At 43.8% G+C, this 121,896-nt stretch overlaps 6 protein-coding genes, 1 non-coding gene and 1 pseudogene across 11 annotated transcripts; 6 read left to right on the forward strand and 2 right to left on the reverse strand.

Annotated features, from left to right (window-relative positions):
• The first annotated feature begins 12,462 nt into the window (after positions 1–12,462).
• LOC106580330 (atrial natriuretic peptide receptor 1) lies at positions 12,463–68,546 on the forward strand. Of its 2 annotated transcripts, none has more exons than XM_014161238.3 (22): positions 12,463–13,403; positions 14,418–15,232; positions 38,323–38,510; positions 39,098–39,211; positions 41,546–41,681; positions 57,384–57,478; positions 58,764–58,899; positions 59,100–59,184; positions 59,357–59,477; positions 59,581–59,655; positions 59,731–59,808; positions 59,931–60,035; positions 60,239–60,310; positions 60,542–60,701; positions 60,865–61,020; positions 64,450–64,618; positions 66,261–66,407; positions 66,489–66,612; positions 66,744–66,812; positions 66,938–67,112; positions 67,208–67,306; positions 67,436–68,546. In XM_014161238.3, the coding sequence occupies exons 2-22, from the start codon at positions 14,467–14,469 to the stop codon at positions 67,591–67,593; spliced, it is 3,228 nt and encodes a 1,075-aa protein (XP_014016713.1). In that variant the 5' UTR covers positions 12,463–13,403; positions 14,418–14,466; the 3' UTR covers positions 67,594–68,546. The 2 variants fall into 2 exon arrangements, with proteins under 2 accessions (XP_014016713.1, XP_014016703.1); XM_014161228.3 differs by having other exon boundaries at positions 14,458–15,232.
• Positions 68,547–75,748: 7,202 nt separating this feature from the next.
• On the forward strand, positions 75,749–90,694 carry LOC106579671 (GON-4-like protein; annotated as a pseudogene). Its single transcript, XR_014382665.1, has 28 exons — positions 75,749–75,845; positions 76,353–76,606; positions 76,795–76,887; positions 77,698–77,909; positions 78,020–78,094; positions 78,228–78,278; positions 78,376–78,426; positions 78,561–78,647; positions 78,757–78,868; positions 79,183–79,349; positions 80,036–80,234; positions 80,786–80,897; positions 84,029–84,234; positions 84,732–84,885; positions 85,007–85,034; positions 85,370–85,438; positions 85,590–85,670; positions 85,796–85,976; positions 86,835–87,024; positions 87,124–87,213; positions 87,779–87,871; positions 88,468–88,886; positions 89,030–89,178; positions 89,329–89,526; positions 89,755–89,896; positions 89,985–90,280; positions 90,370–90,480; positions 90,567–90,694. The product of XR_014382665.1 is annotated as a GON-4-like protein (transcript).
• Positions 90,681–93,579, forward strand: LOC145850330 (GON-4-like protein). Its single transcript, XM_082962110.1, has 4 exons — positions 90,681–90,755; positions 92,339–92,635; positions 92,718–92,801; positions 92,921–93,579. The coding sequence occupies exons 2-4, from the start codon at positions 92,529–92,531 to the stop codon at positions 93,087–93,089; spliced, it is 360 nt and encodes a 119-aa protein (XP_082818236.1). The 5' UTR covers positions 90,681–90,755; positions 92,339–92,528; the 3' UTR covers positions 93,090–93,579.
• A 66-nt stretch (positions 93,580–93,645) lies between these two features.
• On the forward strand, positions 93,646–98,653 carry pdia7 (protein disulfide isomerase family A, member 7). The gene is made up of 12 exons (XM_014161251.3): positions 93,646–93,945; positions 94,518–94,596; positions 94,895–95,012; positions 95,103–95,210; positions 95,352–95,481; positions 95,648–95,887; positions 97,294–97,476; positions 97,565–97,673; positions 97,756–97,884; positions 97,986–98,065; positions 98,169–98,226; positions 98,347–98,653. Exons 1-12 carry the CDS (start codon positions 93,788–93,790, stop codon positions 98,434–98,436), a joined length of 1,482 nt encoding a protein of 493 aa, XP_014016726.1. The 5' UTR covers positions 93,646–93,787; the 3' UTR covers positions 98,437–98,653.
• Positions 98,654–100,009: 1,356 nt separating this feature from the next.
• LOC106580348 (T-complex protein 1 subunit gamma) lies at positions 100,010–105,919 on the forward strand. The gene is made up of 15 exons (XM_014161290.3): positions 100,010–100,028; positions 100,319–100,419; positions 100,989–101,050; positions 101,174–101,224; positions 101,320–101,382; positions 101,494–101,590; positions 101,833–101,950; positions 102,040–102,226; positions 102,352–102,501; positions 102,613–102,745; positions 102,874–102,955; positions 103,061–103,241; positions 103,429–103,674; positions 105,167–105,298; positions 105,628–105,919. The coding sequence occupies exons 2-15, from the start codon at positions 100,392–100,394 to the stop codon at positions 105,718–105,720; spliced, it is 1,623 nt and encodes a 540-aa protein (XP_014016765.1). The 5' UTR covers positions 100,010–100,028; positions 100,319–100,391; the 3' UTR covers positions 105,721–105,919.
• Positions 105,391–105,528, forward strand: LOC123739761 (small nucleolar RNA SNORA15). Its single transcript, XR_006767918.1, has one exon. It is a non-coding gene; the product is annotated as a small nucleolar RNA SNORA15 (small nucleolar RNA).
• A 165-nt stretch (positions 105,920–106,084) lies between the features above and the next one.
• LOC145860909 (uncharacterized) lies at positions 106,085–116,185 on the reverse strand. The gene is made up of 4 exons (XM_082962103.1): positions 115,835–116,185; positions 114,618–114,782; positions 108,444–108,602; positions 106,085–108,223 (listed from the first exon to the last, which is right to left on the reverse strand). The coding sequence occupies exons 1-4, from the start codon at positions 115,929–115,931 to the stop codon at positions 108,174–108,176; spliced, it is 471 nt and encodes a 156-aa protein (XP_082818229.1). The 5' UTR covers positions 115,932–116,185; the 3' UTR covers positions 106,085–108,173.
• Positions 116,186–117,287: 1,102 nt separating this feature from the next.
• Positions 117,288–121,430, reverse strand: LOC106580365 (transmembrane protein 79). 3 transcript variants are annotated; one of them, XM_014161331.3, is made up of 5 exons: positions 121,347–121,430; positions 119,885–120,737; positions 119,439–119,633; positions 119,102–119,318; positions 117,288–118,900 (listed from the first exon to the last, which is right to left on the reverse strand). In XM_014161331.3, the coding sequence occupies exons 2-5, from the start codon at positions 120,561–120,563 to the stop codon at positions 118,699–118,701; spliced, it is 1,293 nt and encodes a 430-aa protein (XP_014016806.3). In that variant the 5' UTR covers positions 120,564–120,737; positions 121,347–121,430; the 3' UTR covers positions 117,288–118,698. The 3 variants fall into 3 exon arrangements, with proteins under 3 accessions (XP_014016806.3, XP_045558520.2, XP_014016797.3); XM_045702564.2 differs by having other exon boundaries at positions 119,439–119,552; positions 121,291–121,428; XM_014161322.3 differs by having other exon boundaries at positions 121,291–121,428.
• Between the last annotated feature and the right edge of the window lie 466 nt (positions 121,431–121,896).

Genomic DNA, 121,896 nt, shown 5'->3' on the forward strand with positions numbered 1-121,896 from the left:
TCAGATTACATTACCAACAAATGTGGCAAAGTACAGTAAATGTAAAATGCACATAAAATCAAAAGTAACGTTTGGATTGTCTTGTCAGGTGAACTGTTGTCCTTTAGTCTATTAATTTCCCCATAATCTCAACTGTTCCCTTTTAATAGCTACCATGGGTATGTATATGATTTCCAGATTTCTGTAAGAAACATTTCAATTTATCCCTGTCCATATAGCCCAATTTCCACACATGTAATTAAGCAATGTATGTCTCTGGAATTCAATGACTGGGGACATCGATGTAATTTAAATAATCTGCATAATAGAATTTGGCCTTAGGCAGAGGCTATCCTGTTCCTATTCTGTAGCAGAGCCGCTTTGATTAAAATAGAAAAAAGTAAAATGACTGGAGGCAAAACAATTGTAATTCATATCCTCTAAACCCATTTGACATGTTGGAGCTGGTATTTGACGAGATGTGTGTGTGTGTGTGTGTATATAGGCCTATGACTGTCATGGATTTTGGATGACTGTTATTGATCAGCCAAATGATAATCGTGAATAGCAAAAAATATACAGTTGAAGTCGGAAGTTTACATACACTTAGGTTGGAGTCATTAAAACTCATTTTCAACCACTCCAACGATTTCTTGTTAACAAACTATGGTTTTGGCAAGTCATTTAGGACATCTACTTTGTGCCATGACACAAGTAATTTTTCCAACAATTGTTTACAGACAGATTATTTCACATATAATTCACTGTATCACAATTCCAATGTGTCAGAAGTTTACATACACTAAGTTGACTCTGCCTTTTAACAGCTTGGAAAATTCCAGAAAATTATGTCATGGACTTAGAAGCTTCCGATAGGCTAATTGACATCATTTGAGTCAATTGGAGGTGTACCTGTGGATGTATTTCAAGGCCTACCTTCAAACTCAGTGCCTCTTTGCTTGACATCATGGGAAAATCAAAAGAAATCAGCCAAGACCTCAGAAAAGAAATTGACCTCCCACAAGTCTGGTTCATCTTTGGGAGCAATTTCCAAATGCCTGAATGTACCACGTCCCATCTGTACAAACAATCGTACGCAAGTATAAACACCATGGGACCACGCAGCCGTCATACCGCTCAGGAAGGTGACGCGTTCTGTCTCCTAGAGATGAACGTACTTTGGTGCGAAAAGTGCAAATCAATCCCAGAACAACAACAAAGGACCTTGTGAAGATGCTGGAGGAAACAGGTATAAAAGTATCTTTATCCACAGTAAAACGAGTCCTATATCGACGTAACCTGAAAGGCCGCTCAGCAAAAAAGCCAGACTACAGTTTTCAACTACACATGGGGACAAAGATGATACTTTTTGGAGAAATGTCCTCAGGACTGATGAAACTAAAATAGAACTGTTTGGCCATAATGACCATCGTTATGTTTGGAGGAAAAGGGAGGAAGGTTGCATGCCGAAGAACACCATCCCAACCGTGAAGCACGGGGGTGGCAGCATCGTGTGGGGGTGCTTTGCTGCAGGAGGGACTGGTGCACTTCACAAAATAGATGGCATCATGAGGCGGGAAAATTATGTGGATATATGCTGCTGCTGCTCCAGTTTCAACTGTTCTGGCTGCGGCTATGGAACCCTGACCTGTTCACCGGACGTGCTACCTGTCCCAGACCTGCTGTTTTCAACTCTCTAGAGACAGCAGGAGCGGTAGAGATACTCTGAATGATCGGCTATGAAAAGCCAACTGACATTTACTCCTGAGGTGCTGACCTGTTGCACCCTCGACAACCACTGTGATTATTATTATTTGACCCTGCTGGTCATCTATGAACATTTTAACATCTTGGCTATGTTCTTTTATAATCTCCACCCGGCACAGCCAGAAGAGGACTGGCCACCCCTCATAGCCTGGTTCCTCTCTAGGTTTCTTCCTAGGGTCTGGCCTTTCTAGGGAGTTTTTCCTAGACACCGTGCTTCTACACCTGCATTGCTTTGCTGTTTGGGGTTTTAGGCTGGGTTTCTGTACAGCACTTTGAGATATCAGCTGATGTAAGAAGGGCTTTATAAATAAATTTGATTTGATATATTGAAGCAACATCTCAAGACATCAGTCAGGAAATGGGTCTTCCAAATGGACAATGACCCCAAGCATACTTCCAAAGTTGTGACAAAATGGCTTAAGGACAACAAAGTCAAGGTCTTGGAGTGGCCATCACAAAGCCCTGACCTCAATCCTATAGAAAATGTGTGGGCAGAACTGAAAAAGCGTGTGTGAGCAAGGAGGCCTACAAACCTGACTCAGTTACACCAGCTCTGTCAGGAGGAATGGGCCAAAATTCACTAAATTTATTGTAGAAGCTTGTGGAAGGCTACCCGAAACGTTTGACTCAAGTTAAACAATTTTATGGCAATGCTACCAAATACTAATTGAGTGTATGTAAATTTCTGACCCACTGGGAATGTGATGAAAGAAATAAAAGCTGAAATAAATCATTCTCTCTACTATTATTCGGACATTTCACATTCTTAAAATAAAGTGATGATCCTAACTGACCTAAGACAGGGAATTTTTACTAGGATTAAATGTCAGGAATTGTGTAAAACTGAGTTTAAATGTATTTGGCTAAGGTGTATGTAAACTTCCGACTTCAACTGTGTATTTAATAAGCACATTCTCTCCTCTGCTCCTGACTGACTGCATGTGCTGTGCTGCTGCAGGGAAGGGGTGTTACCTCGGCAACCAAAGACTTGTTTGCTACAACACCTTGTTTGTTTCAGCAAGGCGCAACAATGTTTCATGTTACAAAGGGTCCATGTTACTGTGGAAACTGACAACCCGGCCTCCCAGTCTTCAGGGAGGCCGGGCATTCATGCGGTTGTCAGTTATTTTATTTTTATGACGGTCTTCATCCATAATTGTTGGTTACGAGATTATACGATAATTGTGTCAGCCTGTAAATAATAAAAGATCTGATGCTTTTCAACAAAAAAAACAACCTGACATCTCATCCCAAGCTTTTGAAAATGGCTGTCTGCTATCATCATGGAGTCGCGACTGTCCTCTAGTACATACTAGCCTACATCCCCGTTTCCACCAGGTTAGGTCTCAAATATTCTGTAATGGAATTAAAAAATGAATGCTTTGGTTCAAGTACATTTTTTCGCAAAGTTGATTATACTACTATTTTATTTTGTAGTGCGTGCTGACTTTGTGACCCTAAACTAGTTTCTTAAACGTAGAAAACTTACATTAGTCATTTATTTATTTTTATTTCAAAAAGTAGGATTTCTTTCCAATCTAATAAAATAGTTACTGATGGTCGTGTTATTGATTTATAGTGTCAAATATTTATTCTCATAACAATAAAAAAAAATTATGCAGCACAGAAAGATGAGAGAATGTCAAATTCACTCAACAGCAAGCGTTAATATGTTGACGTTTAGGGACACTGATGAGCATCTTGCCCTGAGCTGATGGGGAGGGTATAGAATGTGCATTTTGCACACAATCTGCTGACTCAGATTGAGTAAACTGAGTCGTTCTTTCACTCAGGAACTCTCTTCTTCCCTCCCAGTCAGCATCTCATGGGAACAACAGTGAGACATAACAGAAACCTAATTTGCAGCAGGGTATACTGCTGTCCCAATGCCATGTTCATTTTGCCAACCAAGTGATCTGTTCATGCTGCACAAAATGCACCTTATATGAGCTTCTTTTGTGTTGATCTTCTGGAAAACAGCCACCCATAACTATTGTAACATGACATCTTTACTCTTCCACTGGCAGCCCGGGGAATGTGATATGGTCATTGATATAAATCGAATTAATGACATATATACTATATATATCTTGGCTGTACTGGAGGGTACTCCTATTTATCCTAAAATAGCCCAATACTGGAAACAACAGTACATTAATAAATGCCAAAGCCGCACTTAGTTTTGCTTAGCATGGAGCCCTGAGGAGTGGTGCAGTAATCTGTACTTGAGAGGGGTGCAGGGCTAGAGGTCACCAGAGAGGAAGCTGACATGACAGACTCCCACACTTTGTTAACCCACTAATGGACCTCCCTCCCCACCACTAACCCCTCCCTTGCATGGACTGTTTTAGCAAAACTGAGGAAGGAAATATAATGCAGGAACAGGTAGATACAAATTTTGATAAAAATCAACAATATTAACCATAGATGAAAAGGAAATAGTATGTATACATAGCTAGGTTTCCATCCAATTGGTGACAGATTTTTATGCAAAAATTCCAAACTCTGCATAAAGAAAATATGCACATTTTCCCACCAGTTGTGTTTCAAACAAACTGAATTGTTGCGGATAAAAATCAGTATGTGATGACATAGTGCACACAAAATTTACTTTTTCACTAACGTTTTCATGTACCGAATAAAAATGTAAAGTTCAATGTGTTTGTTTCCATTGCATTTTCAATTCTACTGATAGTTTTGTCACAAAAATTGTTGCGTTAAATAGCAAATTTGTCTACTCTGGTCTTGGCACGTGCACTCTAGCCAACAGCTTGCAGATACAGTGCGAGTAGGCTAGTCTATATAATGAGATTATTATGGATAAGAGCAAGAATAGTTTTATTTGTCAAATGGCAGTCAAGCATCGTTCATCATTTCAAGACCCTCGATATTTGTTGGAAAGGAGCATCAAGCTCATCATTGTTCACTTTCGCCACCCTGTGAAGTTCATCAGAATGGATTTAATCTTTAGCTTAATAAATGGCATAGTTTCCCGAGTCATAGACCAACCGCCATATCATTGAGTGACTCTAAGTTTGCTTCGATATCATGGTTATTATTCAATATTTGCGCATAAAGGAGTTTCCACCGTCATTTCTCGCATACTTCATTTTACAGACACAAGAAGATCCCACCATGTCGAACGAGCTAATTATCTGTCGGCATTTGTAAAAAAAAATTGTTCAATATGACTTTACTCGCATAAAAATTGTGGATGGAAACGTGCTAACATAGACAGAGGAAATAACATCCAATGCTATGGTGGCACAGTGCCAGAGCTCTCTATGATTTCCCTAGTCTGTAGTGGAACAAGACAAGGTTTTCTTGTTACCCGTTGGCTTTGATGTAAAGGTCATGGTTAAATATGAAATATTCAGTGATCAAGCAAGTGAAAAGGATATATAGAAGCATCTGCTAGTCTGTGCTAGCACAAAATACAGTGCCTTCAGAAACTATTCACACCCATTGACTTTTTCCACATTTTGTGTTACAGCCTGAAATTAAAATTGATTAAATAGAGATTGTTTGTCACTGGCCTACACACAATAACCCATAATGTCAAAGTGGAATTATACTGAACAAAAATATAAATGCAATATGCAACATACATAGGCCCACCCACTTGGGAGCTAGGCCCAGCCAATCAGAAGGAGTTTTTCCCCACAAAAGGGCTTTATTACAGACAGAAATACTCCTCAGTTTCATCAGCTGTCCGGGTGGCTGATCTCAGACGATCCCGCTGGTGAAGAAGCTGCATTTGAAGGTCCTGGGCTGGCGTGGTTACACGTGGTTTTGAGGCTGGTTGGACATACTGCCAAGTTCTCTAAAACGACGATAGTAGAGAAATGAACATTCAATTCGTGCAGTCAGCATGCCAAAACTTGAGACATCTGTGGCATTGTATTGACTGACAAAACTGCACATTTTAGTGGCCTTTTATTGTCCCCAGCACAAGGTGCACCTAGGGGCGGCAGGTAGCCTAGTGGCTAGAGCGTTGGGCCAGTAATCGGAAGGTTGCTGGATCGAATCCCTGAGCTGACAAGGTAAAAAAATTGTCGTCCTGCCGCTGAGCAAGATGAACGTACTTTAGTGTGAAAAGTGCAAATCAATCCCAGAACAACAGCAAAGGACATTGTGAAGATGCTGGAGGAAACAGGTACAAAAGTATCTATATCCACAGTAAAACGAGTCCTATATCGACATAACTTGAACGGCCGCTCAGCAAGGAAAAAGCCACTGCTCCAAAACCGCCATAAAAAAGCAAGACTACGGTTTGCAACTGCACATGGGGACAAATCGTAAATGTCCTCTGGTCTGATGAAACAAAAATATAACTGTTTGGCCATTGTTATGTTTGGAGGAAAAAGTGGGAAGCTTGCAAGCCGAAGAACACCATCCCAACCGTGAAGCACGGGGGTGGCGGCATCATGTTGTGGGGGTGCTTTGCTGCAGGAGGGACTGGTGCACTTCACAAAATAGATGGCATCATGAGAAACGAAAATTAAGTGGATATATTGAAGCAACATCTCAAGACATCAGTCAGGAAGTTAAAGCTTGGTCGCAAATGGGTCTTCCAAATGCACAATGACAATGACCCTTGTGGAAGGCTACCTGAAACGTTTGACCCAAGCTAAACAATGTAAAGGCAATGTTACCAAATACTAATTGAGTGTATGTAAACTTCTGACCCACTGGGAATGTGATGAAAGAAATAAAAGCTGAAATAAATAATTCTCTCTACTATTATTCTGACATTTCAGATTCTTACAATAAAGTGATGATCCTAACTGACCTAAGACAGGGAATTCTTACTAGGATTAAATGTCAGGAATTGTGAAAAACTGAGTTTAAATGTATTTGGCTAAGGTGTATGTAAACTTCCGACTTCAACTGTATAGATACAGGGAAATATAGAAAGAGGAGAGAAGTGTGTGTTAATAGGTTACAACTGTTGCATCCTGTTAAGTTGTACTTTCTCTGCATTTGACATGTGTTCTGTCTCTGCATGTCTATAAGTGAGCGGGGCAGAGGCGAGGGAAACCGACATGGCATAGCACTGGTTTCATCTTGGTGTGGTATCCTGGGGGTTGGTGATAGAGGGGAGGTACGTGCCGCGACGTTGGCTCCCTCTGCTGGGAGTACAAGAACTGGGCTCCCTGACATGCATGGCTCCAAGTAGAGGGAATTAGGGGAAAGTGCCAACCAGCTGTGGAGGCCACATAAAATGAGCACTATGGCACACTGTGGGGAGAACAGAGAAACTGACACAGAGCAGAAGCTGAAAAGAAGGACCGAGCCAAACCTAAGTGATTTGGTTGTTATGTTTATTTTATTGCCTAGTAAAGTCATGTTTGCTGACTAGAACCTCCCTCTCTCTGTGTTAATCTCTGCACGCTCAACCCAACACCTCATGGTTTACCACATATGGTGGAGAATGCGGGCATCTCAGTAGCTTTGGGTGCCATGGGGTCGAGCGTACGAAGATTACCATGGAGGAACTGGTGGCTCAGTTTATCCTCAGCCAGCAGAAGCAACAGGCTCTCCAGGAGCAAGCACTGGAGGAGCAGCGCCAACAAAACCTCAGACCGGTAGCAGAGGTAGCCCAGTTGAAGGCTGGGAATTGCTTAGGAGTCTGGCCCGAATCAGTTCCTGGTTAAATTAATGGAGGAAGATGACGTGGAAATGTATATGTGCACCTTCTAGAGGACGGCACAGAGGGAAGGATGGCACAGAGGGAAGGATGGCCCAAGCCCAAGTGGGCCAGGCTCTTGGCACCCTATCTCTCCGGGAAGGCCCAGAAGGCTTACTTCAACTTGAACGCCGACCAGGCCGCGAATTATGAGGGACTCAAACGTGACATCCTGAGCCGTTATGGATTCAGCCTCGCACAAAGTGCAAAACTGGTCCATGACTGGGCCTTTGACTCGACCCTCTCCCCCCACGCTCAGATGACCAACCTGGTGCACCTGACCAAGGGCTGCCTACTGACCGATGTACAGTCCCTTCCGATAATCGATAAGGCTGCCCTGGATCGATACCTTTTGGGCCATGCCATGCCATACGAGATGAAGAAGATGGTGAGCATGCAGAACCCCCTGAGCCTAGAGGAATTGCTGACCGCTGTGGAAACTCACCAGAACACCCAGGACCTGCTGAAAGGGGCCCAGGTGAAGAGAGTGGACGCGGGGAGGGGAAGAAAAGCACAGAGAGTATGGAGGGGTTGAATGGGGCCCGGACAGACCAGCCGAGAAAACCAGGGAGTGGATCAGCACATTATAGAAACCCTTTGGTTCCCTTGCCCATTATAGGGGTGCCATTTGAGCAGGTGGCGATGGATCTGGTGGGTCCATTGGTGAAGACCACGAGGGTACACCAATACATCCTGGTAATCGCGGATTACACCACCCTGTATGCTGAGGTGATCCCATTATGCATGGCAGCAGCAAAAGGTATCGCACGGGAGCTCTTCTATTTATTCAGCCGGGTGGGTATTCCACGGGAAATCCTGACAGACCAGGGAACCGCATTCATGTCTCGTGTTATGAAAGATGTCTGCAATCTATTACGAATCAAACAGCTGAGGACCAGTGTGTACCATCCACAAACGGACGGGGTAGTTGAATGCTTCAATAAGACCCTAAAGCAGATGCTGAAGAAGGTCTCCCCCTTTCTTCCCCTTTGAGCTCCTGTATGGCCGTCGGCTCCGCGGACTGCTGGACCTAGCCAAGGAGATCTGGGAGGAGCAACCGACGCCCCTTCGCAGCGTGGTGGAACACGTGGAGGAGATGAGGGAGAGGATGACGGCGATTTGGCCAGTGGTGAGGGAGCACATGGCCCAGGCGCAACGCGCCCTGGAGCGCATATACAACCGGGGGGCCCAACCACAAGAGTTCTACCCGAGTGAGAAGGTCTTGGTGCTGATCCTCACAACGGAGAGCAAATTCCTGGCTGCGTGGCATGGGACCTACGACATCGTCGAGCGGGTAGGCGACGTCAATTATAAGGTCTGCCAACCGGGGCCGAGAAAACCCCTCCAGCTTTACCATGTGAACTTACTGAAGAAGTGGCATGCACGAGAGGCGCTGTGCGTAACGTAAGACCTCAGCCCGACCCAACGACAAGAGCTCAGAGAGTTGGTCCAGCGGTATACGGCTGTGTTCTCCGAGGTGCCAGGGCGCACGGATTCTTCCTTTCGTGCTCCATGGGGCCCCAGCGACCATTCAGCGACTCATGGACAGCGTCCTGCACCCGCACAGTGGAGTGAACTACTGCTTATTTGGATGATATAATTGTGCAGAGTGATACTTGGGAGTCCCATCTCTGTTGGTTACAGGCAGTGGTGGATGCGCTAAGGGTTTCGGGCCTGACCGCGAACCCCCACAAGTGCAAGCAGGGCTACGCCGAGGTGGAGTACCTGGGCTATCAAATTGGGCGGGGAAATGTGAAGCCCCAAGAAAAGAAAATCACTGCCATTAGGGAATAGCCGGTCCCCCGAACCAAGAGGCAGGTCATGTCGTTCTTGGGGTTAGCAGGCTACTACAGTCGATTTCTACCTAACTTAGCCACAATAGCTTCTCCCCTCACAGACCTAATGAAGGCACAACTACCCCAGACGATGTGATGGACGGAGGACACAGAGGCTGCGTTCCAGGCCTTGAAGGACGCGCTATGTTCGCACCCGGTACTCGTCACCCCGGACTTCTCAAAACACCTCCTGGTCCAGACAAATGCGTCTGACACAGGGGTAGGGGCTGTCTTGTCCCAAGAACAGGAAGGCGAGGAGCACGCATTCATGCATGTCAGCACGAAGCTCCTCCCGAGGGAGAAGTACTCGATTGTCGAGAAGGAGTGCCTCGCCGTGAAGTGGGTACTGGACACCCTCAAGTATTACCTCCTCGGGAGGAAGTTCACCCTGATCACTGACCATGCCCCCCTTGTGTGGATGGCAAGAGGTAAGGACACAAATGACCGTGTCACCTGCCGGTTCCTGTCCTTACAGCGATTCTCTTTCTCTGTCATCCACAGGTCGTCGGCCCAGCACGGCAATGCGGACGCCCTCTCCAGGAGGGATGCAAACCTAGCCCTGAGCATGCCTCCCTCACACTGTCAGGGCTAAGGGGGAGGGGTGGGGTGGTATCTCGGGAGGTCTACCCCGGGGGTTGGTGATAGAGGGGAGGTACGTGCTGTGACATTGGCTCCCTCTGCTGGGAGTACACGGGCTGGGCACCCCGACACGCATGGCTCCAAGCAGAGGTAATTAGGGGAAAGTGCCAACCAGCTATGGAGCCGTGGAGGCCATAAAAGGAGCACTGTGGCACACCGCGGGGGATAACAGGGAGACCGACACAAAGCAGAAGCTGAGAAGAAGGACCAAGCCAAATCTACGTGATTTTGTTGTTATGTTTATTTTATTGCCTAGTAAAGTCGTGTTTGCTGACTAGAGCGTCCCTGTCTCTGTGTTAATCTCTGCACGCTCAACCCAACACCCCACAGTTTACCACATTGGTCACAAGGGAGATAAACCGTTTGGTTGAAAGCCAGTTCACTGGCAAATGTGATTTACGAGGGGCGTATCCCTTTCTTGTTTTTCTCCTACTATAATATTTTTTTTATTTGTCAAAGGGATTTGTTGAGTTTATTGATCTGTAAACTGCTGTTGGGTAAGAGGGCATAGAAGAGAGGAAAGATAAGCCCTAGAGAAAGAATACCACAAAAATGTGAGGGGGAAGGAAGACATTAGGGTGAGGAAAAGACTATGCAGGATTCTACAGCTCTTCAGGGAACAGAGGAAGGATTAGAGAGGCCACAATGTTCATGGCATTCACATGGAAATGTACTGAATGCATTTTTCACTCAAACATTTTTCTTCACCTACACAGCTTGCTTATAATGTATGGGGCCCTAGCTTTATTTGAAATTGAATATCGGAAGGCAATGACTATTATAATCTGCCCACGCCAGGTCTCAAGAAATGTCTCTCTGCTATTACATATGCCTGATGATGAAGAAATGGCAGTAGGTTGTCAGTCAGTCACAAAGCAACGATTTTGTCTTGACACAATGAAGATGGGTAGAAAGCATTTTTGAAAAGGTATGACAATCATACATTTTACATGAGTGAGAGTTATGACTTGACATGCACAAAATAGGGAAAGGGGGATAGGTAGTTAGTTGCACAAGTGAATGCATTCAACCGAAATGTGTCTTCTGCATTTAACCCAACCCCTCTGAATCAGAGAGGTGCGAGGGGCTTCCTTAATCAACATCCACTTCATCGGCACCCACGGAACAGTTAACTGCCTTGCTCAAGGGCAGAACAGCAGATTTTCCCACCTTACCGAGGCTGAGAGAAAATGTTTCAGTTTTAAAGCTTATAGCCGTAATGATCCCAACGTGAGGGATTCAGCTCAGTGGCAGTTTGACCACGAAGAGATCATGCCTACAGAGAATAGGGCCGGGTTACCGAATGGGCGTGCAGAGCACGTACCCCGGGGGGCCCGGCCTCCAAGGTCAGGGCCCCCCAGATAACATATGATAGAAAAATGTGTAGCATTGCAGGAAATTAGCTTTAAAACTGCAACATTTTGCCTCAGCCTAAAGGCAAAATGTAAACAAAAGCATGAGAGGAGCTATAAAACAGCAAATTTTCCCCCTGCCCCATGGCAACAGGGTAGAATTACAGAAAAAGTGCTTTAAAACTAAATTCTTCTCTCTGCACCATGGCAATATGTGTTGAAATGCAGGAAGTTATCTGATTTCCTGACCCCCTCAGTGGGCCCCTGGAGGTCGTTGCCCGTGGCCCCAAATGCAGCAGTCTGGCGGCCCTGACCATGGCCTTCACATGTCACAAACAATTGAATCAGAAAAACATATTCGCTCACTATATGACTATGGTTACCTGCACACAATAATGACATTATTGATTAATTTAACAGCTCGATTAAAACGTTAGGTTAATTAACCTATATGCTTTGCGAGGAGAACGATTTTCCCTAATAATCCTATTTACATAGACACATCTGAAATCAGGCTACCTGATGACACTCTGATAAATGCAGAAGATCAAAATAAATGTTCAATCAAAATAAATGTTCTACCACAGTGACTGTGCTATTTTTGGGATGCATTTTTGATTCTGAGTTCGGACAAATAAAGTTTTTGTGAAAATTACTAAACGCATACATTCAGTTGTTCCTAACTCATTTCAAAGAGGGGGGGGGGCTCTTGGAACGCCGGTGTTTAGGCCTACATAATTCGAAAGATTGCTGGTGTTTTAATTGGTGTATGCTTACTTACATTTTGACTTTACGCCGATTAAGATAAACAGAGTAAAGTGTTTACATGACTATTGCATAATCTGCCTACTGCCATAATCAGTTCAATATAGATGTATTACTGTCCAAGTAAACCTACTGTGTGTGTGTAACCTGATATACATGTTCAACCCCCGATATGTTATGAAAAAGATGCATGCACTCAACAACTGGTATAATTTCTCTCAACATTGACTGTTGGACATGCTTTTAAATACAGCTTCTCTGTGTAGAATTATTTACCACTGTGCTAATTGCTTGAGAATAAATATTTGGATAGATCCACTCCTTATTTCTCGCATTCTCTCTCCTTCCCTCCCGCTCCAGGGGAAACGAAAGCCTACCGGTGCCTGAGAAAGACGCCGCCACGAGGTGAACACACACACTTTCATACAAGCACATATACTCTGTTCCGGCGGCAGGCAGTCAGTCTCTACTCCGACTGGCCAAGGCTGCCTCATTTGGAACTTCCATAGCCTCAAGCTATCCAGCGTAACACTGAAATAGACAAGAGTACAAGGAATACTGGCATGAAACCAGACATACACACACAGACACAGGGATCTACATCTGTGTGAGGATCCGGACACACCCTCAGACCAGACGAAGGGAGGCAGAGTGTGTGCGTGTTTCGTTGACCTGTGGCTGTAGAGGATTTTCCTGGTGTGTGACGGCACACTACTGTTGTCATCTCGTTTTCTCTACCTGATGCCGTGGGATTTCCTGACCCTGGAGTTCAACAGCTGACCAATGCAGGCCTAGAATCAGCTTCCCTGAGTTGGGGATCTGCAACAGAGCTAAAGGTGCTGAGCAGTGCTGGTACTTTGCTAGCCTTTCCCTGGAATAATTTCTAATTCAGGCAAAAAGTTCTCATTCTACAACTATGAAACACCAGTCACATTTTCTGCAGAGATATGCTACTTTGTCTGACACAGCATATAATCAAGGACTGTCTTTGCTTAGCCTGAAATAATTGAATCAGGAAAGCCAACGTCAACTTTGTCCAGTCTGTTTTCTTTGGTAATAAGAGGTGGGAGCTAGTACCTCTCAAATTACTGACTGTGGCTGTGCATTCATTCTGTTGATTCTCCTATTTTTTTTTCGTCTGGTTTCTTTGTGCGCAACTAAAAGGAAAAACTTGATAGAGGTTTTTTTTGGCCGATATCCCCCGCTTTCGTGAACCAAGCGTTGCCTTTTCGCGGGTTTCGCTTGCCCATCAGCACCTCTGCCCACACACAGCTCGAGCCTCCCAGCTGGTATTTCACCTCAGTCACTGACAGTCACACATGCCAAGACGTCGGCATACACCGGAGCTTGACATGGAGGGAGAAAACTCGATTTAAGGTAATTGTATTGTATTTAGGCAAATGTCAAATATGTTTTTGTAGCTGCAACACATTTTAATCCATGTTAAATTATACCGTCTACAGCCAGACAGTGCACCACATGTACTCCAAAATGACTTTTGAGTGTAACGTTAGGCTATGATGTGAGAACAAATCTTTAGGCCTAATATAAGGCTAATAGCTGTACAAAACCAGGTATGCCGTCCTTATAACGTTTTAAGGTTTTGTTATGTATACATTTAGAAGTTTGAAATATTTGTTATCTACTAGAAAAATCCTTTATCTGATTTCAGACATCAGTTTATCATAACCCTAAGCGCCCTATTACTCAAATGTTTTTGTTTTTGATAAAATACTTTATAAACAAGATGTAACGTTAGCCTATATCTTGAAATGATTCAAAGTAATTGCCCTCAGACTGAACACTGTTCTATCTAGCCTACATACATGTGAAATGCCATGCAAAGCACCTTCGATTATTGCTCCATTGTTTAGGTATTTGTTGGTGTACCAGGCTTTGATGCTAAACAAATCTCAACGAGTTCAGTTAAACAATTAAATCAATGCATATCCTGTCAGGTGCAAGCTTAATGGTCTACCAGTTTGATAGAGGCAATTAACAACCATGTAGTTGTCTAGGAAAGTTCACCTTCACCATAACTTACTAAAGGGAGATCTGACAAGTATTTTGTCACACTTTGACATTCTTTAATTATTCCGTTTATATTCTCAACTCCTGAGTATAAATCTGATTTGAGGGGACAGAACTGCCCAGTAACTCAGTAACTCCAGTCTGGTATAAGGGAGTCACCCTCTCACATATGTTCTATAACATGGTAGTGCAAAGGCCACTCAAACGTGACATGAAGAAAAATTGTTTGAGGGAATTCAGCTGTGACGAAGCAAAACAGCTCTTTGAACAGAGTTGAACCGACATGAAGAGACTCCAAACTGAGCCTTTCGTGCGTGTCTGTGTGTGTGTACAATAGTCTCCCTATGTCTCCCTCTTAAGCTCAACAGGATAAATAATTCACAAGGACATTATTCAACAGCCTAGCAGGATGAGGATGCAGGGAGAGAAACTGTTGCTGGTTCTTCTTCTGCTGCTGGGTGCCTGTCTCCAGTGGGTCCAGTCTGGCAAGTCCTCCCGGCACCGTGATTCACACCGACACCCCAGAGAGCACCGGGACCATCGGCAGCACCGGAACATCACGCTGGCCATCATCCTACCACAGAGAAACACTGCCTACCCCTGGGCCTGGCCCCGTGTGGGTCCGGCTCTGGACCGAGCCATTGACACCATCAACACTGACCCAGCGCTCCTCCCTGGCCACCACCTGGGTTACGTGTTTGAGAACAGCGAGAACGAGGAGGGCATCTGCTCTGAGTCCATCGCCCCACTCATGGCTGTTGACCTCAAGTTCGCCTACGACCCCTGGGCTTTCATCGGGCCGGGCTGTGACTACACCTCCTCCCCAGTGGGCCTCTTCACCACCCACTGGGACATCCCCATGGTAACAGCGGGCGCCCCAGCCGTGGGCTTCAACGGCATCAACATGTACCCGTCCATCACCAACACGGGCCCCACGCACAAGAAGCTGGGCAAGTTCGGCCTCCATATCTGCAAGCACTTTGAGTGGAAGGAGCAGGTGCTGCTAATGTTCAGTGACAACAAGAAGGACGACCGACCGTGCTACTTCGCTGTGGAGGGCCTCTACACAGAGCTGCACTTGAACAACATCACCTCGGTGGACCTGGTGTTTGAGGAGAACACTGGACCAGTCAACTACTCTGACCTGCTCCACAACATCAAGCAAGATGGCCGAGGTGGGTCCCCTATATTCACTACACTTTATTCACAGCTTTGTATTCTACATATTGTGAGAGCAAATCCATTAATGTTCAGTGGGTTGGCACAGTGTCTTTTCGTTTTAATTTCTGTCTGGAACTTATTTCATTATGGTTATGCTTGTCAGCCTAAGAACAGCCTAAAAATAACCTTCTTGGTGCATGTTATTTATTCAGCCTAAGCCCTCATGACATAGATTTCTTTGGTGACACAGCTGTACAAAAATAGCTAAACTGTATGTGCTTGTTTTCACATTTACGATTGTGTGTGTGTATGTGTCTCACTTATTACATATGATATTTGATGGCTCCTGCCCTCTGAATGATTCGTAGCAGCATGGCTTGTTAAGCGTGGATATTAGCTTTTGATCCTTGCTGCAGGGCATGGATGCGCTGGCAGCCTGAGCAAGAATTATGAGCTCAATCGACGCTGTGCAGATCAGACAACTCACTGTTGCAAATGGCCTGTCCCCAGGACAGACAGAGATAAGATCGGCGTCATTAGATGATACAGCAGTTTTATGAAACCCCTCAAATTTTTGCCCTCAATTTTTTTCACTGTATTTTGGTTCAGTTTACCCTTCTGCTGCCTTTGAGGAAATGGACACAGTGAGTACAAAGCAAATATAATTCATTGCTACTCCAATCTATCACTTTCTTTACAAAGTCAAGTGAGTCAACAAATAGATAGATAAGCCTCTCGATTGGTTCTCTATGAGCTTCCCTCTCCCGTTCCCACACGGGTATAAAAACGTCTCCAGAGAAGACATTTATTAACAGAGGTCAAGAGCCCTGCAACATTATAAGGGAGCTGCAGTCAACATATCAGATCTGTAGGTATTTCCTGTTAAACAGACTCTGTCATTGGTCTAATTACCCTGGCCCTTTGCTTTTTGTTGTTTTGCAGTTCATCATATTTAACCAGAGGTAAGCAAATTGTGGACTTGGTCAAATTAGGGATTTGTTCAAACAAAACGGGTAATCCATGTCCTGGAACAAATACTAAATATGAGTATTTCTGTTCAACAAGAAAGCATGTGTGACTTACCATGTTTCTTTTTGTTTTCACACTGTGAACTTTGTTGTTTTGGTTACATGGATCCAGATGTGTACTTTATGGAACGCCAGAAGACTGTTGTCTTTGGCTTATTCCAAATTCACAGGCATCATGGTGTGATTGATTAGGGCTTTTAGTTAAGGTTGTCTAACTGAGATCTGGTAGAATGGCCACACTAAGCCATGCATTTTGATGGAGTGCAGTTGACCTGTGTGCGCAGAACATATGAGTTGTTTTAGGTTAAAGGGGCAATCTGCAGTTGCTACATCCATGTTTTGACTTATAAATGAATTATATTGATTCTTGAAAAATATAACTTATAAATGCCTCGTGAGCTTAGTCCAACAGCCATACCCCATCAGAACCCAAAATACAAGCTTGTTTTACTCCAGTGTTTGTAAACAAAGTAAATATAAACTATATAACCGCAAAACATGGTTAAATCTATTATTTTAATATCATGGATGGTCAGTCCTGGCATCCATAGCTCTGTCTATGAATTTGAGAGTGGTTACATTTCTCCAGGCCCATCCGTCAGCTTTTTACCGAAACAGAGATCACTTTATTTTTTTAACTACTGATTGCCACTTTAAAGTGTCTGTTTAGCATTAACAGTCAGGAAATGTTTAACCCAAAGACCTTCGTAGACATATGTTTTTTATTGCTCATACACCTTCCTGGGAAAAAGTCATCATAGGGGATGCAATGGTTCATTAGATTGGGACCAGTGTAAAATATAATTAATATCTGAGTAAAAAGGCTGTTTCCTGAATATACGCTCTGCCATGGCCCAGTTAGGAATCAAAATAAACTAAACTCCCATTTATTTATCAGGAAATCTCCAATGCTTGAAACAGCCATTTGTACAACTCCATTTAGAAGAATACCCATGGAAGAGTTATAGTGGAAATATGACGGACTCGAAGAAGAGACTAAGTCATAAAGTAGCAAGTGGAACATTTGGGTTAGCCTACACAGTATATGAGAGTATAAAAATACTTCCTGATTATGTTCCTGATTGTAACTCTATTCTGTCAGAGCACACAATCAGCAGTTGATTTACATGTTGTTGTGGTGGTTGTCAGTTTGTTTCAGAACAGCAGATGGTTTGAGGATCAGACAGACCTGCTTTATATTCAGATTTCATGCATTGCTCTTCTCAGCTCAGAGACAAGTAATATCGCAACAACACCAACACCGATCTCACGCTATGGTTGGAGAGAGTGAGGGACAGAGGTGCTCAATGTGCAAAAAAAAAAGTGTGTGTGTGGTGCGAAAAGATATTGTAACAGCCCCCCCCAGCCCACCGTAACACATAGACACACATCTGTCACACTCACCAGCAGTGCTGTGACCTTTTCCTCAGCACTCATCAAGAGAGAGGAAGCCTTTCACAATATGTTCCCCCACCTCCCCACCCCCTGCCGCCATCCCTAGGGACCAATAAATAAATACGCACACCATTATGATGAGGAAATGACGCCAGAGACGGTTTGCGTGCTGCAGGGACCTCAGTCTGTTGTTTGGGTGCATTCATTGTCTCAACAACTGTTGCTTTACCCAATTGCCCCTTTTACTGAAAAAGAACATGGCTTGGATTGTTTTGGACTGGTTTCATTGTTGCTTCAGGGGCCTTAACAATAATCCAGGAGAAAAGACTGAAAGTGTGGTCTCTCATATCTCCTTGTGTGTGTGTGTGTGTGTGTGTGTGTGTGTCTACACCCAAAAAAGAAAATGTCTTAGATTTTCCACAGACCTTAAAAGTGGTCTCCTGATGTGGTTTAAGTATTGTTGTGGTTTTAGAACAGGGATGAGTCGAGGTCTCAACTTTCTGTTGCGAGTTAGAATACTAGAATATACAAGGTGCAATTTCAAAATATGGTTGTGGATCAGCAGTTTTTCTCTTGTTTTGTTAGTAGGGTTGCACATTTTGGGGAATATTCAGAGGTGGAAACTTTCCGTGGGATGTATTTGGAATATATAGGAATTAACGGGATTAAAATTAATACCATTTAAATGTAGATGTTTTTTGCATTGGATATATTTACCATATCATATGGAGACAGGAACATAAACATTTTTCCTTATCATAAGTAGACATAATTGCAAATGATTGAATCCTTCCAATAGAAATAAAAACATTTTTAGTTATGAATTGAACTTTAATTAAATGAGTTGACTATTCTGTAAAATGATAGTCTAGAAACTAAAGCTTTGGTTGTCTTCCTCTCAGGCTTCCATGTCTTCTCCCTGGACCACCTCAATGTCCACCTCTTGAACATCAGACTCTGAGGCCTCATCTTCACTGTCACTTTCCAACCTTGTTGAGGATGGCTCGTTGTCAGGCTCAAAAAGCCTCACATTTGCCCGGATGGCCACCAATTTTTCAACCCTTGTATTGGTCCGCCTGTTGCGTGCTTTTGGTGTGTGTGTTCCCAAACAAGGACCAGTTGCGCTCTGAGGCGGCTGATGTTGGTGGGATTTGGAGGATGATGGAGGCAACAAGGGAAAGAGCCTCAGATCCACAAAGTCCCTTCCCCCAGGTGGCTGATGAGATATGTTGGCACGACTGCCATATTGCATCTCCATCCCAAAGCCCTTGCTTGGAAGTGTACTTCGCCAGACTGCCAAGAACCTTGCCCTCATCCAGGCCAAGGTGGCGAGAGACGGTAGTGATGACACCATAGGCCTTGTTGATCTCTGCACCAGACAGGATGCTCTTGCCAGCATACTTGGGGTCCAACATGTACGCTGTGGCGTGTATGGGCTTCAGGTAGAAGTCTTCACGCTTTTTGATGTATTTCAGAACTGCAGTTTCCTCTGCTTGGAGCAACAGTGAAGTGGGCAGGGCAGTACGGATTTCTTCTCTTACATCTGCAAGCAGAGTCTGAACATCAGACAGGATGACATTGTCTCCCTCAATCCGTGCAATGGCTACTGCTATAGGTTTCAGGAGTTTCAGGCTGCTTACCACTCTCTCCCAAAGTGCATCATCCAGGAGGATCCTTTTGATGGGGCTGTCCATATCGGCAGACTGTGATATGGCCATTTCTTGGAGAGACTTCTTGTCCTCCAGGAGACTGTCAAACATGATGACAACACCACCCCAATAGGTGTTGCCGGGCAGCTTCAATGTGGTGTTATTTTTCTTCTCACTTTGCTTGGTGAGGTAGATTGTTGCTATAACTTCATGACCCTTCACATACCTAACCATTTCATTGGCTCTCTTGTAGAGTGTATTCATTGTTTTCAGTGCCATGATGTCCTTGAGGAGCAGATTCAATGCATGAGCAGCACAGCCAATGGGTGTGATGTTAGGGTAGGACTCTTCCACTTTAGACCAATCAGCCTTCATGTTCACATCATTCTGTCACCAGTGCAAATACCTTCTGTGGTCCAAGGTCATTGATGACTGCCTTTGGCTCATCTGCAATGTAGAGACCGGTGTGTCTGTTGTCCCTTGTGTCTGTGCTCTTGTAGAATACTGGTTGAGGGGTGGAGATGTAGTTCATTATTCTTTGCCCACGAACATTCGACCACCCATCAGAGATGATTGCAATACAGTCTGCTTTCTCTATGATTTGCTTGACCTTCACTTGAACTCTGTTGAACTCGGCATCCAGCAAATGAGTAGATAAAGCATGTCTGGTTGGAGGGGTGTATGCTGGGCGAAGAACATTCAGAAATCTCTTCCAATACACATTTCCTGTGAGCATCAGAGGTGAACCAGTTGCGTACACAGCTCGAGCAAGACATTCATCAGCATTTCTCTGACTACGTTCCTCCATTGAGTCAAAAAAACTTCTGATTCCAGGAGGACCATGAGCTGTTGCTATGGATAAGGTGTCTGATTCATCATTTTCACCTCGAATAGAAGTAGAGGGACTTTTGTCAGAGGTTGCCTGTTGTGAGCGCTGAGGGAACTTTATGCACTTGGCCCGATGATTCTGCATCTTCGTTGCATTCTTCACATATGATTTGGCACAGTATTTGCAAATGTACACAGCTTTTCATTCTACATTAGCTGCAGTGAAATGTCTCCACACATTTTCCTGTAAAGATTAGAAAAAAAAATAGTAAAACAAACCCAAATACATTTCCATGTACAGATAAATAGTTAAGCAGTTAGATTAAACAACTCCTTTGTAAAATAAATGTTTTAAAATGAAACATATATGGAAACAGGTGAATTAACACTCCTCAATTAGCAAGCTAAAACCCACATGGTAGCAAAAACGAACTAGCAGAAATTATGAACAAGTTAGAAATTATTAAACACACTTTGCTGTAGGCTACTATTCACTAGTTAACAAAAAATCATGTATGTCATATAAAATATATTCACCCCACCCAGTATTGTAATCAAAACTTACCAGAAAGCATGTAGTCCTTGGCTCAGACAGTGTAGTAGTGTGGGCTCAATAGCATCTCATTAGTGTGCAGGATCTTGAGAATCAGCTGTACATATGATGGAAGAGTGCACTGCACATGTGATGGAAGAATGCACTGTGCATGCAGAGGGTTGCAATTCCATTGAATTGGGGATAGTTTAACAAAAATATGCCACAAGACCTAGAATTGCCTTGTGTATCCCACAAAAAAGGTTCACTGTTATAAGCTAACTTTTTTGATGAATTTAAGCAAAATTCCCAAAATTCCAGGGCTCCCATGGAACTTTTCCGGAAATGTACCGGAAAGTTTCCGAACCTTTGCAACCCTATTTGTCAGTCACTGATAGTCAGTCAATTAGCCCATGTCAGCAAAAATTATTTTAGATTGCTAAATTAGTTTAGCGGCGAGCTATCTCAACTTGTTACACATGGATGTGGGTGTGCAGACCCGTGAGCAACTGGCACCCCTCATGAGGAGTTGTTGTTTTTGTATAACAAAAATAATATTTTGAAAGCAAAAACCTGAAAATAGGGAAAACAAAATGGAGAAAAATTAATTTGGGAAACACTAAACGTAATTAGGCAATTTTTTTTAAATAAAACTGATTTTATAGGAACACTACAAATGTGCTCGGAAAGCCCTTTAGCTGATTGAGCACTTTGACCCCGTTCCAGCTCCTTTCAAAATAGGATTCTTACCAACCAACCACCGCTGCACTGCTGTGAGCAGGATGGAGATGGTGGTGTATTGAATATTGATCAAGTTTAAGGGTTTAAATAACTCAACGTTGGTAACATCATATAACTTGTAGAAGAGCTAAGCCCAGTGGACTGGGTGGGTGTACATGGTGTGTGAAATTTAATAAGGGGCCATTTGCTGAAATGTCAACAACAACAAAAAATCTGCCTTTTGTTTCACCCAAGAGTCCTTTCACTAGCACAGCATTTATCAGATGCAATAACCATGACCATAATTACAATAATTGATCATGATGTTTTTATGAGATTATCTTATAAAGAAAGGAAGAGTTGAATCTTGTGAAGGATTTCCTCCAGTCCACTGGTCATACATATTTTATGAGTGGATAGGAGCACTTTTTTCTGGGAATAACAAATCGCTGTCTCTGTATTAGTAGTGTAACAGTGTAGCTTCCGTTCCTCTCCTTATCCCAACCTGGGCTCAAACCAGGGAACCTATGAACACATCGACAACTGTCACCCAGGAAGCATCATTACCTATCGCTCCACAAAAGCCGTGGGCCCTTGCAGGGCAAGCAAAACAACTACTTCAAGGTTTCAGAGCGCGTAGCATCACTAATTGAACGCCATTTCACTTAGGCTACAGTAGGAGTAGTTATCCTCTGAAGAGGTAAGCCTACATAGACTAATCAATAAATGAATGCTGTGTATGGAAGGAGCAGCATTTATTTCAGGACAGCTCTGTTTGGTTAGCTGTTTTTAACATCTGGAGTAGTAATTTCCCCCACATTGTGTGTGTGTGTAAGCAACCCAAGTGACTGCACACAAAAAGAGCAACAGCCAAAAACATTTGGCAAAGTCTGAACTTTTTATCTACTTGATGAAATGGTTGGACAGAACACAAGACATTTATCAATGTCATAACCTTTTTTCACAATATTTGGTATTATGAAAGACCAGATTGGTTCTTGTTTAATTTCAATCAGTTTAATTACACAAGCCATGGAATCATGTGAATGAGGCGTTTATCAACCTACAGTTGAAGTCAGAAGTTTACATATCCCTTAGCCAAACACTCTCAAAGATCGTCTATGAAAAAGCCAACTGACACTTACTCTTGTGTTACTGACTTGTTGCACCCTCGACAACTACTATGATTATTATCATTTGACCATGCTGGTCATTTATGAACATTTGAACATCTTGGCCATGTGCTGTTATAATCTCCACCCGGCACAGCCAGAAGAGGACTGGCCACCCCTCATAGCCTGGTTCCTCTCTAGGTTTCTTCCTAGGTTTTGGCCTTTCTAGGGAGTTTTTCCTAGCCACTGTGCTTCTACACCTGCATTGCTTGCTGTTTGGGGTTTTAGGCTGGGTTTCTGTACAGCACTTTGAGATATCAGCTGATGTAAGAAGGGCTATATAAATACATTTGATTTCATTTGATCAGACGCTTCTAAAGCTATGACATAATTTTCTGGAATTTTCCAAGCTGTTTAAAGGCACAGTCAAGTTAGTGTATGTAAACTTCTGACCCACTGGAATTGTGATACAGTGAATTATAAGTGAAATAATCTGTCTGTAAACAATTGTTGGAAAAATGACTTGTGTCATGCACAAAGTAGATGTCCTAACCGACTTGCCAAAACTATAGTTTGTTAACAAGAAATTTGTGGAGTGGTTGAAAAACGAGTTTTAATGACTCCAACCTAAGTATATGTAAACTTCCGACTTTAACTGTATATTCATACACATTCCTGACCTGAATTTAAAGTTTCTGAGGTGACTTAGAAAAAGTGTGAAAGTGACTTTTGATTTGGACTTTGATGTTAGCAAATATATCACTAAAATGTATCACTAAAATGATGGACCCATGTGGACACAGCTCTCCCCTTGCCACCCCCTCTCTTCCCCACCTCCATTTTGCCCTTCTCTTTGCTCTCCTCACCCTGGTATGCTAATCAGTTATATTTTGGAACGGGCTGTTTTAATCAAGGACAGTGTAGCTTCACAGGTGGTTCAGTATCAGTCCCATTCATCTTATTGATGAGAAACTCTATCTTCTGTCAAAGCCATACAGTAAAGATAATAACTTCCAAAGAAAGACTATCAAAGAAAGGCTGAGTTATTTTCCTTTTCACTACACACACCCACATGCCCAGTGATTACATAACTTCTATATGTTAGTGAGAGTACAGTATGCGAGTAGAAAAGCTATTCACTGCATATCCAAAAGAAACGCTTGGGTTGTTAATCATTAGTTGAGGAAATGTACAGCACCCAATTGCTTGATGAGATAGGAGCACTCAATTCATCCCAATGGGATTACCTGTCTATAAAGAAATATCTATACACAGTTCAAAGAACATCACACTACCTGCGAAAGGGAGGGGGTGATTTTTCAATTACCTTTCATGGTGGCAGATCTTTGTAGAGATTGTAGAACATGTTGATGAGCGAGAGCGTTTTGGCAGTTGAGCTTGTTATCCCAGTGTTAAGAGGGACCTGTAACTCTGTGGGGTTGTTGACATCACCCTTGCCTCGACATGACCCCTTCACCCCATAGCTTGGACTTCCCAAAAGGGTGACGCAAGACCCTGGAGCTTCCATCTCATCTAGCTCGCCTCCTCCTGTCGCTATGGTTGCTGAGGCAGAAGGTGGCCATGCTGAACTAAACTACCCACAAGGCCGTGCCCAGCCTTGCCTTTCCCTTTCCTACCCCTCAGCCCCCTCGGCCCAGTCCATCTGGCATTAGTTAAAAATGTATATCCTGGAATCCTGGAGAGGCAAGGAGAAGGAGGGGAGCCAGACATGTAGGCCTATAAGTTTGCCTTCGAGCCTGGGGGAGATGGTAGTGGTGATGGTTGTGGTTGGTTTTAGATTTGTTGGTTTGCATGATTACACACAGACGAGTCAACACACACATTGAGTTATCTTCGTGAGTTTAGGCCTGCTGTTCATCGCAGGTGGAGTCTGGAGTCCTGGGAGGGACGGAGGCTGCTTCTGCCGTAATGGTTCAGCTTTGAACGCACTCCCATTCTAGTTTAACATCTAACAAAGCTTTTTATAGTTAGACATTGTATAATTGGATGTTTTCTGTATGATGTTGTATATACACTCTTAGAAAAAAAGTCCCAAAATATTTTTAAGTTGATGAGTTTTGCAAAGTTGTTTGTTGAAATGACGTGAAAACAACGTTGATTCAACCAGTTTTTGCCCAGTGGGATGGTGACTGCATGGACACATAGAGGGGTCGTTTGGAGTGAAGTATGCAGTGACATACTGTTACATCATTCTCATTTAATTTGCCAGCTTCGGGTCCCCATACACTAGTCTTCTTGCTTTCATCCAAAGATCCCAATAGGTATGCCAAGCAGCAATATTTCTAAGTAATATTCCGCATAAAAATATGAATTGGGATTCACTTCCACTGTCTGCATATCGCAATTTGGAATTGTAATGAAATTAGATAATGTAATGGTTAATCAAGAACCAGGGAAGTCTGCTGTCTCAGTCACTTGACTGCGGAATTGTTGTGTGTTCAGGAGGAAGTTGACAGGTCCTACATCACAATAATTCAAAGACTTAATCAAGTGTCTTTGTTTCTCTGGAATGTTTTGGGAGATTACACTGACACAGAGGGATTGATTATGTTATCACTCACCAATTTCTAGGAGAGGAAGAAGTTGTGTGTGGTTGTGAGAGACAGAGTAAAGAATAGAATTCAAAGCGGCAACAGACATCCGTGACTCGATAATGGCCAATTAAAGTTTGTAAATAAAACATTTTTAAAAGTTTGTAAATATATAATAATGGTCCATCAGCCTGTCGCTACTCTGCGGTTGTGGACTCGGAATTAAGTTAAGAAAAATAAATTAAGGTGGAGGGAGAGAAGGAAATGGAAAAATAAGAAATGTTCTTATTCCTTCCTTTCATCACTCTCCCTCTCCTTCTAACACCTTCTGCTAACCTTGTGTGAAGGTAAGAAAATCAGACAGGATGGTGTGGTGACGTGTGACAGACATATTTGCTATCTCCGCCTCACTCTTGCTCTCTCACCCAGTCGTCATGGTATGAGCTGGGCTGTCCACAGTAAAACCACTACACCATCAGTTCTTCCTGAGGTTGGAAGTTCAAAGGAAGTGTCAGACTGCCTGAAGATGATAGTGGAAGTGTGTGTGACTGTGCACTTATCAGGCATGAAAGGTATGTAAAGTCACAGTGTTTGCTCCGCCTGGTGCTGGGATCAGGGGTCAGGCCTGGGCTTTGCCCCCTTGTACTGCTCTACACTCTAGCCGTTATGCTATCCTGGTTTGTTTCCATCCACTCATGTTGTCAACAGCTTGTCTTACACCAAATGTTATTTATCTTGGTGCCACTAAAAGTTGAGTGTGGCACCAGGCCACTGGTGGCGCAATTGTTTGGAGGGGATCCGGATGAGGATGGAGTCTCACCAGGAGGAGGGCACTTAGACCCTCTTTATACTTGTAAGTCTCCTGAGCCCAGGGCGACCCGGGAGATCCCTTTTAGTCTCCTTAGGTTTGTTGGTTTGGTTCCACTGCTCACTTCCTGACCAGGGCCATTAAACCCTGAAACAATAGAGCCGCCAGGACAGGAAGTGCGTGCTATAGGAAGGTCATCACGCCCCTGGAGACTTCCTGTGCCACTCTTCCACGCCACACGGTGCCAGACCAGACCACAATCAACTAGATAAGACCAGGGACGGACTAGGAATGAAAAATGGCCCTGGACTTTTTGACTCAGACCTGCCCACCAAAAACCCCACCAGTGATACACCACTATCCATGCCACACTTTATGTAAACAAGATTACTGAACAATATTTATAACAATAACTTTAGTAAAATAGATGTAAAATAGAATAAGGGGAACGTGTTGCTCTTAGGAGGAGGCTGGCTAGAAGGAGCACATATTGGCACAATGGGGCTGGCAGCAAGGTGGCAAGAATCTCTGGAACCATCTGACCAGTAAAATAAATAATACAGGAAGAAATGTGTTGGTGAAAAGACTGGTGAGTAGGCAAGTCATAGAATAAAATTAAAATAATCATATTTCCTACCTCCTTAAATTAGCAATTTCTGCAGCAGCTTACTTCTCTCATCAATGCCATCTATAACCAGGTCACTGTCCAGGGCCATTAAAACATCTCGCTCAGTAGCTATGAGCATAAAAGCCTCCAGGTGCTGTTGAGATAGAGTGCTCCTGAGCCTACTCTTGATGAATTTCAGAGTAGAGAAGCCCCACTCACAAGCTACCTGGGTTACTGACAGGGTAAGTAGGAACTTGTAAGCAAGGCCCTGGATGTGGTATGCGTCGGTCAATAGGTTGTACTGACTAAGAATACGGTAGCAACACAGTGGACAGTCCTTGCAAGATGAACAGCTCTTGTTCACCATCTCCACCTCGTCTTAATTCCCTTCAGGTCCATGATCCTCCATAGTCCTGGTTGTGTATTCTTCAAATCCCAATTGTTTTAACCTGTCCCACCCTAGTCAACAGCCAGAGGAATCGGGTCGCGCGAAATACAAAACCTCATAAATGCTATAACTTCAATTTCTCAAACATATGACTTTTTTAAACCATTTTATAGATACACCTCTCCTGAATCGAACCACGTTGTCCGATTTCAAAAAGGCTTTACAGCAAAAGCAAAACATTAGATTATGTCAGGAGAGTACCCTGCCAAAAAAATCACACTGCCATTTTCAAAGCAACTAGATGCATCACAAATACCCAAAACACAGCTAAATGCAGCACTAACCTTTGACAATCTTCATCAGATGACACTCCTAGGACATCATGTTACACAATATATGCATTTTTTGTTCGATAAAGTTCATATTTATATATAAAAACAGCATTTTACATCGGCGCGTGACGTTCATAAAATATTTTCCCTCAAATGCTTCGGGTGAATCAGCGCTACAATTTACAAAATTACTATTCGAAAACATTGTTAAAATGTAATATTGTCATTCAAAGAATTATAGATTAATATCTCGTGAATGCAACCGCATTGCCAGATTTAAAAATAACTTTACTGGGAATACACTTTGCAATAAACGACGTGGTATGCTCAGAAAAATAGGCTAGGCGATACATGTTAGCGCCATCTTGGAACCATCTAAAATCAAAAATACTATCGTAAATATTCCCTTACCTTTGATTATCTTCATCAGAAGGCACTTCCAGGAATCCCAGGTCCACAACAAATGTAGTTTTGTTCGAAAAAGTTAATAATTTATGTCCCAATGTACTGAAGCGCGCGGGACTTGTCGTCACTAATGTGCAAAAAATATATATTTACGTTCGTTCAAACATGTCAAACGTTGTATAACATAAATCTTTAGGGCCTTTTTCAACCAGAGCTTCAATAATATTCAAGGCGGACGATTGCATTGTCTTACTAAACGTTTCGAAAGGGGAGGGTAGCCATGGGCGCCCGCGTCATAGTAGTAAATGGCCCTCCCCCTGTGACCAACTTCCCAAGCCTCTCTTTGGGTCAGTTTCTACCATAGAAGACTCAAACCACTTTGTAAAGACTGTCAACATCCAGTGGAAGCCTTAGGAAGTGCTAAATGATTAATAAGTCCCTGTGTGTTTCAATGGCAAAGGTTTGAAGTGATTCCACACATCAGATTTCCATTTCCTGTTAGGATTTGTCTCAGGGTTTTGACTGCCATATGAGTTCTGTTATACTCACAGACACCATTCAACAGTTTTAGAAACTTTAGAGTGTTTTCTATCCAAATCTACTAATTATATGCACATTCTAGTTACTGGGCAGGAGTAGTAACCAGATTAAATCGGGTACGTTTTTTATCCGGCCGTGCAAATACTGCCCCCTATCCCCAACAGGTTTTAACCTGGTCCACTGTTCTGCCATGAGCTCACTCTGTAAATTGGCCACCGTTGCTCTGCTGTCAAATTTTATCAAACATTTGCTTAGTTCTTGAAGGACTGTCTGTGGAAGGCCACTGGCACTGGATGTTAGCTGACTAAAGTTTAGGGTCCAGAAGAGCCATGTCGGCATACAAAGTACCATTACTCAGAAATCGCAGATGGACGTTATCTATACCTGTATCAAGAAATTGATTATGGATGCCAATCCTGTATGCACTGTCTGCCCCAGTAAATGCCTCATATTGTGCCATTTCTCCAGGCATGGTTTTCTTATTTCGAGCTCTTTTCGTTGGCAGAGTGGTCTCTAACTCCAGCTCTGTTTCCTTATCCCGTTCCTACGACTTCCTGTTGGCCCATTGAACAAATGTGTCTGCAGCTGCCTTGACTTTTTCTCTTGCCATTCCTTTCAGCTGCTCCTCTGTAGACACAACCATACTATAAGGACACCAGGCGAGACCCAAATGCAGACACAGGAGGCAGATGGTGGAGAGTTCATAAACCAGGTCAGTCCAAACAGTACCAGGCGATAGGCAGGCTCGAGGTCAGGGGCAGGCAGAGTGGTCAGGCAGGCAGGCTCAGAATCAGGACAGGCAAAGGTCAAAATCAGGAGGGCGAGAAAAGAGAGACTGTGAAAAGCAGGAGCTGAGACACAAAAACGCTGGTTGACTTGACAAACAAGACGAACTGGTACAGAGAGACAGGAAACACAGGGATAAATACACCGGGATAATAAGCAACACCTGGAGGGGGTGGAGAGAAGCACAAGGACAGGTGAAACAGATCAGGGTGTGACAGTACCGCACCCTCTAGGGGCACCACCTGGCGTCCTACCTGGGCGCATACCTGGTTGGCTGGGATGTCGGCGATGAGGGCTGGATCCAGGAACCCAGCACCTCTCCTCCGGGCCATAACCCTCCCAGTCAACCAGGTACTGGATACCCCTGCCCTGTGGTCGAACACCCAGGAGGCATTTTACCGTGTATGCCGGATGGCCATCGATGACACGGGGAGGAGGGGTGAACCTGGAGACAGAAGACAAAGAGCTGTGAGACACGGGCTTAATCCTAGACACATGGGCAGTAGGGTGAATACGGAGGGTACGGGGATAACAAGAGACGGACAGCAGTGGAACTAATTACTCTAGAGATGGGAAAATGACCAATGAAACGGAGGGACAGTTTGCGGGACTCCACCCGAAGGGGCAGGTCCCGTGTGGAAAGCCATACCCTCTGCCCAATGCGGTAGCCCAATGCGGCACCATGAGCTGGGCCGTCTCCTTGGCAGAGGGTAGTTTGGGGAGAGGGATGAAATGGGTGGCCTTGGAGGAGCGATCCACTACCGTCAGAATGACAGTGTTGCCATCAGACGGAGGAAGCCCAGTGACAAAGTCCAGAGAGATATGGGACCAGGGACGATGAGGAACAGGTAGTGGCTGAAGGAGGCCAGAAGGAGCTTGCCATGGAGTCTTGTTCTGAGCACACACAGTGAATGCGGCGACGAACGCAGAAATGTCAGTAACCATTGTGGGCCACCAGAAACATTGTTGGAGGAAGGCTAGGGTTCGACAGGAACCTGGATGACAGGTCAGCCTGGAGGAATGAGCCCATTCTAGGACCCTGGACCAGACTGTGTCTGGGACAAACAACTGGTTAGCCGGGCTCCCTTCAGGTTCAGGCTGGGAACGCTGTGCCTTGCGAACCAAGGTTTCAATACCCCAACCCACATTAGCCACAAGGCATGAGGTGGGGAGAATGGTTTCGGAGACCGAGGGTGTGGCAGAGGAACTGTATAGGCGGGAGAGGGAGTCAGGCTTCACATTTTTGGACATTGGGCAGTAGGATATGGTGAAGTTGAATCTTGTAAATAACAAAGCCCACCGGGCCTGCTTTGAGTTAAGGCACTTGGCTGTACGGAGATATTCCACATTTTTATGGTCGGTCCAAACCAAAAATGGCTGTTCTGCTCCTTCTAGCCAGTGCCTCCACTCTTCCAGCGCCATCTTGACCGCCAGAAGTTCTCAGTTGCCTACGTCGTAGTTCCTTTCTGCAGGATTGAGACGATGGGACAGGAAGGCACAGGGGTGGAGCTTTTGGTCCTGGGCAGATCGCTGGGATAGGATGGCCCCCACTCCAACATCAGAAGCATCAACCTCCACCACAAATTGATTGGACTGGTCCGGATGGACGAGGATTGGTGCTGTGTTGAACCGATGCTTCAGGTCCACAAAGGCTCTGTCAACAGCTGGAGACCATGTGAACGGTACTTTGGGAGAGGTGAGTGCAGAGAGGGGGGCCACCAGGGTGCTGTAGCCCCGAATTAAACGGTGGTAGAAGTTAGTGAACCCCAGGAAACGTAACTGCACTCTGGACGTAGGTTGAGGCCAATCTACCACTGCTTTCACCTTTTCAGGGTCCATTTGGACATTTCCACCAGCAATGACATATCCTAGAAAGGAGATTATAGAGCGGTGGAACTCAAACTTCTCGGCTTTCACAAACAACTGGTTCTCCAGGAGGCACTGAAGGACGTTTCTGACATGGAGAACGTGTCCTTGGGCAGACCGGGAAAAAAACATGATGACGTCAAGGTAGACGAACACAAAACGATTTAGCATGTCCCGGAGCACATTGGCATGACCTGGTACTCATAATGTCCACTGGCTGTGTTAAATGCTGTCTTCCACTCATCTCCTTCGCGTATCCAAACCAGCTGGTAGGCATTTTGAAGGTCCAGCTTGGAAAAATCAATGGCACAATCATAAGGACGGTGCGGGGGAAGAGAAGTAGCACATGCCTTACTGAATACCTCCAGGAGGTCATGGTACTCAGTGGGAACGGCAGAGACATCCGAGGCTTTGCTTACGTCCTGAGGAGGACGTCTCGGGGACGGCTGTGCCGCTTTAAGGCAATGGGAATGACAAAACGGGCTCCAACCCAGGATGGAGCTCGTGGTCCAGTCAATAACAGGGTTGTGTTTTTGGAGCCAAGAAAATCGCAGAACAACAGGAACATGGGGTGAATCGATGGTCTCACTGTGGTTTCCTGAAACCCCTATCTGAACGGGCACTGTGCTATGGGTGACTCTTCTAATTGAGCGGCCGTCCAGTGCCCTTGCATCCATGGGGACAGAGAGAGGTTGGGTGAGAATACTTAATTCAAAAACCATGGTAGCATCCATAACACTTTCATCAGCACCAGAGTCATTGCTCAATTGGAAGAGTCACCCATAGCACAGTGCCCGTTCAGATACAGGTTAGACTGACTTAGACTGATCTTAGACTGGTCTCCCCACAGCAGAATCACAAAAAAAGGTGTACGGGTGATGTGAATTAGGGGACTCCCAATCTGGCTCACCAGAGTACTTGTACCCACTAGAGAAAATGGTTTCTTAACACGCAGGTGGCTATATAATGTCCCATACCTCCACAGTACAGACAACAATTAGAACTCAGCCTACGCGAGCGTTCCCCAACCGATAATCTAGCTCTCCCCATTTGCATGGGCTTGAATATCCAACTCACCCGTCACCGATGATTCTCGAGGAACCTCGGGTGTTTTCGGCTCTTCTCGGAAATACACACTTTGGGGATTTCCGGATTCCTTAGGGCGTGCGCCAGCATCAACAGATGAACGAGTGTTCCCGAGGCCCGACCTCCTCTCACACCAGCGTTCTCATAGGCCCCCATCAATCCTAATCGAAAGGGCGATGAGGGAATCAAGGTCCAGTGGTATTTCCCAAGCCGCGAGCTCGTCCTTTATCCCCTCTGACAGTCCGTGGAGGAAGGTGTCGAACAGAGCCTCCGGATTCCAGGAACTCTCGACAGCCAATGTGCAAAAATCTACTGCGTAGTCTGCCACACTACGGGAGTTCTGACATACCTGCAGTAGTTTTCGAGCCGCCTCCCTCCCGGGCACCGGAGAATCAAAAACCTTCCTCACCTCTGCCATAAATTCCTCAAGGCTATGGCACACAGCGGATTGCTCCTCCCACACAGCCGTCGCCCAGGAGAGCGCCCTTCCGGACATTAGCGTGATTAAATTCACTTTCTTATCTTCGATCGGTCCGACGGGAACGAAGAGGGCTGGAGTTCGAAAATGAGGGAGCACTGGGAAAGGAATGCCCGGCAGGTACCAGGATCACCTGCATAACGCTCCGGAGGAGGTAAGTGGGGTTCTCGGGGAGCCGGGGTAGATTGAACCAATCCACAACTAGTGGAACGGTTACTGGGTGGTTGGGAGGTCTGAGATGTGGTGTGCTGCCTATGAGCTGCTTCACGGATTTTATCCATTATTGCCTTAAACCAATCAATCAATCAATCAAATCTATTTATAAAGCCCTTCTTATATCAGCTGATGTCACAAAGTGCTGTACAGAAACCCAGCCTAAAACTCCAAACAGCAAGCAATGCTGGTGTAGAAGCACGTGTAAAAACAGCCCTTCTTATATCAGCTGATGTCACAAAGTGCTGTACAGAAAACAGCCCTTCTTATATCAGCTGATGTCACAAAGTGCTGTACAGAAACCCAGCCTAAAACTCCAAACAGCAAGCAATGCAGGTGTAGAAGCACATGTAAAAACAGGTGTAGAAACCCTTGTAGAAACCCTTGGTCATGGCGTTCCGTCAGGGAACGAAGCCCTTCAAAAAGGTCCTGCCTCCCAATGGTGGCTCCCTGCAGGGAGACAACATGACAGAGCTGGTCAATGTCTGCTAGGTCTGTCATGGCCAGTTCGTACTATCAGGACACCAGGCGAGACCCAAATGCAGACACAGGATGCAGATGGTTGAGCTCCGATATTTATTATAACAAAAGGGGTAGGCAAAAGGCAGGTCGGGTACAGGCGAGAGTTCATAAACCAGGTCAGTCCAAACAGTACCAGGCGATAGGCAGGCTTGAGGTCAGGGGCAGGCAGGGTGGTCAGGCAGGCGGGCTCAGAGTCAGGACAGGCAAGGGTCAAAACCAGGAGGGCGAGAAAAGAGAGACTGGGAAAAGCAGGAGCTGAGACACAAAAACGCTGGTTGACTTGACAAACAAGACGAACTGGCACAGAGAGACAGGAAACACAGGGATATATACACCGGGGTTAAAAAGCGACACCTGGACGGGGTGGAGACAAGCACAAGGACAGGTGAAATAGATCAGGGTGTGACACATACGATGCGCAGATAGAATGTCCATTCCACTTGTTTGAAGATATTTTGAGACTGGTGAGGTGACCTGAAATATTCTGAGGAATATCTGAGCTGTAAGTATTGTTTCATACTTCAGCAACCCCTAAATGTATCCTTGTGCCTTGACACGTGCAGTAGTGTTTATGTTTTTCTGATCTTGTATGGTTGAAAAAGTGAGAAGGACATCAACATAGAGTCCCTCATCTGGATTTCCAAAACCTCCAAAGACCTTCTTTAAGGCACTGTCTTTATCCCACCAGTGTGTCTCTCCAATTGGAGCAAGATGTCTGTGTCTTGTGTCCTTGCTCTCCTTCGCAGCAAATGTTCATCCTCTGGTAGGATTCACGGAAGAACACAGCTATGTTGTTAACAGGAGAAAAAAGTGACCCACTTGCCAAGACGCTCTCTGTTCTGTCTGCCAAAACAAGGTTCAAAATGTGTGCAAGCACCACACATGCACTTGATTGGTGGACTTTTCAGAGAGCAAGGCAGATAAGCCTTTACACTAGAGGCTCCATCAGTGGAATTGCCAATGCATTTGCTGATGTCAAGCTTCATGTTTTCCAGGACTTCACTCAGTACCTGGACAAAGTATTGTCCAGTGGATGCCTCGCATTTCACCACAGCCACAAGCCTCTCATGGATGACGTTCGTCACATATCTGACTATGACAGAGCATTGATCTTGTGTTGTAATGTCCTGTGTAGTGTCAATCTGGACTGAAAACATGCCAGCTTCCTGGATTTCACTTGCTATGGTGGCCTGTATTGTGTGTTGGATGGTGGTATTGGTAATGACGTTATCGATGGTAGTCTTTGATAATAGAGTGATTAGAGAGCCTCTGCCCCCTCTTGACCCAGACTCATGGAGTGTTTTGCTTTTCTGTATGCTCTTTCATATACAGGTCGTACTTTCCCAGCAGAATGATCATCTCTAAAAAGTTGCCATGGTCAATGCTGCTGTCATCTAGCGTATAAGCTGCTTCAGACTGCATGCCTCTGTAGCTCAGATCCTTCTTGCCTATGACTTTAATAACATCTATAATGCCCTCTAGCACTTGCCTTCTTCTGTTCACTTGCTCTCTATCAGCAGACGTCAGACTGCCGATGAACAGGCTCTCAATGTTACCTTTGGAGGACCTTAGAAAGTTGGCCTCAGCATAATCTCTGTGCATAATGCTCTTTCACTCTCTGATGGATATGCTTCCAGTCTGACATTCCATTCATGAAAGGGCTGTTCTCTGTGGGCTTTGCAAATGCCATACAAATGAAACAGAAGAAAGCATGGTTCTCTTCACTGTATGACAGCCACTTCCAGTTGGTCCCATCTTTACAAAAGAAAACCTTCAGACTTTTCACACTTTTGTAGGTGGTGGAAACTAAAAAACATATCTAGGTCCCCTGACTTCGGCCTCTTAAAATAATCAAAAATTGTGGTGGCAGTGGCATCCTGGCTCTGGCTCAATCTACATCTGTCCACTGCAGATGCACTATCCTCAACTTGGATGAGTAATTAGTATAAATTAGTATATTAATATAATATTATAATGTTAAATAAAAAGTAGAATGTTAATATAATAGTAGAATGTTAGTATAATATTAATATTAATTACATAATGTTAGTATATTCATAATTTCATGTAATAGTATACTATATACCACTAGTATAATATTAATTCCAATTGGACAATACAGCAGTTTAAGAAATACACAACCAACATTTATAATTTTTGTAGGTTTTGTTCCATCATTAAATCCTTGTGCAAGAAAAATGGTCTACATTTCATTGGTGGTTAGTCTCTAATTTGTTAATGCTAAGTACTAACTTGTCATTAATCATAACCATTCATGCATAACAATGAGTTCAACATTTTGAAAGTTTACTGTAGCACGTCAACCTTTTTTTAATGTCCCACCCCATCCAGGCTGTGATTGGTCGGTTCACGAAAAGTGACATTGACGAGCGCTTGTTTCAACAAGAGGCACCCGATATAGCTAAATAGCCAGCTAGCGAAACCCAAACATTGCTTTTCTTATCCCTATTGTCTTCTGTCTTACCGCTTCAGCTGCAAACCTTGACTAACAGTTGAACTGGTATCGCTAGGCTCAATGGGCTGCTCTCTCTTTTCTCTGCTGCCAGTGCCTTCAGGCTCACTAGGCTGAGATGATTGACTGGTAATGGCGCCAAATGAATAATTTGTTATTTTAAAACATTTGGCTGCATCAGCCTCAAGGGACTCTTCTTTCTCCGCTTTTCAGCACCACCTTTACGTTTTTCTCTTTTTGTTTGGCCATCTTGCTCCACTACACTATTTATCCAAATGTCACCACTTAACAGAGATGGGAAAGGGGCGGGGCTCAGGTAAAGTTAGAATTGACTGGACCAAAAGTAATTGGCTGGAAGAGAGAGGCTGACAGATGTAATACCCAACCGCAGTGTCAGTGGGCCGGCAGCCCACTTGCCTGGGCCAGTTAGACACAGAGCACTTGGTTATTTTTATTTAAGCGGGGGTTGGGGTTATTTATATTTTGCGTTGCATCGGCCCCAATTATCAAGCGACCCACCGGGAAAACTCCCAGTGCTCCAGATGGCCAGTCCGTCATTGGACAAGACCCTAAGTAGACCATAACACAATAACCCATCAGACCTGACCAGCCCAGAACACAATACACTATGACACGTTAGAATAGACTAGACTAGATAAGCCTAGATCTACCTGTACTAGAACAGCCCACACAGGATCACAGCAGCACAACTTGCTTATGGGGTATAGGGCTTAAGAGTTGTTTTTGGACCAGGCAAAACTAACACAATGGCGCACAGAGAATGCTGAACACGGTTTGACATCCACACACACTTACCGTGTGCTGCCATGGCAGGTACTTGGCAGCCTGCAGTAATTACCCAGGCTAATGAAGGGTCTGACCGAGACAGTTAAGCTCTTGATGGGAGCAGAGCTGATCATAGAGCTAATAGAGCCCTATTTCAGATCACTGTCTTTGACACACTGCCACAGGCACTACTATACCGCAGCACAGTTAGCCTGCGGGCTAACATTGACTGTCCCCCTTCCTTTCTCTCATTACCCCTATTTACCGTACCTTCAGAAAGTATTCATACCCCTTGATATTTTTCCATATTTCGTTGTGTTAAAGCCTGAATTTATAATGAACTAAATACTTTTTTTCTCTCACCCATCTACACACAATAAATACCCCATAATTACAAAGTGAACACGTTTTGTGAAATTTAAGCAAACTTATTGAAAATGAAATACAAAAATATCTCATTCACATACAATACCAGACAAAAGTTTGGACACACCTACTAATTCAATGTTTCTTGTTTATTTTTACTATTTTCTACATTGTAGAATAATAGTGAAGACATCAAAACTATGAAATAACACATATGGAATCATTTAGTAACCACAAAAGTGTTAAACAAATCAAAATATCTTTTATATTTGAGATTCTTCAAAGTTGCCCTCATTTGCCTTGATGACAGCTTTGCACACTCTTGGCATTCTCTCAACCAGCTTCACCTGGAATGCTTTTTCAACAGTCTTAAAGAAGTGTGTGTCTTTGAAAAAAGTGTGATTTGAAGTGCCTATTAGGTGTTGGTCTGTCTTGTTTGTCTGTTTATCTAGATGTCATGTGGCCAGTGGTTGTTGTGTAAGGAAAATAAATAGATGGTCCTCTATGCTCTCATTGTACTGGGTCAATCCGATTAGGATATTGATGCATGGTAAATGGGTGGTTGACACAATAAGCCCTTGGCCTAAGAGGTGCACAACTCCCGGTCCCAAGGATTGCAGTGTTTGCTGGTTTAAAATTCACTAATTAAAAAATGTAATCAGTTATTTGAAGCGTTTAGTGTATTATTTTCTCATCATACAGATGTAAGATCTTAATTTGATCACCCTGTTGCAGGAAATGTTAAACTTGGTAGTGTATTTCAGCTTTAAAAAGGATTCAAAAGTTTGTAATTTCCACTTTGATATTTCAGGATTGATTTTCCTTTACGAAAAATGTATCGACTACAAAAATGTCCATTAATTATAATCCACATAATAATGAACAGTTCCTGTTGCTACCGGATCATTTTCCTGCTGTTGGAGACTTGCTCAAATTAGCTAAAATCCTACATCTGTATGATGATAAGTGTGACTAGGCTAACCAGAGTGACTAATAAAGCATTTCAAATACAATTAAGAGATTCTTAACCTGATCTATTTAGCTAGACATGTGTTTTTGCTTTTCTCATTCTGCTCACACAACATTGGCCTGCAGGATGAACTACATTGAAGACCTGTCACATTGTTACAGATGCGGGATCTTAATTTGAGCCAGTTTGCTACAGCAGGCAAATAACCCTGCAGCAACAGGAAATGTGAATTATTATCTGTATTATAATTATTGGACATTTTTTTGTAGGGGTTGATACCTTGAATACACTACTATTTTTCTGCTGTGCAGGAAAATACTCATCAACAAAAGAGTGATCAAATCAAGATCCTACATCTATCTATATGCTCTGGTTAAAGGATGCTTTTTAGGATGCTTGTTGAATACACTTGAAAGAAAATTGACATATTACCTTACATGCTTTTGCTTCAGAATTTGTTAAATTTCTCATTCATTTACAATATTGTTCTTATTCCTACATGTATTAGACAGGTCTATAATTTAAAGTCAGGATTTTTATGGGTTGTTGTGTATTTTGCAAGAAAAAACTATATTTGACCATATGTGCAATAACTATCATTACACTCCTATTGTCTTTTTATAACCCTTTATAACCCTTTCTCTCTCTCTCTGCCCCCGTAGTGGTGTTTGTGTGTTGCTCTCCGGACACGTTCAGGCAGCTGATGGTTCACTTCCGGCGGGCAGGCCTTCCTCAGGAGGAGTTTGTTTTCTTCTACATTGACATGTTTGGACGCAGCCTGGACTCCCAGAATGCTCAACCCTGGGCCAGAGGGGACCAAGACGACCTTGTCGCCAAGGAGGCCTTCCAGGTAAGCCTTGGATCAGAGTCAAGTGTATCATCTCATTCCCATCATTACCTTGGAAACAGGTATCTCCTGTATTCTCCACTGACTTACACAGCAGGCCCTGAAGCAATCATATTTTGATGTCCCTATGTTTCCCCATGATTGTCATTGGTGTTAAGTGTGCTGCCAGGCAGATGAGATGACAAATCTAATCTTGTTGATTTTCCATTCTCTCACTGTGAAGTACTTTAATTTTCTTCTCAATTCCCTAGTGAGTAACAGACTCTCCATCGAGGGGGAGAGAGGCAACATAACTATATGTTTCATGACATCCCATCAATTTGTTGATATCAGTCTCATCTCACAAAGCCTGAAAGAGCAAAACAAAGGGCCCGAGGTTTGAAAATGTAACTGATGCACGTACTGTACATCAGTGGTGCACAACATACGGCCCTACTGGTGGGTCGTGGTCATTTTGCTTAGGTTGACACTGATTTAAGTGGGTCCTAATGGTCTGGGAACCAATGCCATAACCCATATGATTCTGTATAATTCAGTGAAACCTTTGTCTTATGAATCACAATCGTTTTTTTTCTTTGTGTCTGTCTCAGAGTGTGAAAATCCTGACCTATAGAGAACCACAGAACCCTGAATATAAAGATTTTGTGAGGGACCTGAAGACAGATGCCAAGAGAATGTTCAACTTTACGGTGGAGGACTCACTGGTAAGAGGCTGAAGTGTGTGTATGTGTGTGCTCTCTTGCAGGAAGACAGTGGGTGATCAAGAGGACGAGAACTGAAAGGAGAGAGAGAAAAGGTTATAAGCAGGAAATAGGAGAGAAAAACGTGCAGAGAGAACAAAGCAGATGAAGAGCGAGTGAAAAAGGAGTGACTCACTCTGAAGAGAGAGAGAGAGAGAGAGAGAGAGAGAGAGAGAGAGAGAGAGAGAGAGAGAGAGAGAGAGAGAGAGAGAGAGAGAGAGAGAGAGAGAGAGATCAAAAGGAGTATTTATTAAAAAAAGACAACTTGATCCCAAAATGGCACAGACTTGAGGCAATAGGAAGGAGAAGACATGCTAAGGCATGAAGACTTAGATCTACACAGAATAAAACTGTGTATAATAATCTATACACTGAGAGTACAAGAAATTATGAACTTGACATAGACTGACCAGGTGAATCTAGGTAAAAGCTACGATCCCTTATTGATGTCACTTGTTCAATTCACTTCAATCAGTGTAGATGAAGGGGAGGATACAGTTTAAAGAAGGATTTTTAAGCCTTGAGACAACTGAGACATGGATTGTGTATGTGTGCCATTCAGAGGATGAATGGGTAAGACAAAAGTTTTAAGTGCCTTTGAACATGGTATGGTATTAGGTGCCGGGTGCACCGGTTTGAGTGTGTCAAGAACTGCAATGCTGCTGGGTTTTTCACGCTCAACAGTTTCCCGTGTGTATCAAGAAGGGTCCACCACCCAAAGGACATCCAGCCAACTTGACACAACTTTGGGGAGCATTAGAGTCAACAAGGGCCAGCATCCCTGTGGAACGCTTTGACACCTTGTAGAGTCCATGCCCGACAAATTGATGCTGTTCTGAGGGCAAAAGGGGTGCAACTCAATATTAGGAAGGTGTTCCTTATGTTTTGTACACTCAGTGTAGGGCTATCATATTATAGAGAACATCTCATTATGAAACATTTGATTGAGCCACATCTGACAGGCAAAGCAACACATACAAAGAACTATCAGTAGTACTAGTTCATTTAGCAGTAGTACTAGTTCATTTAGCAGTAGTACTAGTTCATTGGTGTTTGCACATCTGAGAGTGTGTTTGTGCATTTGTGCGTAGAAAGATGGAGAGGCTGCGATAAGTAGGCTTATACGTAATTGGCTCGCGTGCAATGCCTGGACGATTGATTCAATTTAATTTGGAAGAAAAAGCTAATTTAGTTAGTGGAGCTTATCTTCTTATTATGTTCCCTACAAAGGTGCACAATGATGATATTCTACACGCTTCTGCAGCTGAATCACTGGTGTCTTGTTTAGGAGATGAGAGAGAAACACATGTGTGCGCACACACACACACACTCACAAAGATTGGCATGATACATCCACGTATCCTCAATATGGTAGATTGACTGCCTTCAAGTCCATCGTTCATCTCTGACTCCGGATGGAGGTGTGTGTCCTTGCATGCATGTGTGTGCTTTCGCATCAGTGACAATTTACACTTCAGGAGGGGAAGCAAAATAAAGAGCTTGACAGGCCACGTCATCTAACTGCCCTCCCCGTTCGATACACACAAATCCAGAATTGTACGTCAGGGCTTCTATTCCATCCCCGGGAGGAAGGGAGACTCGCCATTGGTCCTGGTTTCAGACAGGGCTGTCTGGCACCCCTCACAAGCCGATAAATCACTTGTAACAGACAACTAAGTGCAGTTAATGTAATAAATAGACAGGTCTGACTCTGGAGGATGAGAGAGAGGCACAGAGCATGAGAGCTCTGCCCTGGTCTACCTGGTCCTCATTCACCCTGTCTGGACATTGTGTCTGTACGTTTCCAATTGATCCAACTGAACTGAATGAATTGTCTGAGTGGGTTATTGTCCTCATATTCCATTCTGTGATTGATGTGGACAGTTCTTTTGGTTTGGGGCCATTGTTTGGAGAGATGACGAGATGGAAGAGGAAATTGTTTCTCAGGCAGAATTGTGAAATTAATAAAGGGGTAGAAATAGGTACGGAGATGATAGAAAATAATTATAGTTGTGATAAATAGAAAAGTGGCATTAACTTGAAATATATCAAACACTATAGAGAAGCTTGTAGAAGAGACAAGTAGTTAGCAGAATAAGTTCTGCTCTCCATGGCAGTGGCACAAATATAGCTATACATACGCAGTAGCTCTCTAATGATAGAAAATAATATATATTGGATGAGGGATATAGATGTACTATTAATACATGTATGGTATGGTTGATCTAAGCCATCTCAAAAAAATAGGTGATGATAGATTTATTAACTATTCTACAATATCCTTTTGCTTCCCTGCAGATGAACATAATCTCCGGAGGGTTCTACGACGGGCTGATGCTGTACACCCACGCCCTGAACGAGACCATGACCTCGCCAGAGGACAGACCTGTGGGGAAAACTGTAACCAGGAGGATGTGGAACCGCACCTACAACGGTCAGTCCACTCCACGCACCTCAGTTCATAACCTGGATCTTTATTCCATTGAATCAGGGGTCAGAAAGGTTCTAGGGCTTTTTCGGAACATGTGTGAACATGTTTTCAGTCTAGCACTAGCTCTGTGCTCTGTCTCTGGTGACTACAGAGGTCTGCGTTTTGTCACAGAGACAATTTCAAAAGATTTGTGTGAAGACAAAATGTTCCATGTCACTGGATTAACTCTGAGCTCTGGCTTACGATCTCTTGTCATTTCTACCTTTGAGGAGGTAGTTCTGTAACAACAACACATTCAATGTCTTCCTTGCAATTTCTCAGCAGATTAATTATTGAGTGATTTGTGGCAGAATGAGAGAGAACCAGCACGATGTAACAATACTCCCCATTGACAGAGGGTCCCTATTGGGTTCTTCTATTGGGTGCTTTGTGCCTTTGAAATGAGATGTACACCTCTTCAAGAGATCTTCAAGACAAGACATTGATTTAGTTGCAGGCCATAAAAAGTCATATGGCTCTCAAAAGCATACTGGACAAGTACACTACATTACCAAAAGTATGTGGACAACTACTCGTCGAACATAAAAAAAACATCATAGGCATTAATATAGAGATGGTCCTCCCTTTGCTACTCCAACAGCCTCCACTGTTCTTGGAAGGCTTTCCAATAGATTATGAACATTGTGGCAGAGAATTGGTTCCATTCAGCCACAGGAGCATTATTGAGGTTGGGCACTGATGTTGGGCGATTGGTTCTGGCTCGCAGTCGGCGTTCCAGTTCATTCCAAAGGTGTTTGATGGGGTTGAGGTCAGGGCTCTGTGCAGGACAGTCAAGTTCTTCCACAATAATCTCGACAAACCATTTCTGTGTGGACCTTGCTTTGTGCACGGGGGCATGCATTGTCATGATGAAACAGGAAAGGGCCTTCCACAAACTATTGCCACAAAGTTGGAAGCACAGAATCATCTAGAATGTCATTGTATGCTGTAGTGTTAAGATTTCCCTTCACGGCCTTTCGAGTGGTGCAGTGGTCTAAGGCACTGCATTGCAGTGCTAGCTGTGGCACTAGAGATTCTGGGTTCGAGTCCAGGCTCTGTTGCAGCCGGCCGCGACCGGGAGACCCATGGGGCGGCGCACAATTGTCTCACCGTCGTCTGGTTTAGGTGAGGGTTTGGCCGGAAGGGATATCCTTGTCTCATCGCGCACTAGCAACTCCTGTGGCGGGCTGGGCGCAGTGCACGCTGACACGGTCGCCAGGTGCACGGTGTTTCCTCAGACACATTGGTGCGGCTGGCTTCCGGGTTAAGTGGGAATTGTGTCAAGTAGCAGTGCGGCTTGGTTGGGTTGTGTTTCGAAGGACGCACGGCTCTCGACCTTTGCCTCTCCCGAGTCCGTACGGGAGTTGCAGCGATGAGACAAGACTGTAACTACCAATTGGATACCATGAAATTGGGGAGAAAACGGGGTAAACCCAGATTCGTCCGTAGACTGTCCGATGGTGAAGCGTGATTCATCTCTCCAGAGAACGCGTTTCCATTGCTCCAGAGTCCAATGGTGGCAAGCTTTACACCACTCCAGACGACACTTGGTATTGCGCGTGTTGATCTTAAGCTTGTGTGCGGCTCTCGGCCATGGAAACCCATTTCATTAAGCTCCCAACAAACAGTTCTTGTGCTGACATTGCTTCCAGAGGCAACTTGGTAGTGAGTGTTGCAACCGAGGACAGAGGATTTTTACTCTCTACGCGTTTCAGCACTCGACGGTCCCGTTCTGTGTGCTTGTGTGGTTTAACACTTTGCGGCTGAGTCGTTGTTGCTCCTAGAAGTTTCCACTTCACAATAACAGCACTAACAGTTGACTGGGGCAGCTCTAGCAGGGAAGAAATTTGACGAACTGACTTGTTGGAAAGTCAGAAAACTATGACAGTGCCACGTTAAAAGTCACTGAGCTCTTCAGTAAGACCATTCTACTGCCAATGTTTGTCGATGGAGATTGCAGTGTGCTCGACTTTATACAGCTGTCAGGAACGGGTGTGGCTGAAATAGCCGAATCCACTACTATTGTATATATAGTGTAGGTTTACACCAGTAGCCGTCGGTGCCGTTTAAGATGAGGGAGGAAGATTATTTTTTTGTTTTATGAGCATGACCGTATTTCTATTACAGCATATTAGATGACTATCATTCATATTCCATTCAACCAGCTCAATGTAACATCGATAGGTTTAGGCTACTACATGATACTCAAATGTTCTCTATACCCATCATGAGGTTACTACCTAGCCTATGAATGAAAGTTTACAACTTAGGTGCACAAGTCGAGAGAAATGTTTGTAATCAATGTGACAGACAATCTTGCCTGTGTAGTTGATCTAGGGTGTAATCATTAGTCCAACAGTTGCAAACAAGAGTTTCTTTTGGACAAATTCAGGTATGTTTATTCCCGTTTCGTTCCATTTGCTTCCGTTTAAGAAAGGTTTTTCAACAGAATCGTCGGATTGAATACACTCCTGATCACCACAAACACAATTCACTTTCATAGCAGCCATATACATACAGCATGATCCCTTTGATCGTTGGATAATTTCTTATCGCGTCTATGCGCTCTCCTCCTCTAAGCTTTTCCCTTCGATTCTGGACTTCAGTGCACAACACATCAGCTGTCTGTGACCTGGCAAAAAAACTTTTCCAAGTCAAACTTTCATATCATAACTGCTAACCGCTACACACAGCCTACATCATTGTCACCATATTAGCTAACGACCAGACAACATAGCTACTAGAACTAACGCCTTAGTAAACCTGCTACAATTATGCAGTACAGTGTACAGTTAGCAAGCAGTTTAGCAGTTACACCGGTGGGCCCCGGTGGCAATAAATTAATAAAACCAAAAGCTTACCTTGACCTGGAAGAGTTCCAGTGTGGGATAGCCATAGCCAGCTAGGTAACATAGCATCCCTCTCTGAGCCGGGGGTTTGAGTATGCTAAACTAGCTAGCTGCATTAGCTAGCTAAGTAAGTGAAAGGTAAAAAAAAAGAAATATAGCTAGCTCTCGCTCTCTCGCTAATTTGTTCAAAATGGTTAAACTATTGTCTTTCTCTCTATTTGAGTCAACTACTCACCGCATTTTGTGCACAGCAGTGCTAGCTAGCTGTAGCTTATACTTTCAGTAATAGATTCATTATCTGATCCTTTAATTGGGTGGACAACATGTCAGTTCATGCTGCAAGACCTTTGATAGGTTGGACGACGTCCTCTGGAAGTTGCCATTTCTGTGTAAGTCTATGTAAGCGGGTGAGAACCACCAGCCTCCTAGGTTTTGTATTGAAGTAAAATGTACCCAGAGGAGGACGGAAACTAGTTGTCCTCCAGCTAAACCATGGTGCATGTCACACCAGCCTTCGGTTTGGCTCCCCCTCCTGTCCAGCTCAGGCGTTCGGCGTCACCGGCCTTCTAGCTGCTGCCGAACCTACTGCTGGCAAACGGTCTTCACTCATCAACCCCGGACTTGTCTCGTCATCATTACACACATCTGGTTCCAATCCCCACTCTATCACTGTATATATACTCCCTCTGCCATTTGTCTTTGTCCGTCATTGTAAATGTTATTTGTTTTCCTGAGAGGACGCTCTCCTACTATTTCCTGAGTACTTTATATTTTTCACTTTGGGTTCACCCTGTGCCATTTTGTTTATGAAGATATATTTTGAGCACAAGAGCGTTTGGGTTTTGTCCCGCCTTGATCTATGGTGCTTAAATAAATTCAGTAGTTCTAAACCTGCGACTGCCTCCTGCATATTCCTCTCTACACCAATGACAGTGCTATCCTACAGAGTGCTGTTGAGGCTACTTGTCACATTCTTCTTCGTCTGAAGATAGAGAGAAATCATCGTCGGAGAAAGTGGACCAATACACAGCGGGGTTATGTGTACTCATCTTCTTTTTATTATGGATAAGAAGGTAAACTGAAAACAAAAACACGTACACAGGACGACAACAACGACGACGACGACGACGACGACGAACAGGCTTGTAAGGCACAAAGCTATACACAGCAATTAATCTCCCACAACTCACAAACCCAAACACATACCTATATATAGGACTCTCAATCAGAGGCAACTAGAAACACCTGCCTCCAATTGAGAGTCCAACACCCAAACCTAAACATAGAAAACTAAACAGAACGTAGAAATACAAACCTAGAACATACCCAAAACCCAGAACTAACAAACCAAACACCCTAATTAACCTGTTGGGGATAGGGGGCAGTATTTGCACGGCCGGATAAAAAACGTACCCGATTTAATCTGGTTACTACTCCTGCCCAGTAACTAGAATATGCATATAATTGTTTGATTTGGATAGAAAACACGCTAAAGTTTCTAAAACTGTTTGAATGGTGTCTGTGAGTATAACAGAACTCATTTGGCAGGCCAAAACCTGAGAAGATTCCAAACAGGAAGCGCTCTCTCTGACTATATCTTGGCCTTCTTGATCATCTCTAACCAAAACAGGGGATCTCTGGCATAACGTGACATTTTCTAACGCTCCCATAGGCTCTCAGAAGGCGCCAGAACGATGAATGGTGGCTTTGCAGGCCATGGCTGAAAAACATTAGCGCATTTAGTAAGTGGTCGATCTGAGGACAATGAGACTGGAGGCGCGTGCACGAGCCGACACCAGGTTTACTTTCTCTCTCTTTGAACGAAAACAACGACTCCCGGTCGGAATATTATCGCTTTTTTACGAGAAAAATTGCATAAAAATTGATTTTAAACAGCGTTTGACATGCTTCGAAGTACGGTAATGGAATATTTTGAATTTTTTTGTCACGAAACGCGTCGGGCGCGTCACCCTTCTTTACCCTTCGGATAGTGTCTTGAACGCACAAACAAAACACCGCTATTTGGATATAACTATGGATTATTTGGAACCAAACCAACATTTGTTATTGAAGTAGAAGTCCTGGGAGTGCATTCTGACGAAGAACAGCAAAGGTAATCAAACTTTTCTAATAGTAAATCGGAGTTTGGTGAGTACCACACTTGGTGGGTGTCAAAATAGCTAGCCTGTGATGGCCGGGCTATCTACTCAGAATATTGCAAAATGTGCTTTCACCGAAAAGCTATTTTAAAATCGGACATAGCGAGTGCATAAAGGAGTTCTGTATCTATAATTCTTAAAATAATTCTTATGTTTTTTGTGAACGTTTATCGTGAGTAATTTAGTAAATTCATCGGAAGTGTTCGGTGGGAATGCTAGTCACATGCTAGTCACATGCTAATGTAAAAAGCTGGTTTTTGATATAAATATGAACTTGATTGAACACAACATGCATGTATTGTATAACATAATGTCCTAGGAGTGTCATCTGATGAAGATCATCAAAGGTTAGTGCTGCATTTAGCTGTGGTTTGGGTTTATGTGACATTATATGCTAGCTTGAAAAATGGGTGTCTGATTATTTCTGGCTGGGTACTCTGCTGACATAATCTAATGTTTTGCTTTCGTTGTAAAGCCTTTTTGAAATCAGACAGTGTGGATAGATTAACGAGACTCTTGTCTTTAAAATGGTTTAAAATAGTCATATGTTTGAGAAATTGAAGTAATAGCATTTCTAAGGTATTTGAATATCGCGCCACGGGATTACACTGACTGTTGAGTAGGTGGGACGCAAGCGTCCCACTGGCCCAGAGAGGTTAACAACCAACCACCCCGAACCACATAAAACAAATACCCTCTGCCACGTCCTGACCAAACTACAATTACAAATAATCCCTAATACTGGTCAGGACGTGACACTACTGTAGACCTTATTGGAAAACAGTGTATTTTAATAAATTATTTGGTTACATGCAAATATAAACTCACAAAAAAAGAAACGTTCCTTTTTCAGGGCCCTGTCTTTCAAAGATAATTTGTAAAAATCCAAATAACTTCACAGATCTTCATTGTAAAGGGTTTCAACACTGTTTCCCATGCTTCGTTAAGACACTAACAGCTTACAGATGGTAGGCAATTAAAGTCACACATTTGAAAACTTAGGACACTAAAGAGGCCTTTCTACTGACTCTGAAAAACCCCAAAAGAAAGATGCCCAGGGTCCCTGCTCATCTGCGTGAATGTGCCTTAGGCATGCTGCAAGGAGGCAATAGGACTGCAGATGTGGCCAGGGCAATAAATTGCAATGTCCGTACTGTGAGACGCCTAAGACAGCGCTACAGGGAGACAGGACGGACAGCTGATCGTCCTCGCAGTGGCAGACCACGTGTAACACCTGCACCTGCACAGGATCGGTACATCCAAACATCACACATGCGGGACAGGTACAGGATGGCAACAAAAACTGCCCGAGTTACACCAGGAACGCATAATCCCTCCATCTGTGCACAGACTGTCCGCAATAGTTCTGAGAGAGGCCTGTTGTAAGGCAGGTCCTCACCAGACATCACCGGCAACAACGTCGCCCATGGGCACAAACCCACTGTCGCTGGACCAGACAGGACTGGCAAGAAGTGCTCTTCATTGACGAGTCGTGGTTTTGTCTCACCAGGGGTGATGGTCGGATTTGCATTTATCGTCAAAGGAATGAATGTTACACCGAGGCCTGTACTCTGGAGCGGGATCAATTTGGAGGTGGCGGTTCCGTCATGGTCTGGGGCGGTGTGTCACAGTATCATCGGACTGAGCTTGTTGTCATTGCAGTCAATCTCAACGCTGTGCGTTACAGGGAAGACATCCTCTTCCCTCATGTGGTACCCATCCTGCAGGCTCATCCTAACATGACCCTCCAGCATGACAATGCCACCAGCCATACTTCTCGTCTGTGTGTGATTTCCTGCAAGACAGGAATGTCAGTGTTCTGCAATGGCCTGCGAAGAGCCCGGATCTCAATCCCATTGAGCATGTCTGGGACCTGTTGGATCGGAGGGTGAGGGCTATGGCCATTCCCCCCCAGAAATGTCCGGGAACTTGCGGGTACCTTGGTGGAAGAGTGTGGTAACATCTCACAGCAAGAACTGGCAAATCTGGTGCAGTCCATAAGGAGGAGATGCACTAGAGTGCTTAATGCAGCTGGTGGACACACCAGATACTGACTGTTACTTTTGATTTTGACCCCCCCTTTGATCAGGTACACATTATCCCATTTCTGGTAGTCACATGTCTGTGGAACTTGTTCAGTTTATGTCTCAGTTGTTGAATCTTGATATGTTCATACAAATATTTACACATGTTAAGTTTGCTGAAAATAAACCCAGTTGACAGTGAGAGGACGTTTCTTTTTTTGCTGAGTTTATTTAGTAAAGTTTTGTCTAAAAAGGATTGCTTTTTTTTAATGTTTCACTATTTTTATGAAATTCACTGAGGAGCATGGTCCTCCCATTCCTCCTCTGAGGAGCCTCCACAGGTTTACACTGTAGATACCATTTATGTTAGCTGTTATAAGGTGGGAATATGCCTTTGTGGGGAAGTTTTGCCAAAAACAGAAATCTCCTCAAAGCAGGGAAAATATTAAATGGAAAGGATAAATTAGCGGACCATGCTTGTGTCATTTGGCCTTTTGAAGAGAGGCAGATGCTTCCTCTCTATGTCTCTGCAAGTTCTTGCAAAAGAAATAAAGCGCATCAAAAATATACAAAACATGCCAACATTGTTATTGAACAACCTTCTTCATCTCCACTGGCAGCTGGTTTGTAGCCAAGCCAAGGTCTGTAGCGGAAGTAAATTCATCTTCACGTTCGACTTCGAACAAACACATTCCTGGACACCACAAATGAATGTGTCCCTCAAATCCATTCAAATTAATTTAATTGTGTCCAGTTCAGTAAAAAAAAAAGTAATTTATCACAGAGTCCTTGGAATGTCACTAGCTGTGTCAATCAGGTGACATCGTTGTCTTTTAAAAGCAAATGAATCCATAAAATAACAGCTTTATGACCATAAAACGTCAAATTATTTTTGTGACTTTTTCCCCTGTGTTATACATTCTGGAGGAGGTAGTCCCCTTGCTGAGCATGTGCATTTCTAAATTAAAGTATTTAATCATCCTTTTATTCATCACTGACCTAAGAGAGTATAGATTTAAGGATGAAAAATACATCTGGATCCAGTATGGTGACCTTTTTCCTGTGCACCTAAAGTTGATGAATATGACCAATCTTCTGTTTGTAAAACTTCCATAAAACCCAGCGCACACAACTCAGTGACAACTTAGGTGATTGACGAGGTCGTATAATGCTCAACATGGAGTAGACAAAGTCTCATCTATCGTTCATAACACATACATTGTTCTTTTTACCACATTCTTTGGGTGAAGAGTTAGACACAGCATCTTACTTTCTGAGGAAGGCCTCCATTGTCTTTCCTCTGCCAGTACCCCCCTCCCCCCAAACACACACACCTCACTGACTAAGTGTTGAAGTTATGTGTGTTTACCTAGACTTGTGGGTTTCACAAGTGTTTGACATTACTAATGGCCGATATAGAAGATGGTGGTCTCAAACCTTGTAGCAGGTTGTCATCACCCCTTCTGTCCCAGTCCTTTGTGAGGGACCTGAAGACAGATGCCAAGTCCTAGCAACCTCTGTTTATTGGGACTTGAGGGGAATTTGAAGGGTTGGGCTGTTGATCTGACATTTGTTTGGTTTGTCACAGAGTCACTGGGTTACAGAGTCAGATTATGTGTGAGGTCACAGGAGACAGTAAATGGCGCTTGACAACAAGTCAAAGGTAACGGCAAGAACAAATACGTTGAATCATTGGAACAGTACACATACTTGAGGAGGTGACATGTCATCAGGGACATCTCATCAGGTAAGTACCCAGGTTGTTTGCTCTGCACTCCTTTCTCCTTCCCTCTTTCACCCTGCTTCCCCATTTCCCTTTTATTCCCTCCATCTGTCCTCCATTACTGCCCGCCTGCTCCCTCTTTTTCCCTTAATCTCCTTGGCTGACCCCTCTTTACAAATGGCCATCCTTCTCTCCTCAATCACTATGAGTTGGACCAGAGCACACAAACAACAGAGATGAACACTTCAGCCAGACAGTGGGAGGGCAGAGCGGGCAGCAGCCAAGAACAGATGGAGTCTTCTCACACTGATTCTGTTAGCCCAACCAAACATAGGCAATGAAAGGCTAAGGGGTTTGTTTGGTTGCATGCGAGGACAATGCTTCTTTTATTATTTTTGCCCACACCAGTGCATACTGTAACGTAAGCTGTTTGGTAGCTTTAGTTCATTGTTATGTTTCCGATTCAGTGCTTTTTAGTTATATTCTGTGTTATGTTTTTTTGAAAGCAAGACAGCTTTAAGTTGGTTTAGTGAAATACAAACCATTCATCTGAAACTTGACTTCAGCAGTTAAACTACAGTATATGACTCATATGAGTAATTGTACGTTGTAAACTTGTGAAAATGTGTGAAAAGAATATTTCCGTGTCAGAGGTGGATGTCCTGCTGCGTATGCCAGTGTGTTAATGCCAATCTCCCTATCTTTTCTATCAGTCATTGCCCGTACTCATAGTTATTCCTTCACGCCTTCTTCTCGTCTCATTATTTCCTGGTCTACCTCTCCTCTCCTCTCCTCTGCTCTCAATCCTCTCCTCTGTGAACAGTTCTCTAATTCCATCCCACGGGATCTGCCTTCCTCTTTTTCCTTCCTCCTCCACCAATCTGTCCATATTTTCACTGTCTTATCAAGGTGGTCCTCCTCACTTCACTGCTCTGTCAATCTCTGTCATATTTTTACTGTCTCAACATGTCTTATCCTCCTGAACTCTTATTTTACCCTCTCCTCCTACATGACCTCTCTGTTTCTTCTGAACTCTCTATCCTTTGCCATGGAAATATCTAATTTCTCTTTTGGCTGTCATGTTGCAAAAAAAATCCCCCTGGAAAAAAAGAGGAAATCCCCAAAATAGGAGAGTAATCTAATCAGGCGAAACCAGAGCTCCCGTGGCCGTGTCAGCAGGAGCCATCTCCCTCAATCTGCCTCTGACGCCAGTCTCCACCCTCCGCTCATCCCTCTATCTCTCTCTGTCCATGTCTCCACCTCCTTCTCTTTTCCTTTTCTCTCCCCACCATCCATCACTCATTGTCCTTTTTCTCTGCCTCTGTCTTCTGTGCAGTGGCCCTGGTCACTTAGGCAGCTGGTATTTCCAACGGTAGGTCTGGCCTGGGTCGAGCTGATAATGAGCTGTGTGAATCTGAAGCCTTGTCATCTGAGCCACAGTGGAGCACAGGGCTGGAGTGTAGAGTGTACTGCAGAAAGGAGACAGGCAGACAGGTGGCTAGAGGGGGATAGGAACAGAGAGAAAGAATGAAGCACTCTTGTGCTTGTGCCCTTTTGTTAATCATATGTACTAAAACTCTACAGCTACATGGTACATGGTAGGCCCCCATTGTCCCAGAAATCTTTGGTAACTGGAGAACCTTGTCAATGCTATTAGTGGGCAACGGAGTGCCTGTAAAAAGGATTGACAGAGACCCTACAGATCTTAGTCTAATAGCATTTAGCGTTAGAGACCCTTTCATGTCATTCATAACTGGAGGTCTTGCTCTCTATTTCTCTCTCTTTCTCTCGCTCCCTCTTTCTTTCTCTCCCTCCCTATCTCTCCATCAGAGGCTAAGGGAAAAATCCCATAAGTCTAGATGAATAATGAATACTATACATTATTCATAAGTAAGTCCTAGAATAGTACATTTTTTCCATCCTTTAGTTACCTATATATTTGATGAAACAACTATGTTTATTTGATGACTGTTGTTGACTGATATGATAAGGTCAAAAGTAAACACATAGATTGCTGTACATTTTTGGACACGACAACAGGTGTGTGCCATCCTTTGTTAGTTAGGCAGGGGCTGTTAAGTATGCAGAACACACTTTGATCCAGGGACATAAGCCGCAGGTGGTTTGCAGACTATTTCACGGCTGCCTGGGTAGAAGAATGCCATAGTTATTTCTCACAGTAAATGCAATTATTTCAAGGAGAGGTGCTTGTGGGGAGGCGTTAAAAGCATTCCAAAAAAGAATTCTAATTAACTAATACATTTTTCGACAAAAGTAATCACATTCTTCTCCAATGCAAGGCCAAAATTCCAAGTCTGTGTTTTCAGACATCAGACAACTAAGTAGAGTGAACAAAAAACAGCCTGCAAGTTAACATCCTGGTCTAGCTGATGAAGAGCTGCAATATCATATCACACTACAGTGAGTGTACAATAAGGTCAATATTTGCATATACTGTATGTGACAGGAGTGCTCCCACGTTTAGCAGCAGTGATAATAAAATACACAATATATCACCTATTCCCATGTGTTCACTCTTTAGATAAGAACAGAGGCTGTTTATGTGGCTCTAATGGAGCTCTATCAGCAGCTGCTCTCATGGCTTCACAGCAGCTAGGGATTGTAATCACCTGGTTGGCACCATACATATCCATAAACTATACGGTGACTCGGTGGAAAATCAAATGGTGCCATGACACTTCCGCTGTGCACTTTGCTAACGGTTGTTGTTATTCATAAGAGTGCCCTGTGCTTTCCCCAGATTTAAAGTCATAGTACTTTCCTGTTATGCCTTGAATCAGAGAAGTGTTTGATTGTAGGTTTCATTAATGTCTAGGGGCGCACTGCGACAACCTGCATTGTGTTGCTAGTCTTCCCTCCGTGTGCCCTTTTCAAATGCCTTGACAGTTGCCTTGTGCATTTATCGGCTATAACCCTAAAAAACACAACATGCCACTAATGTGGACTCACCTCTGGCTTTTTCATGGACATTTTCTTTCAGACACTTGACCTTTTTTTTCTACCTTGTCAAGATGTTTCTGGAATCTTTTGTTTGACTGCAAGATCTTCTTCTTATACCTCAACAAAAAGAGGACCAGACGAAAGCGATGTGCGTTGTGCAGTCTTGGATGGAGGGAGTTGACACATGATTTAGGAATAGGCAGCTCAGGAGCATGTGTCTGGTGACTTTTCACCAGGTTAGCCGTCAGTACGGAACGGGTCATGCAATGTTCTTTCAATCAGATGTTAACTTCCAGGGACACACTGCTGTGCAAATCAAACATACTTGGAAAGGCACAGTGGGGAAACTGATTCCCGTTTTTAGTTTAGGTAATTACAAGGATTTGAACAGTGAGGGGAATAAGATGAGACATACAGGTGTTTTACTGTTATTGATGATATATGAATTTACATAATGTACAAAGATGGATACAGTACATGAAGGGAGGCAGCCAGTATAGACCATGTACATAGAGGGAGGATGTCAAGATGGAAGGATCAGGTTACAGCGGCTTCTCTCTGGCTTCTGTTCCATTAACTAATGGGCCTGGATGGGTGAGAGAGATTCAGCCACTTGAGGACAGTGGAAGATGTATTGAACTTGCTTCTTCATTATTGAAAACAGCATGTTTTGGCAATGCAGCCTTCATCTGATATACTGTACTTCCAATACGCATCACTCATGATGTTAGATCAATACAGTCCATTTACCAAACTAACACACTAGCTGTCAAGCTACTGAGCTGTACCGTAGCTCACAATGTGCCACCTTTCTCCACATGCTCTGAATGCCTGCTCTGATTGCTAGCACATTATGCAAATGCCCCCCCCCCCTCCCCCAGCTCTGTTCTTTGCAGTACAATTCAAATCTGTCAGCCCATCCAGACTAATCCAGCTCTGGTGGACTGAGCATCCATCACTGCAGCCCACTGAATTCAGCCCTCCCCAACATTTCCATTCAAGGTATAAGAATTATTAAAGACTTATTAATAAAGAGTAAGACTATCAGGTATCATGATAAGACCCAGATGCAGACTGTGTTGAAGTGACAATGTTTATTACAGCAACAGGGGCAAAGGTACAGGACGGCAGACAGGCTCAGGTCAGGCAGAGGTCGGTAATCCAGAGGTGGGGCAAAGGTACAGGACGGCAGGCAGGGTCAGGTCAGGCAGAGTGGTCAGGCGGGTAGGTACAGGGTCTGGACAGGCAACGGTCAAAAACCAGGAGGACGAGAAAAGAGAGACTGGGGAAAAGCAGGAGCTGACACAAAAACACTGGTTGGCTTGACAAACAGAGAACACAGGTATAAATACACAGGGGATAATGGGGAAGATGGGCGGCACCTGGAGGGGGGTGGAGACAATCACAGAGACAGGTGTGTGACAAAGACAGCAGTAAGAGGTTTGTGAGGCTAAGAAACATGGATGGATGAATAGATGGATGGATGCATACATGGACAGACAGAGGGATGGTTAAAGGCCACTTTTTTTTTTACTGTAAATGTGTCTCCATTATTTTATATCCTTCCCATACCTAGCTTTCCTTAACATAAACCGACCAGCCAGCGACCATCCCCCAAAGAAGTGTTACTCCCAATTCCTAGAAGTCGTGATGACGTCACCCACATAGCACCCACATGACTCATTGGTTGATGTTAATTGTATAATGTTCTATTAAATAGGTACTAAATCATGACTCCACTCCCCTTACTTCCACACCTTAACCTGTCCTTGACAACCAAACACCATGCATCCCCCCCATGCAGATGCTGGCCAAATGTAATTTTCCCAGACCAACCACAAGGTTAATCATTCTCTAACCACTGCACGTCTGTGTGTGTGTGAGTAGGGCAATAACGTCTGTGGGAAAGTGTGTGTTCTTGACTATGTGCGTTTGTGCACGCGTGCATGCTACCCTATCTTCTGCATGTCCCTCTAGCCGATAATCCGTCCCATATCATAGCACATCTCTCAGGCCCTCTCTCCTCTGATTAGAGGGATGACTCCTGTATATTTCTTTATTACTAGGATAACCCCATTTGGATTGGACATTTCCATGCTGGTAATGGCGTCGCCTGTCATGTCATTTCTCTCTATAGACACCTCTTTCCATTCACAGTCAATATGGCTATTATCTGCACCTCCAAATCAACCCTGGGCTGTTGTCTTAGCCGGAAATTAAAGTAATGTTATACAAGATGGCCGACTACTAGATTTATTAGCAAGATAGGCCAAATCAAATCAAATTTATTTGTCACATACACATGGTTAGCAGGTGTAAATGCAAGTGTAGCGAAATGCTTGTGCTTCTAGTTCCGACCATGCAGTAATATCTAACAAGTAATCTACCAATTCCACAACAACTACCTTGTACACACAAGTATAAAGGAATGAATACGAATATGTACATAAAAATATATAAATGAGTGATGGCCGAACGGCATAGGCAAGATGTAGTAGATGGTATGGAGTACAGTATATACATATGAGATGAGTATTGTAGGGTATGAAAACATATAAGCGGCATTGTTTAAAGTGGCTAGTGATACATCTAATTACATCAAGATGGCAAGATGCAGTAGATGGTATGGCGTACAGTATATACATATGAGATGAATAATGTAGGTTATGTAATCATTATCTAATATAAAGTGGCAAGTTATAAATTGATTACATCAATTTTCCAATTAATAAAGTGGCTTGAGTTGAGTCAGTATGTTGGCAGCAGCCACTCAATGTTAGTGATGGCTGTTTAACAGTCTGATGGCCTTGAGATAGAAGCTGTTTTTCAGTCTCTCGGTTCCAGCTTTGATGCACCTGTACTGACCTCGCCTTCTGGATGTTAGCGGGGTGAACAGGCAGTGGCTCGGTTGGTTGCTGTCCTTGATGATCTTTTTGGCCTTCCTGTGACATCGGGTGGTGTAGGTGTCCTGGAGGGCAGGTAGTTTGCACACGGTGATGCGTTGTGCAGACCTCACTACCCTCTGGAGAGCCTTCCGGTTATGGGCGGAGCAGCTGCCGTACCAGGCGGTGATACAGCCCGACAGGATGCTCTCGATTTTGCATCTGTAAAAGTTTGAGTGTTTTTGGTGACAAGCCGAATTTCTTCAGCCTCCTGAGGTTGAAGAGGCGCTGCTGCGCCTTCTTCACCACGCTGTCTGTGTGGGTGGACCATTTCAGTTTGACCGTGATGTGTACGCCGAGGAACTTAAAACTCTCCACCTTCTCCACTACTGTCCCGTCGATGTGGATAGGGGGCTGCTCCCTCTGCTGTTTCCTGAAGTCCACGATCATTTCTTTTGTTTTGTTGACATTGAGTGCGAGGTTATTTTCCTGACACCACACTCCGAGGGCCCTCACCTCCTCCCTGTAGGCCGTCTCGTCGTTGTTGGTAATCAAGCCTACCACTGTAGTGTCATCTGCAAACTTGATGATTGAGTTGGATGCGTGCATGGCCACGCAGTCGTGGGCCCAGCTATATTACTGTGATTATGGATGAATACTTTTGGGTGGACCTGGGGTGTACCAACTTATACTGTTTGTGTTTGCATCTGTGTATCTCCAACACCATAATTTGAAGTGAAATTGTTGTCATGACCAATGTTTGTTTTGATAGTAATGGCTGTTTATTTTTTACGTTTGAGATGTTGTTATGGGTGTTCTAACTTGCTCAATGGTTGAGATTTCTCTCCGGTGTCAGCTAATAGGGACAACCTCAAATGTAAATCTGTTCTTGTTTCGTAATGACAGTAATAATTTGTAGTAATTACTGTTACCCGCTGAGCGCTTTGTTGATTATTTTCATCCCTGGACTGGATATTAGTGTAAGATAACATTAATATGCTCCCTTTAAATATTGTCTGACTCCTCTACCTCCCATTGGCTCCTCTCTCCTTCTGGTCCTCTCAACAGGTGTAACAGGCCTGGTGCAGATAGATGAAAATGGGGACAGAGAGACAGACTTCGCTTTCTGGGACATGACTGACACCAACACCAGTGTTTTCCAGGTACTGAATACACACACACACATCTCTCTCTCTTGCTCTTTCTCTCTCTCTCTCCCTCTCTCTCTCATACACTAAGGCTCCTCATCTCTTTCATTCTGCAAGTGCTCATAAAGCTGCTTGCCTGTGTACACAGTCTCTGTGTGTTTTGGAGATTGGAGAATAAAACTAGATGTACTCCAGAGGCATTAACATTTTGAAGAAAAGATGTCTACAGTTCATAGAAAGACCTCCATGTCTCCATTACCACTACAATATACCATCTGCTCAGGGTGAGGGTAAATGGGGCAACAACTATATTTAGCTATAGCATACAGTATTAACAAACCCTATTTCAGCTTACATATGATAATTTAATATGTAATTTCATCCACCCAGTGCCAATGTGTTTGTCTTATGTAATGACAGAATGATAAATATTAATTGGTGGCAAGCCACTGAGGTTAATGACCAACTGATCCAGTGAGATCAAGAGTGTGTACATGTACATGTGTGGATGGGCGAGTACGTACGTGCGTGTGTGTTTATGTGTATGTGCGTGTGTGAACAGGGAGAGAGAGTGGATGTTTTTCACCCAGTGTCAAGTCTCTGGGCTGATTAGAGGCTCATTGAAAGTCGTCTCCCATTATCACCCTATGCGTTGCATTGAGAATAATGTGTCAATCTTGCCAGCCTGCCATCTCACTGTCTAAGAGGATGTCACGACTTCTGCCGAAGTCGGTCCCTCTCCTTGTTCGGGCGGCGTTCGGCGGTCGACGTCACTGGTCTTTTAGCCATCGCCGATCCACTTTTCATTTTCCATTTGTTTTGTCTTTGTTTTCTACACACCTGGTTTCTATTCCCCAATTACATGTTCATTATTTAACCCTCTGTTTCCCACATGTTAGTGTGCGTGTTTATTGATTGTTCATGGCAGTACTTGTCGACTGGTTATGTTTGCCGGGTTATGTATTTACGCCCGTTATTTTTGAGTGACCGGTATTTCTCCGCACTTTGAGTATTGTCTGTATACTGGTGCTGTCGTGGAATTAAATACCTCATTTCTGCTCTCCTGCGCCTGATTCACTGCACCAGTTAACCACCGCCTGACAGAGGACCACAATGGAAATAAGCCTTCTGGCTTTATTCTGTTTTTATCCTCTAAAATGTTTAGTTATGTAATGTTGTCTCAGGCTGGAACAGCCTACTGCTTTAAATGATCTAATAAATCAAATCAATCAATGTGTGGTATGTTATTTGTCTAAAACATTAGACATGTAATAGTAAGTTATACTGTGTTCCTTGCCAGATTGTGTCCGTGTACAACGGCTCTCAGAAGAAGCTGAGGGCCTTGCCTGGGATGGACATCCAGTGGCCAGGGGGCGCTGCTCCTTTAGATGTGCCCGTCTGTGGCTTTAAGAATGACAACCCAGCCTGCCTTGCACGTCAGTGGACTCCGTCTGTCTCTCACTCACTTTTGTATATACTACCCCTATAAAATGTCTATGTTTGCATGACGTAGCAGAATTTATACTAGTCATAATCAGTCAAAACAGCTTACGATGACTGACTTTACACTGTCATGCAGTGGCTGTATTGAAGGAAAACGGGACCATAAAAATGTTTCCCCTGTCTCTTTTTCCAGGAACCATCACAATCCACCAGATGGTAACAATTGTGGTGTTCTTCATCATTATCATCATCCTCACCATTACTGTCTTCATATACAGGTGAGTGTAGACAGGCCAGTTCAATCAGCAAGTAAGCACAAGGCCTAGAATCTACAGGAAGAGTTTTATGTCATTACATTTATAGCATTGTTCACATGTCTAAAAGAGCAATCTATCATCTCTCTCTTACACACACACACACACACACACACACACACACACACACACACAGGAAGCTGAAGCTTGAAAATGAGCTGGTGGCTCAGCTGTGGAGGGTCTCCTGGGAGGATATTCAGATGAGCAACATGGAGAAAGTGCTGCGAAGCGCAGGCAGCAAGCTCACTCTGTCCCTGGTGAGTCCACACTCACACGCACGCTTGCAACAACACACACATTTCACAATAGACACAGTCTTGCACAAAACTGACCCCATCCCACCTTTCGCTTTATTTACAGAGGGGCTCCAACTACGGCTCCCTATTAACGGGAGATGGAAACTTTCAGGTGTTTGCCAAGACAGGCTATTACAAGGTAAGTTTGTGTGCGTATGAAATAAAGTAACCTTTTAATGTGGATTGAATGCATAATGTTTTCTCTGTCTTTCAGGCGAACATTGTGGCCATCAAATACATCAACAGAAAACGCATTGAGCTCACCAGAAACGTGCTGTTTGAACTGAAACATGTGAGTCCTCATGAGGTTGTAGTGTGACGTGTGTATACTCCAGAATGCATATGTGCATCAGAGAATAGCGCTGTCCCTAAATGTGTAAGTCACATGGTGTCCTCCTTTCCTTCCCTCCCCAGATGCGTGATATTCAGAATGAGCACCTGACCCGCTTCATCGGAGCCTGCATCGACCCCCCCAACATCTGCATCATCACAGAGTACTGTCCTCGGGGTAGCCTACAGGTAGCCACCCCTCACCACAACTCCACTATAAGATGGTCCACTGACCCAATTCAAGTCTTTAGGAAACATTTTTCTTGTCTAAATGCTGTGTGTGTGTGTGTGTGTGTGTGTGTGTGTGTGTGTACGCACACATGTGCGTGCATGGTTGTGTGTGTGTGTGTGTGTACGCATGTGCGTGCATCGGTGTGTGTTTCATCCTTCAGGACATCATGGAAAATGAGAGCATCACACTGGATTGGATGTTCAGATACTCGTTAATCAATGACATTGTCAAGGTAACCACTGCTCTACACACTCCTGCTTATCTTTCCATGTGTCAACTTCAATTGACTTGAGGAAACACATTTGCATCATTCAACAAGTGAACGTCCATATGCTTTGCCAAACATTTTTTGACTAAAGCTCAAAATGAAAAACTAATTTATCTCTAATCTCTCCTTTTGACTATCTCTTCTCTTTCTATATTTTACCCTCTATCCCTACCTCCCTCCCCTTCTCCTATCCAGGGCATGGCTTTCCTCCACAACAGTGTCATCGTCTCCCACGGCAACTTGAAGTCGTCCAACTGCGTGGTGGATAACCGCTTTGTGCTGAAGATCACCGACTACGGCCTGTCCAGCTTCCGCACCGAGAGCAACACAGACGACGCCCATGCTTACTATGCCCGTGAGTCACCTGGCTCTGCAGGACATTTCCCTTTAGACACAGATTTAGGATCAGCTTACCCTGATCAAATCCTTAAGAGGGTGAAATACGAAACTGACCTTAGATCAGTGTCTGTAGGCAAATGAATTATACTTTTAGTCAATTTGTCTATCTATGTTTGTAGGGAAGCTGTGGATGGCCCCAGAGCTGCTGAGGTTGGAGAGTCCCCCTCCATGTGGCACCCAGAAGGGGGACGTCTACAGCTTTGGCATCATTCTCCAGGAGGTGGCGCTACGCCACGGAGCCTTCTATCTGGAGGGAGAGCCGCTCAGCCCCAAAGGTAACACACACACATACACTCTCTCTTTCTACATAACAGACATTTGGGACTGATTTGATCCTATGTAGCAACATTTGAAATTGTATTTTTTGCATTGGATAAAAGTAGAGACTCAGAGCTAGAAAATTGTATATAATACATTGCAATTGAGGAACAATGGGAAAGTAATTCTGCTTTGAAAGTTTATAAACTTGTACTTTTGAGAAAAGGACTCTTGAATGTCTTGGTACACCTACTAGAGAGCTCTTCTTTGTCTACACCCATTCAGCATCATTCACAACCTCTTAAGCCTTAGCCCCACCCATCTCTTTAAGGATTCACATGTGAGTCCATGTGCTAAACAGTGACTAACTAAGTAAGAACACAGCAATAATCCCAACCCATACTACTAGCAATACAAACTGATTGTCATAACTAGCCACCATGCATGAATCTCCAGGTAGCTAAAGCTAACCAACTAGGTTCAATGTTAGCTAGCTAGCTAACATTAGGTTATAACTAGCAATGCAAATAGATTTCTGAGATACAAATAATATTACAACACAGACCATACAGGTAACGTTAGCTAGTGAGCCAGCCAGCTAATGTTAGCTAGCTAGCTAACAGTACACACTAATTTAAAATTAAAATTACTTTCTGACTAAATTAGAAATGAGAGTCAGCATGGCATGATCATCCCCCAGAAAGTGGAGAGCAGTAGCAACACTTCTGCAGTTCTTCATGATATCTTTCAAAAAAGCTGTGGTAGAAAGGATTACCTACACATACTAAGCAGCTCATGTTATACACAGAAGCATGCTACATGGCAGACCAATCTGAACTCATCTCTCGGCATGTCCAAACCATCCATTATCTCAGCCAATCATGGCTAGCTGGAAGGTTCCTGTCTTTTCCCGTGGTTAAACCAACTAGGCTCGTAATTTATTCATATTTACAGATGGCATACAAGTTTGTTATTAAGGCACATGAAAGTTCATTGTTCCAGAAGGCATTTCTGCCAAAAACGAATTTTGATAAAAAATTCAAATGTTTACGTTCAAATGCCTCTCCTGTGAAGTAGTGACGTGCGACATACTCCTAGTTTCCTGAAACTAGTCACATTTGTGCTCCCATACACTTTTGGTCATAAGCACGCTTATTTGCACATAAACACATATGTATTATAAAAGAAAGAGATAATACCATTGTTGCTGAGTAAATTATACCCCAGATTGTGTCCAAGATAAACAGTGTTTGTATGATTCTTCCATCAAAAGCATGACAAACAAACCTAACAAGCCTCCTTCCCGTCAAGGCTCTGTGGTAAAGACCAGCAAAGGCTGACTGCATTATCGCCGAGGAGCGATAAGGCAATTAGAGCAACTCAAAACAAAAGCTGTTATTCTGCACATTGCACCCGCAAGTCTGTTTACTTAGAAAAAGCTCTGTAGAAAACACAAACCTATCAAAAAACATATAACAGCTCCAGTGACTCAACAAAGCTACAGTATGTCGTTACATTTTACTCCATGTGAACTGTATTCTTTATATTTCAAGGTTCCTCCTTGACTCTACTCACAAAAAAACATGACATCAAATTCAACAAATGGAGTGTAGACCCCCAAATATTGACACAACCAAATGGTGATTTCAGACCTACTGACTAATATGCCACAAAATGGAGACATGGAACAGTTTTGCAATTGCAACCATTTGGCAATTTAAACTAGGGAAAGTTCATGAAATTGTCGAACACGCTCCCAAAAGTGACAGATTTTTTTCCTCATTTTCTATTTTCTCACTCAGCCCCTCTTGCACCCCACTTACCCTGAAGAGCCTACTCTAATGATATGGAGGACGAGAGCTAATGTACCTCTCTGCTTTGTACTAAGGATAGTTAAGCCCACGCATACACTTGTAGGGACAAACACACAGTCACATGCTTTATATAACACACAAACATATTATAATTGTTTACCTTCCACTGTACTGTTTTCTGTGTCTCTGGCTTGGAGTAAAGCAACACAATTTTAATAAAACATCAGATTGTAAGTACATGGCTGCAAACAAGATATTTTCAGTCAGGATTTCTGATTAAATTGTAGTTAGGACAGATTGTAGTTCCCAAACTATCTTCCTTCTTTAGAAAATTGAAAAAGAAAGATAAGATTGGATTTCTTGCTATACAGATCAGCAATAACAGCCGTTGTGCTCCAAGTCAAGTCTCCATCACAACGTGTTGAGGAGAAAACCTTGCTGCACCCATGTCTGCCAACCACCACTGCTCAGTGAATTCATTTTTTTCCTAAACCATAATTGCATGAAATTGTGCAAAATTGAAGAAGATTGAACATGATTGTGGTCGATTGCAAGAGTGGTGTACTGAGAGGAGCAAATGTTTGTATTTGAACATCAGAGTGTAACATTTTGTACTGGGAGACAGCAGCTGTTGTGTGACAGAAAAACAATGAACTGAATTAGAACCAGAGCATGCCATTTATGCCACTGAAACCACTTTATGGTCTTAACTCAATCAGGCTGCATGGACTGCTGTTGGGTGTGTGTGTGTGTGTGTGTGTGTGTGTGTGTGTGTGTGGTGTGTGTGTGTCTGTGTGTCTGTGTGTGTGTGTGTGTGTGTGTGTGTGTGTGTGTGTGTGTGTGCGTGCGTGCTTAACGTTTTTCTGAGTGAGGGCAGAAATAGGGGAAGAGGGTGAGAAATGATGAAAGTGTGAACGAGAGGATAGAATAAATTGGGAGGGAGAGATAATGGAAAGATTGTGAAAGCATAGATATGAACACAATGGAAAGGAAAATGGACTGGAATCTCTGGGAAGATGAAAGCAGAAGGAATGACACTAGATAGAATATATTACATGTCACCATCTATAGGAATGCTTTACAGTGTAGAAAACATTAAGCATACCTTCCTAATATTGAGTTGCACCCCCGGCCCCCCCCCCCCCCACACACACACACTTTTGCCCTCAGAACAGCCTCAATTTGTCGGGGCATGGACTCTACAAGGTGTCGAAAGTATTCCACAGGGATGCTGCCCATGTTGACTCCAATTCTTCCCACAGTTGTGTAACGTTGGCTGGATGTCTTTTGGGTGGTGTACCATTCTTGATACACATGGGAAACTGTTGAGCGTGAAAAACCCAGTAATGTTGCAATTCTTGACACAAACCGGTGCTCCTGGCACCTACTACCATACCCCGTTCAAAGGCACTAAAATATTTTGTCTTGCCCATTCATCCTCTGAATGGCACACATACACAATCCATGTCTCATTTGTTTCAAGGCTTAAAAATCCTTCTTTAACATTTCTCCTCCCCTTCATCTATACTGATTGAAGTGGATTCAACAAGTGACATTAATAAGGGATTCACCAGATCCGTCCATGTCATGGAAAGAGCGTAATGTTTTGTACACTCCCCCTTCTTTCTCTAGAAATCATGGACCGGGTGGCTCTGGGTGAGTGGCCGTGCCTGCGGCCTGCTGTCAACCCTCAGATCCACAGCCAGGAGCTGGGCCAACTCATGCAGCGCTGCTGGGCAGAGGAGCCCACTGAAAGGCCCGAGTTCAACCACATCAAACTGCTGCTACGCAAACAGAACAGGTGGGTGTAGGGGGGTGGAAGTGGGGAGAGTTTGTGTTCCATGATGTCATTCATGTCTGTGCGTCTCCACTCCAAAAAATGGGTATGACTAGAGTACCAGTCAAAAGTTATTTATTTTTACTCTTTTCTACATTGTAGAAGAATAGCAAAGACATCAAAACTATCAAATAACACATATGGAATCATGTAGTAACCCAAAAAAAGTGTTAAATCAAAATATATTTTATATTTTATATTCTTAAAAGTAGCCACCCTTTGCCTTGTTGACAGCTTTGCACACTTTTGGCATTCTCTCAACCAGCTTCATGAAGAATGCTTTTCCAACAGTCTTGAAGGAGTTCCCACATATGCTGAGCACTTGTTGGCTGCTTTTCCTTCACTCTTCGGTCCAACTCATCCCAAACCATCCCAATTGTGTTGAGATCGGGTGATTGTGGAGGCCAGGTCATCTGATGCAGCACTCTCCTTCTTGATCAAATAGCCCTTACACAGCCTGGAGAGGTCATTGTACTGTTGAAAAACAAATGATAGTCCCACTAAGCGTAAACCAGATGGGATGGCGTATTGCTGCAGAATGTGGTGGCAGCCATGCTGGTTAAGTGTGCCTTGAATTCAAAATAAATTACAGACAGTGTCACCAGCAAAGCACCCCCACATCATCACACCTCCTCCTCCATGCTTCACGGTGGGAGCCACACATGCAGAGATCATCCGTTCACCTACTCTGCGTCTCACAAAGACACGGCGGTTGAAACCAAAAATCTCAAATTTGGACTCATCAGACCAAAGGACAGATTTCCACCAGTGTAATGTTCATTGCTTGTGTTTCTTGGCTCAAGCAAGTCTCTTATTATTATTTGTGCCTTTTAGCAGTGGTTTCTTTGCAGCAATTCGACCATGAAGGCCTGATTCACGCAGTCTCCTCTGAACAGTTGATGTTGAGATGTGTCTGTTACTTGAACTGTGTGAAGCATTTATTTGGGCTGCAATTTCTGAGGCTGGTAACTCTAATGAACTTATCCTCTGCAACACAGGTAACTCTGGGTCTTCCTTTCCTGTGGCGGTCCGCATGAGAGCCTGTTTCATCAGAGCGCTTGATGGTTTTTGCGACTGACCTTCGTGTCTTATAGTAATGATGGATTGTTGTTTCTCTTTGCTTATTTGAGCTGTTCTTGCCATAATATGGACTTGGTATTTTACCAAATAGGGCTATCTTCTGTATACCACCCCTACCTTGTCACAACACAACTGATTGGCTCAAACGCATTAAGAAGGAAAGGAATTCCACAAATGAAATTTTAACAATGGCAGACCTGTTAATTGAAATGCATTCCAGGTGACTACCTCATGAAACTAGTTGAGAGAATGCCAAGAGTGTGCAAAGCTGTCATCAAGGCAAAGGGTGGCTACTTTGAAGAATCTCAAATATAAAATATTTTGATTTTTGATTTGTTTAACACTTTTTTGGTTGCTACATGATTCCATATGTGTTATTTCATAGTTTTGATGTCTTCACTATTATTCTACAATGTAGAAAATAGTAAAAATAAAGAAAAACCTTTGAATGAGTAGGTGTGTCCAAACTTTTTACTGGTACTGTATATATGTGTTTGTGTGCGTGCGTGCGTGTGCGTGTGTGTAGGGAGTGCAGCACTAACATCCTGGATAACCTGCTGTCCCGTATGGAGCAGTATGCTAACAACCTGGAGGAGCTGGTGGAGGAGAGAACCCAGGCCTACCACGAAGAGAAACGCAAGGCTGAGGCCCTGCTCTACCAGATACTACCACAGTGAGTCTGTGCTACACAAACAAACACACACACACACACACACACACACACAGTGCCTAATGTTACTGTCTGTACCTGCAGTTCAGTGGCGGAGCAGCTAAAGAGAGGGGAGACGGTGCAGGCCGAGGCCTTTGATTCAGTCACCATCTACTTCAGTGACATTGTGGGCTTCACAGCCATATCAGCTGAGAGCACACCTATGCAGGTGAGAGAGCACAATCACATTGTGACACGACTCCCACAGGTGTGACAAGTTACAAAGATAGACCATACAAGGGAGGCCTTAGTCAAACCCAACAATTCCCATTCTGCTCTAAAAAATGTTTGCCTCTTTAGGTTGTGACCCTGCTCAATGACCTCTACACCTGTTTCGATGCCATCATTGACAACTTTGATGTTTACAAGGTAACATTATATTTCTCATCAATGTGCAGATGAAGGAAAGGAAAAGAGGAGATGAAGCCTCTATTGAGATCCTCCATTAGGACACACTGACCTCCCTGCCCCTGCTGTCTCTGTGGCGCCCCCAGGTGGAGACCATCGGCGATGCCTACATGGTGGTGTCCGGCCTGCCGGTGAGGAACGGGAAGCTACACGGCCGAGAGATCGCCCGCATGGCCCTGGCTCTGCTCAATGCCGTACGCACCTTCAAAATCCGCCACCGGCCTGACCAGCAGCTCAAACTACGCATCGGCATCCACAGCGGTGAGCGGCACGCGATGGTCACATACTAACAGACACAGTGATGATATACCAATTTCAGTTGTGTGATTGACCAATTCACTCCACTCTATATTCAGGCCCGGTGTGTGCAGGAGTGGTAGGGCTGAAGATGCCACGGTACTGTCTGTTTGGAGACACAGTCAACACCTCTTCACGACTGGAGTCCAATGGTGAAGGTAAGCCACAGAGTAGTCATACAACATGTGGGTTTTAAATCTGGGATTCATGTTCCACAGTTCTGCTGGTTTTCATATCTCTGTGGTAGTTAATTGACTAATTAATGATTGCTCTTCTCTCTCGCACAGCGCTGAAGATCCATGTGTCTGCGGCCACACGTGACGTCCTGCAGGAGTTCAACTGCTTCCAGCTGGAGCTGAGAGGAGACGTGGCGATGAAGGGGAAAGGGAAAATGACCACCTACTGGCTACTGGGAGAGAGCAAGAGCAACGAGTCAACAAGCTAAGGGGACAAGCCAAGGGAAGGAGGGAGGAAGGTCATGAAGGAAGAAGTGGTGGAGGAAAATGTGAGCAAATAATGGGAACCACTGATTGATGTTCTGGAGCAAGTAAACAAATGAAGAGGCCTGGTGAATGAATGAGGTGGGGAGGGGAGGGGGGAGGTATATGCGGAAAAAAAATTGGTTCACAAACAAACCTTTACAGGAGGTTGTGGATATTGCTACCTGGTGGTCACATTATGTAACTGTTTTTTGAATTCATGTCTTTTATGAGTACACAGTATCCCACTGGGCACAGACGTCAGTTCAACGTCTAGTTTTGATTTAAATTTGGTTGAGTTGTCAACTAATTCAACATGAAATCAACATCGGATTCAGAAAAAAAGACGAAATGCCCTTACGTTGATGACTTTTTTGCAAATCCAATCAGTTTTCCACATTGATTCAACATCAGATACATTTTGGGGGTTGAAATGACATGGAAATGATGTTCAAACTTTGGGTCTGGGATTTATCATTTGATTAATTTCCACGGTAGTGTTTGTGATCATGTATCCTCAGACCCCAACCACAATAACTGAGCCTACTCTGGACTTAAAATGACTTGCTTTATATATATATATATATATATATATATATATATATATATATATATATATATATATATATATATTATATTATATATATATATATATATATATATATATATATATATATATTTATATATATATATATTTATATGTGTGTATGTGGGTGTGTGTGTCTAATGTCTCATCGGTGTATATGATTTGTCTGTTTACAGTCATATCAGTCTTATTATTTTGTACAATACAGATGTTGTTTATTTCTCAATAGATTACTTTTCTATTGCCTAAAGGGCAATTCACAGAAATGCACTTAAGATACATCCTCTTACTCTGGTGAAATAAAGTCAAGCGTCCCACTTCTTTGGCACCATATACAGTTTCATTATTCTCACTGAAGTGTACAATTGCCTCTCAATCTGTCTAATCAGATTCAGTGTAATGCATTATTGTTGTTAGTGAAAACATGCAGCTGAGCTTACGTCATACACATTGAAAGGGGCATGACTTTGAACATTACAGGTAACTGCCAAAATAATGGAAACACTTGAGTAAATGGGGAATACAAAGTATATTGAAAGCAGGTGCTTCCACACAGGTGTGGTTCGTGAGTTAATTAAGCAATTAACATCCCATCATGCTTAGGGTCATATATAAAAATGCTGGGCAGGCTATTATTTCGGCTAAGCTCCCCCATAGGATGACAATGCCCCCATCCACAGGGCACGAGTGGTCACTGAATGGTTTGATAAGAATGAAAACGGTGTAAACCATATGTCATGGCCGTCTCAGTCACCAGATCTTGACCCAATTGAATACTTATGGGATATTCTGGTGCGTTTTCCACCACCAACAGCAAAACATCAAATGATGGAATTTCTCATGGAAGAATGGTGTAGCATCCCTACAAAAAGAGTTCCAGACACTTGTAGAATTTATGCCAAGGTAAATTGAAGCTGTTCTGGCACAACGCCCTATTAAGAGACTTTATGATGGTGTTTCCTTTATTTTGGCAGTTACCTGTATTCAACAGTAATTGAAGAAAGGTAACCATTTCTGCTGGAAAGACAGGCTCTTGACAGAGGATAGATAGCTTTATGAAAATTGTGGATTGACAGCTGGACACACACTGGCTCCTGATTTCCTGAATGGATTTGTCTGAACTGCTACTCTGAAAACACCCCTGGAATAAAATGAAGAGGTCACCAGGGAACTCTTAAAAAGGGTACACACTGAGAACCTCTATAACTTTGCAATAACAAACCATGTCGAAAGGACAAAATGAATTCTGGGGTTGATGTGTATAAAGGACTAAATTAATTCTGGGTTAGATGTGTATAAAGTTCCATATTTTGGTTTGGTGTTCACAGTAACTTTTTAGTTTGAGAGTCATGGAGAATGGTATTGTTTTTTTGCGTCTCAAGCCAACAGTGTTCATCTTTTGAAGTGTTGAATAGATCAATACTGTCTGTAAGACCTCATATATCAGCCTGTTGACATGTATTTTCACCATGTTTTTCTGTTTGAATCAGTAAATATGGTGTAAGTGTATTAGTGGCTGTTTAATTTCTGTGTGTCCCTATCAGTGGTGGGGTGTATGTAAGTGTATTCACTATTCAGAGCATGTGTGTGAGAGGAGGGTAAAAAAAAAGCAGCCACCTTTACAAGTCTTTAACAGGTACTTTTTCTCCACCAAACCCTTTAATCACTTACCGAATCTCATTTAAACTATATCTGATCCCCACTTTCACTATTATCAAATATCTTTAGATTACTTCATTAAACCCTCTAATCCAGGGCAGCCTAGAGAAAATGAGCAATACTGTAGTTTAGGGTTCTTTCTCCATGTCTCTCTCCCTCTTTTCTCTTTCTCAGTCAATCATCTCTGACTGACTAATCTCTCTCTCTCTCCCCAAGGATCAAATGTAACCCTTTCCCTTAGATCAGAGCCCAAAGGTGGGTATTAGGATAAGCCTTAAACGGTAACCTGTCATCCATCATAAGGTAATGTAGTCGTTATCTAATGTGGCTTGAAGCCTGTGAAGTATGTGTTTGGTCTCGGTAACATCAAGTGCTTGAGTGAAGAAGACAATATATATAACTGTTTCTATTGTAGCTTTGAAATGTGGTACTACACTTTATTTTACTCTATTTCATTTATCTTGCTTGTTGGTTGATTCATTTCAACTGTCATTTATTGGGGTAAAACTGAAACAGACAAGGTACATTTTTAATGCATTCATTTCTTCTAGTCAAGGGCATGGATAAGTTTTCACAGAAGGAAAATAGTCCATATAGTAGGACAGTATACTGAACATTGTGTTCAAATGTTTGTGAAATGTATCTGGGAAACCTGGACAATGTTGTGGATTGAAAGAACAGCAATGTTATTTCATTTGACCTTAATATCTCATGGCAAATCAAGGGCAATTCTACAAAGTTTGACATTACTTATTATGCCTCTATGGGGGGGTATTTTGAAAACACAGTATAAGTGGAAGGCCCCCCCAACAAAACGATTTCCCCCCCTGGATTTCAACACATTTTGCCATGGGGAAGAGAGAAGAATGTGCAGTTTTATCATGTTACTTTATACGTTTTGTCATGAGTCTGAGAGAAAATGTTGCTGTTTTAAAGCAAATGTTCAACGATTCTACCATTTTGCCATGGAGCAGAGAAAATGATTTGCTGTTTTATAGCTAATCTCATGCTATTCTTCACATTTTTGCCACGACAACGAAGACAAATCGATCTGTACTGAATATTGGGGGCATCCCCCGTGCCAATTTCGCCTATGTGGCACAACAAGAGTCTGATGCCTGGATCCCTGTTCCCAAAATGTTGTCGCTCTGCAGAAAAGGGGCCACTCTTTTCGCCGGCCTGTACATTGCCCGAACTGAAGCCAGGCGGTTCTTGAATAGTCGCTTTATTTGTCCATTCCCCGGGGAACACAGTGACAGAGGTCCGGGATGATCAGTGTCCAGACAGAGATGCTCAGAATGTCGATAGTTTTCTGACTGACGTGAGGCGCAACGGTGAGTTGACGTAGCGTTGTACGAAAAGGAGTGCGCTATCCTCCTTGCGCCAGGGATGTTTAAAAAATCTGATAGAGGGCGTTGGGTCTGATTTTCAGTCGACGAGGGCGTGCTGGCCCGTTGTGTCCCGTTGATCATGCAAGACTGTGTCAAGTCATCTTTAAAAAACAATGACTCCCTTCTTCGGACGCAGGGGCTTTCGCCCAGAGTGAGGAAGCCATATGGCGTTGTGATTTTGGGTAAATGGGGAAGAGACATTGCCGCCCGTGTCGTTGGATCCACCAAATCTTCTCTTGGCATGTACTGATACTCCGGGAGAGGTCCGGCGTGACTCAGTGCTCGACAGAAGACAGATGTGGAGCGCGGCAACAGTGTAATTGTATTGCGACGTGGGTAGACCAGCGCACATCCTTCCCGGTCCCTTGGATTTTGCAGACATCGTGCCTGTCCCAGGGGCGGAATGGTAAACTTTGGGATGCGGTCAGGTGTCATCACCATGTCCTCAAAATATATATTTTTTGTCTTTGCAGCCGTCTGGGTCGGTTGGAGTCGCAGTTGCGTTGACATTTTCGATTTTCCGGAATAGGATCCGATTACTTTTACGCAAATCAACTTTTACGCACACACACTTTTACGCACATCCAGAAGGCGTTATCGAAGCCAGTAGACTTCACTGTTGGCCTGCTGTAGCTTATTGTTTTACACTTGATAATCTTTTGCTATTGATTTAGTGTAAAACTTTAGGACCATATTCGACTGCAGACTAGATATGTAATGAAGGAGTGTCCAATTTCTCGGAGATATGCTTCTGAAGTGACAGATAAAGCAGTGCCCATATATTTAAATTATAGGTAATCACATGCATCATTGGTTCTCAGGAACTATCACCTACTTACTGACGTCAATACGCTGTCTTTTTCAGACAGTCAACAACTGAACTCCTCCCATGGGGTTGGCTAACAGATGCCGTTGCCATACTGAAGTTAACTTTATAAGCACCTCTGTGCATTCAAATCATCAATGACACTGTCATAAACAATTATTATACAATGGCTAAAAGCAGTGGCGGTCAGTGCCGTTTAAGATGAGGGAGGACACATTTTTTTGTTCATGAGCATGGCCTTATTTCTATTACAGCATATTGGATGACTCTCATTCATATTTCATTCACCCAGTAAAATGTAACATCGATAGGTTTAGGCTACTACATGATACTCAAAATGTCCCTATACCCATCATGAGGTTGCTACAACCTAGCCTGTGAATGAAGTTTACAACGTAGGTGCACACAGGTTGAGAGACAAATTTGAGGTGACAGACAGTGACCGCCTTGCACACTCTTGCCTGATATAGAGTGTAATCATTAGTCCAACAGCTGCAAACAATGTTTGTTTATCCCCGTTTTGTTCGATTTGCTTCTGCTTAAACTTTTTTCTCAACAGAATCGGCGGAATGAATAAACCCCTGATCACGCATAAACACAATTCACTCTCATAACAACCACGTTGTATTCCTTCTCTTCCCTTCGCTTGTGGACTTCAATGCACAACACATCAGCTGTATGTGCCCGGGTTACAAAAACCTTTCCAAGACAAACCACTACACAAAGCCTACATCGTTGTCACCATATTAGCTAAAGTAACATCATAGTCAGCATAGCTAATAGAATTAACGTGTTAGTAAACCCACTACAATCATGCAGTAACGTTAGTGTACAGTCAGTAAGCAGTTACACTGGCGGGCCCCGGTGGCAATAAACTTGTAATCCCAAAAGTTTACCTTGACTTGGAAGAGTTCCAGTCTTGTGTTGGAAAGTCATAGTCAGATAGCTAACAAAGCATCCTTCTGTTTGAGCAGGGTGTTTCAGTGGGCTAAACTAGCTAGCTACATTTGCTAGCTAAGTCAGTGAAACTGAAACTGAAAAAAAAATACTCTCTATTTCTCTCTTGCTTCTCCTTCATTTTGGAAGAAATACATTTTTTAACTGTTCAACTATTGTATTTCTCACTCTTTGAGTCAACTACTCGCCACATTTTATACACTGCAGTGCTAGCTGTAGTTTATGCTTTCGGGATGAGATTAATTCTGTGACCCTTTAATTGGGTGGACAACATATCAGTTCATGCTGCAAGAGCTCTGATAGGCTGGAAGACGTCCTCCGGAAGTTGTCATAATTACTGTGTAAGTCTATGGAAAGGGGTGAGAAGCATGAGTTTCCTAGGTTTTGTATTGAAGTCAACATACCCAGAGGAGGACGGAAGCTAGCTATCCTCCAGCTACACCATGGTACCCTCAGAGTGCTGTTGAGGCTACTGTAGACCTTCTTTGCAAAATAGTGTGTTTTAATCAGTTATTTGGTGATGTGATTATATTTAGTATAGTCTTATCTAAAAAGTATAACTTTTTAAATGTTTTACAATTGACATTTTTATGAAATTCACTGAGGAGGAGGGTCCTCCCCTTCCTCCTCTGATGAGCCTCCACTGGCTAAAAGATTGCCAAAACGTTCAACCATTAATTGTGTTGATTTAATGGTTTATAGAGCACAAACAAAACATAACTGGGTTATATCTATTTTGTAGTCACGGAAAATCCCAGACCTAGCTAGGGCACCAGCACTGTGCTGGAACATTGTAAGATTGTGGGAGGTAACCCATCTGTCTAGTGACTCTAGTGATACTAGCTACAGTATTTACAGAAAGAGAGAAATACTTTTTTCTCCTAATATATAGTAGGAGAAATTAAAATATGTGGCTGCAAGTTCCCATGTATACAGTATTAAGAAATTATATAGAAAACATTTTTGTTATGCTTTCAGTCAAGTCAAGCGTTGAAGATTTTATCAGCAGTATAGCTCTAGGATGGTTACATGACTCAATTACATGTCCAAAGGGAAGCTTTCTCTGGCTGTTGTAGCTAAGAATAGTGAATCAAAACACACTGACTGATGACTGTTATGTCACATTTTATTGTGCCAACTTTATATTGTTGCAATCTTTATGTTAAGAACTATTCTTGCGTGCATATGTGTGATCGGCTATGTGACTGGGTGCAAATACATATGAGTAAATATCAATGACTCTCAACTTCTTCTGGCTGGGAGGTATATTGAAGAAGCGTATGAATGAGTTGAGTTCTACTTGTTCCATCTGGCTGGCTGCTCTCTTCTGTCCCCTTCCAGGTGCCTCTAAGGTACAGCTGCTTTCTCCTTTCATCTGGCTGGCTGTTCTCTTTTGCCCCTTGTTGCTTGTCGCCTTATCTGATGTACGGGCAGAGCCCCCTTCACTCTGGCTGGCTGTTGTCTTCAGTCCGCTGCTGCCATGGACGGGTTTTCTCCCCTGTCGCAGCTTGATGAGCTTGAGGATCCATTTAGGCCTCTGCTGCTGGCTCCATTTCTTTTCTAGCTCCTTTCTTTTAATTTCTTTCTTTTTGATATCTTCCAATAATTGTATTTCTTGTTTTTTTATGTTATTCAGCTGCTTCTCTGTCAGGGGGAAGCCAATCATCCTCACGATCATCCTGATTTCATTGCGGTTGCTGGAGTCAACAAGCATGATGGACTCATATAGGACTTTAGCCTTTTGGAACTTTGGGGCGTGGTACAGGTCAGCAGTAGCCCTGTGAGTGGCTTTTCCCTTTGATGGAGGTGTTGCTTTGCTGTTACTACTGGACACCAGAGACTTGACCTCTAGGCCTCTGTCACTTTGGAGCCTGGGGTTCTCTGACTTGTATGCTATGGATATCTGTAAATTGGAGAGCGAGAGAATATTCTGAGTTTACAAACAGGTTGAATTTACACTAAATACATGAATATCTTGATTTGGAAGGCTGAGGGTGAACTTTGACCAGTACTGAACATTTTAAAGCACTTTTTTAGAATGGCTTTAACAGGCAAAACCAGTCCACTTTGACTAACATTTTAGGATAAAAGTAGCTTAAACTTGTTTATTGTAAAGAATACAAATAATAATAATACTCACCGTTTCCATTTCAGGCATTTATATGTTGAAATTGCTTTCAATTAAAGTTTGTTGATAAAACAGTTATTTTAGGTTTGATCTGTAGCTATGTTTATTCCATATTCTGTGCTTTTCCAAATATTCTGGAACGATGCATCATAATGGAGGTGCGTATATAATAGTCTTTGGGAGCGTCCATTCCTAGTATCTCGCAGCTTTGCTGTCATATGATTTGTTTCAGGTATCAAGGTGCAAGATTATCCAGATCCCTCCAAATAAATAATATAAATATAGTTTTTTTTGTGTTATTTTGTTTGTTTGTTTTACAAAAACAACCACGACAAATAATATAATAAATAATCTGTGTGCGTACGTGCAATTGTCAATGTTTCCTCCATTGATTAAAACCACAACTGTTAGAAAACAACCTGGTGAATCAACTTGAAATATTGTGTGTGTGGTTAATAACACAAACATTTACTGTAGGCTGCTGTGAATTGAATAGTCTACCCTTTCACTGCTGATAGCAGGCCCACTGTACCTGAGGTAGGATCTCTAATTCTATGGGGAAATTAATTGGGGATGGATTTATCTGTGACACGCGGGAAAGGGCGCTGTAAATTATTTTTGAGATTTACTTAGCTCCCTAGCTTTTCATGTCACCAAATGCCTATTTGCGGGTAAGTGACACCAATAAAGTTACTAAATTTGAAAGGTCAATGTACTGTCGACCTAGAAAGTCGGGCGTCCATTTTTTAAACACACAAGGTTACTTGTTGAAAAATATACGTCGTTTGTCAGCAAGCTAATAACAACAACAACACAAGCTAGCTACCAAAACAACTACTTCAGGGTCATTAGCGTGACTTGTATCATACGATTATTTTAGCTAATAAGAAACGTTTTCTATAGCTGTGTTGACTTGGTTGTGCTTGTTGTATTGCAACCGAGAAAGCGGCACCACTAGCCTGCTAGATAAAAACAGCTAGCTAGATAGTAGCTTGAATTGCACACAAATGGGACACATACGTTAGCTGTTTTACTCGGCTATATACATTTTGTCTAGCTAGTAACAACTGCAAATATTTCATCCTATTGTCTTATTCTATGACAAAGTACAATTTACTGTCTGCTAACGTTAGCCCCCGCTCATGTAACTGTAACGTTAAACTGTTGTGTTCATTCAGGCCTCGATGCATGAAAGCCCAGAAACGCAAATCGAGCACCCCAAAACCACGGCCCATGTGTTCTAAAGCCTTAAAGAGGGTTGAGACAACCTGTGCCCCCAGATCTCCAATGGTGGTCCACTCTGCACTCTCTCTGTTAATAGACATATCTCAATTTCCACCCCTGCTAAGGGAAAGGGCATTGGGGTGACAGTCCCAGATGGGCTGTCACAAAGGAGACACTCCCAGGTTCAAGCAGAGAACCATTGCTTCATGTACGGAGGGATGAGAAAAGGAATGGGGAAGAGAGAGGGATGACAAGTAACACAGTGTGTTTTGCTGAGATATGAAGGGATATGGGAGTTTGTGTGCAAGGGCATTTAATTGGTTTTACATGCTTCAGTGGTGGGAATGTGATCATCTCCTATCTCATTGTTAAATCTTTGTATTGTGTCTGCTGCAGGCCAGCTTAAGAATGGGGAGGATTGCCAGCTATCTCCCAGCCCCTCCGAGGCAGAGGAGGAGGATACAGAACTGGGCCTGGTAATCACCTTAGGTGAGCTTCTCAACTCTGCTTCTTGTGACACGCCGAATAGACAAGAACAATTCTCTGCCCTTTGAACATTTGGTTGTGCATCAGCAGTTTTTCCTCTTATGTCACTCACTCAATTAGCCCATGTCAGAATTCTTTTTTTTAAATTGTAAGTTATTCTAGCCAGCTATCTAACTTGTAGTAATCATGGTCAAATTACCAACCTGGGGGCCCCTATTCAAATAAAATCTAATGTATTTATGTCACAAAGTGCTTATACAGAAACCCAGCCTAAAACCCCAAATAGCAAGCAATGCAATGTATATTTTGTTTGTCACTCTCACTCAGATATCATATTCAAAACTGCAATCATTTCTCTTCACCTTAGAATTAGCTGTAAAGCTGCAGTTATTTTTTCTCTGCCCCATGGCATTTATTTTTTACATTTGCATGAAATTATTTATTAAATTTCCAAATCTTGTCTTCGCCCCATGACAAAATATGTAGAATTGCTGCAAACTTGCTTTCCAACCCCTTGGCAAAATGTGTGGAATTGCAGGAAATTAGCTCTCTCCACTGTCAAGAGGGGGGCCGCTAAAAGGTTTTGCTCCCAACAATTTCACGTAGGGCCCCCAAAAGTCTAGGGCTGGCTCTGACTGCGTGTGTGTGGGTATGGATGTTGTTATTCAGACCCGTGAGCCACTGCAGCCCCTCATGAGTTGCTTATACCTGCTCTATAGGAAGTGGGCATACCCACCATTTTGGAAACACTGAACCAGATTTCTAGTGTATGAGAATTGGGTTTCTGTTTTGATTACTTACTTCCGTCTGAAGATGGAGAGGATTTTGGGGGCCAGAGGCTGACAACGAGGAAGAGCGCTTTAGACAATGGGCAGGAAGAGGGACACTCCGCGGCTGGAAAAAGGTCATCAGAAGATTCATCCAGTGACAGCGATGAGGATGAGTTTGAGCAGCTGGATATGGATCTGGAGAGGAAGTCACAGCAACACAACTTGACCTCCGTCAATGTCCGGACCATCCTTCATGTGAGTTACCTGGAGTCTCAATCCGGTCAAAAGAGGGGTTAATGCTAACTGCTAAGTACTAATGTTAGTGTTGAACATTTTTGACTGACACCTGTGAATGTTGCCCTCAGTAGGTGATAACCAACGAGCATGTAGTGGCCATGATGAAAGCAGCCATCCAGGAGACGCAGGACCTAGCCCTATTTGTGAGCGTCAACTTACAGCAAGTTATACTGACAGTACAACTCAGAAATTGGTTGCTAATATCACTTGCAAGTTTTTAATGATTTCTCTCTCTGCCTGAATTCAATGTTTTTATCTTCTATTTGCATCCCTCAGGAGCCCAAGATGACCCGCTCCAGACTGAAGGAGGTGGTAGAAAAGGGGGTGGTGGGTTTCCAGTAACACAACTTGCAGCTCGCTACCTCTTAATATCCTTTCCTGGATTCATCTCAATAGTCTAAAGCGGCTTCCTCTCCTCTTGCAGAGCATCCCCACCTGGAATATTTATCCTATCAAAAGGGCCCTTGAAGTGAAGGTATGTCCCTGTCACACAAAGTGCTAGTGTCATGTGAAATACTTTATTACTCCTCACTGTTGTGTGTAGTCTGTTGCTTTGTCTCTCTGTTTCGCTCCTTCCCTCTCATCTCGCTCCCTACTTCCTCTCCCCAGCCCCCCCAGTTTGTAGACATCCCTCTGGAGGAGGAGGAGGACTCCTCTGATGAAGAGTACTGCCCCGATGAGGAGACTGCAGAGGAGGTGAGGAAGAGCTCCATCTCTGCTCCGTTAGTCAATTAATTTTTGTTCAATCAGTCAAAAGGGTGTGCTATGTGACTACAATGTCATGCCTGTGACATTGTCGTTTCAGACGTTTTGGAGCGACGTGGACAGCACAGGCTCGTTGCCACAGTGTGCCCGAGGGGCGCTGCCCAGGACCCCTGGACACTGAGTGTGAAGACAGATTTGACAGTCTCAGACAGGTAACACACTGCACCTCTGCATTTGGCATTTGATTGAAAGTTATCGAAATGATTGGGGGGGAAATAATGCAAAATTTTTGTCACAAGTACAGTGAAATGCCTTTCTTGACAGCTCTCAACCGAACAATGCAGTAATCAATACAAATGTAATACTAAAGATAACTTAAGGTAGAACAAAAACACATGAGAAATAGAAATAAGAAGGAAGTAAACCTACTATATACAGGGTCAGAGTTAACTGACTGAGTTAATGTTTACAATGTGCACTGGATGAGTAAGAGTTTACTGTAATGTTGGTATTGGTTTATGTTTAGAAGCCGAGGTAGCCCAGACATCTGAGGGTGGAGACTGTTCCTATGGGGCCCCCTCCTCCACTGGCCCCACCCGGCCCCTCAGGGCCCAAGACGGCACCTTCCTGGAGAAGCTTCACGCAGTGGAGGAAGAGCAGGAACTCAGACCCATCTGCACCGAACCCTTCCAGGTATTGAAACTGTTTAACTATTAATGGGTTGCACTTCCATCACTTAGTCGCGTCGTTGCCATTATTATGAACCTTCTACAGACGCCGCAGCCATATTTGTGCCCGACTGATGCCAAGTCATTTTGGACGGCGGCTAATTACACTACAGTGGCTTGGAAATAGAATGACAGTGCTATAGTAGAAAAATAATGAGTCGAAAAAAACTTTTCCATCATAATCTCGTCAAACTTACTTTAGAGATAGGGCTATGTTTGCATTAGCTAGCAAAGTTTGTCAAAAATAGCCAGCTAAAATTCAGTGCTGTCCCCTCAATCATGGCTAGCTAGCTAAAGTTATACGGCATCTAAAGTCAATCTGGCGACGTCACAATTATGACAAAAGGTTTTCCTACTAATTATTTGCTTCCTTTTGAATTGTCACTGTGTTTTCAAGCCACTGTAATGCACTTTGATGAAATCTTCATCACCACTATTGACAATGCATTGAGTAGAACGTTCATTCGGGCATCAGTCCTCAAGAGAACGTTCAAAACAATATTGTGATGAAATGTGCAACTCATGAATACTAGCAGACTATTCAGCTATACCAGGAAATCACCAGACTCTTATCGGGACACTATTCAGCCATATCAGGACCAAAGTCAATGTGAATATCTTTCTTCATTGGTTCCATCTATCTGTTTCCAGCCTTTGACTGGAGGTGCAGGGTTTAGCCTGGTGGCGTGTCGTACCCGCTCCAAACGGATCCTGAGGAACGTGCCCCTGGGCAAGCTGGAGGCGGAGCTACATGCCCCTGACATCACGCCTGACATGTACGACTACAGCTTGGCCCTGGAGGACCGCGAGTGGCTGCAGGGCCTCATGACATCTGACATGGAGAATGACGGTTAGGATTCAAAGAAAGGGATAATGAGGGAGGGTTCAAGGATGGGCAGTGTACTATTGAAATGGAATGGTCCAACCATGTAGAAACCGATGCAACAGGATTTTACGCTGTTGCTTAAGGAACACATCATTCTCAAAAATGGGCCATGGATTCATTTTTTCTGGAGCAAATACTTTATTAGTGAAATACACCAAAAAGTTGGCACTCCTCCAAACACTGAAAAGTGTCAAGCAGGCAGTAGGAGACAGATGGAGCTGCATTTAACCTGTGTGTGTGTACATGTTTTACGGGAGGTGTGTGTGTGTGTAGCTGGTTTAATTGCTCTCTGTCTGTTTGCTCTGTCATGTTTTGCTCATTTTGACCTTTTCCCCCACTGCTCTGCTCCTGTTTGTCTCCCCCACTCTGCCTCATCTCTCCCGCTTCTTCTTCACTCGTTATGGTTGTGTGTGTTGACAGCCCTTAGGCCATTTACCTTTCTTCACTTTGAAATAGTTTAAAATAAATGTTTCTGTGTGTCTCTCGCTACCTCCGCCTTCTCTTTTCTCTCTCAGAAGAGGGTGATGATGATGACGACCCAGAGTATAATTTCCTGGAGGATCTGGATGAGCCTGACCGAGAGGACTACAGGAATGACCGGGCCGGACGCATCACCAGTGATTCTCTGTAATAATGTTTCCATATATCAACCCTAATCACAGACAGACATATAGGGGCCTGGTAAATTCCATTTGTTTAATTTAAGGAAAAAATAAACCAACCTATGTCCTTTCTTCCTCTCTCAGAAAAGGAAGTGGAGGAGCTTTGAGACAGTGAGGAGGATTATGGGATCATATCTGCAAGTCTCTTTCTTAAAAAAAATCTCTCTTTCTGAATCTCGCTCTTTTTACCTCTTCAGTTCTAGGATGATGAGCTAATAGTGAATGGACAGGATGACGATAGGCACAAAGAAGATGAAGAGAGGGAGGAAGCTGCTCCACCCCTGAGCGCTCCGCAATTCAACGTTCCACAAGCCAGTCGGTATGATTCCACCCTGACCCTTTCCTTATTTCTCTCGGGAAAGAAAGGGCTTTCAAAAAGTATACCGCCAACCCAGTATGTAAGTAGCCTTGAGTCGGAACAGCTTGTAGGAGCAGATCTCCTGTTTCTATAGCATGAGGCAGCTTGATGTACAAGTAGACCCCCTGGACAGGATGCTAGTCTATCGCAGGGCCTTACACCCAATCTATCTCCTTAATGCTGAGTGCCAAGCAGAGGCTCATTGGTTCCCATTTTTACAGTCTTTGGTATGACTCGGCTGGGGATCAAACTCCCAACATTCCGATCTTAGGGTGGACACTAACCACTATGTCACTGAGTTGGTCCACCAACCCAGTACCTCATATTAATAAAGATGTAGAGCTTTTACTGCAGAGCAAACAACAAGAGGAAGAAACTAGACTTTGAGATGCGCTTAAAATGCCAACTGTCGTATGTGTTATGAACAACTGCAGGATACGTGACTGCAGCCGCTCATGCGTTTGAGCCTATCCATCTATGACATTATGGGAATTACTTGAAATTACGTACACACACACCAAGTCCTCCCTTCGGGACAGAGCAGCGGAGGGGTGCTGTATCTGCTTGGGTAGGGAGGCAGAGAAATGCTCTGGTGTTTTCTCTTCCTCTGAAGTGTCATGAGGTGGACAGAACTCACAGTCGAGCTACAATCCACACTAACACACAGAACTCACAGTAGAGGTACAATCCACACTAACACACAGAACTCACATTGGAGCTACAGCAACTCACACTTACTAACAAAAGACACACCGCTAACAAACTCACTTTGTGTCTCACACACACTTCCAGTGCGCCAGGTGTTCAGTAGCTGGTTGGCACATGTGCCCACTTTGATGTTTGAACTGTGACGTCTGAGAGATCTCTGTGTGTGCGACGTGCTGTTTTCAGGCCACTTCTCTGAACTGACAGGAGCAGAGAGCGCTTTACTTCCTTCCAGCAACTGTCCACGCACGCATACGTTTGCATCACTGTGTCCTGGTCCTGGCTGTAATGGGTGTCTCTAAACGTTAACGAGGCAGTATGACGTGGGGAGAGACACAGGTTTTTCCACACTATGGAGTCAGGGCTCTGTGACAGTGCAACCACTAATGACTCAGCAACGTTAGGGAAAGTAGAGGAGGATAATAGAGGTGGGTAGAGAGGGTTAAGTCTCTCCACTGTGATTTCAGTCTACACAAGCGGGGCTATGCTTTTGTCACGTTCCAAATGTTCAGTGCACAAAAGTACATAGAGCTACGCAAACGAACCTCCGTCAGATCCCGTTGTGTAGACTGTAGAGCATTTTAAACAGAATATTGCATAATCCAAACATATGCTGAACAAAAATAAAAATGCAACATGTAAAGTGTTGGTCCCATGTTTCATGAGCTGAAATAAAAGATCCCAGAAATGTTCCATATGCACAAAAATTATTTCTCAATGTTGTGCACAAATTTATTTACATCCCTGTTAGTGAACATTTCTCCTTTGGCAAGATAACCCATCCACCTGACCGGTGTGGCATATCAAGAAGCTGATTACATAGCATGATCATTACACGGGTGCATCTTGTGCTGGGGACAATAAAAGGCCACTCTAAAATGTTCAGTTTTGCCATACAATTCAATGCCACAGATATCAAGTTTTGAGGGAGCGTGCAGTTGGCATGCTGACTGCAGGAATGTCCACCAGATCTGTTACCAGTGAATTGAATGTTAATTTCTCTACCATAAGCTGCCTCCAACGTTGTTTTAGAGAATTTGGCAGTATGTCCAACTGGCCTCACAACCGCAGACCACGTCTAACCATGCCAGCCCAGGACATCAACATCTGGCTTCTTCACTTGCAGCATTGTCTGAGACCAGCCACCTGTACAACTGATGAAACTGAGGAGTATTTCTGTCTGTGGAGGGAAATGTATTCTGATTGGCTGGGCCTGGCTCCCCAGTGGGTGGGCCTATTCTCACCCATGGCTGGGCCCCTGCCCAGTCATGTGAAATCCATAGATTAGGGCAGAATTAATTTATTTAAATTGACTGATTTCCTTCTATGAACTGTAACTCAGTAAAATGTTGAGTTCTTATATTTTTGTTGAGGATAATTCCAGTCAAGTCTCTCTTCAGTCCCATCTCCCACATGGGCCACATGTACTGATATTTTGGGGGATAAAGTCTGCAAAATGACCATATTCAAATGCCAGCCAGTGTCCAGATGTTTGGGATGGAGAGAAGCCTGAAAGCAAGACGGTTTGCAGTGATGAGGATCGAAGGGAGGACTACTCCCTACAAGGCTACTCTTAAGTTATTGAAATGTGGTGTGCTTTCTGGCGCCACATGTCTGTCTTAGATTCACCCAATGGGTACTTCATTTTGGTAGTAGTGAAGGAGTATCTAGCTAGCTACACCTAACATTACTACGGAGTCCATGAACTGCAGTAACTGAGCTCAAACTTCATCCGAGCCCTACTATGGAGAAGCCACACAGACGGGAGGGACAGTGAGACACCTTGATGACTCTGTGCTGCCTGCCTGCTATATTTTCTTGCTCTCCCCTTACGACCATCTTTCTCTGACCACTCAAGCCATGAACTTTCCCCACCCTCTCAGGACCTTCCTTCACATGAATGATGTTTTTGTAAATTGCTATGCTTTAAAGCACTCAGATGATTTATGCAATGAAGTGCTATAAGAATTGAATGTATTATTATGTCATCAATATGATTATTATTTTCCCCTCCCGACCTCTGCCGGTTTCAGGAGCCACTTGCTAACAGATAGGTGGTGTACTGTGAGGGAGCAGATGGAGGCTCTGCAGCAGCGGAGAGCTCTCCATGAGACTCCTGGCCGTTCCACCCCCGTTGTCATGGTATCACCCCCCCATGGTACTGCAACCACCTCTGCCCTGCCCCGCCCTCACGCTCGACCACACCCAGAAACTCCAGCTGCGGCAGCAAGTCCAACAGGTAGGTTGGCCCGCTCATAAAACCTAATTGAGGAACTGAAGTTGCCCTGCACCACAAGGCCCACACCACCAAACAATACCTGGTGAGTCACTGAGGCTCGCTCTATCTATATATACCCTTTTCAAGTCCTAGTCTCTGTGTGCCTTCCTCCCAGGAGGAGCTCTAGGCGTTTGCCCAGCGTGAGGCGATCAGGTCAGTCCGGCCCCAGGCTTCAGCAGCATTTTCAGGGCTTGTAACCTCCAGGGGGCACTGTCTCTGGTCCAGGAGCAGGAGAGCTCTGTCTCGCCATCTGCTCCTTCTCCAACCCCCCCCCCCCCCTGCCAGGTAATGAACATGGAGGTCTGGTGTGTGTGTGGTTCATATGTAAAGACGTGAGAGTCTGAATTGTATGTACTAAAGATGGTATCGATAGCCTGTGTGTGTAGCTGTTTTGTGTTATCTATGTGTCAGAGGGTGGGTTTTGTGAATTGCTTGAAAGTATTTGGTTGTCCCTGCAGTGTGTACATACCCTCTGCTGCCTGCTGAGACGGCCTGGCTGCTCGCCACCTGCTCCGTCTTCCTCTATCCAGAGCTCCTGCCCCACTGCAGCCTGGACACTGCACCGCACCCTCCACGCACCAAGAACAACTTCTACACACGCGGAGAGGACAGGTACGTGCACACACACACACATTTACACATGCAGCACGTCCTGTGTGGGGAGACAAACTCCACAGGAGCTCATGTTCATAAACAACAGCAACCTGTTCAAAAACAATCCTCATTTACACAGTCCCTGGTCAAAAATGACTATGCCTAACGTGAGTATTTTATGTCAGTGAGTGCCTGCTCAGTATTGAGCTGAATATAAACACTTGAAGGGGTGTTAACCCGTGTTGAAAAGAGAGGGTCTCTCTCTCTCAAACCCATTCAATGACCGTTCACCGACATAGGTGGAACAATGAGGGCCTATGTCATCTTTACTGCTACAACCAAGCATCAAATTCCTCTTTGCATGGTTGAATGTTTGACTAAAGACTAGATATTTACTCGCAATGTGGATTTTTGTTCCAGACTCATTGTACTGGGGCGGAAGGACTTCAGCCAGACAGAGCTCCCCTACTAGCTCATGTGTCGCTACCTCATCCGTACCAAGAAGCAGGACCAGCTACGCTCCCGTGTCAAGGAGCTGTGTGGCCACAAGGCATCTGACAACGCTATCAAGGTGTGGACCTCACAACTCATTGATTCTTATCACAGTCTTTCTAAATGTTTTGATCATGCCTTGATGTAACCACCTGCTGCCATGTTGGGCTTTCTGTTATTTTCTTCTCTCTCATTTGTACTGTCAGCACAACATAGTTCCTGCCATGTAGGAGACCTGTGGCAGGGTGATGCCAGGGGAAGAGCGCCCCCCAGTGGGGAGAGAGATGTCCGTCATGCCCAACTGGCTACGGGTACGAAACTCACCCACCACCACTCTCAGTATTTACTTATCAGAGAAAATGTGTCATTCTCCATTTTACTTCCCCGTTACTACTAATACGTACTAATTCCTATGTAAATTGTTTCTCCTCTACAGAAGAGTCTACCATTCATCCACAGGGCAGTGAGGGAGTATAATAAACCACATGGGAAATCCCCACCCAGAATACCTTCACCTCCTCCAGCACTGCCGTACACGTTCGCCAATGGGACGCGATATCCCCCATCTCTCCCTAGGAATGTCACCCTGCGCCTACACCCCTGCATGAACTACAAAGGCGAGCGCCACCCATCGCCCCTAAACCTCGTCCCTTCTTCCGGTGCCGACAGAGATGGCCGCCTCGCTTCACGTTCCTAGGAAACTATGCAGTATTTTGTTTTATATGTATATACTGTACGCTATACCATCTACTGCATCTTGCCATCTTGACGTAATTAAATGTATCACTAGCCACTTTAAACAATGCCACTTTATATAATGTTTTCATACCCTACATTACTCATCTCATATGTATATACTGTACCCTATACCATCTACTGCATCTTGCCTATGCCGTTTGGCCATCACTCATTTATATATATATTTATGTACATATTTGTATTCATTCCTTTACACTTGTGTGTATAAGGTAGTTGTTGTGAAATTGTAGGTTATATTACTTGTTAGATATTACTGCATGGTCGGAACTAGAAGCACAAGCATTTCGCTACACTTGCATTAACACCTGCTAACCATGTGTATGTGACAAATACATTTGATTTGATTTCTACGCTTTTACCCGTTCTGCCCCCCTTACGCCCCTAGCCAAAGCCCCTCCAGATGTTCCTGGACCTATCCCCTTGCAAGGTGTCATCCTATTGGCCAAGGCCCCAAGCACTACAATCCGAAGGGCCCTGCCGTTTTCCCAGGCTCCTGGCACTGCTCCATGGGCAGGAGTGACATTGGTCCAGGTCTTACCCTCCATCCCGATGGGAACCCCCTCTCTCTGGTCAGGGCGTGGTCACAGCGTGTGTGATGCAAACGAGGTCTAATCAAACAGAGAAAAAAACACCCCCGGGCACCGTTTCACAAACTGCTACCCATCCAGCCGGCTACCCCAAAGCCATCACCCCCACCCCCGTGTTTGCTCTTCCAGCAGAGAATGGTGGTACTCCCTCATTGGTCACTAACTCTGCCCGTCGTGCCTGTGCTGCTCCAAGATTGGCCAAGCGGCCCTCACGCTCCACCCCTTCCCACCAGGACACTCAGACTGGTGGGAAGGGGTGGACCAGAGTAGCTCTCGCCCATACTCTGCCCAGGCCCCTCCTGCCTGCCCCACCCAGCTTGTAAGTTTCCCAGAACTATCCCCCCACACCCCCGGATAGCAGGCTCCAGATCAAGTCTAGCCCTGTGTTCTTCTCTCATACGCTCTCTCCTCCCCTTAGCATCAAAACCAGCCCTATGAACCCTTCCCTGGACAATCAGAACAGCGACCTGGGGCAACCAATCCATGCAGAGGTCAAAGATGAAGTTGGGTTTGACCCATCCTTAACCTACTCCCAAAACCTGGATACACTCCGAACGCTACAAATACAGACGCTTTCACACTCCAGTCTAGCAGCTCCCATGCTATTATGTCTCCGTCAATCATCCAGAGTCTCTCAGCCCCTAAGAATGACCCGTATGTACTGGTACAAACTGCGACCCATGGTTCTACACAAATGCTCTGGGTGCCCAAAAACTGCCTGGTCTCAAATGGGTCCGTGTCATCCAATGCTTCAGAGAATGGGTTTCACTGGTCTGAAAGCCTCCCTTTTGGTCTGTCGCCTGCACCCCAACACAATATTATTGGGTTAACAAATGGCATACCTTCCTGCCTCTCGCCACTCACCACTTTACCTAATGGCAGAATGGGCTACCAGCAGGCACTTGGTGTCCGGTTGCCCAGCAACAGTGTTCTGACCAGTGGAGATGCGTCCGGGCAGAGTTTAGAGGAGCAGCTCCACCGATTGGTGGAAGGATTACGGGAAGAGGGGGAGCTGGAAGAGAAGGAGGGTCCTCTTCTGACACTGAGTCGCCCTCTGGGAGCCCCTGCTCCAGCCTGGAAAGCCATGCTGACGCCCTGGAGAGAATGATGGTTGGTGAGATGGAGGATGGGGTGGAGAAGAACAGGATAGGGGGAGAAGAAGAGAGGTGGGGCTAGAGAGGTGGTGCATGGCAGCTACATCAACGCACATACCTGACATACCTCCTGAGGGAAATCGTGGTGAAGAGGATGAGAGAAGGGAGGAAGATTGTGGTGTGCATGGCATGGGCATGCTGAGTGGAAGGACTGGAGCACAGGAACAAACTGGAGGAGGAGAGAAGAATGATGGAGAAAAGGGTGACCAAAGAGAAGGAGACAGTGGAGGAGAGAAACGGAGAGCAGGGTGGAGAGGGAAGAAGGAGAAAGAGATGGACGACAGAATGGAGGAGGAGAGAAGGATGGTGATGGAGAGCAGGAGAGGCAAGGGGAGGAGGAGAACTTTGATGACCTTACTGAGGATGAAGATGAAGTGATGTCATCAGCCTCAGAGGAGTCTGTTCTCTCAGTGCCTGAGCTGCAGGTACGTGATTTAAAAGTTTAAGTTTTCATTTTTCTGTTCAGACAGCTAGCAAATGTTTCTATTTTTACAACATTCTAACTTAATATATCTAGAAAGTAATAAATATTATCTTCATTAGTTCTCCATAAACCTGCTAACAGTCGCACACCATCCATCCCACAGGAAACCATGAAGAAACTGACATGGCTGGCCTCCGAGGGGAGGCTGTGTGTCTCTGAGGAGGACAACTCTCCAAACTCCCCCAACTCCCCAGAACTCCCAGGAGGACAACTGTCCAAACTCCCCCAACTCCCCAGTCTCCCAGAACTCCCAGGAGGACAACTGTCCAAACTCCCCCAACTCCCCAGTCTCCCAGAACTCCCAGGAGGACAACTGTCCAAACTCCCCCAACTCCCCAGTCTCCCAGAACTCCCAGGAGGACAACTGTCCAAACTCCCCCAACTCCCCAGTCTCCCAGAACTCCCAGGAGGAGGAGGGGCCCACCAAAGGGGAGGAGCTGGAGTCTGGGGACGGCAGGGTCAGTAAGGGCCCTGGAGAGGAGGACTTGCCCGCTGGGGAGGGAACCCCCAGAGCCAGTGGGAAGGGAGCTGGATGCGGCAGAGGTCAGTCTAGGGGTGATGGAGACCCACTACAAAATGTTTTAATGTTCTCAGAAAAGGTCTACTAAGTATTCACTTCCATATGAGTACTAATTACAATCCTCGTTTTGTATCTTCTCTCTTTTCCTGTGGTTGGGTACCCTCAGGGCGAGGCAGTCTGAGGCATAGTCGTGGTCCGGAGCGGGACAGTAAGGACACGTCCAAGCTGCTGCTGCTCTATGACGACCACATTCTAGACAACGACCCCCTCAGAGAGAGCAAGGACATCGCCTTTGCACAGGCCTACTTGAACAGGGTAAGGTGGATGCCTTTTGTAAAGTGGATTTTGGATTTCGGGTAGCATACTCTAAATGACATACTTCACAACAAGTTGCATAGCATTAGTAGCAGTTATCTAATAAAAAAAGGGTCAACTTTAACCCTCGAACCTGTCTTCCTCCTTCAGGTGCGGGAAGCCCTTCAGGGCGTACCTGGTAAGGTTTAGGAGTTCTTAGGGCTGCTATATGAGTTTGAGCAGGGGGTTGAGGGGTGCAGCGCAGTGGAGCTCTTCTCCCAGCTCCATCCTGTCCTGGGGGAATGGCCAGACCTCCTCAGAGACTTTGCGGCCTTCCTCCTCCCGGAGCAGGCTTTGGAGTGTGCCCTGGTAAGGATGACATCACAGCCGCTTATCACTTCGTATTGGATATTTTTATAGATGCTTATTCAGGTGCTTATTAAGTATCAGGCCCAATGTAACAGAGCGTTCATGTATAATTATGTTGAGCAAAAATGATTGTCTTGTAGCATAACACATTGTAGTGAATCTGCAAAGTTCTCACTGCTGAAAAAGCCATTAATACTCTTCGACTTTGATGTTTTATGTCCTGTCCAGTTTGAGGAGCAGCAGACATTTGAGCGAAGTCGACGCTTCCTGAGGCAGCTGGAGATTAGTTTTGGGGAAAACCTGTCTCACTACCAGAAAATCGTACGTGCTCTGCAGGGGGGACCTGGCCTCAGTCCTGCCAGCATAGGAGGTATGCCAGTTTCCTACACCATTTACATTAGTTGTCACCACAGTAAACCAATGTTAAATCACCATTGTTATCCACCTGTTTTCTACAGCTTAAAGCACAGATGTCCTCCCTCCTGAAAGGCCACACACACTTGCAAAGGGAATTCTGGGTATTTTTTGACGAGCTCCGCCCACCCTCAGCCCGTCCAGGGCAGTTTGAGGAGGCTTGTTGGCCAGAGGAGGCAGGGGGCGGAATAGACGGAGGTGAGGGTGTTGGCTTGGGGTCAGGGGGAGGGGCAAGTGGTGGTTTTGACGAAGTGACTCTCCCTGATCTAGAGGAAGAAGATATTCCACCAATGAAGGTCGCAGTCGGAGGAGGAAGATGGGATCTCATGGCATCTACAAGGTTTGAGGATATGTGAACTGTGTAGTTTGTTGATTTCTAATTGCATTTGCAATTATGATTCTGATTTGGCTGGTTGTCTTCCTTCACAGGAGTGTGATTGGCCAGAAAAGGACTGCTTCTGCCTCTGTCATGGGGCCAGCCATGATGCCAAGCTTCGCAGACACAAGAGGAAAGGATGCTCTCGCTGCCACGGCATCAAGGTAGCCTCCGTACTGTAGTGTTTTGTTGTTCTAAACTATGAATAAAATGAGTGAGAGTTATGGAGATGACAGAATGTGACATGCAGTCTTCTCTCAGGCTTCCGATGGCGTCCCCAGGGCGATGAAGAGCCTTGACCCCTTGTACCCCACGGCAACCAGCCCCACAGCCAACCTCCACACTGAGACAGGCGGGGAGGAGGAGAGGGAGGAAGAGCAAGAGGTGGACGCTGAAGTAAAAGACGAAGTCGACAGTGGGGCCAACAGTCCACATCCTGGTAAGAATTGCACTACTGTATGAATTAAGGTTGTTGTCATTATTTGGTCAAAAGCAAAACCGATCTACATAAGTAATATGGCTGAAAATACATTGTTGCCTATAGAATGCAAAACTTTAATGAGCCCCTAAAAAGCAGCTTCTCGTTTTGAAAACTGCATTGTGGCATCGATAAGACTCATAAAGTCAGTCTTGTCCAAAACTGAGATTTGCGAGATGATAGGAAAGAATTGTATGTCACAGAATGAAGGGTACTGTTTTCCTTGGTTTGGGTTTATTTCAATCCTGCCCACAGCACCCAAGTAATCATCAGTTCGGAGCGCAGCTGCACGCGACCTGATTTTAATGCCTATGGTCAATTTGGTTTGACATTCAATATCTCTATGGGGCTAGTTGGGGACCATCAGTAAATGACAATGTACATGGACAAAATGTTTGTCAATGCTGACAAATTTCTGACTTAAAAACATAAACCAACTATGCATTTTAGAATTGCATATACAAATATTGGAAGCATTTAATGAGACAACTAAAAGATGTGCAATGTAAAAATATTGTCCCATTTCCATTGTGTAATTCATTGACTGTCCCTAACTAGCCCCAGAGAGGCTAATCAATGTCAAACCAATTTTGCCACGGTCGCACACCAGCCGGCTGAAGTTAAATAGCGAAATAAGTTGGCTAGCACTAGCTAGCCTAGATGACTTCAAGACACAAGACCTGGTCAATTTATCTATACTGAACAAAAATATAAACGCAACATGCAACAATTTCAAAGATTTTACTGAGTTACAGTTCATAAGGAAATCAGTCAAATGAAAAAACATTATTAGGCCCTAATTTATGGATTTCACATGACTGGGAATACAGATATGCATCTGTTGGTCATAGATACCTTTAAAAAAAAAATAATAATTGGGGTGTGGATCAGAAAACCAGTCAGTATCTGGTGTGACCACCATTTGCCTCATGCAGCGCCACACATCTCCTTCACATAGAGTTGATCAGGCTGTTGATTGTGGCCTATGGAATGTTGTCCCATTCTTCAATGGCTGTGTGAAGTGGCTGGATATTGGTAGGAACAGGAACACACTGTTGTACATGTCGATCCAGAGCATCCCAAATATGCTCAATGGGTGACATGTCTTGTGAGTATGCAGGCCATGGAAGAAATTTGACATTTTCAGCTGCCAGGAATTGTGTACAGATCCTTGCAACATGGGGCTGTGAATTATCATGTTGAAACATGAGGTGATGGTGGCGGATGAATAACACAATGGGCCTCAGGATCTCGTCATAGTATCTCTGTGATTTCAAATTGCCATCAACAAAATGCAATCATTGTCCGTAGCTTATGCCTGCCAATACCATAACCCACAGCCACCATAGGGCACTCTGGTCAGCAAACCGCTCGCTTACACAGCGCCATACAAGTGGTCTGTGGTGGTTGGACAACTCTCGTTTAGCTTCAGTCATGGCTGCTGCATTTCTGAAGAAGCCAAAATATTAGAGCCAAATCAGGAAGTTCAGCCCCCCTTTAAACTCTTTTACACGTTGCAGATAAACAACCATTATGCTTTTCAGAAGAGCAAGGAGCTCCTTCATGGGAGGGTCCTGAGGAAGGCTCACTCCCCATCCCTGAGGAGAAGGAAGAGGAGGATGACGAGGAGGATAAGGATGGGGGAGAGAACATAGCCCCTCGCCAAAGAGGAGTAAGGGGGATGGAGAAGGCTCGGGGGTGTCTGATGGCCCCCCAACACCCTTTAGCAGGGAGATGGAGAACCCTCTGCAGCCTTGTACCAACCCCTCTTCTGATCCCCCAGTGTGTGCCAAAAACATCTCCCTCACTGCCAGTGGGGAGAAGGTCATACTCTGGACAAGGTGAGAGAGACGAGCCTGAAAATGTTTGGTCTTTGTTTTAAAAGGTTTTTGTTAATGAGTGATAATCCTCTTTGGGCTACAGTGAGGCTGACTGTGTCATTCTAACCACCTGTCAGCAGCTAGGTGCCAATCTGAGTACTTTCCAGGCAATAAGACACCCAATGAGGTAAAGATTGTTTTTTGTAACCGAACTATAAAAGGTCCAACAGTAATGCACTTCTTGAAAAGTCTTGGCTTGTGAAATGAACCCTCGTCCACTGACTGCTTTACTGCTCTCCTGTCTAGGTGTCTGCGGTTTCTGGACCTGATGCTCCTGTTCCACACCGCTGCCTGCCAGGTCAACTTAGAGGACGAAACTATGACCACTGAACAGTCACAGACAAGGAGCAGGACTGAACTGGACAGAACCAAGTTCAGACACTTCAAAGGAGAGGAGCAGAGAGGATACTTGTGACTGCAGTATATGCATACCACATATAAACTATTCCAGAAACCAGTTCAAGGCTGGTGAAATCTGGAAGCAACATTTAGGGCATATGAACTCTTAATAAACTCATATCATAATCACCTGAACCTTCACTGAGCTGAAGCAACACCAGCAGCTCGAAAGATGGCAGCTTTTCAAGTTTACCATAACCAATTTTAAACAGTGAGCACTGTGTAACTGTACATCACTAATTTATTTAAATAAATACACCCTTTGTCTTAGTTACAACTCAAATGCACTATTGAGGGACTAGGGAACATAGTCTCTTAGTGTGGCAAAAGTTGTATAAATACTATAAACAGACAATTGGGGTTTAGTCCAGGAATGTACATGTTTTGTATACTTTTTTTCAATTCCGTGAGTTGTGCATGTATGGCACAATATGGGAAATATGAACGGTAATAATACCTGTACAAGAGTTATATATTTTATGCAAAATAAACGTAATTTATCCGTTTGCCTTTTTGATGAATTCCTTTCGTTTATGAGAAACGTTATACAAGGCGCACATCTAGACGTCTACTAGACCCACACAGATGTTCTTGGTCACGTCACGGCTCTACTACACTCCCGGCAGTGAGCTTGAATGCAGAGCAGTGAGGTAGTGAAAAGCAGAGGATATCAGCTACAGTATATCGTTATTGGGAGCACTTAATTCTGCTGAGATGGGTACCTTGGGTCCATTTCGCATGTTCTTGCTTTTTGCGTTGGCTCAGCAGAACGTCTTTGTAGCCGCCAGCGACGTGCTCGAGCTCGGGGATTCTGATTTCCATTACACGGTAGCAGAGTACGAGACTGTGCTGGTAGAATTCTTCGCGCCTTGGTAAGCAGTGTTATAGCTAGCTTTGTAGCTAATTCATTAGCATGCAAGAAACGACAGCCATCTAAACATGTATAGTAAATACAAATGCATTCCTGATTTTAAAATCCATTATGCCGCACACTGTTGTAGATTAACTTGACATTTAGAACTGCAGCTAACGTTAGCCGATAAAACTGTCTTACTCTCTAGCTCGCTATCTTGACTCAATGTGTCTGCTCAATTCAAACTAAGTGTTACATTATTACTTTCGCCATAAACCGTGCATGCTAATTCTAGCTACATATATCGTGTTAGCTATTACACTACCAGTTCACTTCTGAGAGTGAACTGACACTAAATCCCGTTAGCTATAATTGGATCTAGTTAGCTATAATTGGAGTCATGACTTGAGTAAGTGCATTCTGCTCTGACATATTTGAGTACTGGATTATGACTAGGTCTCTCTTATACACTTTTCTGAGCCACCTGATATCTCAGCTGTCACACGCCTCTAGCATTTTTCCCATGTGACATTTGATCATTCTCTTCCTTTTCTTTGTATGGCGCCTCCCTTCATCTCATCTCTCTTCCAGGTGTGGTCACTGCCAGCAACTAGCCCCAGAATATGAAACTGCAGCAACAAAACTAAAAGGGACAGTGTCTTTAGCTAAAGTGAGTATACTAGTTTGTCCACACACGATACCCCAGAGGATGCATTGTATTTCCTTGCATCTATATTAGTTACAATCCATTTCTTTTTTCGCCAGTTTTTGTTCCACAGGATTGGTATTGCTTGAAAATTTGGGTGTCAACTGTACATGATAGTTGTCACTTTTCTTATATATTTGTTGGTGAATTGAGATCAGTTCCCACAGTAGCTTTAACATCAGGGCTGCTTCTGCATACCGCCACTCTGAATGCACTGCAATTTAACAGTATATTGATAAATGGTTTTTGTCATTTTCCCCAGGTAGACTGCACAGTGAACTCTGAGACATGTGGACGTTTTGGGGTCAATGGGTACCCCACACTCAAAATCTTCCGCAATGGAGAGGACTTTGCTGCTTATGATGGACCCAGGAGTGCAGGTGTCTACTTTAAAATCATTGCTGTTCTGGTTTGTGTTTTGTGTTTTAGTGTATGTATGACTCATCTAATGTTGTCCCATGTTCCCATAGATGGCATTGTGAGCTACATGAAAAAACAGGCAGGTCCCAGTTCCGTTCCTCTGCACAATGGGAGAGACCTGGATGCATTTGTCAACAATTTTGATGCCAGTGTGGTTGGTGAGTTCACTTTTATTAATCACAGCCAAGTAGAGATCCTTTAGTCTATTGAAATAAAACAATTGCATAAATGTTTTTGTATTTAAAAATATATATTTTTTGTGAACTATTTGAGTGACTTATTCTCCCTCCCTGCGTCAGGTTTTTTCTCAGGTGTTGACAGCTCTCAGATGGCTGAGTTTCTGAAGGCGTCTAGTGCCATGAGAGACAGCCACCGCTTTGCCCACACTACAGACCTGAGCCTGGGCCTCAAACACGGCGTGGAATCAGAGTATGTGCTGTAGCCCTCCTTAAATATAATCCCACCTGGGTTCTGAACCTTCAGCCCTCTGGTCACTAGACTATGAGGGCACATTAGTTGGATATGACATCATAGATTATTGCCAAGTAGTAGTAACTTGTAGTGATGTCACTCTCCTCGTGTCTCTCTTAACCAGCACGGTGGTGCTCTTTCGGCCCCCACGACTCAACAGCAAGTTTGAGGACAGCTTGGTCAAGTCTGATGAGGCTGTCTCTACCGCCTCTCTCCGTCAATTCATCAGAGATAATGTGTTTGGGCTGTGCCCCCATCTGACTGCTGAGAACAGAGAGAACATGAGGGGACGGGACTTGCTGGTGGCCTACTACGACGTGGATTACCTCCGCAACATCAAGGGCACCAACTACTGGAGGAACAGGTGAGCTGCTCTCCTTTCAGAATCACCTTTATTCGCCAATTACATTTACACATACCTGGAATTTGACTCGGTGAAATGGTGCTGCCATCTATAGACAATATACAGATAGAGGAATTTGCACAAAGTCTACATACAATATAAATAAGTAAGCAAAGAACTCTACATTATACGCTGATTTACAGTAAGGATATACAATTTACATTTACATTTTACATTTTAGTCATTTAGCAGACGCTCTTATCCAGAGCGACTTACAAATTGGTGCATTCACCTATAATATCCAGTGGAACAACCACTTTACAATAGTGCATCTAAATCTTTAAGGGGGGGGTTAGAAGGATTACTTTATCCTATCCCAGGTATTCCTTGAAGAGGTGGGGTTTCAGGTGTCTCCGGAAGGTGGTGATTGACTCCGCTGTCCTGGCGTCGTGAGGGAGCTTGTTCCACCATTGGGGTGCCAGAGCAGCGAACAGTTTTGACTGGGCTGAGCGGGAACTGTGCTTCCTCAGAGGTAGGGAGGCGAGCAGGCCAGAGGTGGATGAACGGAGTGCCCTTGTTTGGGTGTAGGGCCTGATCAGAGCCTGAAGGTACGGAGGTGCCGTTCCCCTCACAGCTCCGTAGGCAAGCACCATGGTCTTGTAGCGGATGCGAGCTTCGACTGGAAGCCAGTGGAGAGAGCGGAGGAGCGGGGTGACGTGAGAGAACTTGGGAAGGTTGAACACCAGACGGGCTGCGGCGTTCTGGATGAGTTGTAGGGGTTTAATGGCACAGGCAGGGAGCCCAGCCAACAGCGAGTTGCAGTAATCCAGACGGGAGATGACAAGTGCCTGGATTAGGACCTGCGCCGCTTCCTGTGTGAGGCAGGGTCGTACTCTGCGAATGTTGTAGAGCATGAACCTACAGGATCGGGTCACCGCCTTGATGTTGGTGGAGAACGACAGGGTGTTGTCCAGGGTCACGCCAAGGCTCTTAGCACTCTGGGAGGAGGACACAAGGGAGTTGTCAACCGTGATGGCGAGATCATGGAACGGGCAGTCCTTCCCCGGGAGGAAGAGCAGCTCCGTCTTGCCGAGGTTCAGCTTGAGGTGGTGATCCGTCATCCACACTGATATGTCTGCCAGACATATCAGTAGGAATTTATCAATCTATGCACGGGGAGGGATGCTACCGTGACGTGTGTGTGTATATGTAGTGTTGTTCAGAGGTGTACAAAGTGCAATTGCAGTATAGTGCGGTTATAGGTTTTACAGAATGACGATGGCATGGCGCAAAGTCACATAGTCCCTATGAACCTGATGGCCAGATGGTGAGGGCCACAGCACGGGGAAAGAAACTGCTCTTACCTGATACCTTCCTCTCTCTTTTCTCTCTCCATCACTCTTTCACTACCCCTTCTCTCTCCCTAGAGTGATGAAAGTGGCCACTCAGTTCCAGTCTCGGGGGCTGAGCTACGCTGTGGCCAACAGGGCTGAGTTCCAGGAAGAGCTGGAGGAGGAGTTTGGCCTGGGGCCGTCCGACGGGGGAGAGCTGCCTCTCATCACCATCAGGAACAGGGAGGGCCACAAGTACAGCATGCAGGAGGAGTTCACGTGAGTTACAATAACACATGACCATCACAGACCCTTCCTTATGCAGTCTGGCCAGCTGTCACACTGCTCATCTGTCCGTCCGTTGCAGACGGGACGGGAAATCCCTGGAGAGGTTCTTGGAGGACTACTTTGCTGGTAAACTGAAGAGGCAGGTCAAGTCAGAGGCTGCTTCCGAAAACAACGACGGCCCAGTCAAGGTGTGCGGAATAGAACCAACAAACGTTTGTCGCTTTCAAATATGGTAGGAAGACATTTAAACAAAACCTTTTGCCTCTGCAGGTGGTGGTGGCAGACAACTTTGAGGAGATAGTGAACAACCCTTCCAAGGACGTGCTGGTGGAGTTTTATGCACCCTGGTGTGGACACTGCAAAAGCCTGGAGCCCAAATACACAGAGCTTGGGGAACAGGTGAAGTTCACATCTGCAAGTGTTGCTTAGCTGGTTTTGAAAGTTACAAACCATCATCCCGACGCTCATTATTTAGATTTTTCTTTTCTTCTTCATTTCAGTTGTCTGCCGACACCCACATTGTTATAGCAAAGATGGATGCCACCGCTAACGATGTTCCTCCAACCTACGATGTCCAGGGGTGAGCCTCTACTTCTTCTTATGTAGTTTGATTTTTGTCTCTTTCAAGTCACTACTCTGTGATCTGCTATTTTAATCTCATCTGTTGTTGTCCTTCTTCCCAGTTTCCCCACTATTTTCTTCGTCCCAGCAGGACAGAAGGACCAACCTCGGAAATACGAGGTTAGGCTACAACACCACTTTTCCTCCTCCAAAGGACATGGACTAAATAACACTTAATGCTCTGTAATCAATATTCTGATACATTCCTTCACTGTTTTAACCATCCGTATCTGTCAATAGGGTGGCCGTGAGGTGAATGATTTCCTCAACTACCTGAAGGAGGAGGCCACACATCCCCTTGTCCTGGGCACTGCCAGAGAAGACTTGTGAGAGCGCAATGAAGAGAAAGAAAGAAAAAACAAGGGATGAGTGGACTGGCAATGAAGCAGAAGACATGAACTATGAGGGGGAAAAAAGGAGCCACCCATTGCAACACACAGTTTCAGACCAGAATATCTCCTTTGGGTTTCTGTGCCTTACCAGCAACACTGAATACTCATAACATAGAGGACTTCTAAATTAAACAATCAGCAGTTTTTTCTTGGAACTTCAAAAGAGTAATGTTCTCAATGTGAGAGGATGGAGCATCTGCAAGCACAGTAATAGGCAGCACACGTGCAGATTGGCTTTGCCATTAAACTGGTGACTTGATGGTTGCGATTTAATATTCCCAAGAAAGGCATACTAGTGTAGCGTCCTTGACTCTGAGTAAGGTACCTCAGTCAGACTATAGATAAATGTAGAAAAGGAAAAATTATGTGTAACAGTTTTTGCGAAGTTGCTTACACGTACAAAGAAAAAAGTGTCTGCTAAGCAAATAGATAAAAATGTAATCAAATATCTGATACAGGGGCCTCCCGAGTGGCGAAGCGGTCTAAGGCACTGAGGCGTCACTACAGAACCGGGTTCGATCCCGGGCTGTATCACAACCGGCCGTTATCGGGAGTCCCATAGGGCGGCGCACAATTGTCCCAGCGTCGTCCGGGTTATGGGAGGGTTTGGCCGGGGGGGGGGCTTTACTTGGCTCATTGCGCTCTAGTGACTCCTTGTGGCTGGCCGGGTGCCTGCAGGCTGATGTCAGTTGAACGGTGTTTCCTATGACACATTGGTGCGGCTGGCTTCCTGGTTAAGCGGGCGGTTGTTAAGAAGCGTGTTTTGGTGGGTCATGTTTCGGAGGATGTATGACTCGACCTTCGCCTGCCGAGCCCGTTGGGGAGTTGCAGCGATGAGGGAGAAAAAGAGGGTAAAAGGGACCGTGTTTGGGAAACTGATTTAGCAGACACTCTTATCTATTTTTGTGTGAAAATAGGGTGAAGACTACTGAAGCACAATGGACAGGCTTAGATTTCAGTTGCCTTTTATGCCAAGCATCTCACTTGCTCTTCTTGAGGAGAGGCAACCTTAAAGTTTGAAATGTCCCCTCATTGTACTGAATTTATCACATTGAACTCCATTTGATTTTTACATACTATAATACACTCCATATCACTCTATTTTATTTTGTGTTACATACACAATATAGCACATAATCCACATATTAGTACGTTTTATTAGAGACATCTGTTTATTTGTTATCAAATTACAGTGATATTTATTGGTATTATTTATTTTTCATAGAATGTAGTTACATCAGCTAGCCCCTCTTCTGAGATTTATGTTTTACATCACATTTGACTGTTACATCTCATTTAGATTTTTATTTACTGAAATAATTTTCTTACATGAAAAGAGAGTTATCAACATGGAGATCGGGCAATATGTCCAATGCATGGGTATTATTTGATAAATAACAAAAGACGTCACAGAATGGGCTTGTTTCTTTCTGGACTACATATCCCAAAATGCAATACCTGTGCGTGTAACAGCGATGAAGGTTATACGGAATTATGCACTGCCCACAGTTCCGTTAAGAGCACCAAATGGTAAGCCTAGTAAATGTAGCTAAACGTTTGAAGATACAGGTAGCTTTAAGCCTTCATGCATATAATTGATACCACAGAGCTGGTCATTTATTGGGTTTCTATATAATGTCCATATATGTACCGCAACATAGGATTTGATTTGATAGTGTAATTACACGAGGAAAACTATCAACTTGAAGATAGCGCCCACTGGCGACTTCCTCTTTCGTAGTCACGCAGATTGGGTTGTACGGCTGTTCATCAAAATTTCCTTGTCCTTAATTGGCCATTGTTTTGCCCAACCCGCCCAGCCACAAACAATTCAGCCTTTCCTGTGCTGCGTTTGAGAACTTGGTAGCCGGTTGATCAACGCACGCTGCCAAAATGATGGGAAGACCAATCGTCGTGTTGAGTGAGTGATAAACAAAGTTACAACATTTATCAATTAATTTAATACAGAAGTGTTTTACGTGTATTCTACGTCTTGCTACATTTGTGAGCTTTTTCATTCATGCGATGTTATGCACGGGGTTCGGGCCTACCTAGCTAGTGATAGTCATGCTGCGTAGTTAGCGGAACAATCAACTTTTATTCAATCTGGGGGATAAACAGGGATGCTTTTCTGTCAGCGTTCTATTTGGTAATGGTATGCACATCATCTAACGTAGTTAACAAACCATTCGGATCTTTTTTAATGGATACTAATTTGCTAGCTGCCATACTAGCTAGATTTAAGGTGAGTTATTTCTCTGGCGTCTCATTTTGGGGGGATGGTCTCAGTAGCTGGTTCGGGCAGTGGCAAAACGGTAGGTAACGATGGTGCAGAAATCTTGCTAATGTAAGTTCAGAAATTAAATGTACTTCTAACTACACACTTATTGGCCTACAATTTTGGTCAAGTTGCCAAATACACTGTACAAACCGCAGCATCATGGTCAGTCATTTTGAGCGTAGGCCACCTCAATAATCTTCTCTCTTCAGGCCAGAATATGAAAAGAGAGTCTGGACGCAAGGTTCAGAAAGGGAACATCGGTGCAGCAAAGGTAAAGATGACGCAACTCTCCGACTTCCCCATCCCATTACCCCATAATTTTTTTCTCACGTTTGTTAATTGTAGTAATGAAACATGACAAATTCCTGCAGCCTTACGAAGTCCAATTTTACAGGCAATAGCAGATGTCATTAGAACATGCCTGGGACCAAGAGCCATGATGAAGGTTTGTACCAAGACACAATTCCTGGCCCTTAGATACTTAAATCCCAAAGTGACGCCAAAATAGAACTGTCTTAACCTTTCCCCATCTATTAACAGATGCTGCTAGACCCCATGGGCGGCATTGTCATGACCAACGATGGCAACGCCATCCTCCGAGAGGTGAGGTTTCTGCACTACATTTCCCATCAGCACCCTTACACTGCTTTGGAAGATGGTGAATGTAAACAAATTCAGGTCTGTTCAAGTTACCTTTCTTATAAACAAACACAGATCCAAGTGCAGCACCCGGCAGCCAAGTCCATGATTGAGATCAGCCGCACCCAGGATGAAGAGGTGGGAGACGGCACCACGTCAGTCATCATCCTCGGTGAGTGGCCTGGTAGTGGAAGTATTTCATTTCACTGGGATCCCGTCAACCTCTTCAACATAGTGAATGTACCCTTTTGAGCTTCGGGCTATTTAGGATTGGATGTTGTGGCGCTCCTACTCTGAGAGGGCCACGTTGATTCTTACGCATCATCAATCGTCCTCTGAGCCATCGTACTGAGTGTGCACATTTTAAAACGGCTCTTGGTTAACATTCTTCTTCAATCTTTGGTCTGGCTCCAGCTGGAGAAATGCTGTCTGTAGCAGAGCAGTTCCTGGAGCAGCAGATGCACCCCACAGTCATCATTAGTGCCTACAGACACGCCCTGGATGACATGCTCGACATGCTCAAAGACATCAGGTATAGATTGCATTCACTTACACAGTCAATTCTCCTTCGCAAACTTTTACACTCCGTTCTATTGACCGGCTGTCTCTGTTCCCTCCCAGCACCCCGGTGGACGTGAATGACAGGGCGCAGATGCTGAAGATCATCAACTCCGCCATCTGCACCAAGGCCTTGAGCCGTTGGTCTACCATGGCGTGTAATATTGCCCTGGATGCTGTGCGCACTGTTGAGTTGGAGGAGCACGGACGCAAGGAGATCAACATTAAGCTGTACGCCAAAGTGGAGAAGGTAAGCTTTAACGTATGCGTTAAATGTCTTGCAGTTACAAGATTGACATCGGTGACAGAGGTGTGGTCATTGGGAAAATGACACACCAGGTTGGTTGATTCCTCGTGGTTTTGCTATGGTTATAGGTGCCTGGTGGCTTCATTGAGGACTCATGTGTGCTAAAAGGCGTGATGGTCAACAAGGACGTCACTCACCCCCGCATGCGCAGAATGATCAAGAACCCCCGCATCATTCTGCTGGACTGCTCCCTGGAGTACAAGAAGGGCGAGAGCCAGGTATTGAAAACGCATGTACAGTCATGCACACAAATGAATTACCAGCACACACATGCAGTATAAGCATAACAGTAGCAGGTACTAGCCAATAAGTGTTGTGTTCCTATGCAGACTGACATTGAGATCACACGTGAGGAAGACTTTTCCAGGATCCTTCAGATGGAGGAAGAGTATATCCAGACTATCTGTGAAGACATCATCCGCCTCAAGCCAGACCTTATCTTCACTGAGAAGGGCATCTCAGGTACTACACATACACACACACACACACACACACACACACTATGTAAAATTCTCTAGAAACTGCTCTTAATCCTCCAAAGCTCCCCCTGCACTGACCAGAGAAACTCATCTCTCCGCTCATCTCCCCAGACCTGGCACAGCACTATCTGATGAAGGCCAACATCACAGCCATCCGCCGCGTCAGAAAGACTGACAACAACCGCATTTCAAGGTAAGGTCCATTCCACACAGTATTCTGAAGATGTGATGACTATTAATCCTTTTAAATTGTCTGGTAACTGACTATTAACGCTGATATCATTATCCTCCTCCTCAGGGCATGTGGGGCTCGCATCGCCAGCCGTACAGACGAGCTGCGTGAGGAGGACGTGGGAACCGGCGCCGGCCTGTTTGAGATCAAGAAGATTGGAGACGAGTACTTCACCTTCGTCACAGAGTGCAAAGACCCCAAAGCCTGCACCATCCTGCTGAGAGGAGCCAGCAAAGAGATACTGGCTGTACGTAACAAGTTACCCCTCATGCACAAAGAATATGGCAAGATGTCTCCGTTACGGCAGAATCAACTCATTTTCAGGCAGACCGTAACCAGGCAGGATGAATGATCCTCATGGTATGCTATCACTCTCAATGCTTCATTGTGGATTCAAACATAGTGTTGATAATGTGTTTCTCTCTGTCCCTCAGGAGGTGGAGCGTAACTTGCAGGATGCCATGCAGGTGTGTCGTAACGTGCTACTGGACCCATCTCTACTCCCTGGAGGCGGGGCGGTGGAGATGGCCGTGTCCAAGAGGCTGATGGAGCGTTCCAAGACCCTGACCGGGGTGGAGCAGTGGCCCTACCGTGCCGTGGCCCAGGCCCTGGAGGTTATCCCCCGTACACTCATCCAAAACTGTGGAGCCTCCACCATCCGCGTGCTCACCTCTCTCAGGGTACGTGTGTTTACTCTAAAATATGCACCTTTGTCATTTTGTTGGGCACTGCAGAATTGTTTTATTAACCTCTCTCGGGTATGTGGGACGAAATCGTCCCACCTAGTCAACAGCCAGTGGAATTGAGTGGCGCGAAATACAAAAACCTTAAATGCTATAACTTCAATTTCTCAAACATATGACCATTTTAAAGACAAGACTCTCGTTAATCTAACCACATTGTCCGATTTCAAATAAGGCTTTACAGCGAAAGCAAAACACTAGATTATGTTAGGAGAGTACCCAGCCAGAAATCATCACACAGCCATTTTTCAAGCAACTAGCATGCATCACAAATACCCAAAACACAGCTAAATGCAGCACTAACCTTTGATCTTCATCAGATGACACTCCTAGGACATTATGTTATACAATACATGCATGTTTTGTTCAATCAAGTTCATATTTATATCAAAAACCAGCTTTTTACATTAGCATGTGACGTTCAGAACTAGCATACCCACCGAACACCTCCGGTGAATTTACTAAATTACTCACGATAAACTTTGACAAAAAACATAACAATTATAGATACAGAACTCCTTTATGCAATCGCAGTGTCAGATTTTAAAATAGCTTTTCGGCAAAAGCACTTTTGCAATATTCTGAGTAGATGGCTCGGCCATCAAGGCTAGCTAAACAGACACTCGCCAACATCGAGGCTCAGTAAACTCAGAATTACTATTAGAAAAATTGGATTACCTTTGCTGTTCTTCGTCAGAATGCACTCCCAGGACTTCTACTTCAACCACAAATGTTGTTTGGGTTCAAAATAATCCATAGTTATATCCAAATACCTCTGTTTTGTTCGTACGTTCAGGTCACTATCCAAAGGGTGACGCGCGGACGCATGTCGTGACAAAACATTTCAAAATATTCCATTACCGTACTTAGAAGCATGTCAAACGCTGTTTAAAATCAATTTTTATGCTATTTTTCTCGTAAAATAGCGACAATATTCCAACCGGGCGACGTTTTCGTTCAAAGGCTGAAAGAAAAACATGGCCATTTCTCGGGGCCGCGCATCTCCTGTCTCTGAGCCACCAGCCTGACCACTCACAAACAGCGCTCCTGTACCTAGCCTAGAGACAGCAGAGATCTCATTCCACTTTCTGGCGCCTTCAGAGAGCCTATGGGAGCCTTAGAAATTGTCACGTTACAGCAGAGATGCTGTATTTTCGACAGATGCCACAGAAGTACAAGAAATGGTCAGAGGGCACTTCCTGTATGGAATCTTCTCAGGTTTTGGCCTGCCATATGAGTTCTGTTATACTCACAGACACCATTCAAACAGTTTTAGAAACTTTAGTGTTTTCTATCCAAATCTACCAATTATATGCATATTCTCGTTTCTGGAAAAGAGTAGTAACCAGTTTAAATCGGGTACGTTTTTTTATCCGGCCGTGAAAATACTGCCCCCTACCCTAGAGGTTAATCTTACCCCCCTCTGTAGGCCAAGCACACCCTGGAGGCCTGTGCATCATGGGGTGTGAACGGAGAGACTGGCACCTTGGCAGACATGATGGAGCTTGGCATCTGTGAGCCGCTGGCTGTGAAGGCCCAGACTTACAAGACTGCTGTGGAGGTAAGAGGGGCCAATGGGCTGCTGTTGAAAGTGATATTCATGTCAAATATATCCGCATCAAATGCTTGCATGTTTAAAAAATATTGTACAAGGCATGGACGAATTCTGTGTTACTTTGTCTGTAGTGAATGCAGTCAGACACCATGCAAGAACATTTTCACTTCTACTACTCTAAAAAGGTTGAGTGCTTCCCAGTGCCTCATCTCCTTCACATCAAAGTGAATACAATGAAACTCAGAGCACATTTAGTCTTTTTGTTTTATGATTTGAATAAACAAAGGTTTCAGTGAACCCCACTAATGTAATATTGGTCTCTTCTTGCCTTTCAGACGGCCATCTTGCTGCTCCGCATTGATGACATTGTCTCTGGAATCAAGAAGAAAGGTGATGACCAGGCTGGAGGAGGACAGGGAGCTGAGTGAAGATGGGGGAGGAGGAAAGGAATGGGTTGCTAGACCAGTGGGCAGACTGTGGTAGCGTACAGCCTACTGTTCTCTTTTGGGATGCTATTTTCCAAAAACACAATGTTTGGCCTGGATTGTCAACCAAGTGTGTGTCGATAGTCAAGCGTACGCCGTAGCCATGTGTTTTTGATTTGCTATAAAATTCTAATTGAATGCTGTCTGACTCACTCGGTTCATTGTATCTCTTGTCATGGCAGATGAGTATCTGCCAAATGAGTATCTATCATGAGTATTGTTTATAGCACTGTAGTACCCAGTTAAAGTGAAAACAGGTTCTGTTTTGAGCCTTTTTAAGGTTAGGTTTCTCAATGAGCAACTGCCATAAGATCCTCTTCAGCTTTATTAAAGTTAAATTCATGAAAAAACATTGCAATTCACCACATCATATTGAAAAACAAGATCTGAGTACACAACAGATAATAAAATGTTACTTCTGGTTATGTCAGAATGTTCTATTTTATCTGGGTCTTAACTCCCATCCCTGGCCGTGTTGAATAGGCCTTTAAGGAAGTCATAAAACCATGTGATAGGTCATGGTTTACTTTTTTTCCCCCCTCAGTATGTTTAACTTTACAATAATACAGTACCAGTCAGGTTTGGACACTTACTCATTCCAGGGTTTTTCTTTAATTCATTGTAGAATAATAGTGAAGACAACTATGACCGACTCATGTAGTACCAAAAGTGTTTTTAACAAATCAAAATTTCGGCACCCTTTGCCAAGAGTACGCAAAGCTGTCAAGGCATTCTCTCAACCAGCTTCATGAGGTAGTCCTCAGGAATGCATTTCAATTAACAGGTTTGCTTTAAGTGTTTTTAGAACATTTTATGGAATTTCTTTCAATGTGTTTTAGCCAATCAGTTGTGACTAGGTAGGGGTGGTTATAAGGAAGATGGTCTTTTACCAAATGGGGCTAAGTCCATATTATGGCAAGAACAGCTCAAATAAGCAAAGGGGTCCATTATGTTAATACATGGTCAGTCAATACGGAAGATGCCAAGAACTTTGAAAGTTTCTTCAAGTGCAGTAGCAAAAACCTTCAAGCCCTTTGAAACTGGCTCTCAAGAGGACTGTCACAGGAAAGGAAGACCCAGAGTTACCTCTGCTGCAGAGGATAAGTTCATTCGAGTTACTAGCCTCAAATTGCAGCCCAAATAAATGCTTCAGAGTTCAAGTAACAGACACCTCAACATCAACTGTTCAGAGGAGACTGCGTGAATTGGGCCTTCGTGGTCGAATTGCTGCAAAGAAACCACTAAAGGACAATTAGAGACTGGCTTAGGCCAAGAAACACGAGCAATGGACATCAGACCGGTGGAAATATGTCCTTTGGTCAGATGAGTCAAATTTGAGATTTTTGGTTCCAACCGCCGTATCTTTGTGAGACAGTGTAGGTGAACGGATGATCTCTGCATGTGGTTCCCACCGTGAAGCTTGGTGGGGGTGCTTTGCTGGTGACACTGTCAGTGATTTATTTTTTAATTAAAGGCACACTTAACCCGCATGGCTACCACCACATTCTGCAGTGATACGCCATCCCATCTGGTTTGGGACTATCATTTGTTTTTCAACAGGACAATGACCCAACCACACACCTCCAGCTGTGTAAGGGCCATTTGACCAAGAAGGAGAGTGATGGAGTGCTGCATCAGATGACCTGGCCTCCACAATCACCCGACCTCAACCCAATTGAGATGGTTTGGGATGAGTTAGACCGCAAAGTGAAGGAAAAGCAGCCAACAAGTGCTCAGCATATGTGGGAACTCCAAGACTGTTGGAAAAGCATTCCTGTGTGCAAAGCTGTCAAGGCAAAGGGTGATGATATTTTGATTTGTTAAAAACACTTTTGGTACTACATGATTCGATGTGTTATGTCATAGTTGTCTTCACTATTATTCTACAATGTAGGAAATAGTAAAACCCTTGAATTAGTAGGTGTGTCCAAACTTTTGACTGGTACTGTACGTGTCAACAGACCGTGCAAATGCATGGATTCCTGGGCTTCGTCTCTATACGCTGACCTGAGAAGACCTGAGCAATATGAAGGGAGCCTTCTTTGTTAACTCATCTGGCCAGTGGCTCAGAATATGAGAAAAGGGAGCAATGAAATGCCATTTCAAGGTGTGCCTTTCCCTGCCCTGTACAGAAGCATATGGCAGTGTACCAAAAGCCTCAATACACCCTAATAAAAAAACATCCCCTCATATTCCTTGATGGATACTTTTTAAAGCTTGTTCACCTACCAATGTAAAGGAGATGTGAAAAGTATTTCACAACATTGGGATAGCCTGTACAGCCAGGTTCCAAACCCCTTGACCTGTTCTAGACATTAATTATATCTGCAACACTGAATATATCTGACCCAGATCCCCAGGATCAGGCCAGTAGAAACAGCGGAAGAGTGGTGTTGTCATCTCTGGGCTCTCTCTCCAGTCTCTGGGTCGACACCGCTGTCCAGCTCTGGAGAGGAAATCAGCACGTTACTCATCATTACAAAGCAATGAAGGTATTAGCATCTGTTTAATTTTTCCAAACTCGTCAACAGTGTGTGAGTATTTATCCTTTGATTTAGCTTTTTGAGTGATATGACTTTAAAACCTATGCACCTGTGTCTGACACCGTTTAATGAAGTTTAAAAAAACGTACCAAATGGCACCCGCTGTTAAGTGTGTTGACTCACCCATGCTGGCCTCACTGGGTGCTGCGGAGGGGAGGCGTCTGTGCTGGCAGGCAGGTTGGAGGTTGGCAACCAGAGGACCTGGAGCCAGTACAGAGGATGGGGGGAGACTCATGACCCCCGTAATAGGAGCTTGGGGTCGGACCACCTCCATATCCACAGCTGCTCTCAGCGGAGGGCCAGAAAAAGGGAAGTGATCAGTGAGCAGTACAAAGTATAAACTGAGCATACCAAACATTAGAAACACCTTCCTTGGACTCTATAAGGTGTCGAAAGCATTCTGCAGGGATGCTGGCCCATGCCCGCTCCAATGCTTCCAAAAGTTGTGTCAAGTTGGCTGGATGTCTTTTGGGTACTGGACTATTCTTGATACACATGGGAAACTGTTGAGCATGAAAAACCCAGCAGTGTTGCAGTTCTTGACACAAACCGGTGCGCCTGGCACATACTACCATAACCTATTCAAAGACACTTAAATCTGTTGTCTTGCCCAATCACCCTCTGAATGGCACACATACACAATGTCTCAAGGCTAAAAAATATATTTTTAACCTGTCTCCTCCTCTTCATCTACACTAATTGAAGTGGATTTAAGGGATCATGGCTTTCACATGGATTCACCTGGGGTCTCATTTATAACCGTTGTGTAAATTTCACACTAAATATCTGTGTGTGGCATTTCTGAAAAGACTGAGCACGTACAAAAATTGAGATTTATAAACTTGGTGCATGCCATACGTACGCATGTTTCTGTTATAAATCAGAGCCGTCCTGAAAATGTGCACGTAAACAAGCATTACAATTCTGCCTGAAAGGCCTCCCGAGTGGTGCAGTGGTCTAAGGCACGGCATCGCAATGCTTGAGGCGTCACTACAGACCTGGGTTCGATCCCAGGCTGTGTCACAGCAGGCCGTGACTGGGAGACCCATGAGGCGGCGCACAATTGGCCCAGTGTCGTCAGGGTTAGTGGAGGGTTTGGCTGGTCGGATTTTCCTTGTCACACCGCGCTCTAGCGACTCCTTGTGGCGGGTCGGGAGCCTGGGAGCTGACTTCGGGCACCTGCAAGCTGACTTTGAGTGCCTGCAAGCTGACTTCGCCAGCTAAACGGTGTTTCCTCCAACACATTGGTGCGGCTGGCTTCCGGGTTAAGTGAGCAGTGTGTCAAGAAGCCGTGTGGCTTGGCAGGGTCGTGTTTCGGAGGACGCATGGCTCTCGACCTTCGCCTCTCCCGAGTCCGTAAGGGAGTAGCAGTGATAGGACAAGACTGTAACTACCAATTGGGGAGAAAGGGGGGTAAAAAGTACATCAAAAACATGATACAAAAAATGTTGCCTGAAAAATGCCCATTATTCACCTTTTATGGCAATAGAGACCTTATTTTCTGTATACTTTGGAAGTATTAGAATTAACCCGAGGCAGTCTTCTAAAGGAAATAGCAATAGCGAACTTGATCAAATGTCTTTGTAGATGACGGCAGAAAGTTAAACTTTTGTAGTGACATATGCTGTAAGCCTAGGCTATCCGACAGACAAAACGTTTATGAAAGACAACAATTGCAATTTGTGAATTTTATTTAATAGGGCCTAATGTTTTGCATTGACTTTTTCTCGAACCTATGCTTATGCTGCACTGCCCAAATTCTGAAACATTGTCTGCTTACAGTGGTAGCCATACACACTTCAATGCAAAATATCAACAGTCTGTTCAGCTGTTCAATTCTACTGTATGTTATAAACCATGCTTCCTTCCTGATGCACAGAACAAATTACTTTAAATAAAAGTGTATCTAATAGGCCCAATTGACCATTTGCTCAACCCCGCCCCTCTTAGTTACTGTTGCAACCTCGGACAAAATTTTCCCAGGAAGCCCAATTCCCCTAACTACTGGCAAAATCCCCTCACAATGATCTCAAACTGTGTTTTTAATACACAATGAAATTAAACACTGACTACCCCTTGCTAATCAAGAAACTCTCTGGTATGTTGTAGTGGACTGTCATTACAATTGCTTCACAGGAACCTGGTAAAATGAAGGCTTGCCACTGGATGGCTGAATCATTAGGCTACTAACCACTTTTGGAGCTAACTAGTGCTCTCAAATCGACTCCTGATGTCGACATCAGATGAGAGTTGTATTCATAACATGGGTAACTTAGCTAGCTAATGTGCATAAAAACAAATCTATATTTTTTTTTAAATTGGCTAGCTAGCTAGTCTTAGCAATGTTCAGTGGTCAATAAGACTGAGTTAGCTAATAAACAATGTAACAAAACAGGCTCTGCATTTGAGGAATCTAGGGCTGTCCCCGAGAAAGAATAATCTTGGTAGACGAAAAGTAATCTGTTCTTTTCGATCAATGGATTGGTCCCCCCAAAAATTGTCTGTTTTTCCATATACAGACACATCCTATGTGTTTTAATAAAATCAACTATATGCATTGAGCTTGTCTGATGCTTTAAGCGCAATGTTTGATGAAATAAGACACAAATGACTCAAGAGGGAGCCAGAAATCAAGATAACTAGAAGAAAAAAAACAGCTTGACCCGACCATCCTCCTGGCATTTGTAGATTCTGCCATTATTCTCCTGAAGTTGCCGGTAATAGGCTACACGAGGAGTCGGCAACCTTTCTCACGTGGAATGCTAATACCAATCTGCATGCCAGTTATGGTTTTCATATGCACATTTTCATGGAACAGTTTCATTTCATTTATATCTCAAAATCATTGCCATGTGGTTAATCAAAATTCTATCCAAATCTAAATGAAAATGATAATCTAAAAAGTAACTTCCATTGCCAACTATGTAAAAATAACTTACATAGAGCCAACAAATAAAAACATTGCAGCCTGCAATTAGAAAATATCCTGATAAAAATAAATATCCTATAAATCACATTGGCTACGTATGGCCTCACTTCGCTGTGCGCCTCTCAAATTTTGTAACAATGCGTAGCACTCCATATAGCTCCGCATTGACATGATTAGTTGAAGATAGGTGGGAGCAGAACGTCCTGTATAAACACAAACTCACTTCCTTGACAACTTCCTTCACAATATCTCTGCTCCGCTAAGCGCATGAAGTATGAAAGCCCTGATGTTTGCAGAGGCTGCATCACAGTAAATGCTGTAAGGCCACTTCAGATGTCGGATTGACCACGCAGAGCCTTTGAGTCTCTTCCTCCGCACTGGATTGGTTCACTGAGATGACAGGAGTCTCGGGTGCCATAAAAAAAATTAAATAAAAAAAAAAATATATATATATATCTATACATATTTGCTACGGCTCGACTAAAAAATAAATAAATAGTATTGGTCACATACAAGTGTTGTTATTGCGGGTGTAGCGAAATGCTTGTGTTTCTAGCTTCAACAGTGCAGTAATATCTAACAAGTAATATCTAACAATTTCTCAACAATACACACAAATCTAAGTAAAGGAATGGAATTAAGAATATATAAATATATGGATGAGCAGTAGAATAGAATAGAATACAGTATATACATATGAGATGAGTAATGCAAAATATGTAAACATTATTAAAATGACATGTGATCCATTATTAAAGTGGCCAGTGATTTCAAGTCTATGTAGATAGGCAGTAGCCTCTAATGTGCTAGTGATAGCTATTTAACAGTCTGATGGCCTTGAGATAGAAGCTGTTTTTCAGTCTCTCGGTCCCAGCTTTGATGCACCTGTACTGACCTTGCCTTCAGGATAATAGCGGGGTGAACAGGCAGTGGCTCTAGTGGTTGCTGTCCTTGATGATCTTTTTGGCCATCCTGTGACATCGGGTGCTGTAGGTATCCTGGAGGGCAGGTAGTTTGCCCCCGGTGATGCGTTGGGCAGACCGCACCACCCTCTGGGGAGGTCTGCGGTTGCGGGCGGTGCAGTTGCCGTACCAGGTGGTGATACAGCCCGACAGGATGCTCTCAATTGTGCATCTGTAGAAGTTTGTGATGGTTTTAGGTGCCAAGCCAAATTTCTTCAGCCTGTTGCGCCTTCTTCACCACACTGTCTGTGTGGGTGGACCATTTCAGTTTGTCAGTGGTGTGTACGCCGAGGAACTTGAAGGTTTCCACCTTCTCCACTGTGGTTCCGTCGATGTTTCCTGAGGTCCACGATCAGCTCCTTTGTTTTGTTGACGTTTAGTGAGCGGTTATTTTCCTGACACCACACTCCCAGAGCCTTCACCTCCTCCCTGTAGGCTGTCTCGCCATTGTTGGTAATCAAGCCTACTACTGTTGTGTCGTCTGCAAACTTTATAAACTTGATGATTGAGTTGGAGGCGTGCGTGGCCACACAGTCATGGGTGAACAGTGAGTACAGGAGGAGGCTGAGCACGTACCCTTGTGGGGACCCTGTGTTGAGGATCAGCGAAGTGGAATTGTTGTTTCCTACCTTCAGCACCTGGGGGCGGCCCATCAGGAAGTCCAGGACCCAGTTGCACAGGGCAGGGTTCAGACCCAGGGCCTTGAGCTAAATGATGAGCTTGGGGGGTACTATGGTGTTGAATGCTGAGCTATAGTCAATGAACACCATTCTTGCATCGGTATTCCTCTTGTCCAGATGGGATAAGGCATTGTGCAGTGCGATGGCGATGGCATCGTCTGAGGATCTATTGGGGCGGTAAGCAAGGCGATATGATCCTTGACTAGTCTCTCAAAGCACGTCATGATGACAGATGTCCCACCAGGGCTCGATAATCATTTAGTTCAGTTACTTTTGCTTTCTTGGTTACAGGAGCAATGGTGGCCATCTTGAAGCATGTGGGGAGAGCAGACTGGGATAGGGAGAGATTAAATATGTTTGCCCAAATTTTCTGGGGCGGGGCTTAGCGAAGGGTCAATTAAATGAGAGATGCGCATGGTAATTTGTTGTAGGCTATGGCTACTTCGGGAATATGAACCCATCATGGCCAGAAAAGGTGACAAATTTATTCTGCAATGGTTATGAAAATATGGATTGTGTATAAATGCAATATTGTCTCCTCGAGAAATGTGAAAGTACAGTATTCAGACGTAAGCTACAACCGCCTGTTCCACCGTTAATAAACTTCGCTTCGGATCAGATGGCATAGAGCAAAATACTTGAAATAGCTTATCTATTTACTACTATGAAGTAGGTCCAATTAAACCAGAGATGGGACGAATGGTATCCTTGTTGTAGGCCTATGCTACCTCGTGAGTATGAAAACATCACAGAAAAGGTGAGGAATTTATTATGCAATGATCATGGAAATTAAAAAAAATAATAGCTTTGGAAATAAATGGCTATTTCTAATTATTTTCAAATGCAAAAACAAACTAAATAGATTTTCTCTCTTCTCACTAATGGCAAATGATTGCATCTTGTTATTAACCTGTTTAACCTGTTCATATCCTCAATTTGCAGAAAATACTAATCTACTTGCCTGCTTGCAATGCAGTACTTCAACCACTAGAAACTGTGCTTACGCATGGTCTAAAGCTTGTGGGAAGGTGAGCACATTCTCATGTCAAGTTCAGTTTTTATAAATGCCAACTTTTGTGTGAAAACTGGCACACGCACGTTTAATTTCCATGATCATTGCATAATAAATTCCTCACCTTCTCTGTGATGGTTTCATACTCACAAGGTAACATAGGCCTTTTATTTGAATTTTATTTTTACTTCAGTTTATTTTAGTAAATACTTTCTTAACACATTTTTTTCTCAACTGCATTGTTGGTTAAGGGCTTGTAAGTAAGCATTTCACTGTTGTTGTATTCGGCGCATGTGACAAATCAAATTTGATTCCATTTTTGATTTGATTTGGGGTCTATATTGTACATTCGCACGGTTAATAAATGAGGCCCCTGGCCAGTCTGTCATGAAAAGAGCAGTTGTTCTTAATGTTTTGTACACTTAGTGTATGGCTCTGTGAAGCACTTCCCAATAGCATACATTCTTCCTTACTTCAACAAAACAATCACTGATCTGACAAGCTGCATGGGTGAGAGCAATGTTCCCAAAATATTGCTCACATTTATAATAGGATTATTAGAGAGATCGAGAGAGGTAACTTCTAATACTAATAATAACCAGTAACTACCATATCAAGGCTCCTGATAAAGGAGGTCAGTTAACTATTAGCCTTTGGAGACCATTCAACATGACATTCGGAAAGATGGCCATACAAGTGTTTTAATGGCCTTACCAATGGGGTCCTGTGATTGGTGAAGATGGTAAATAGACTGATAGGAGGGAGGGAGGGGCTCTACATAGATGGTGCTGATAGGTCCGGTTTTGGATGCAGAAATGGGGTGCTTACTGAAGTCTCCCCAACACACCCCACCACCAGCCGAAGATGTGGCTGTAACATCTGCCAAAGGGAACATTTTTAAAGACAATTAGGCCTAAGTATCAATACTCTGAAGTGATTTCCTCTCCTTATCTTATTTCCTTCATCTGCACTGATGTGAAATAACTGGACTGGTGAAAGCAATTTTCAGTAGTTAGCTTAAACGATTGTACTTCAAATTATTGTCAGATCAGTCCAGCTGAAGGAGAGCAGGAAGCATGCAGAAAGCCTTTTTACACTGCTGACATACACACCCTGGGCACCCAGCTCTTGACAGCAAGTGCAACTAAAGTACTTGACAGGAGGTGTTGAGGTGTAGGCGTAGACTAGTGCGAGTACTTTTGGACAGGTATGCCAATCCTGATGGACAAGTCTTAAGCAACCGCATGATACCCTGGGACTAAATGTTGCCTTGCTAGTTTGGCCCCCAACTTCCTCAAAACTGTCGCAAATAATGGAGGAGCATCAGCATTGACAGTTAACAACACTGACCTCTTATTTTAAAGCCACAGTCAGATTTCCAGTCATTTCAACTAATGCAACTACCCCTTAATTTGGAAGAATATTACTTATTATTCATAATTTGATAAGTACAGTGGTCTTATCATAATAGAAGGACATACTACTTCATTGTTTGTTTATGTTGACATAATGTATACTGGTAAACAAATGATGTAATGTTTATCTTCTATAATGTTATTCCTTCAGCACTATTATAAACGTGTTTGCATGTGGAAGAATCGTTCCCTAGCAAAACAATTGCTCCCTTGATATACACATTTTATAGTATAGCCTTTATAGTAAATACAACTTTAAAATGTAATATTATTTATAATAGGCCTACCCCTAATGTATTATCAGGCTATAGCATTTAGGCCTATAGAGCCCACCAAACAAATTCAATAGACATTTTACTGTCAAATTCATACAGTGCAAGGCTGACAGGGATCTATGAAGTGTCAACTTCATTCCTAACTTCCTGGGTGATATAATTCGTCCATAGGTTAATTTTATGCATTTGTATAGGCTATGTATTTGTATCCATCAATTCTTGAAAACAATCATGTTCTTACCGTAACACCTGTTTTTCTTAAATTTTCGCAATGGACAATTTTCTTTGATTCGAAGCAGACACGCTCCGTGTTTTCTTCTAGCTGGGGCAGCTGCCATATTTTACTCGTCTTGTCCCTTCACTTCGATAACTTTAGTGGTAAATACCCCTGTGGTACAGATAAGATAGGCCTACTTTGAAACTGACGTGCAAGGGGTTGCTTTCTTGTAATTCCGAACCCAGACTTCCCTGTGGCGTGACCAATAAATAAACGAGAAGTTTGGGTGGACGTGAACAATATTTGACCTCCGACAAAAGTGGGCGCCGTTAGTCCAGTCAAAAAGTGTAGTCCTATTTTATATGCTCGATGTTATGACGTCTTCAAAACAACTGGGAACTCGGAAATCTCCGACTTCTGACCGTTCAAAACAACTGGGAACTCGGGAAAAAAACGAGCTCCGACAGGGAAAAATGTTTTTGATCGGTCATCCAACTCGGGCCTCCTTAGAGCTCTGACTTTCTGACGTGAAGATCCCTTAAGTCATGATTTAACCTCGTATTTTTAAGAGTTCCCAGTTGTTTTGAACAACGCAATATGCTCCATTCATAACCAATTGGGAAGGTGGTAATTACCAGTTGTGGCGTTGTAAATACCAGTTGGATGCATTCATATGCTTTGAACTCGTTGACAAACGCCGGATGGCTAATAGACAACAAGCTGCGTCAACCATAAACTAAAAGTACAGCTATCATGCTTGTAAACAAATTATAGTAAAAAAAAAAAAAACATATCAATAGATAGCTTTTTTATAAATAATGTTTTGTTACATTTAAGTGCCGAAAATGTTGTTATCAAGGTCATTTTCTTAGTAGGTGAGGTCAGAATGTGGGTGAAGTCTGCGATCAGGGGTGATTGACGAGTTTCCCACAGAGGCCTCTAGTGACCAAAAACAAGTTTTAGTATGTGCAGCGCCATTAGGATTTTCATCATTTTGAAGTAGTCTCCTGGGTGGGACTTCCTACCGTTTAAGGAAAGATTGTATATTTCCATCCAGGTCATCAGGAGGGATCAGCCAATGAATTACACTTGTGAGCAAACATTTCATAACTGCAGGTGGACAGTAAATTGCCAACCTTGGCTTTATACTTGTTGAAACAACACACCCCAGGTGGCATTTATGCACCCTTCAGTTTGTTTACCAACTCGTAGTAGAAGAAAATGTACTACTTCAAAATGGAGATGGCCTCGATGGCACAGCCCATGCTCTCACAGACGCCATAATTGGACCGATACCATGTTGCGTCCTCTAACTATCTCTATGGTTTTCCACTAGTATTTACGAGTTGGAAGGGTGTTCAAGTGGATTTCTCCCAGTCGTATGTGATAAATACCACCTTCCCACTTCGTCACGAACACAGCAATAACACAGTCCAAAACAGGTACCCATTCAACACAACTGTAATGCACAAAGATCTTCCTTAAATGCTTGCTCATTTTTATTGGTCACTAAAAGGCTTTCATACCAATAAAAATGTGTCAGCTTCACTAATGAAGCAAATGAAAGCCCAATAAAAACATCAGTTGTTACGTATAAAAAAAAATGTAAATATAAAAAGTTAAAGAAAATCATAAGAAAAGACAATGATAGACATTAAATAGACTCTACAATTGTTCCAGACTGTAATTAGCTAAAGTTTACTTGGAAACGTAGAAAGAAATCAGCGTAGTTATACATTTCATAGTCTATGCCTACACTGTAAAAATCTGATTTCATACATTACATTTTAAAATAGGTCTATTTTAAAATACAGTAACAACTCCATTCACAATCACTCTTACAGAGCTGTGCTGTATTGTGAAAGGATTAGTTTTCAGAGATAAAGGCATGGAGTTTGGGCCTCCTGTGCAGGTAGGTACTTGTTGGACAGGTTTGATTTCTATAACAAAGGTTGCCATTTTTGGGGGCACAAAAAGCCATGCAATCCACATTCTCCAATAATGAAATGGTTCTCAATGTCAAAATCTTTGTACTAAATCAATTATCTTTCAATTATTTGTTAGCTCTTATAATGACATGGCACTGCTAATGTGTGGATGTCCTTTTAAAAGGCAATACAGTCATGAAATTATGAGACAAAATATCCACTCAGTAGTCGATGACCTTATCACAGAACATGATTTTGTGTTTGGTTGTATTGAACACTTTCAATAGGAAATTGATTGACTAGAAGGTCTAGAGGAAGTCTTAGTTTTTCTCTATAAACCTGATATTAGGTCCCAAATGTCAATGCAATAAATGTTATTAGCCTGTAATACCAGATTCATAACCAAATGCAAAACAATAGATTACAGGATGCCTCAAGTACAGATATAATTGTCAAACCAAACAGTACAGTTCAGCAGACTATTTGTCTGCAGCAGGCCTAGCTAGATATTTCTGAGGAAGGCAGTGGTTTGGTTACTGTAGACACTTCCCCAAGTGGCACAATTCTGTGTGGAACTACAAACTATTTTCATTAACTCTTTGCATTGAGCTGACAATTGTGATTTCAACATTATTCCATGGTACTTAACGGTCATTCTGTCGATTAGCAGGTCTTCTACAGAATACATTCTACTGTTTCACTAAAGTGACGGTATAATGTCATGCAAGAAGATGAATTATAAACGTAGAACCTTTCTCCAATAACTGTTTTTATAAGCTCTATCACTGACTACCACTGCCCAGTCTATTCTACACATCATCAGTGTGGTTTAAAATCACACTTGCACGATCCACTACCGTTTACATAGTAACCCTTTGAAAGTTAAATTCTACCAGTTTGTAAAACAGATCCTGTCCCTCTTCCCCATCCTTCCATTCCTTCAGCCTTTCCTCCATCCTCCTATCCCCAGAACCTCTGGCGGGAGGCTGGGGGTTGGTCTTGTTGGTGCACCACATCCTGGGCAAAGATGGTGCCCCCAGCGTCCATGGTGAAGATGAAGTAGAGATTGGCACCCAGCATGGCCACGGTGGGCAGGAAGGACAGGCCGAAGCCAAAGCCCCGAACACTGCTGCCCAGTGCAGCTGCCACCCAGTACATCAGCCTGTTGGCACAGAGGAGAGATGGTCATTAGACAGATGCAGTCATTTCTATTGTCTGCCCAGACTGCCTTATATTGAGATCACATGTCATATAGGGAGGGATATGACTGACTGGGCACTGAAATTAGACAACAGATTTCACTGCATCTCTCTGGTGTATGTGACAAAATAAACATGTTTTTTTTGCATTGTTGTTTCTTTACCTGCCGAAGGCAAAGATGATGGTGAGCAGGGGCACCAGTTTGAGCAGGTCCTGGCTCAGGTAGGGCGCCATTACACCCAGCTGCAGGAAGTAGAGCAGAAAGAGGGTGATGGAGTCATCCACATAGCGCCGGTGCACACCCACCTCCCTGGCCTCCAATTCACGCAGCGGCTTCACATCCCCCAACCGCATCCTGGAGACACCCAGCACCAACCAGCCTGGGAGGACAATACAAGTGTTAGCTTGTGATGTTAGTGTTGTTGTTCAACCCACCTTGCTGTTCACACCGGAGTAATTCTGGTAAAGAACATGTGCTGAATGACCAATGAGCCACTCACCCAATATGATGGGCACCACAGCGAAGACAGAGCAGCGCAGTGTGTAGACCAGCCTGAGGGGGGCACTGTCCAGCATTGGGGCATCAAAAGGCAGGAAGACATAGCCCCCCCACACTAGGAGGGGGAAAATCAGAGCTGCAGTGAACACAGACACCCCCACTTTGAGAGCATCCCTGTTGGCACAGTTACACCCACCTGGAGGGGAGAGGAAAGGAGAGACTTATCTTTCTTTTTACTTGAGGGCAGAAAGACTAACGGAAACATTACCACTTATAGATCAGATTACCTCAAATAAGGGAGAAGGATGAATTTGCACTCGCAAAACTATTTGAGCAGAACCACAGTGGCTGAATGAACAAGGGAGAGACTAGCAAAGAGAAAGACAGACAATGAGAGAGAGGTTGGAGGCCAAAAGACAAAGATGAAATGTTGGTGCGTCTCTTTACATTTTGAGGACCCCCGCTCCACTGGCCAGTCGTGGTAGTAGCCATCAGGTGGGGTTCCCTGGGGAATGAGGAGGAGGCTCTCCTCTGCGTCCACATCCCTGAATGCCTCCCTTTCTCTGGGAGATGTCGGAGCACTAGAGGAGTGTAGGACGGTGACGGATGGGTTGAAGACCTGCGCTGCCTTCTCAGGCAAAGAGTTCACATCATCTTCCACCTCTACCTTCTTCCCTCTCTTACACAGCCCTGGGTGCTGCACCTCTCTCCCCATCCATTCTTCCTCCGTTCTCATTCTCTCTGCTCCCAAACCCAGCCCTCTCTCCATCTGGCTTTCTCCTTCTTGAAGAGAGGTGCACATGGAGTACACACTCCTCCTTTCTCCCTCAGGGTCATCCCCCTTATCTTCTTTCGCCGCAGTCAATGCACTTCCGTTCTTTGTAGTTTTCTCTACATCCCTGTCACCCGGCCATTGCAGAGTGGTAGGCTCCAATTTAGCCGAGCTAACCATTTCGTCTTCCTCCACCACTCCTTCCCTCCTCTTTTCCAAATCTTCCCCCAATTCTTTAATCACCTTCTCCCCCTCTGCCCCCCATGTTGGGGGTTGGGGTTCAGCAGTCACCCTGCTGGTTTTGGAGGGGCTGTTGTCTAGCAGCTCCAGGTTTGATGGCAGGATCTCAGACATAGTTTTTTTTTAGGTGTTAAATGTCTCCAGACTTCGTCAGATTGTCTTGGTGAATCTGTCAGTGAGTCTATGCTTGATTGAGTGTTTTTACTTTGACTGAAGTAACATCACATTGTCAGTTTCATTCTTTGTGTCCCAGCTCTATTGGTTTAATGGTAAACAGCTCTTCTTCACCTACAAAGAAAAGTACATTTACAGAGTGCACATTCTGTAAATCATACGTCTTCCAACGCAAGAGATGGTGCACCAAATCCGACAAGATATAACTCCAGACAGCATTCTAGTATCATTAATCAAATAATAGTCTCTAAAGTAGAGATTTTTCGATGACAGGTAAGGTAAACCAAGAACGATAAGACAAGTAGAATCCCTCCCTGCCCCTTGCAAACAAAGCTCCGCCCAATGCATCTAATTATGGTCTGTGCTGAGTCGTCTAAGAAAATAAAAGCCCTATTTACGCATGACTACCGAAGAAAATACGCTTGCAATTGAAAACCACTAAATAAAAAATATTTTATATACAAATAGTTATAAAGTTGCCTGAATGTGTTAACTGTCCAGACAAATGTTGTACACAGACCTTCAAAGCGCACTCATATCACAACACGGAAGTTTCTCATACCAGCGCACTAGATAAAATGTTGGGCTTTCGAGGCCACGCAAGAAGACTGCTAGTTATACAAAGCTGGAAAACATAACTGAAAATACATAACGGTGTAATACTCACCTAACCTCAACGCTTATCAAACAATGAATTAGGGTATTTTATGTAATGTCTCTTACATCGTTTTCCTACTTCTATTGTTATTGTGTAACTTCTTTTCAGTGAGTGGAAATTCAGGTGTGGCCAGGTAAATTATTAAAGGGTATGTTGCTAAAAAAACATTAAAGGGAAAGTACGATAGGAACTGCCAGTAGGACAATATTTAGTTCCTATCGTACTTTTCCTTTAATGTATTTTAGAAACATAACCTTTAATAATTGAATAATTAAACGTAATAATTTAATGTACAAAAAAACAGCAACGTGTGTATTTCAAGCAGTCTTATATGTGACTTTCTTGGGATGAAAATAATTAGTGAGAAATTGTGGATATAGCCTACAGTAAATGTTTTGTTTCATGTTACCTGTTTGTTATTGCATTGATGTGTACTATTTTACGTATTGGTGTGTACTATTCACCTTATGTTGGTTACCCTTTCTTGGATCTAATTCCAAAAGCAATATTGGTCGAAACACAGCCCTGTCACTGACAGAATGAAGTACAGAGAACCGAGAAATCTAAATGTTGGTGTAGGCTACAAGAGGCCTACCTATTCAGTTGCCTAGCATT

This window comes from Salmo salar, chromosome 02 (assembly GCF_965601325.2).
Source record: "Salmo salar chromosome 02, fSalSal1, whole genome shotgun sequence".
Classification (NCBI taxonomy): domain Eukaryota; kingdom Metazoa; phylum Chordata; class Actinopteri; order Salmoniformes; family Salmonidae; genus Salmo; species Salmo salar.

What these genes read in the sequence shown, in the direction of transcription:
- LOC106580330 (XM_014161238.3), top strand. Translation starts at nt 14,467, where the DNA reads ATGAGGATGCAGGGAGAGAAACTGTTGCTGGTTCTTCTTCTGCTGCTG. An exon ending in TGCTGTTTGAACTGAAACAT is followed by an intron (nt 59,809 to 59,930) that starts GTGAGTCCTCAT and finishes TTCCCTCCCCAG; the next exon opens with ATGCGTGATATTCAGAATGA. An exon ending in TAATCAATGACATTGTCAAG is followed by an intron (nt 60,311 to 60,541) that starts GTAACCACTGCT and finishes TCTCCTATCCAG; the next exon opens with GGCATGGCTTTCCTCCACAA.
- LOC145850330 (XM_082962110.1), top strand. Translation starts at nt 92,529, where the DNA reads ATGGAGAACCCTCTGCAGCCTTGTACCAACCCCTCTTCTGATCCCCCA. An exon ending in AAGGTCATACTCTGGACAAG is followed by an intron (nt 92,636 to 92,717) that starts GTGAGAGAGACG and finishes TTTGGGCTACAG; the next exon opens with TGAGGCTGACTGTGTCATTC. An exon ending in GCAATAAGACACCCAATGAG is followed by an intron (nt 92,802 to 92,920) that starts GTAAAGATTGTT and finishes TCTCCTGTCTAG; the next exon opens with GTGTCTGCGGTTTCTGGACC.
- pdia7 (XM_014161251.3), top strand. Translation starts at nt 93,788, where the DNA reads ATGGGTACCTTGGGTCCATTTCGCATGTTCTTGCTTTTTGCGTTGGCT. An exon ending in GGACAGTGTCTTTAGCTAAA is followed by an intron (nt 94,597 to 94,894) that starts GTGAGTATACTA and finishes CATTTTCCCCAG; the next exon opens with GTAGACTGCACAGTGAACTC. An exon ending in ACCAACCTCGGAAATACGAG is followed by an intron (nt 98,227 to 98,346) that starts GTTAGGCTACAA and finishes ATCTGTCAATAG; the next exon opens with GGTGGCCGTGAGGTGAATGA.
- LOC106580348 (XM_014161290.3), top strand. Translation starts at nt 100,392, where the DNA reads ATGATGGGAAGACCAATCGTCGTGTTGA. An exon ending in GACATGCTCAAAGACATCAG is followed by an intron (nt 101,951 to 102,039) that starts GTATAGATTGCA and finishes GTTCCCTCCCAG; the next exon opens with CACCCCGGTGGACGTGAATG. An exon ending in CTTACAAGACTGCTGTGGAG is followed by an intron (nt 105,299 to 105,627) that starts GTAAGAGGGGCC and finishes CTTGCCTTTCAG; the next exon opens with ACGGCCATCTTGCTGCTCCG.
- LOC145860909 (XM_082962103.1), bottom strand. Translation starts at nt 115,931, where the DNA reads ATGGCAGCTGCCCCAGCTAGAAGAAAACACGGAGCGTGTCTGCTTCGA. An exon ending in CCAATCACAGGACCCCATTG is followed by an intron (nt 108,603 to 114,617) that starts GTAAGGCCATTA and finishes CGCTGAGAGCAG; the next exon opens with CTGTGGATATGGAGGTGGTC. An exon ending in ACCCAGTGAGGCCAGCATGG is followed by an intron (nt 108,224 to 108,443) that starts GTGAGTCAACAC and finishes TTTCCTCTCCAG; the next exon opens with AGCTGGACAGCGGTGTCGAC.
- LOC106580365 (XM_014161331.3), bottom strand. Translation starts at nt 120,563, where the DNA reads ATGTCTGAGATCCTGCCATCAAACCTGGAGCTGCTAGACAACAGCCCC. An exon ending in GGAGCGGGGGTCCTCAAAAT is followed by an intron (nt 119,634 to 119,884) that starts GTAAAGAGACGC and finishes TCTCCCCTCCAG; the next exon opens with GTGGGTGTAACTGTGCCAAC. An exon ending in TGTGGTGCCCATCATATTGG is followed by an intron (nt 119,319 to 119,438) that starts GTGAGTGGCTCA and finishes TTGTCCTCCCAG; the next exon opens with GCTGGTTGGTGCTGGGTGTC.